We start from the raw sequence: 126,881 nt of genomic DNA, 5'->3' as shown, positions 1-126,881 counted from the left end.
TTATTTATTTATTTTCATTTACTTACTCGTATTTACCTCCATTTTTCTTTAATTTTTGGCGCATAAACAATATTTAATAAATTGACAACAATTTTTCAGGGCTATAATAACAGAAATAGGAGGAATTCCAAGGGTGCAATTGGATCTTAGCCCTCAGAGTTTTGCAAACCTATTTGACAAAGCAGTTGGTTTTAAATTGAACCCTCCATTCGACCCTTACTTGGACTCAGTCCACTATCTCTTAGCATCTTATGCTATCCCTTAAGTAGGACTCGTGGGTTATGTTGGCACCATTCCAAGCCTTACCAAAGAAACTTCTCGAAGCGTAAGAACCTATACCAATCCTATTAAATTAGGAAAAGCTTAAGCTAATAAAAAAATAATTGATTTAATTATTTGATTATATTCTAAGTGATGAAGAATGGTAGTGATTGATGAGGCAAACAATTATGAGACAGCCCTTGTGTGGCTTACCTATCTAGACCCAAATTACTATTTACCCTTAAAGCTTAAATCATTTTTTTTCAACCATGCAAGTATCACCCTGTAACTAATCAATACTCCTTATTTGTAGTTGGTGGCGTTGTTTTTGGGCGGGGAATCTGGACAGGATGCGGTTATAAGAACATTGCTATACAAGAGAGCCGACGAGAAGGTGTTGCCATATAACATGACAGTAGCTACGTTTACGAACAAAATCTCTTGGCTCAGAGACAAGCTAGGCATGTGTGGCAACAAAGATGAAGGTGTAAAAGTACCTATCTCTCTTGCAGTGAAAAATCGTACGCACAGCAATGTCCTCTCCGCCGATTCTAACTCCCGTTCATATGCTCGGACACTGCCGGAGATCTTGAGAATAATATATGGAAGTGGCAACGAGTATAAACTTGGCGGGTTTTATCCTAATGGTGGAGGCGGGAACATTGCAAGAAGCTTTCTTCCAAAAGCTTAAGAGCCTCTCTACTCGAAGCTTGCAATGTTAATTATGGTATTGTGGTGTACCAATAAATTGATAGGTGGATGGATGTATATTACAATAAAATCTATGGTACTAGCTTTTGTAAAATGCCATGAGCCATCGAAAAACGAAAATATCTTACACAACATTGACATGTGTAGGGGTGGGCAAAACTCCTTAACTTGCGCCGCCCGCCCGATCCAGCCCAGCCCGCCCGGTTTAAGTTTTTTTGGCATACACGGATTGGGAAACATCAGACCCGTGCGGGTCGGGTCGGCTCGCGGGTATAGGATTTTTTAAGAGGCGGGTACCCGACCCGACCCGCCCCTATATGTTTAAAACCCTAAATTCCTAATATGATATCCTCTATTCCTCTTCCCCCTTCCAGACTTCCTCTAATCCTCCATTCTTGATGGGTTTTAGTCCAAATGTAGTTTTTAAAAAAGTTACAAAAAACCAGTTTTTAAAAAAAAAAATTACAAAAAACCAGTTTTTTTTAAAAAAATTACAAAAAAACCAGGACTTAAATTGAAATTGATAGCCATTAAAATACCCGACCCGCCCCGAGCAACCCGAGCAACCCGCCCCGAGCAACCCGCCCCGTTCTACCCGAAACCCGGCGGTTTTAGTGCATATAACCCGGGTAACGGGTAAGGGTTTATCAAACCCGATGGGCACGGGTCGGGTGGTAAAAAACTCCAAACCCGCCCCGAACCGACCCGTGCCCAGCCCTAGCTAGCATAACCTTAAAAGGAAATACTTCAGCGCATAAATGGTCAACTAGGTAGCGACCGCAATACTCCATTGGCCAAATGAAGTGCTGCAGCCATTACAAAATTGGCCAATAGTAGTGGCTAAAACGCTAAAACACTGCACAACCATCGGGAGATCACTAAGATGAATGGCACAAATGTGAACAGTTATATATAACAAATTAATCAACTACAATATGAATGGGTTTTAAAATATTGTCCATTTTCTTTAGGAATAGTTATTCTTCTAATATTTTTAGAGGAATAGGAAGGAAGTAGTCATTCCCTAAAAATAGATATTTATCAAATAAAAGAATAATTATTTTACAAAAATAATCTTTTCATTTTACGGACCTACTCCAACCAAACGAACCCTAAATTGAATTTATGGTTGTAATGGCGACAGTGTTCGCATTAAAGATTCAAACAGTCAATCTTTCGGCCTAAATGCATTTTCAGTAGTTTTCTTATTATTTTTCTTACATTTAAAGATCAAAACTACTTTTTACTTCCCTATCTACATACACTTCACAATAGCTTCTATTTGTCATTGAGGAGTACTAAGTTTATAAACAAATTTTATAGAAAAATTTTTACAAACTGATGTGGAACAATATGATTAGATTTTCAAAATTTGAACTTATCTTATATCCAATCATGTTGTGCCACATCAATTTGTAAAAAAAAATTTATAAAATTTATTTGTAAGCCTAGCATTCCTCTTTATCATTCCTATACTAATTAAACATCATTTTTTTTAGCTTTTTGTGACTTTTTTAACATTTTTTTTCTAAATTTAAGGAAAAAAATCATCTATAGAAAGTCTGCTATGAATGCACTAAAACTAGAAACGCCTTTGCTGTTGGTGAAAAATTAAAAATAAAAAAACGCCTTTATGAGGCGTTCCTTGAGGCTTTTACAAAAATAATCTACTGTTTTAAATTAACGTTAAAAATAAAGAATTTAAAAATTTAAATAAATAAATAAAGTCGTGTGTGGGATGCCATTTCTGTGTCCTCGGTTCTTTACTCGAATCATTCAGCTTCAACCCGTCGCTTTTGTTCGAAGTCAGTCGATGTGCTTTTTCTTGCCTTGAAATTTTTACTTAGACCACGAAAAAGTAGTAATAATAAACGTAGCTACTGTAACGGCAAAAGAAAGATGGATATAGACCGTATTTGATAATTTGGTGGATCTGATTTGGGAATTGGGAGGAACAGAAGTAGGCAGGAGAAAGGTGGGCTGTGCTTGCCCGTGGGGATTACTTGGTAAAGCATCAAGAATCGAATCGAATCGAATCGAATGGGTTCTTGCTATTCATCAATTACAGGAAAGAGAAAGGACACGGTGGAAGTAGTTATGATAGAGGCTGCTGCTTCAAACTCTTGTACGTGTGCGGCCATATCATCAATTTCTATTTCGTCTTCCGCTGATAACAAGAAGAAGACTAAGAGGCAGAGTTCGGGGAGGTGGAAAAAGAAATCTGCTGCAGCTTCAGATGAAGGTGAGCTGCTCCGTCAGATGATGATTCCCGAGAATGAGAGGATGGTTATGAACGGCGCCAGCAAAGTCGCCTGCTTATATACCCAACAGGGTAAGAAAGGAACTAACCAGGATGCCATGCTTGTTTGGGAGGTTAGTGCTGGACTGCTATTCCATCAATCATCATTAGCATCGTACGTTTGATTACAACTTCTGTTTTCACAGTCATTCTTTTCTCTTTTAGAACTCTATTATCGGTTATATGCACTGATTACGGTACAAGTTTGAGAACATCTTGTCAATAATCGGCTCCAAACACATAGCGGAGGAAAGAAAAAGGCCATACCCAAATCCTTATTACTGTCTCGCATTACAATTTTACAACTATTTGAACAGTTTTTAAATTTCTTAAACTAAAAAGGAGCCGTATTTTTCTTGTCTTCTAATGGTGACATGTGTTTAAATGTCACATTAACCCCATCTATTCTTATCTTACCGGCTTGATTTCCAAAAAAATATCAACAATTTTATATAGTTCTAAACTAATATTCATTTTTTTTCCTCTGAGCACATTTTTTGCTATTCCAGTGGATGCAGTTGCCCCCACTAGACACTATCTAGCTCCGCCCCTTCAGAAACATGTCTTTTAAAAAGTAAGAACATAGTTCAAAAACCAGTTAGGCTAATGTTTGAAAACTTTTTGGTTAGATGCTCTAGCGCATTGTTATAATAAATGTTCTAACCAATTATGTTGTAGTCTTTTAGGTGTTTTCAGTTAAGGTTTTGGTCAAACATGATATGAACTTACCCATCTGGTGTCCAATGAAAAACCCTAGATTATGTGCATTTCACATTATACAAATGTCCCAGTTAAAGCACATAGAATTGCAGCTTACTATGCTTCAAAAAAGTACCCTCAAACAAGCAGGCCTTGATGTTGTTGCATATCTTTGTTCTTTCCTCTGATTTTAATTTATTTATTTGGAGAGTGGCCTTGTTCAAAAGGTACCTTATGTTCTAGGCAAGGAGACGCTATTTAGTTGACACTCAACCATCATGTTTATGTACCATGCACTGGGTTCTTGTGATTTTTTTTTTTTTCCTGTGCAGGGTGTTTTGTCAAAAACTATTGACAAGACACCCTGCAAAATGGCCTTTATTTTACTGCACAAAACAGCCTACAAAACATGGACACGCCATGATGTTCATGCAAAACTATTTTTATTCTACTCTTGTTCAGTCTCTTGGATTGCCTGCAAAATGGCATTAATCCTTCTTCATTACTTCACTAACAACAACTTACTGCTTGAATGTTGTGACATCATTTGCATTTTTTGTTTTGCTGTTCCTTTAGCTGCAGATGTTTTGCTTTTTCTAATTTCTCTCAATGGTCTAAATATATGACGTCTTGGTTGGCATGTTTCTACCATAGAATTACAGTTCAAGAAGCGATACTATATTTTGTGGGGTATTTGATGGTCATGGTCCTTTTGGTCATATGGTTGCGAAGAAAGTCCGGGATTCTCTTCCACTGATACTATGTACTCAATGGAAAACCAAATCCAGTGGTGACCAGAGCAGCCTTTGTAAGACTGAAAATGATCATGAAAGCATGAACACAGAGGAAACTGCATCTCAAAACATGGATGATGAATGGTATGAGACGTTGGAGGTCGAAGCTATCGAAGAACTCCCTGAAATGTATATGCCACTTAAGCAGTCTATGTTAAAGGCTTTCAAGCTAATGGATAAGGAACTAAAGTTACATCCTACGATTGACTGTTTCTGCAGTGGAAGTACAGCGGTTACTTTATTAAAGCAGGTGATTCTTCAAGAAACTCGAAACAATTTTCTGGCACATGAATAAATATCGTTATATCAGATATGCCATACAGCTTTTGGAATGATGTGGGTTAGATATTCCTTCCACAACTAGGTCTTTTTATCACTAAGTATATTAATTTGAACTTTGCATTGTTAATATCTTATGTTCTTTTTATCACCAATCATACTTAAAAAAATTTGAGTATGATTGTTATTTTATTAGATATATTGTGGTAAGACTAGAAAATTTATCTGTTACATGAGTCAGATTAACTTTGTAACTTACTTGCAAACCAATTGATAAATTGCAATTTTTGGAGCATCTTTATTAGTTGAGCAGAACTGCGTGTTTAATGTATAATGTAATTGTTGATGTTAGTGATTGATTGTTGATATACATTGTTGGCCCACTTCCGGACACCTTAAGCTTTTGGGACTTGACGCTGGCTAACAGTGATATGTGGCTATGCTAGTATGTACTTTGAAAAAACAATCTTTTGCCCTCACACATAAATTTCCAAATGATCCAGTTTCCCTAAAATTGGTGTGGATACATGGTTTTTCAGGATCAGGATGTTGTGATTGGAAATGTTGGAGACTCGAGGGCAGTGCTGGCGACAAGAGATGAAGGCAATTCTTTGATTGCTTTACAATTGACTGTGGACTTGAAGCCTGATCTTCCAGGTCTCTCTCTCTCTCTCACGTGCACACGCGCACCTATGCAGAGACGCTCTCTACCTCCTCTTTGCCTGTAAACCAAATATCAATTAAAGGCTCTGGAATCTTTTCTGTGAGACATATCTATTAACTACTGATAAAAAATATCTATAGGACTTGAAACTCTTGTCCTTTCGGTATTCAGGGGAAGCTGCTAGGATCCAGCGATGCAGAGGAAGGGTCTTTGCTTTACAGGATGAGCCGGAGGTGGCACGTGTATGGTTGCCTAATAATGACTCTCCTGGTTTGGCGATGGCTAGAGCTTTTGGAGACTTCTGTCTGAAAGATTTTGGTTTAATTTCCGTCCCAGATGTTTACTATCACCATCTTACAGAAAGAGATGAATTTATTATTCTTGCCACTGATGGGGTATCTTTCCCTTCTTTCATTCAACTAGCCACATTGTTGGAAAACTTCTTATTCTTACTTGGTAGCTTTCTTGTAATTTGGTTCATTTTCTTACTAGCCAAGTGCTATATTAACATGCCTTGGTTTTTTTTACTGCATTTTAGCCATATTTTCCATACTTATGTTGCTACTTTGCGTTCTACAATCTTTAAACCTGGTTGGAACGGTATGTGTGAATTTTTATTTAGATTAAAGTATTAGATGGGAAAAAGCCTGCCAGGAAGTGTGTGCGAGTCTCTTTTCTTTTACTTGTTTATTTTCAAAACCTATATCAGTGTTATATTATCCATTCAACGCCGATGCAGGTATGGGATGTCCTCTCAAATAAAGAAGCTGTAGACATCGTGGCTTCAGCCCCTGGTCGGTCAACAGCAGCCAGAGCTCTTGTGGACTGCGCTATTCGGGCATGGAGGCTTAAATATCCCACTTCCAAGAATGATGATTGTGCTGTTGTATGCCTCTTTTTAGAAGATGTACCTGCATCCAGTGAGGCCGTGGCAAACAATGATATGAAAAAGACTGCTCAAGAGACAATGGAGAGGGTGACAGTAACAGATGAGAAGATGGGGGGTTTCGAAGTCAATGATTCGAAAAATTATTTTCTCGAGCATTCAGGTACACTACGAGGCTCTGAAGAGATTATGCCCGCCTCTGAGTTTACAGAAGAAAAGGTTTCTGCAAAGTTCGAGTCCCAATCTAAGAGGAGCCTAGCCGAGTGCATCTCTACTGCAGAGGACGAGGAGTGGTCAGCCTTAGAAGGTGTTACCCGGGTTAACAGTCTGCTAAGCCTTCCCAGGTTCTTGTCTGGTGATAGAAAAGCAGCGAGTTGGAGAAAGTGGCTATGATACTCTAAGTGCTTATCAAGCCTTCATTTTACCTCAGCAAAATGGAACTTCAATTATTTTTTCATCACCATCAAAACCCTGTTTTCAAGGAATATTATTCATGGCAGAGAGAGAATCTGTAGGTTTCGAACTGCTGATGCAGATTGGCAGGTACCAGAGAATTCCTAAGAAGTCAGTGAGCCATCATATGTTAGGACTTCCATTAGGTTGGGTGTAATTTTCACTGGAAAAAAAAAATGGCCTTGCAGGTTTTGTTGGTAATAATGCTCTAAGGTACACTGTAGTTTGGTGAAATCAAAGATTTGGCTATTAAAATACATTCCTTGAAGCAGTTTACTAATTGGCAGGGGGGAGAGGTCTTAAAGCTTTACGCTCCCGCTTGGCTTTTGTTGTGATCAAGAGCTGATGATCTATTAGACATAGACCATTCTGGTGTATGCCGGTAGTTTACAATTTCTAGTGTCCAACATTGTTAAGTTTATGTAATAGATTTTACAAGTGAAAATTACTGCAGTAGTGAAAATTACTGCATAGATGCTGTTAGCCAAAACAGCATCGTTTTAGCTTTAGTAGGTCTAAACAAAACAACATCGTTTTTAACTTTAGCTGACGCCGTTATAAAACTACCGTCACAGACTCACAGCAAAGTTGCAGGCAGCACGTGAATTTGAATTTGATATAGAGTGATATATATTTCCGAGTTTCCAACCCACCGTTCCACTTGCTCTTCCCTTGTTTTCTTCTCAGATACCCTTCATTTCCTTCATTTCTTTCACCCTGTAATCCTTGAATTGTTGCTTTCTGTGATCTTAATCATCGTATTTCGATAATGGGTTTTTCGTTTATGTGCTTAGATTATTGGACGGTGCTGAAGGAGATCCAAGATTTGTGTAAGAATTCCTCGTTGGCTTCACCGGTTTTCAGATGCAGGGCCGGGCTGATAGTTTTAGTGGAAACTTCGTACCCAGAAAAATATTTTCTTATTTTGACCATGTCAACACTAGCGTAGAACTTCCTTGTGGATTCTTGAAGAATTTTCCAATTAGTAATTGCAGTTAGTTTTGTGCCAGAATTATATGGAATTAAGGTTTCTTCTTTTTTTCTTTTTTTTTGGTGTCATCTCTTTTGAATTGTGCTTTGTTGTTGTGCTTGTGTGAAATTCAGATCGAATTGCAATGGAAAACTGTAAAGGAGTGGTGGTAGTCTCGGCAATCTGCAACTTTGCTGTGACGGTAGTTTTGATAACGGCGTGAGCTACAGCTAAAACGATGATGTTTTGTTTAGACCTACTAAAGCTAAAACGATGCTGTTTTGGCTAACAGCATCTATGCGGTTTCACTACCGCATAGACGCAAGATCCTTGCCTATCTAGAGCAGGCGGTTACCATCTGCTAATCGATGATTATGGCAGACTAGCAGTTATTGAAGGCCAACGAGAATCCGGCTTCCATGTGCAATGAAAAGTTTGTAAGGCACCGATGCAACCAATAGTTTTTTAAATAAAGGGCTATGGGATGGTTCGGCCATATAAAAACACATAATATGATAAATATAAAAGCAAAATAATATGAAATAAAGGAAAGAGAGAAACACAAATAGATTAAGGTCTACATCCATACATTAAAGCCTTAATAGGTTACATATTTTCTTGATTTATACTTTGAGTACAGCTCTGTTTATATAGTTTTACATGTGATTTGAAATATTTCAAATACAAATATATTCCTTATCTAAATCCCTTGATTTAGGAATTGCAATTCCTTCTTCTATTTTTTTTTTCTTTTTTTTTTTTTTTACGCGGTAGGCAAGCAATGGACCTCATAGATGGTTTTCATCTCTAATACATGTTAAAAATCAGAGAGAAAACTATTAGAAATTGGTCTTGGGCCTAACTCAACCCAAAAGCTAGCTCAGGAGTTGAGGTTTCCCCTCACTCTTATAAATGGCCCATCTCCTTAATACCCAGGCAATGTGGGACTTTCAACACGCCCCCTCACGTGTGGCGGGAGAACATCCAAGCCAACAAGTGCGACAATGGGTGATAGTAGGCCAACACCAATTGGGTTAGGCTCTGATACCATATTATAAATGGGTCTTGTGCCTAATTGAACCCAAAAGCTAGCTCAAGAGTTGAGGTTTTCCATCACCTTATAAATAGCTCATCTCCTTAATACCCATGCAATATGGGACTTCCAACACACCCCCTTACTTGTGGCGGGAAGACATCCAAGCCAACACGTAGGACAATGAGTGAAGGTGTGCCACAGCCAATTGGACTAGGCACGTGTGGCGTCTTAACATAAACAGTAGACAGGACGGACTCAGAGAGTGTAGCATTGATCCAACTAAGGATAGATTGATCCTTCTTAACCCAAAGGGTATAGAAGGATTAATTTCTGGCTCTTTTTTGTTGGAGGAGGCGGGAAGATGTGTTGGTGGGCACGGTTCTTTACCATCAATGATACCCACCAAGTCATTGGCCTTAAGAACAGGCTCAATTTGCGTTAACCACTGAATGTAGTTACTGTGATCTAGTTAACATAAACTAGATGAGACACGTTTGGGAACGTGTATGAAGTAGCCGTCATTTAAGCGTGAGCTTTTAGAGGAGCTCTGATACCATATTAGAAGGGACTAACTCAACCCAAAAGTTAGCTCAGGAGTTGAGGTTTCCCTTCACTCTTATAAATGGCCCATCTCCTTAATACCCAGGTAATGTGGGACTTCCAACAAAAACGATTTGAGGAGAAAAATGAAGTAAAGAAAAAAAAAATTGCAATCTAAGATCTAACAATTGGCCTTAGCCTGTTAGCTCTTAGACCATATAGAAACACATAATATAATAAATATAAAAGCGAAATAATATGAAATAAAGGAAAGAGAGAAAGACACACAGATTAAGGTGATTCGGCATATAACCTACATCCACACATCAAAGTCTTAATATGCTACATATTTTCTTGATTTGTGATTACACAGCTCTATTTATAGAGCTTTACATGTGATTTAAAATATTTTAAATACAAACATATCACTTAAATTAGGGTATCTAAATCCCTTGATTTAAGGAATACAAAATCAACATTTATTCCAAATGATTTATATCATTACCACCCCAAAGGCCAAACAAAGAAAAAAAATTTTTAAAAAAAATTGTTTGGCCCTTGGGGTGGCCTGGCCACCCCAAGAGCCATGGGGTGGTCCGACCACCCCTGGCTGGCCATTGGGGATGGCTCAGCTAAAAGGGTTGGTTCGGCCACCCCCTATTTTTTTTCTTTTTTTCTTTTTTAATCTTAAATAATATTTTATTATTATTTTTTGTTAGTGAAACGCGTGTCATATTTGGACTCTAAAATTTTTGAAAATAAATCCTAGCCATAAACTAGATATTCTCCAATCCAAAATAGGATCTTATTCCGGGATGTAGAGGGTTTTGGTTTTACTGGGAAGAAGGAGATTATAAATGGGAAGACAGCTGTAAATGGCTTCCTGGTATTGTTAGATTTGGAACTCTTGAAGGGCTTGCAAAACAAGTACTTGGCAGGTACCCGTTTATCCTATCCATTTTTTTTTTTGTATAATAAAGTTTTAGATAATTCATGCATCTAATCTAAAATCTTATTATAAAAAAGCGTTCATAGAATAAACAAGTACGTGCCAGGTACCTGTTTTGCCAACCCGAGAGTCTTGACTCGTAAAGCCATAAAGGTCTTCTCTAGGGAATAGGCTTCTCGGTGATGAGAGAGACGGACCAAACTTCAACAGAGCGACCAAACTTCTAACAAACGAGTTTTTGGGTGAAGAGAGAGAGAGAGGTTTGGTAAATGGCTTTGACTTAAAAAACCCTTAGTTGCGTCTGGGCATCCAAACTTTTCACCTCAACTATGTGGTAGTTTTCCTACCCCATAAAGCTGAATTCGCCAAACCACATCTAAATGTGTAACCTGTTTGGGTTCAGCTGGTTTAAATTTTACTCGAGCTCGAGTTCGAGCCGAGCTTAAGAACGAACTAAATAATTGACTTTGAGCTCGAGCTCATAATAAGTCGAGCCGAGCCGAGCCAACTCGCGAGCTGTCTCTTATATTTAATTTTTTTTTTATATATATAAATTTAAACTTCAAACACTCTTAAACTGATTAAGAAGCCAACTTAAAATACATTAATACTCCAATTGTGATTATAAGTAACACATTGTTGAATTCAATATCAATTACTTAATTTGATATTATATAATCATATGACCTCATCAAATTATATCATATGATTAATGATTTAAATTACTATCATATTAACTTATTATCTTTTTTTTTTTTTTTAATTGAATTTCTTCTCGAATGGTAATGCTCAAACTCCTAAGTCCTAAATTCCTAATGATCTAATGGTCATACACTCATACTTAAATTATATGATTATATTATCTCACAAATCACAATTCATATTAATATAATAATAGAGAAGTGCTAGGGAGCTAAACAAATGAACCCAGAAAAATTTTCAAACTGACATAGCAGACCGTGAGTAGCAAACAAGGGAGGGAGAGTTGCATTTTTTTAATTTAAAAACCCTTGCCACGTCAATTTGAAAAATTTTCTGAGTTCATTTGTTTGGCTCTCTAACACTTCTCATAATAATATTATCTTAGATCTAAGATCATGCGATATACGTTTTCTAAGTATAAAGTATCTAATAATGCTTTGATTAAATACCATATGATTATATCATATGATATAATGATTAATAATTATATCAAATATTTATTATTATTTACTATATATATTTTATATTTCTTATATGTGTTTATATAATATACATATATATACACAAATGACACATATATAAATAACAAAATAAAAATAAGTTATATAGTATATTAGTATATTTGTTATTATTGAGTAATATTGACTATACATTGTTATTTGTTACTTAATAAAAATATACAAGTTTTCACCTAATAAGCAAGTCGAGTCTTATCCGAGCTTGCTCACGAGCGCGCTCGCAATCCTAACCGAGCTGAGTCGAGCTTGCTTCGTTTAATATTCGAACTACGATTTGTGTCAACGAAACGCCTCATTTAATAATCGAGTTGAGCCGAACTTATACGTACGAGCCGATCCCAAGCTCGCTTGCGAACACCCCTACTGGCTACTGCTAACCGCCTGCCCACAATCCTAGCATTCAAACTCCAAAACACAACATATACATCCACAATCACAACAGAAAATTGCAATAAATCAAGCCCTAATTCAAAACAAAGGCAACCTCAGAACACCCAAGAATTTAATTCAATCTCCCGGTCAAAACAAATCCCACAAGTCAAAACATTCAGATCTAAGATGCAGTAAAATAAAATTGAGAGCCTTTTTATCATAATATGGTGAAAACTAGTTTTTACAACTTTCAATAAAAAGTTGGCGAATTAGATAAAAACATAAAATACAATAAAGATGAAAACATTATTATTTTAATTCAAATTAATCTCATGAATTTGTTCATTAATTTAAACCCAACGTCCACCACTCACCACTTAACCCTCACCCATCTCCGAGCTCTCAGCATCTTAGTCTCCAAAACCAACTAAGATGGTGGATCCAATGGTCTTATCAATGGGTATTTTTGTCAAGAGAAGAAAAATTATTTGGTGTAAAATGCAAATGGTTATATTATTTTTTTGGTATTTCAAGCTAAGATATATGCTTCTTATTGAAGGGTGCAAAACAAACAATTTACACCACGACTTGATTGAAGTTATTCTCAATAAAATTAAAAACTCATTTGGGTGTGACTTTTTTGGTATTATTTTGTACTATTTTTTACTAAATTCAAAATTGCGAATATCGAAAAAAAAATGTTTTTAAAATAATGTTTAGATAGTTTAGAGAATATGAAACAAAAATAAAAAAAGATGTTTGAGAAGATGAATTAAATTGAATATATTTGATAAAAAAAAACAAATAAATAAATAAATAACTAAAATTAATTTAAATTTTTTTAAAAAAATTATCAAAAAAAATATGTTCTAGTTTCGCCCTGTGGCTCGGCCACCCCCAAAAATCACTCGGGCATGGCTCAACCACCCCCCATTAATTTTCGGGGTGGTAGAGCCACTCCTGTCACATCTAAGATTAGGTATTTAAGATCGTTAGGCTTAAGGTTTTGTGTAAAGAAAACGACTAAAAGAAATCAAAACCAAAAAAAAATTACCTTCTATTTCGCTGAAAGCAAATTTAGAGAAAAGACAAACAAAAACTGCTACAGAACGTAAATCTTATTGCTCGCTCGCATCGAGTCTAATTTTCAGTATGCACTCATCTAAGTAGCGTAAATGCATAATTCTACTGAGCCCACATTGAGGCATCCAAAGAACTATGGACGCGCAATATACTCGCTAAATCTGTCCCTTAAAATTCATTAGTGTTTTTGAGACTCTGACATGCTTGAATAGTAAACACGCCGATGATGTGGCAAATACTCTTTTGCATAACGTACACACCTTATGCTTAGAATATTTAAACCGATCCTACTAATTAAGCAAAATGGTGATTTTTGTTAGTATTCACCAAAAGTGGGTGAATTCTAGTCATTTTTCGCTTATCAAACGAATAAAAAATAGTAAAATTGCTCTCTTTTTTCTTTTCTGTTTTTTTTTTTCTTTCTTTTTTTTTTTTAAAAAAAAATTCTTTTGCACACTTAAAGGCAAACGTTCATTTCTCTGCAGTCTGAACCATTTGACGAGAACTGAGAGCACATATGACATTTTAAAAAAATTATGACCATGAAGAAATTTTTTTTTTAATATTATTATTAAAAAAAAATATGACCATTAGAATAAAACAAATATTTAAAAATATGACGGCAACGAAAACATAAAATTTAAAAATATGACCGCTAGAATAAGACAAATATATATATAAATAGAGAAATTAATAACTAAAATAGTGAGACTGCTGAAGTGCTTTAAAAAAATAAATATACATTATATTTTTCTATTTTAGTTATTTTAGCCAGTAAGACTAATGAGAATGCTATGAGGGTCTTATGAAAATCGTTTGTAATATGTTTCTTATATAAACAGACCCTGGAAAGCAAACTTTGTGTAAATTATAGTCTTTTGGTGTGCTTTTGCTGCTGTCATCTCACGCGTATTATCCTTCTTTATAATTGTTTGGTACCGTGTGGGAATGAGTTAAAAGTGGAGATTCCTTTGCTGTATTTTTTTTTTCCTTTTAAATTGTAATAACATTATTTTTATAAAGTTTCTTTTGCAATCTATGTATAATTTACTATTTAAAAATAAAAAATAAAAAATCTATGTCACTCAACCCTCTTCAATTGCCATCACTTTTGTAATATTTTCTTAAAGTTCAACTTCTCTCAATTTAGTATAGGGGTGAAAAAGTGGTTACAGTTAGCGGTTATTGGCTAAAACCGCTAATTGTAACCACCTCCGCTAACCGCCTAGGCCGTTAACCGATGGTTAGTAGTTAACCCTTTTTTAAAGAAAAAAAAAATTAAAAAATTTGTGCTCGGCTCGACTCGCCATTCTCCTTGGCTAGCTAAGATCGCCTGGCAGGCAAGTCGAGTACTCAAAGCTAAGCTCTTGCCTCACCCAACTTAAATGCTTAACTAAGGCAATATTTAGAAGATTAGGGAATGACATGTGCTTTATATAGATGAGTGAAGGTGGAAGTGGTGGTTTTTTTTGGATGTGGGACAAACAAGAGGCAATTGAAAACACTTGTAGTTATCCATGTGGTTCTGTGGGAGTCTGGGACAATGCCAATAGGCAAATTGAAAACCTCACTCCTCATGCGTCAGTGTTCTTAGCTTCATGCCCAACTCATATTTTTAAAAACTTAATATTACATTATATAACATACAAACAATATATTTTTATTGTATATTAAATAAATTATATACAATTAATATATATTCACTAATGTTACTTAATAAGTAATATATATATATATATATATATATATATATATATATATATATATATAGCGCTTAGTGGTTTTGAAAACACCACTAACAACTTCCAAAAACGGTTAGCGGTTAGCGGGCGGTTATTAACCGCCGGTCTTTTCACCCCTTTAGTATATCCATCTTTTAATTGTTTGTTGTTTCACCCATGTGAACTTTTTCCAAAATACCTTCATTTGTTTTAGAGAAAAAGAAAAATTGCAATAATTAAGGCGTTGGTCCGAATTTAATGATATTTGCAAAAATACTCATGTCTCAATCTTTGCAAAAGAATTTAAATATTTTTTTAAAAAATGGGGTATTTTGGAAATTTTGTTGACATTTAATGGAAAATCCTAAAAGAAAGGGATATTGAAAAAAATTAAAAGTTTGATACAATAAATTGAGAAATTTTAAATTTTATGAGGTACATTGCAAAAGGGATGATAATTCAAGAGGGTAAGTAAAGTGTTCCCTATAATTTATCATGTATATTATATCATATTAATTTTAAAAATTGGGGTATTGAGAGTTATGAGTGGATTCTGAAAATTTTATGATAATAGCGTTTACTGAATTCCAAATGGAAATATATATATATATGGTGATACACAGTTTTTCGAGATGATGACATGGCACGCCTGGAAGAGGTGTCGACAACTTCGAGGATGCTTCAAGCTAGATACAAAGAACAAACAGGATTAGAGCCCCCGATGGTGTCCCGGCGGGGGAGCTCCGATGCCTAAGTCAGAATGTGAGGAAAGAATGTTTAAGGAACCAAAGTTTCAAGACTAGGATTGCGCTTACCTTTGATTGAAATTGAGACTTATATTTATAGGTATAGAGTAGAGTTTGCTTCCCGCACGTCTCGGGATTCCTATCCCTTGATATATGTTTCGCAGTTATTTGATAAGGGTAGGAATCCTAGGACAAGTGATAAGGTTTCAGTTTGAATGAGATAACCTTTTGAATTTGAATAGCTACTTATCCCATTTATGTAGGGGCGGTTATCTATGCTGTAGAGATCTTTTTCGAAGGTGAGATAATGATCACTTGTGTTAGTTTGAATGTTGGCATATTCTTAGTTGTAAAATGACTGATCTACCATTGGCTCTTGACTTTACCTCTAAGGAGTTGAGTCTCGGGTTCGACATCCGACTCCTACCGAGGAGTAGTCTCGGACTCTTGTTCGAGGTCTCCTCGGTTTATTAAACCTCCTCGGGGAAAGTTTGTCCGAGGCCTTGTCGGGTATGATGTCTTGCTTAAGTCGGGTTTGGGACCCGTTGGGCATTATGAGCTGATCCATGGCCCAACAGTTAGGCTGACATTTGCTCACCTTTGTGCCCAGCCACTTTTGGCACAAAGATGAGCAAATGTCATAAAAAAATTCAGAAAAATTCCGAGACAAACTCAGAAAAATTTTCCAAAGAAGAAAAATTCCGAGTCCGAGAATGAACTTCTGAGACAAACTTAGAAATTTTTCAAAGAAAAATTTCGAGTCCGAGGAGAAATTTATGAGTCAAAAATCCGAGGAGCAAATTCGAGAAGCAAAAAATCCAAGGAGTTCCATCCTAAGATGCGAAGAAACTGAGCTTCCTTATTGCTCTAAATATTGAGCTCATAAAAAGCCATTTCACAATTTATAGGGTATCATGGTGGACAAAGGGAGCTCATTTCCAAGAAGCGGAACTTGCTTTTGGTGGCTTACAAGAACGTGATCAAAGAGCGTATAGCCTCATACAACCGAGCATCACTTCGCCTCTCCATGGCCGAACATCGCGTCGCCACTCCAAGGCCAAGCTTCGCTGAGCTTCGCTGCTCCCTACTGAGTCCATAATCGCCTTACCCTCGCTCACTATCGCCGGATCTTGCCAAAAGTTCACGTGATCCCAAGATTTCCTAGGAATCCGAACAAAAGGATCCCGAGAGTCACATATCCAAGAATGGGGGGTATCTAGTTTGAAGATCATCTATGGAATTTGAAGAAACGGCTTGGTGAGCGCAAATAAGGCAGTCATCCCAACCAGGGTTGGATCGAGAAGCGTTTCGGCTCAAGTGCAATAATGAAAGCCTCAAGCTACACCTTGACATGCTATAGAAGAAGCAGGACTAGCCCCAAGAAATCATGGCAGCATAATAGGAGTGAGCGGCTCGACACTTCAATCAAAAGAGGCTCCTTGGTGGAACATAGCCGAGAGACATTCCCTGAGAACAACTTGGTGAGATACTCGAGGCGCTTTCCCGAGGACATTTGCGAGGAACACAGTCGAAGAGACTATAACTCATTCTCTTTTGAGAAAAACAACCGAAGTTTTCCCAAGTCAAAAGGGAAGTACAATCGAAGTTTTCCCGAGTCCAAAAGGAAATACATTCGAAGTTTTCCCAAGTTTAAAGGAGACACTGCCAAAGAGCTTTCCCGAGATCAAACTCGAGAAACATAACTAAGGCACCTTTCCAAGTCTAACTTGTCAAGAACATAAATCCTTTAAAGAAGGTGTGTTCGAAAAAGGTTAAACAGCCTCAGAAAAAATAACCTATCAAGAACGTAAATCTTTCAAAAAAAGGTGTGTTCAAAAAAGGTTAAACATTTCCTGAGGCCTAACACTTGGCCAAAAGTACTCTACCGAGCAATCACAGGTAATTCATAAATTACTATCAAGATTGCTAGGAGTGATGCATAAATAATATCATTGCAAGCAAATGAAATGACTAGCGATTTGATCAACCCAAAAAGTCGTATTATTCCAAGTATATAATTACAAAACATAAAGGCCAGCTTCGGGAGCTCTAGGGCTTCGGTCGCAAATATGCATAAGATTCTTGATGCTCGACCAGCTGGACAAGTCAGCCATGGGAATCGGGGGTAACTGTTATGGATAAAATCCACTATGGGTCCCACTATCTCTCAACAACCCTTAATTATCTCATAAGGTCTTACATTATCCCATAAAGTCCTACGTTATCTCAACTACTTCACATTATCTCCCCACTATTTCAAATGATTCTTCAATCATCTGAAGGAAGAAGTTACAGAGATAAAACCTTAGAAAAGAGAACTCAAGACATAGGTAAAAGGGATTGATCATTTATTTTCTCAATGCATAGCTAGCTCTGGCTACATTTAGACCCCATGTACGACTGCTAACTTAAGCATCGGAGGGTCTACGGAGCCTTCCCTGAAGACCCCTTTGACGCTCTTATTATTTTGTAGGAGCCCGAAGATTGATGATCACAGACGCTTCGAAGAACGCGAAGATCACACCAAACGAAAATTGTTGAGAAAAAAGCATGCATCAACTATATATATATATATATATATATATATATATATATATATATATCATTTTGTATATATATATCATTTTGTTGTGCTTTTGTTCTCTCTGTTTTTGGCATGATATAATGTAAATGAAAAAAAAAAAAAAAAAAAGAATTTCTTTAAATTCACTCAAATAAATGTCAAGTATCGTCTAATATGTAAAAGACACATATTTTCTTTAACACTCTTGATAGTTATTAACTCTACTTCTACTAATTTAGAAATTCAAACATGTTAAAAAAATTAGTAGAAATCCAAACATGTTAAAAAAGCTGACATTTATTAGAATGACTTAAAAACATTTCTTCCAAATTGAACATTTTTGTAAAAAAAAAAAAAATATATATATATATATATATATAATAGAAGTTAAAAATCCCCATCCCGACACAAAAGGGAATTGGTTGACTAAAAACACTCGCTGATTCCAAAATTCAAGATAATATATAAATTCAATACTTTTGCGATGATTGAAATTCATGGGGAATTATATGAGTGCAATAAGTGCCTTTCTGCGTTACTGTGCTTTACATAAATATCCGTATGTAAGAGTGAAAGTTTGGAGAGAAAAAGCTGCGGATATGAAATATCTATTGTCTTGTGCAAGCAGACAAGGGATCTTCCTGACCTCTCATTGATCTGTTTACAGATTTGGACATAGAGAGGGTAGGGGGAAGAGAGAGAGACCTGAAATATTCCTATCATCGTTATCATCATTATTAGCCAGCTCGATTGGCAAGCAAATTGATTGTAGTGGTTTGCTAGTTATTTATAGGTAACTACGACGTACGCGCGCCTTTATCGGATAATCCTAAATTCTAAGAAACACAAAAAAGTACTGGAGGAAACAATTAACATAAGAGAGATGATAAAGACATAATTTTTGTTCAATTTTTTATTTTTTTTTATTTTTTATTTTTTATGTGGTCTTTTTTTACAAAAAAGAAAAAAAAAAATTTAATTTTTTTTTGAAGCAATAACATCTTATACGGTTCTTTTTTATTTGGTATTTTTTTCTTTTCTTTTTTTAATGGTCCTTTTCTTTATAACAATGACCATTTTTTTTTAAAAAAAAAATTATATAAAAAAAAAGACAATTTTTATGAAGAAAAATATAATTTTTTTTTAAAAAAAATACCGAATTAAAAAAGGATTACATAGGATGTTATTGTTTCAAAAACAATTTATATTTTATATTTTACTTTTTTAAAATAAAAAATAAGAGAAAAATTAGGTCAAAGTTATGCATTTATCATTTATCTTAAGAAATTAATGTGAAATATCAACATTTTATTTTATTTTATTTTATTTATGGTAGTCATATATGGATGGTTGGTTGATGCCTAGCCTGGCGAAGTTCTGCAATATTGTAAGTTCACTCCAGCAACTCTGTGTGATTCATAATAATTCATTGTTGCCCTAAATTCTCATGGCGCAGGACAAGCTTGCCCTACCTGTGCTTGTAAATTGTAATTGGTCCTTAAGAGAGAAAAAAAGAAAAGAGCAGCCATTTACGCGCACGTGCGTGGACAAAAGGAGTTGTAAGAGGACTTGATTGCTTGTGTTAATCATCCATCATTTCTGATTCTGTGTAGGTACCGCTGGCAGCAAAAGAGGGAGAGGTGGGGTTTTCTGCAAGTAAGTTGAGCTCTGATTACATATCAGTACCCGGCCAGGAAAGAACCCTAAACAATATAAAGCATTAATTATTGATACCCGCTCGGCCATGTCCAGCAGCCAGGCACTGAGCACAGGCCTAGGGTTTATGGGTTTCTCAATTTTCAAAGCTACCTTCTAATCCAAACTTTTTGTCTTTTTAATTTTCCTTCTGCATAATATATAGAAAGAGTATATATGCCTAGCTAGGCCAACCAGCAGTCGCACTGCCGTTGTTCCCTTCTCCACGTGGTCAGTAAGTCAGTTTTTCCCTTGTCCATCTCATTCCTATTTCCTTTCCTATCTTCTGAAAATTGAAATGAAAAGCCACCCATGCCCAATGTCCCAGAGAATCCAACAAAGAGAGACAAACAAGGGAAAACGAGTGTCAGCGTTAAGCGAATATAATGTAAAAGTGAAATTCCACATTTAAGGCTTTGCGTGTAATTTTTGCTGTAGCAGGGAAGAAAGTAAGAAACTGCTCCAGGGCCCAGCATTCCCTTTTTTTACTCTTCCCTCTCTCTCTAAACCTCCTACACTCTAGGGTTGATAGAGTTGATGAGATATTAGCATTTATTTTTTTATATACATTATTATCTCAATTATCTTTTTTAACTTTTAAATGTAATAAATTTATCACAATTAAATTTGTAAACTCATGTAAATTCTATAAAAATTAAATGATAAATTCATTCATTCATTATTTGAGATGTGTGAAAGATGGTTGAGAAAATGACTTTTATCATTTCTCTTTTCTTTTTTCCCATCCTTTTTCTAACATATTTTACTATATAACACACCATATTTCGTACTTGTTAAATTATCAGAAAATCCCAGGTCAAAATTCGGACAGTTGATACTTGATCCTAATTACGCGTAGGCAAGCATGCATGGTGATGTACATTATATTTGGAGCTAGCTCACCGCCTTTACTCGACCAGCTTTACAGAAAATCATCCTAATGAAAATTAATTATCGCTGAAGCTATTAATTTAAATATTATGGAAGGAACACATGAGAAGATACATGGAGATGGAGGGAGGTGTTTCCATTGAAAGCTCCAGAAAAGTTATTAAGACTTGCTCCTACCTGCAGACATAATATTACACCCTCTCCTATTCCTATATATATATATATATATATAAAGATTCTCTGCACGGGAGTGGATCGTTCTTGAACGGTTGGTGCTGTTTTCGGTATTTCCATTTCGGCAATCAATTTTTTTTTTTTTTATTTATTTATTTTTAAGCGGGAGAACTTAGCATCTCAGCTCCAAATCCAAAGTAAGGTTTCCCAGAAAAAGGTAATGGTTTTTGACGCGCGTACCAGGTTCAATATACCTTTGTTTTACAAGCAGATCCTCATAATGACTTGTATCTAGGCAGTGGCGGAGCCACATAGGTGTTTCGGGGTGCCCTGAGATCTAATTTTTTTCTTTTCCCCCCAAAAATTAAAAAAAAATATATATATTCCAAGGATGCTACTATGTATGGTAAACTTTAATAATGCCTAAACTTAATACATATGTATGGTAACCCAAAAAAAAAAAAAAATCCTTATCTAATACATATGTATGGTAAACTATAATATTCATATGATTGTTTATTTTGTTGTTTAATGTTTATAAACTTTGATTGTCTCTTACGAGGTCGTGATTTAACTTGAAAATTTTAGGTTCATGAATAAACTTTAGGTTTATGAATTGATTGATTTAACTTGCTGAGAGTTTCAATTTAAATTTGATACTTGATGATTTTGTACTTCTAAGAGACTGTAAAGTGTAGTTCTAGACACTTTTTTTTTTTTTTTGGTATTTGTCTTTTTGATATATATAGTGCCGATATGTTACATTTCTAATATATTAATTTGAGCATATATTTATGAATTTTTATAGATATTTTTTTGTGATGTATATATTATGTGAATTACCAAATTTTTAGGGTAGAAAAAATTTTAGCGACACCCCAATATAGATTGTCTGGCTCCGCCACTGTATCTAAGATTTGGTTATAAAAGATACATGATTCCATCTTCATGCGAGGGATGATTTAGCCACCCGGCACCTTTGGATTATTTTTATTTTTATTTTTAAATGTTAGTTTTTTAAATTAATTTTTTAGTTTCTTAAGAAAAAAGGGCATTTTAAAAAGAATGACAAAAAAAAAAAAAAAATGGTCACATGCAAGGCACAGAACCACTTTTCCATCCAAATTGATAAGGTAACTAACGGAGTGACTTTTTTGACACAGGTTAGTAGTTTGATGGACCATATTAACACACTTTAAACATCATGTCTCTTTTGAAAACGGTTGTTAGTTGATGAGACTTTTTTATATTTGTTCCCATATATGTATAAAAAGATTTTGAGTTGAAGATTTATTTATTTATTTTTTTTATTAAGTGATCATACTAAGTTGAAGTTTATGTTGGAAAAAGTCTAATTTACCCTTTACTTATTTAATTTTCAATGATCGAACTATCAAGTGTCATTGGTGCATGATTGTCAAATTGCACCGACACCAATTAATGACTACTAGCTGAGGAGTTCGATTCGCTGTTGCTCCCCCAAATTTCAATTGGAAATGCAAATTCTACGGCATTTGAAATCCTAATTGCCATCATGGATTTGTTTCGTAGGTTTGAGTTTCACAAAACTCAAATTCAATTATTGGACGTATGAACATTTAATTTAACATAATAGCTCCATTTTTTTTTTTCATTTGTTTACCATGAATCGTTAATTTCAACATAAACTGGAGAGAGAGAGAGAGAGAGAGAGAGAGAGAGAGAGAGCGTAGACCTTATGGTTCTTCATTTCGTAGCCTTTGGCTGAGACAATGACTCAAAGCCTCTGAGGATAGTGATTGTGCAGATCAGTTTTGAGGAAGGACTGAACGGAATCGAAAAACCCTACGCAAGGAATTTTACGTCACAAAGTTGTAATGTGCAAGGAATTGAGTTTCAAAGAGGCGAGGATTTCGAAGGGAGACAGGAGGCCGGCAGTTTCTCAAATACCGACCAACAATGGTCAGTTTTTTATCTCTGGATATTTTGCCCAACCCTAATATCCAGAGATAAAAAAGTCTCCATGTCACATTTGCTAGCTAGGAATAGGAATTGGGAATCAGCTTTGTTGTGCTTATTCCTACTGAATATTACTAGATCTTGTGATTTTATTTTATTTTTTTATTTTTTTTATTTTTTACATATCCACGCAAGGGAAGGGGAAGATGGATTCGAACTAGTGACCTCCACTTCATGAGGCATGGTCCACTGCTGATTGAACTACCCCTTAAAACTAGATTTTGTGATTTAAAAATCAGAAATAATCAAAATTATGAATGTCTAAGGGTTATATATATTAGTTAATAGGGGAAAATTCACTTTACACCCTTGAAGTTTGAGGTGTTTTTCAATTTGAACCCCAATGTTTAAAAATTTGCAATGTACTCCCCTAATGTTTCAAAAAATTTCAATTAACACCCTCATTTACTAATTGCCGTCTAAATACATAGAAATTGCTGGCATAGGAGCAAGTGAGAGGCATTGGCTCATTTTCTTTTTCACTCCAACACCCACACAACACCCACAAGGGGTTCAAAAGGGGTTGACGAGAAAAAAATCAAAACAAGTGCTGAGTTTTAATGAGGGCAATTACGTCATTTTACTAGTTAGGTTGGGTGCAAAATTGGAAGATGCATCATAAAAATCCCACGTGAGATACACGTGATGTCATTTCCGTCTACTTAGATGGCAATTAGTAACAAAGGGTGTTAATTGCAAATTTTTGAAACATTATGAGGTACATTATAAATTTTTAAATATTAGGGTTCAAATTGATAAACACATCAAACTTCAAGGAGGTAAAGTAAATTTTTCCCTAGTTAATATAAAAATTTAAGTCACAAATTTAATTAATATATATATGGGTAGAATGAGAAAAAAATATAAATATAAATTTACTGATAAGTCTATGATTTATAATATTATCTTATATTATGTTCTATATTTGTTGTATTTAATTACAGAAATATTTTTTAATGTTATAACTAAATTACATATTATTTTCAACTAAACAAAAATATAGAATTTAACTTTAAAAAGTATATAAAAGTTGTATATATCAATATTTTAAGATACATCATTAATACGTCCCCAATGAGTAGCTCAATCGGCTGGGGATCACGCCTCATGATATTGTGGTCACTAATTCGAATCTCTCTTCTTCTCTCCTTGTATGACTCGTAATCTTGTATGCATCATTCTCTTCGAATTCCCGTACTTCTCAATAACAAAACAACTTGATACCAAAGTAGAAATGACTTGCAACCCATTACAACATGACTATGAATAGTATATCTGAAGTTCATAGCACCAACTTGAGATAAATTAATCTTCACAAACTCTTGATTTATTTGCATAAATTTACTCTCCATGAATTTTTTTTCTTCCAAAAATGATTAATTACTTCTTGCCCACTAAAAATTAGATTTGCCTACGGACAAATTTGTTTAGAAAAACTTGATAGAAAATTTTCATTACCAAAAAAATCAACAAAATTAATTTTCTCAAGACTCATTTGAGATGCCTCACTCTTTTGACTTTCTTCTAACATAATTAAAGTGAATATCATTATCTTCCATAATTTTTATAGTATCAACTGAAAAATTTACCTCCAATAGATCATCTTTGTTAGGATAGATGTCGTAAATCGGTAGGAAGTCTCCATCTACTAAAAAAATCACTCAACAAATTCATTTTCTTCCTCCACATGAAATAGATTTTGGCAGATAGGTTTAAGACTTGCTAGCTTTAGTCAAGGCAGCAAGCAGCTAGTCTAGTGCTCCTTCCGTTGAAATCTCACCTCTAGCTGTTTATCACTTGCTACCTCTCATTGCATTCAGACACATCGTCAATGATTGCATGTCTTCCTTCATGTTTTCCTCTGCTTACCATAGCAGGAAAGTAGCTGGTTTTTGATACTAATTGATGCTAAGTGAGTATAGTAGGTGGCAAAATTAACAATTACAAGAATCACAACTCTTCGATATAAATCAAGATCGAAAACTCAATGATTTGACTGGAAAATAGAAGGAAACTCAATCTTAGGGTGTTTCTTACTGAAAGCTGATGAAAATACAACATAACTTGCGGTTTAAGTATCCTTATTTGGTTTATATAGTAAACAAGTTGTGAACTTACTAAAAAAATAAAAGTAAAATGAAAAGCTGCGTTCTCGTTCAAACGCCAACGTCTCCTCCTGACTTTTTCATGAAATCAAACACAACTTGGTCCACATCAAATATTAATTAATGATTAAATCAACAATTTTTTATTGGCTTAAGGTTTTAAGATAGCTTGTGATTTAAAATGATATTAAAGAAAATGTCTTTAATTTGAATCCACACACGAAAGAGTGTTAAAATATTAATTAAATGAGTAAATCAACTATTTTCTATTAACTTAAGTTTTAGAAATAAGTTGTAATTCATTTTATTTTTCAGCCAAAAAATTGCAAATCTTGATGAAAAGGTCTAAAATGACACTTAATAAAAGTTGCAATTATATAAATTATTCAAGCCAAAAGGTCAATTACAGAGCAGTACCCAAGATTATATATATATATATATATATATTAATTGTACAACTTTCTTGGCTGCTCGAACTCAAAATTCAAAGAATCCGAATAGCAAAGCGAAGCTGCCCGAGTGAACAAGTGATAATCATGATTTCTCCCAGCAATGGACATGGATATAACAGTAGCAAAACCAAATTCTAGAGAGTAGGGAGCTGGACCGGGTTCAGTTGACTTTGCCGGCTTCTTTACACCAGCATCGGTTTGCTATTAATTGCTTATTTATTTATTTATTTATATAATAAATATACTATATGTTTGTCGTAGTGGGAGGAGGAACAGTCCTGCTACTATTACTAACCACTACAAGTATTTCAGTTCTTCTCTGTTCCTGGCAGACATTAATGTTCTGTCACAGAAAACCGCTTCATCATCATCTTCGATCATTTATATCACGTTAAAGCAAAGAAATGCGAACTTCCCCCCAGATGTCCTGGCCTTCTTCTTTTATCTTGTCGTATTCGTATTGATATTGATATTGATATTTCCATTTCCATTTTCATTTTCACCGGAGGAACTGAGAGGGAGAGGGGGAGAGAGAGAAAGAGAATACACGTGAATGTCCCTTTCTCTCCAACCCTAGCTATTCTCAGTTCCTTGCTGTTTCTTACTGATATATATGGGACTCCCCCAAGATATAAATAGGTGTACCTGGTACTAGCTAGTATTGCCACTGCTAGGACTGCGCCTGCCCATAATATATACACTTGTGGAGAGCTAATTAATTAGTCGGCGATCGATCAGATAATATGTTCATGGCATCATTCAATTCTTCCAATCATGATCTACAAGAAGAAGAGGACCCCAGCTCAGATCTGCAATACCACGGCCACCAGCTTATTCCCGAACCATCTCGAGGGGGTTTTACCTCAGCACTGCCAAATGCAATCCACATGCGCCAATTACTCATTCGTTGCGCTGAGCTCATATCTAGGTCCGATTTATCCGCTGCTCACCGCCTCGTATCCATTTTGTCCAGTAGCTCGTCCCCTTATGGGGACTCCACCGAGAGGTTGGTCCACCAGTTTGGAAAAGCCCTCTCCCTCCGCCTCAATAATTGCTGCGTAGGTGCTACTGGTGCCAGTAGTAGTAGTACTGCGACCATGGCCACCATCACCACCGGTGCAGCATCAGCACCCACGATGAGGATGATGATGATGATTCCTCCTGCGCCGGTTACTGCTGCTACTACAGCTAACAATAATATTATTATGAATGCCGACACAGAGCCTGCAGCAGAGAAGGCTCTTCAGTCATGCTATCTATCGTTAAACCAAATAACCCCATTCGTGAGGTTCAGCCATCTGACAGCCAACCAAGCCATCTTGGAAGCCATAGACGAAGGGCAGCAGGCCATCCACATCCTTGACTTTGACATCATGCACGGCCTGCAATGGCCTCCGCTGATGCAGGCGCTTGCCGAGCGCTCCTACCCTCCTCCCATGCTTCGCATTACTGCCACAGGCCACGATCTAGACATCCTCCATCGAACTGGCGATCGCCTTCTGACCTTCGCTCAGTCCCTCGGCCTCAGATTCCAGTTCCATCCGCTTCTCCTCCTCGGCAACGACTACGACCACGACCCATGGCCTGTTATTCCTCCCGCGCTTGCCCTCCTCCCTGATGAAGCCCTTGCCGTCAACTGCGTGCTTTATCTACACAAGCTCCTTAAGGACGACACCCGTTCCCTACGCCTCTTCCTCCATAAAATCAAGGCCTTGAATCCCAAGGTGGTTACCATCGCCGAGAGAGAGGCCAACCACAACCACCCTCTCTTCTTGCAGAGATTCGTGGAGGCCTTGGACCACTATACGGCCGTCTTCGACTCCCTGGAGGCCACGTTGCCCCCCAACAGCAGGGAGAGGCTCAGTGTGGAGCAAGTTTGGTTCGGAAGAGAGATCATGGACATCGTGGCAGCAGAGGGAAACAGAAGAAGAGAACGCCACGAAAGGTACGAGTCGTGGGAGGTGATGCTTCGGAGCTCAGGCTTTTCCAATGTTCCCTTGAGCCCCTTTGCCCTCTCACAGGCCAAACTCCTCCTCAGGCTCCACTATCCTTCTGAGGGTTACCAGCTCCAGATTCGCAACGATTCTTTATTCCTCGGTTGGCGGAATCGAGCTCTTTTCTCAGTATCTTCCTGGCACTGAAGTCTATAGCTAGCTAGCTCTTGATCAATCCCGTAATTCCCAACCCAATAAACATCCAGGAATGAAGGCCTTCTTCTACATATCTCTCGCTTTGATCTTTTGCTTCCATCATTAAATTAATCTTCACCCACATATATATATAATCAACAAACAAGCAATGTCAGTTAAAAGTGCGGTGCCTAATATAGCTGCTATATATAACCCATCCCAAATCTAAGTTTCCTCTCTCTCTCTCTCTCTCTCTCTCTCCCCTTACTAGCTAGCCTTGGTCGGTAAACTTGCATGGGCATTTGGGCGCCTTGTTAATCTCTACTTTGCATGAAAATAAACAGATCATAACGAAATTAACAGCTAGCCTTCCATCACCTTAGTTCGATCGCTTCACCATATATGCTTCAATTCTGAGGTTGGTTCTTTCTTGGGTACTGAAACTGATGAATCTTGTATGTTATAGTTGTCTTTGAAATATCGTTTGCTTTTGTCGCCTTTAAATCTCTTTAATTGTATCTTTCTATATGATCTTTTTGGGCTTTAATTAATTATTTCTGTAACCAATTCCTCTTAGGCTTTTTGGAAGACAATTATTGCTAAGTGGCGTATATTTAATTCTCTATATATACTATATTCAATTTCAAGCACTATCTTCCTCTAGAGGGTTGTTTGTCTCTTTGTATCGGTGTGCTGGCTTAATTTTCTTCTTGGACTTGATATTCTAATAAAGCTTCGCTTGGTTGGGGCTATTTATTATTTATCATATATATATATATATATATATATATATGCACTATCTTCTTCTCCTCTCTTAATAAAATAAGCGCAACAAGAAAAAGTGTCTTTGCCGATAATCCCACTCTTGTTCCCCAAAATTCCATTGTCTACTTCAATATATATTTGTGTGCTTTCAAGAATTAGGGATATGCATGAGGGTTCTTGTTTTTAGCACCATGTATCATTAATTTAGTACCCGCATATACCTGTTTCTGTCTATTAATGTTGCACCAGTTATTTCCTAATTTCTGCCTTCTGTCCCCTCAACAAAACCATCAAAGTTCTCAAAATGTAGGTTTTCATGCTCAGCTTGCCTCCTCTAGGACCATCTTGAAAACCCCTCCTGCTGCTAGCTAGGGATCTCTCGTGTCCTGTGTTTTTCCAAGGACCACTTATGTCTTACTCTTGTCTCTTTTACTATTAAATGCCTTCTTAAACCTACCCCCTCCTCCGCCTTCTCATTTCTTATTATGTAGAGATCGATTATCTAGGTTTTTGATAGGAGTTGATGGAAGCCTAGCTCGTAGTAAAGATGCTTGTTGGTCGTCATTTTTTTTAACAACTTGTTTAACGTTGTTGTGTCTCTATATATGTATGCGTACACTTAACAAAGGCAACGAGGGCAGAAAAAGAAAAAAGAAAAAAAAAAAAGAAAAAAAAAAAAAGAAAAAAGAAAAATGCTAGCTAGCTAGCGTCATGACCTATATATTGGCACAACGCTAGTATACTGAAGAGGGGAGTAGAGATGTGCATATGCCACAATAAGCTTTTAGGTTCTACTTTGGTAGCTGACACTGATAAGATGGTTACAAGGCAGAGCGTCACTCACAAAGCTTAGCTTAGCTTAGCTTGCGTGTTGGGAGTAATATGACTGATCAGGCTAGGGTTGGTGCACGCATGTCATTGACAGACATCCATCCATCTCCCCATCTGATACAGACGTAACCTTTTGGCCAACGTGTTTGTTTGTAAGAAACCCAGTTGCTTTTGGTCACTTACATGGAATTGATGCTCTCTCTCTCTCTCCTGCACATGAAATAATTGCAATGATAGATTGATATGTGGAAGTGGTCTATTAAATTTGGATCATAATTAGTCTTGCCACTTTTTTAATTGAATGACGGTAAAGCATCTAAAGCAGGCTAATGTTTATTTGCTGCGATAAGAAAGTGATCTATTTAATGATCCGCATATATGCGTGGGTTGCGTGTGGTTCATATATAGAAATATCTCAAAAACTTATTTAATCAAGTGTTGTTCAAACTCTCCTAGCCTCCGATAAGTGAGACAGCGGCAGCATTTAAAACTCAAACCCAACTCCAACTACCTATTTCTCACCATCACTTCGTACAAAATCCCAAGCATACTATACTGTTGCTTGCTTGATGGCTAACATCTGCGAAATTTGTGTGAATTACGACTTTTATCCGACAGAAGACAGCTGGATGAGTAAAGAAGGAATTTTTCATCATGACAAGCTTAAAAGAAATCGAAATTGTTAGATCCTCCTCTGAGTGTGGGGGTGGCAGGCTCCTACTCGACTCATATTTTTGTAACGTGTTGTTCATTCATGGAGTACAATGCTAGCTACTTTTAAGGGGCCGGGTGAGAAGGTGGTGTGGAGTGGCATGGGTACAAAATATTATTTGGAGGACGGAAGAGGCAGGCAATGGAGGAATATTTTATATTTTCCTAATGTTGGTGTTTAATTATTCGAGTTTGTCTGGCGTGACTCTTCAATTAAGTTGTGAAAAATTGATATATATATATATATAATGGACAAATGGTGCTTCCTGCTTGGGATTCGCAATTGCAGAGATATAATTGTCACCTGCATCAGCGAGAGCTCAAGAGAGATGCATATATCGATGGTGGTGGCTGTGGGTTGTGAATAAAATGAGCGATCGAAAATGAGGTATATGATTGAAGAGGGACAGCACAAACGTAATTATAAGAAATGAACAGGGCACTCCAGCGATTGGATTCTCGTAGTATCACAAGATTTTTAAATATTATTTTAAGAAAAATATTACACTTAATTTTGTTAGTTCCATTTCATCGTATCTATTATTTTGAGAAATGTATCATTTCTCTTATTTTAACGTTTCTGCGTGGATAAGGCATAGGGATAGGAGTGGGGGTATATACTATATAGGTGTAGGTGGAGTTGTAACTTGTAGGGGTTGGATGGGGCCGTGCCCAACAAGTAAAATGAAAAGCAGTCAGGATGTGGATGGATGGGGAGAGACGAGAGACGAGTGTTTATTTTTGGCCGATCGTACATTCGTACTATTTCGCCCATCCATCAGAGCCAGTGCATTGTCCAACCCCCAAATAATTTAGGCTAGTGCGTGTGTGGCGCCTGTGCATGAATTTGGAATAATGACGGTCTCATAGTAATTTCCTTTGCAAGTCGCAGCATTTTGGGATGTTCAATATTGCTACAGAAACATCTCATTTGCTGTGTTTGATATATCAAGAGATTTCAACATATTCGGGTCTCATATCAAACTGCAATTTGCGGACTAATCCTTACAGTTTGCCCCCCCTCTTTCTGGCATGACACAGTCTTGCTCTACACCGCAGCTGCTGACCTTATGTCAAACCCAATCACTGCCAATAAGAAATGCAAAGGCATCCAAATCCTGTCATAGTAATTATTTCAATATTATATGTCGGAAAGACTGTAAACAGGCTCCACTAAAAAGGGCCAAATTTCGGAACCAACTAATTTAAAATTGTTAACTCATTAAACCGCCATTTCAAACAATTTCGCACTCAAACCCCAAGTTGAACTTCAATTTGCAGATTTAAAAGAACGTTCCAGAAATAATTGGATTATATTTGATTTTCCGACGCACATTCAAATATTGTACAAATATAAGCCTTTGCTTATTATTCGCTCTTTTGAGTTTTTTGAGGTTGTGACCGAGGCCATTTATTGAAGTACCTGTAATGTAATCTTCTTCAATTTTTTTTTTTTTTTTTTTGGGTAATCTATTATCACAAAGAAACAATTCATCATTTTACATCCAATCAGAGGATATCAGAAGGCCAAACATACAGGAAGAAATATGTGCAACACTGCAAAGTGCTAATTAAATGTTTATACACCATTTCATTATTAACTTCCTTATTCATCAACAATAACATGGCTCACCTGCGTTTATATTTGTGTTCCTTTCTCAAATTCTTTTACCAAGTACGTTCCTTCTTACTGGAATCATTCCCATGTAAGGAATTATTATACAATCTACGCTCAACAAAAAAACGTTCTTTTCCCAGGTATATCCGTATATAGTCCAAACAGCCCAACTCTTGCTTTCATATGTCACCCCTCATCTCAATACTAGTCCCCGTTATTCATCCACAGCTCCAATCATATAAATATTACAAGGGGAACTCCTTCTGAAGAACATCAAGATTTCGGGAATCACAGGCTTCGAGCATGTCATTCCTAGAAGCACAGCTGCAAAGCAGAAAAAAGATAAAAGGATGGGAAAGACATGGTTGAAACACATAAAGGCCACAAAAAGTGTTCTTTAGAAGCACAGCTGCAAAGCAGAAAAAAAGATAAAAAGATGGGAAAGCCGTTGTTGAAACACATAAGGGCCACAAAAAAGTGTTCTTTGTCAACTATCATACCTTAAAGAAATTCTCAAATATTGCCATGCATTGTCTGCCTTTGGATTCATAGCAAGTGCCCGGACATAGTAACGAACGGACTCCTCGTACATGCCCTAGATGACAAAGTGTAAAAATCACTGCTTCCATGGGAATGATGCCCTTAAACCAACTCAACTGAATTCAACAAAAGCTTTAATCTCCACATATTAAAGTTGGTTATATGAATCCATTTCCAAAGCACAATGCCTTGGGTAAACAACCATACCACAGTAAGCATCTAGCTTTTAAATTTTGAAATAGCTATTGCTTTTAGACAAGGGTTATAAATCCCAAGAAGATATTTAAAAAAATAAAGGACCATCCAGGGAAAGAGAATAGAAATATACAAAACTAAAATTAAATAATAAGTTAAAACTATTGAAAGTTCATAAATAAAATACCTAATTTAAGACCTGCTTTTCAGAATATAGATAATCTAACAACATATGACATAGCTTAGTTAGTAGATAAACTCTATATTTCACATAAACCTTTTGAGTTCACTGCATGAATGTGGTAGCGGAGAAATTCCACAGGTCGATTATCAACTATTATTCATAGAATAAGTTTTAAACGAAGTTGCTTCCCTAAAATTGGGGGGCTGCAAAAACGTGTCAATAAGTTTTACAAGTTCCCCTAATGAATCGCTTTCATACTAAAAGGATCCGTGTAGGCATGTCAAAATACTGCTCTATAGAATTCAGCATTCAATTATGACGTTAATTCTAGCAAAAGAGATTAGGGCAGATTCAGACAGGATGGCATCTTTCACTCTCTGCCCATTAAATGCAGTATCAAAAACAGTGTTTCCCTCATGTGCATGCTTTGTTATGTCTCAATTTTGTATGGCAACAACTAAATTATGAAAAGATTTTGCTACATACATACAGGGCTTTTATCCTAGGGGTAAACAACCCAAAAAATAGTTCTTGAATTATCCTACTACACTTGAATTCGTTGTACAGATTATTCTTTCTATCTTCTTTACATATCCACAAAAGCAATAACAAGTACCAAAAGCTTTTTAAGAATCTAAATAGCCATAATTCCACTGAGCTGCAGTCCTACAGCGTGCAGGACTTGATAATTTAGTTTATGTAAATTAACGTGATAAGTATGTGTTTATGGCTAGCTTAATGTTTTACAAGAAACTAGTTTGTGGAAAATATCAAAGTGTAATCCATTAATTTACATATAAAAGGAAAATATCAATTTAAACAATGCGGTGATGAAATATTAATTGTTATCCATACCTAGCAGCTGGTTGCTATTATTTATTAGTTTGATTCAATTCAAAAGAAACAAAAAAAAAAAAAAAAAATCATTTTATTAATGCCTATTGATACAAAACGATCATTGCTAGTTTTTGGACATGCACTGGTTCATTATGCTCCCAGAGGTTCTCAGGCTTAGCATGCTTTTACAAACAAATCATTAAAACTCTACTTTCTGAGCATTTTAATACCAGAAATACATTTTAAAAGACCAAAAAAAAAAAAAAAGCCAAAGATGACAATGTGATGGAACAACCAAGCATAGAAACAAACCTGGTTAGCATAACTGATGCCCATATTTGCCCATGCACGAACATAATTAGGTTTCAAATCTAATGCCTGGAAACCAGAGACAACAAAAAGATAGTAATTTTATGTTTAGTAACTATAGTTTTCCAGAAAAGATACAAAGAAAATAAAATCATACAATGAACTAAACTAAGATAGACATGAGATGAATAAAAAAACAATGACATAAGGAAATACATTAAACATTATGGTTTCCAAAGAACATAAAAGTTTTTGAACCATCAACTGCCCCTGATGGCCAGCAATGTCATAACATCGAATACATGAAAATGGAAAAGAAGTCCAAATTAAAGCACAAAAATCATTCGCACTCCAATAGGTGTTATAAAAATAATACAAGGCAAGATAGATGACCATGCAGAATAATATCTAAAACCAGCAGCTCAACATTCCAAGTGATGAACTTCCTTTTGACCTTTAGACATAACTCCAGATTAAAGAACAAAAATATCCATAAAAAATCTGCACAAACCCTGCAACACAACTTCTAGACCAACACTACCACATGATAATCATAAGTTACCAAACAAAGCATAACACTCCAACAATTCTCCAAGGCCTCGAGCCTATAAGTTATGTTCAAATGATGATTTCTCCCCCTATAAAAAGGGGATAGAGGAACAACTGATGGGTCATACTCAAGAATGAATGGGAGAGCATTAGAACAAGGCAGCAGGTCAAGAACTAGGCAGAGGCTGATCGGGTTCAATAAAGCAATCGTTAGGGACTCTATATTCTATGGTTAGCGATTGGGGCAGATTAAGCTCTCAAAATAAGCTTCAAGCTAGAAAAAGGTAGAAGTTCCATTTTCTGAATGAATATGGAAGCAGCTACGTGAGAGGTTTGATCTGCCCTGGGTAAGGAGAAATTGGGGTAGCACTACAGAGGAAAACCATCCTTTACAGGGAAAACTCTTTCCTGTCCTTAATCTGTAAAATCACACTATCTGCAGCAGTGTATTGAATTTGGAGGGAGAGAAACACTTGAACATTTCAACACAGGCAAAGGGATCCATCTAATGTTTTTGAAGATATAGTGTTTTATGTAAGGAGTACCATTAATATGCTCCAAAGCCATTAAGAAGACTCAATGAAACGTCTGGCTTCAAAGAGCTTGGAAGTTTTCTGCAAACATTTAATTAACTTTTGTTCTCTCTTGTATTAGTTGGCTTAGAGTTTTCCACTTGGGCCCAGATTCTCTGCCAACTGGTTCACTAGGTGCCAAGACCATATCCCCACTTCCCCAGTGGCCAAAAAGATTGGAACAGAATAGAGGGTGAGATCGTGGGTTGAACCCATGTAAACTACGAATAGAACAAAAAGGTGTCTCAAGCCACAACTACCAAACTATTGTCCACCTTTAATTTTATATCATATTCACATCACATCTTCTGTCTAAGATCATAATTACCAGCCCCAAATGTTCATAACAATGTAGAAATAGCCTAGTTGAACCTAAGACACTTTCGGAACGATTAAAAAGGTCACCAACAAGGGATTAACTTGATGGGATAATTACATAAAAATTACCTTTTGATAAGCCAATATTGCATCACCACTCTGAACACTGTTTGCTTGTGTAGCACCAAGCTTGTTCCAAAGAGAGTAATCATGTGGCTTGAGTTTCAAAGCTGTCTGAAAAGATTCAATGGCTTTGTCATACTCTCTTGATAAATTGTACAAGACACCTAGTACTATATGCACATCAGCATCGTCTGGTGACATTTGAGCAGCTTCATTGAATAATCTAGCAACCTGCACACCACAAAAAGATCTTTGATGTGCACCCCAGAAGAGAAGCCCTAAATAAAAACCTCAGAGGATATAATTAAAACATATAACATGTGACCCCAGCCAAAAAGTGTCCACATAAATGGATCTTCCAGAGTCACAAACAGTTAAGCTTGTACGTATAAAGGCCTAACAAGTATAAAAACCCACAACCAAGCTCAAAACTTAAGATCGTTCTCTAAAAGCTGCAACATCGACATCATTGATGCTGCCCTTCATTTTTTTAAGATAAGTTTTCAATTGAACCATGGAGCCACCAAATGGTCAGCATTGAACATTAGGAGCTTACCGACATGAGTCATGCTCCATCCCTGCCTTGCTCCCTCCCAACATATGTGTATTAAGTTATGTGATTATTAAATATAATACTGAGTTAAAGTTCAAACAAGAATATTTTGTTTACTAAATGGGTACCTTAAATGTCTCAACATGCCAAACAATTCTAATTGACTAGATAATGATTTTGCTGGTCCTGATTGGTTGGCTGCAACCCACATTACAATCAATAGACACTCAACAAGTACAACTAGGGACACACTTAGTACCAGTCAAGGACAATGTGGACAAATACATCTGAGAGCACTCAAAGGAAAAAATATTGAAATCCTACCCTCGGGGAGGACTCAATGAAATCACAAGGCATCTTTTCAATACAATTTCCATCAAACTTAAACACTCCATTTGGAATTGCCTTGCTTTCCATTACGCAGCTTCGCTTAAGGCATCTCATAGGCCCCAGCTGGACAGAGACGGAAACATGGGGGGTCTAAATGGTGCATGCTCTCTTTTTAGGGGAGAAAAACAGGGCAATAAGTGGGGTACTTAGCCATGTCTGACATGTGAAGAGTGGTGTTTCTGTCTTACAGACAGAGCTTAATGTGGGCTGCGTGTATGCGAAGTGTTGTGTTTTGCATGTAATGGGTAAAGCAAGTTTAATAGTGTCTGTGTGTGTGCACGGGCGCTATGCTAGTGAGAAGTGTTCATAGTCGGGTGTCTTTCTCGTGGGGCATAGCTGGTTAGGTCTATGTAGATAAAAATTAGAATCAGCCAGGAATATGCGCTTAAGAGAAAAATTACTATCTTTCTATCAAGATTGCTCCCGCACTAAGTGGAGTGGAATTCAATGTTAATTCAGGGTTTCTGTCTTCCATTTCTTTGTAGACTCATCAATTGATATCAAAGTCAATAGCGACCAAGAAGGAAAAGACTGGGAAGCTACAAGCTGACTGGCATGAGGTGCACCAAAGAATTCACTGCCTAGAAGTAGCAGCAAGGGCAAAAACCCGGGCTACCACTGAGAGGTTGTAGAGGGTAGATGACGCCCTGAAAGAGACTCAAGAAATCCCCATGGATTCCGGCAGTCATCTTGAGAGACCACCCATCATTTCAGCAGAAAAAAGGACTTCTTCATGCACTATTACCAAAGGTGAGGGAGAACCAAACCGTTTTGCACCCCTCTGATATGTTAAGATGGACTTCTAGCATTACTTCAGTTCTAAGCCGAAGAAGTGGCTCGACCAGGCAGCCCAACTCTTCAAATGCCAAAATACTCCATCCTAACCAAGAGTTGCCTCAGCATCCTTTCGCAATCGGTGCACTGGGAAGAGGGGTTGGTCTTGACCAGGAAAAATTTTAATAAATAATTGTTAGCCAGATTTGGCCCAACTATTACGAAAATTTTGATGAGACATTATCCGAAATCAAACAGTAAGGAACCATCAGAGAATTCGAGCAGCATTTTGAAAGGGTCAACTAATTGAGTGGTTGACTGGCCTCAGAAGGCGATTGTCGGTACCTAATTGGAAGATCTTGAAGAGGAAATAGCCATTGAGGTTCATATACTTGGTCCAAAAACCTTGCGGGAAACAATGCGATGGCCCGAATAATGGATGAACACCTCTTTTCTCCAAGGGAACCTCCATGGCCTACCATCCTGAATATGGCATCAACCATCACACTTTGTCAACCATTAGGCAAGTGCTTCTCAATAAAGAAAATCTCATGGGAAGAGATGCAATGAAGACGGGAAAAAAAATTTTGTTTCAATTCCAATAAAATATTCAATTCCAGGCCATTCAGCAATTATTCCTTATTGAATGTCCATTTGTGGTCTCTGAAGACTCTGATTCAGTGGAAATACTTGCATTTTGAAAGATGCAACATGGGAAGACGTGGATCAGCTCTCCAACGATAGCACAAATTTGAAACTTGATGACAAGGTTCATCTAGATGGGTGGCAACTGATAGTTTGCTTGATAGTTATTGTAGGCATGTGTGACGCGTGAAGAGTGGTGTTTGCATCTTGCTTGTAGTACTAAACATGGGATGCGTATGTGAGAAGTGTAGTGTCTTGCACGTAATGGGCAAAGTGAGTTTAACGTCTGTGTGTTCACTGTGCTAGTGGGAAGTGTTCACAGTTAGGTGTCTTTGTCATGAGTGTACTGGTGTGGGTCTATATACATAAAAAAGAGTCTTACAAGTGTATGGGCATAGGAGAAATAGTGCTATCTTTGCACTGAGGTTCTCCTGCCATAGGTGGAGTTGAATTCAGTATTAATCCAGTGCTTATGCCTACCATTTTTCTGTGGGTTCATCAGCATCCATACTTATTAAGATAAGATGCACCTCCCTTTAACCCATTTACCCCCGCAACAGGTAATACCATGAGAAAACAACTAAAGAAAATATAATATCTATAGTGTGGAGTTGTATATATTTCTGTCAACATATCTGTAGTGAGTACTACTGTGACCTTCTATTTCACAATACATCATTAAAGCTGCCATATAAACTTACTCGTCTCTTCTTGCATCACCCCACATCTTTTCTTTCACTACAAACTTCCTGAATTTCTTCCACAAAAAGGCATTTCAATGCAAAAATAGTAAATTATATTGTATCATCCTGTGAATTTTGCCATGTAAGGGGTTTGAAATTCCCCCACAAAAACAGTTTTTAATGCATATGCTGCTACAGATGATAAAAACAGCTGAAACAGGTAAACACACACACACACACACAACCACACAGATTAGAAATTAAGATTTCCCCACAAAATAGTTTCTAAGTCTATCTTACCACAAAGGATAACATCTGTGAGGAAAAAACACACACTAAAACACTTACATCGGCATAATATAAAGAATCAGATAGCTCTGGAGGAGCAAGTGTCCCATACTTCGGGTGATGACGTAACCATCCATATAAATATTTCAATGCAGCTGCTTGCTCAAGTTCTGCATAGTTGAAAAAATTATCAATTCTTTTGGTATTCCATCGTAATTTGATAGTTTCAAGTACTTTTCCCCACAACACCAAAAATTATAAAGTTCCTAACACTAAATTCCAAGAGACTTATCAATAATAAAGTGCAGCAAGCAACCACCGACCATTTGTGTGACTCACGCCAAGGGAAAGAAGCACTTCCAGATTTGTTGGATCTGCCTCCTGCGCACGCATCATGGCTGCTATAGCCTGCATAAATCTAAGTTAAGCTTTATACACATTATTCTACAGAGTAAAACTCAAGTGGTCAGACTTCATAAATAGACAAGATTGAACAACACACTAAATGCACAAAACTACTCAAACGGAAACCAAATTAAGACACAACTCCTCAATTTATATCATTTCCAGCAAACAAATGTATTCAAAAGATAGTCATGAGTCCCAGTTGATCAGGAAATCAAGTGCCAAAATAGAGAAAAACACAAATTTTAAGTTCATACAGGCCTTTCTAACAGCCACTCTTTCTTTGTCTCTTTTTCTTCTATTTTCTTCAATTGAATGAGACCCCATTTTATGCTCTATAGGAAAGATATATTAATAGTACTGTTATCTTTATTTTTTTTTTCTGTTTTTATTTGTTTCTCTTTTTACGGGAGGGACAGATGAAAGGGAAAGTTGGAAATTAGGAGATGCACAATCTATATTTAAAAAGTTTATATCTGTATTGATCAAATATTTCGTAGTTTAGAGATGTTAATATTGCTTCTCAAAGTTGACGTTTGATATTCTTGTGTTCCACAAAAAGGTACAAACATCTTTGTGCTGGTAAAGAAACTATAAAAGATATGCTCTGAATGGGCCATGCAGTAATATGTACTCTGAGAAGCTTGTACAGCAGTCTAATAGAGCAACAAAGTCCAACTATATCATATTGTTAGATAAATATGCAAACATATAGTAACTGAACAATTCAAGATTGAGAAATCAAATAACCTGTTGATCATCGTCATTCTCTGCATGTGCTATTCCAAGTAACCTCCAACCTTCAGCATTGTCAGGGTTTTTCAAAACTTCAGCCTCTAATGCAAGCACTGCTTCACTCAGAAGACCTTTGCGGAACAGCTCTTGGCCTTCTTTTAAGGGATTGGGGTGACCGACATAAGGATTCATATCGGAGAAGACATATAATCCCCTTGAAGTGTCTGACCGCTGCTTGGCAGCTACTTGCTCATTTAGGTACCTATATTTTTAATGGCAAAATGGATTTTTCATTATGACGAACTTATGTGCTAAAAGAGACCCATCCTTTGGGCCTACATAAAAAAAGGGATAAGATCACTTGCACCATTTTCGACAATGACAAGATTAATTACAAGTGAATGCAAATTATGTAGAAACAAACAACAAGAAAGCAAAATATGGAGCCAGTTAAGCAGATATATGGTTATGATAACCTTGAAAAAAATAAGGGCAAAGGGAAAAAGTAACAAGTCTATTACTTGAATATAAAATCAATACATTTGTAGTTATTAATAAAAAAAGAAAGAAAAAAAACAAAAAACAAAAACAAAACATAGAGTAATTCAACTCAACATGATTCATAAAATAGTAAAATCCACTCCTTATTAGTCAAACATAATCAGTATCTTCCCTTTCTTTAGCAACAACAATATAAAATACAACACCCAAGTACAGAGAAGAATGTGTTATCATTGTTCAACATTATATTTCTTCCAGGAGGTCAACTAGACTTACTCATCATAAGCATTCGCCCAATTATCAGCAGAATTCTCCCCCAAAACCCCTTCACCAACCTGATGCTCAAATTCTTCTGCCCAATCATGGACATGCAACTTAGAGAATTCATTGACCCACTGATCATCAACCGGCCCATGTCGCTCAGCTTGCATAGCAAACTCATTCGCCCATTGATCCGGACCATGAGAAAGCTGAAAGCACTAGAATCAGGTAACAGAGACTGGAGGCAAACTGAATCCTTAATAAGATAATTTAATATATGAACATAGACATAATCACACACATATTTTAGAAGTCCATGTAACAAGACCTATGTCGCGTTTGTGTACATCCCCTAAGATAGGCAGTGCCCTTTGTAGCACTCACAAATAAATTGTGCTGCCTAGATTAAATTGTGCTGCCTAGAATGTCCCAAATTTACTTCCAATTTTATTTATAACATGTTAGGACAATTGTCTTTTATCCAAACGAAAAGAACAATTTAAGATACAACTCAAATGGTCATTTATAGCAGATATGAATGAATAAATCTTATGCATTTCTCAAAATTTACCCTTTTAAAGTGCACTATAATTTTAGGATTTCTTCTTACCATTTCAAAAGTGGGAAAAGAGGTTGATGTACAGTTTCACTAAGTATGAAATCATTTTCCTGTCTCCATGCATCAGAATATGATTGTTAAATATATCATTGAATTTGTTATTTACGAACATGACTGTCATATATATTTTGGTTTCACAATTGTTGATTCTGAAATTTTGCAAGAGTAAATTTTATATGCATGCCATATATCAATTGTATATGTATATCCTTCTATCCTTCTAATTTTTAATGTCATATGTTGCCTTCTTTCTCAAAGCTAAATTATAAATACCATACAAGATAACTGCAACTATAAGTTGAACTATAACCAAGAAGTTTTATCATTTAAAAATCTATGATTGCTATATATAATTTTAAAATTCAGAACTTGTAGATGTATAGATTTGTGTGTGCGTGCGCACAGATATACAAGTACAGTACATGTTTACATGCATGTACAGGTATGCATATAGATACAATACAGAGAAACATGTGTGAATGTGTACTCTGAATGTATACAAGTACATGCACATCACTGATGTTACATGTAAGTTGACTGCATCGACCAAATTTATGCTTGACTCATCACATACAAATTCATCAGCCCAAGCAGGACTCCTGTTGTATTGTTGTTGGTATTCTGCGGCCCAATCCCCAGTTGCAGGTAATGCACTCTCCTTGACTTGATTATCATCAATAATAAGTTCACCACGACTCATCTTTGACACAAACTGAAGAAACTTTGAGTTCTGTATGCCACAAATTGACGTAGATAATTGAATACTTGCAAGAAAACAAAGCCAAAAGTATGAACAACAAAAAAGCAAACGAGCATGTGAGATATATCAATGATAACTAGGCTTAGGACCTTTTGACGCATTACATGGATTTGGACCAACCATTTGAGTGCTATCATTGCTCTATGTCTTAACCATAAATCAAATTTATTATCATCCTCCTAACAAAGAGGATGTCTACATGTTTTTGTACCCAGTACATTATAGCAACCTTAATCATCTGCAGTGTTGGTAGAGAGAAAAATACCATGCACACATTAGTCTGCCTGGATATTTTTTGACTGGCCAAAACTTAAAAAAGGGGCCACCCACATGTAGAAGGGACAGTCCCAAAGCCGGCAGCTGTGCCCTAACTCAGAGGGAAGGAGTAATTTTTTTATTATTATTAAGAAAGAGAAATATTTCCACAAAAAAAAAAAACACGAGGCTTATAAGTTTTAAACTTACGAGTTTGCAGAACATGTCAGATTTTGACACATGATTAGGAATTAAGTTCTACTTTAATATATAGCAAATCAAAACTTTCCCCTTCTAAAGTTGCATCTTCTTTTCCGTCAGTCACATTTCAATTCATGACATCATATATATCATATATATATATATATATATATATATATATAATAGCTGAATCACTCTTTAGAGGTAATCTAGAATTGCGACATGTGGCGTGAACCCATTTTTTTAAAGGCTAAACCGGTTTTCTAAGGCATAATTTTTTAACCGGTTTTTTTAAGAGTGAACTGGTCATTAAATTAGCTTATTAAGAGCATTTAATTATATTTCAATAATTTTCCTTATATGTGATTTTATTAAGTTCAAAATTTTAATGTACAATATTATTTTCTCATAATTTATTACTCTCCAAAACTATATAAAGACAACATTTAAAATTTAAAAACATACTCCATTAACTACCCATAATCGGCTAAATTTTCATTAATAAAAACAAAAAACAAAAAATTGGTGCTATTTTTTAAAAAAATCGTAGTATATATATATATTTTGATATATATAGTATATATAGTATATACATATCGTAGAATATAGTATATATAAAAAACCATATGTAGGATTTTTTTTTTTTTTTTTTTTTTTTAACAATATATAGGATTTGGTGCTAGGAAATTGGAAACGGATTACCAAATGCATGAAGAGGATCACAATCCATATCTGATTTTTTTCGAATGTTCAAAATTATATGCGTTTGATTTGTATTGAAATATTATAGATATCACACTAAAAATATTAAATATTCCTGCTAATTTTCTATATTATAATCCATGTATTCTTCTTACTATTTTTTTTTTTTTTTTTACTTTTCATTTTAAATCATATATGCTTATGCGAACAAAAGATTTAAACATGTTTTAATGTATATGAATTAAAGTAAAATAAAGGCTCTTATGTTTTACGGGATTTTTTGTTTTGTTTATGTGATTTAGATTTAGTCAATTTTCGACCATTTTTTAAAGTGTTTTTATGCTTTTTTTTTTTTTTTTTTGGAGGGGGGAATCTTTCATATTTATTCTTTGAAAAACGATCAAGAGCATAAAACTCTTACATCAGAGAGCTTAAAGCTCTAATAAATCATTGCCAAAGTTATGAGATTACAACATCATAGAGACAAACATAAAAATCTTACAATCAAGTCTTATCTATGACTTCAACATTCACTAACTCATGTCCAAACTTCAGTTATAGCATAGATCTGTTCCAGGCAGACTCAATCTAATACATACGTAGCCCATATTCCCAACTTTTATTTTCTCGACCATGGGAGTAAAACCCTCACACCAAAACTAATCCTACTCAACACAAAGGCCAAGATAAAAGAAAGTGTTTTTATGCTTTTGAAAGCAAAACAAGGCGAACATTTATTTGATTAATAAGCATAAATCAAACATAAATACTTCCAAAACACCAAAGAAATATTAAGCATTGCACCTTATGTGAGGATTGATTTAATTGTGTTAAAGGTTTAGTGAAAGATTTTGTTTTATTTTGTATTCATAAAAAAATATTTTGTTTAGCTTGCTTTGTATTTTTTCAGAATGTTTAGAATTATATGAATTTTAATTTGCATTGAAATATAATAGGTATCACACCAATAATATTAGAAACTAATGCTTTGATAATCAAAATCTACATGTTTTCTTCTTGATATTATTTTCATTTTAAACTACACGCATGAGAACAAATATTTTGACATTTTTTTTAATTTATATGGAATAAATTAAAATTTAGAGTCTTATTTTTTTAATTCATTTGAATGGTTTTATGGAATTTATTTTTTCATTTTTATGATTTACTTGAATATTTTTTGGAATTTTTTGCTTTTGAAAGCAAAATAAGACACCAATGTATTTGATTCGTGCCTAGAAAAGGAATATAAACGCTTTCAAAACATGAAAGAGATAATTAAGCATTAAACATGACGTGAAATGATTTATTTGATTGCATTAAATATTGAGTGAAAGATTTTGTTTTATTTTGTATTTATAAAAAATTGTTATTTTGCTATGTATTATTTTTTAAATGTTCAGAATTATATGAGTTTTATTTGCATTGAAATATAATAGGTATCACAAAAATATTATCACAAATTTCTTCTAATTTTCTATTAATGTTTTAATAATCATAATTCAAATTTCCTTCTTGCTATTTTTTTTTTTATTTATACTTCTTTTTGTTATAAATTACACATATGGGAACAAATATTTTAACATGTTTTAATTCGTATGGATTAAATTAAATAAAATTAAGTGTCTTATGATAGTAATATTTTTTTGTGATTTATACATTCATGCAATGTTTTGTGTAACTTTGTGTCACTATGTTCAGTAATATACTTACCGGTGTATAAATTTAAATGTTTTTTTAATTAAATATGTGAGATATATTTTCATACGTTTTTTTTTTAACCTATAATGAAAGAACAATAAAGATGCATTTAAATTTTAAAATTAAATTATAATGAAGAATCTAGTAAGGCATAGAGCATAGAACATATGCTGTAGTACATGAACGATAAAAAAATACAACAGTATTATTTACAGATACAAAATAGCATATCCTTTATAATCCAGAAATCCTCCAAGCTAAGATAGCTTCCTGAAATGGTAAGCACCCATTTGGCAGCAGTAACAAAAACTGTTTACCACTATTGAAATAGGGGGAAAAGGAAAGAAGAAGCATTTCATGGAGCATTTCTGAAAATACTGAAAGTGAGTCATTTAAAAGAAAAATGAAAAGCAGATTAATGTACTTTCAAAATTGTGGACAAATAAACAGTCAAAATAGTCCAAAAGCAATGAGTAATTAAGAGTATTTAATCCTTTTCATTCCCAGAGCAGTTTTCCAGAGATCAATTCCATCCTGATTGCAACAGCCAAATGGCTCTAACAGTTTCTCTTCCTTGAAGTTGTTACTAGTATGATGGTTACAAAATGTGCATGTGAGTCATCCACTTGAACAACCTTTAATCCAAAGGTCATTTATGTGACACTCCATAATCATCCAAACCCCAAAAACACACATGCACATAATGTCAAAAATTTATGTGAAATATTAATATCATGATACAGCATATAAACCTGAAATTTAGGGTCATCATTTTGAGCTAACGTATTTGCAAGCATGCGAGTCTGCTCCATAGCTAAGTTTGAGATATTTGCACCTCTCATTTGATCAACCAACGTCAACTGAGACTGCACCAGTAATTCAAAAAGAGATATCAATAAAATGTCTTACAATATATACATCGAAGTAGAAAGAAACAATCCTTTGTCATTAGCTCAAAAAATATTTCCCAATGCGATATCTTGGGATACATACAATGAATTTTCAATTTGAAGATATTGCACACTCGGTCATCTTAGTTTGCTAGAAATTCTTTGGCAAAAAGAATACTTTTTATTTTTTTATTTATTTATTTTATTTTATATATATATATATATATATATATATATATATATATATATATATTTTTTTTTATGGATAGTTTAGTATTAAGGCATTGTGTCAGCACAAGTGCTGTTATATTGAGAAATTTAAATTACGGTATGGTGCTCAACTGGTCCTCATAAACCTTTAACTAGGGTCTTACTGAACTTTTGACTAGTTGCATGGGTGCTTAAACAGCAGTTGTACTTTGTTCAGGGTATGAAAATACCTGGGTACTAAATGTTTTTCTTTTTTTTTTTAGGATAACAAGGAACCCCTCTAAGGCAGGGTCACTTCGTGTACCCACTCCTGTCAAATAAACCTCGGATCTGTGTAAGGCACCCCCTCCACACAGATCTGGTAGGCGGACTGGCCCCAAGGAATTATTTGCACTCAAGGAAATTAGAACCTTAGATATGATGGAATGCCACCAAGATCAAGGTCCTTACCACTTGTGCCAACCCCTTGGGGTTATAGGTACTAAATGTAAATGTAAATACTTTCTTACCTTCTCAAATTCCGAGGCCCAACCATTAGCACCATGTTGTTGTTCATATGAGTGAGCCCAAGCATCACCATCACCATGTTCCATTCTCTGTTGGTTAAATTCAGCTACCCATCCATCTGCTGCAGGAGGACCAGGTTTCAGGATACCTTGAGACTCATTCCAATAATCCTCTAGCTCTCTATATCTCCCTGGCAGAGGCCCCTTAGCCTGAGCATTTCCATCAATATCTAAAGAACATAAAAGCGCATTTACCTGGAAAAATAAAAATCAGCCAGATAAGTTTATATCTACAGAAGGAATTGAGCAACAAAGAAAGTCATGATAGGGAGCAAACAATTCTAGCATATGTTCCTGATGCAGATCCCACAATATCATTTGAAAAATTAAATTAATGACTGAGACCAAGACGTATTTGCCTTTAAATCCTTTAAAAATTATTAACAACAATTCTATATTCCAGTCCACCATGAAGAGGCTCTCAAACTTTCAAGAGAAAATTTTTGAAAATAAAACAAATGGCTAAAAAATTAATGGTAATATGATAAAATCAGGCTCTCAATCCCAGATAGTTAGACATGCACCAGAAAATTAAGCTCATTGGTACTTGGCTCGTTCCACAAAAGGTCATTTCAGAGGAAGGATGAAGAAAATCACCAACAAAATTATGAAATGCCTGGTAGAGTGAGGTAAAACCATTAAAGTTCCAAACCTGTGCATTTATAAAATCTTCACTTTTATCTGCAAAAAAGTGTCGGGCCATTATGCTGCTACGGTCGCGTATGCATTGTTTGTCACCTTCAGACAACCCTAATATTGGAAGTGGAGTAGGGCGAAATGGAACCCCTCCACGGCTACTATCAACAAAGGAGTGCAAAAAGCTTGACAATACTCTTTGAGGCGGCCCTGCAGTACAGAGAGGAGGAAAGCAATTTGATAAAACTCACAAGAACATTTTCCTCTATTTTCTGTGCTGCAGATCACTGCTATAGGGGAACAGCATTATGAATCCGTTTTCAAAACTAATTGGGCATCTTTTAAGCTTTCTTCTAACAGGAGGTATGTCTATAGTTGTAACCAACTTAACACATCAGTTATTTATCCTGCAAGGAGCACCCCCGTATTGCCAAAAAAAAAAACACAATCCTTATTCATCTATGTTCTGAGAAATACCATTGTTACATCTCAAATGTACTACTCCGCATTGGTCCATAAGAACCAAAATAAACAACAACAAAAATTCTTCTTGCATCCACAACAACCAAATCCAAGTAACTAGCACCTCAAGAACAGTTTATGGCAGAACCACCAGAACTTTTAAAGACAAAACTCTTCTTGTAGTCATTCAATCTTTCGAAGGTCCATTCCTCCTAGGTTCTCCTAGGACATCATTTGTAGCTTCTCTAATACAACTATTCATAGCCCTCCAAACCAGTGGTTTCTGCATCTATATTTTATATTCCTTCTCCAGTAATATAACATATTATGCGCTATAGACCACTAACTTCTCTTCATCCATCAATTCATTCAATATCTTTAGGAAAAAAAAAAAAAAATAACTGTTACAAGACCACCACAGACAAAGAAATCAAAACCTAATTTAATAAAGGACAAGTGCAACATTCATGTCCAAGATTAGCTCAGAAATAAGTAAGCACCGAAATTACCATCCAAAATTGGCTGTTGAGGCTGAGTAATAGCTGCCCTATCATATACATGGTCCAATTGAGGGATGTGGCTTTGACTTTCCCTACCTAGAGGACCCTGTATCTCATCCCATGCGGCTGCAAGTTCACCCTGGGCTGCAGAGCGGAAACCGCGAAGAAATTCTGAGCCCTGACCACATATAAAACAATTACGACAAGAGCAACTCCCAAGTTATCCACCAAGGAAAGTTCGAAAACTAGAGAAGAACAACAACCTGGGAGTTGGGATCCACAAACGGCTGATCAAGAGCTCCCAAATGGTCATTGGCCTCTGGGTAAAAATGCCTCTCGGAACTAGAGGGTATAGATGTGGGAATCTCCTTTATCTTTTCCTGCATCAATATGGTCCAAATATCGAATGAATTAAAACTACGTAAACAACGTTTTCGTGCAATCATTTGGTTATTTGACCAAAACGAGGAATATTGGCCATAGTTCTACTTCTACGTAAGCATAACAACAACAAAAAGAAGATAAATAAGTAAAAAGGGAGGAGAAAAGCTCGTTCAAATTTTACAAATCAACTCTTCCTTGACACAAAAAAAAATTGCAATGAAAGAACACGCACCTCTATCTTAGAAGAAGAGCCAACAAGAGCGTTGGCTAGAGCACCAAGAGGATTGGACGAAGAAGAAGAGCCGGGAACGGCACAAGCAGCTCCACCCGTGACAAGCTCACGCATCGCCATAATAATCTCTTTGCTTCAATTATCAACTCTTTTATCTCGATAAAGTTGGGGGCTTCTTCCTCTGATCCCCGCTCTCCGTGGCGGTGGTCCTCTCTGTGCTTTGTTTTCTATTTCATATATTTGGAGTATTTACAAATTACAAGGTTATTTGTAATTCAATGAATCAATGGGTAGCGGAAGGCGATAAAATACTGTTGTCTTGGCCCTTGGCAAATGGCAATTGGGATAAGCCCGTCTTCTGTCTTTTGTGCGTGTGCGGGTGTGTGTGTGTGTGTGTTTTTTTTTAATAATTCGGCTGCTGCACTTTCTCCGTAAATAAACAAATAGTTATGGGCCCTTTCCAAAAAAAAAAAAAAAAAAGGAAATTCTTAGCTGGAGCCCAGTACCTATCCAGGATTGGGCTCCATCCTCCATCTCCCCCTACTCGGCCTCAATTGCGAAAGGGGCCATAATGAACAACTTTATAAACACAACGCGAGCGAAGAAGGGAAAGACAGGTGCAGAAGCCGAAGCCGAACTCTTTCCTACGTAGTTCTGCTGCTACTGGTAGTTTCCGAAGCAAAATCCCAAACTCTGCTCCGCTGCGATCGGAGAGTTTAATGGCGTCATCGTCGAGCAGCGGACTGACATTCAAACTGCATCCACTGGTGATAGTGAATATATCAGATCACTACACTAGGGTTAAGTCTCAGATGCACCCGCCCACAGCGGCCCACGCCAACAACAACAACGGCAACGGCGCTGATGCAGCCACCTCGCCTCCGCCTCCTGCATCAAGGGTATACGGCTGCGTGATAGGGGTGCAGAGGGGACGCACCGTCGAGATCTTCAACAGCTTCGAGCTCCTCTACGATCCCTCCACGCATTCCCTTGACCGCTCCTTCCTCGAGAAGAAGCAAGAGCTCTGTTGAGTCCTCTTTGTGATTTATCTCATACAATTCCTTTCAATTTCGTATTTCATTAGCTCTCTTTAGGGTTTCTGAACCTTTTACTGATGCTGCGCCGTATTCATTCTCTTATCTTATATTACAATGGACCAGATAAGAAGGTTTTCCCCCACTTCTATATACTTGGGTGGTATTCTACTGGCAGCGATGCGCAGGAATCTGATATGCATATTCATAAAGCTGTGAGTTCCGATATTTTCTTAAAGGCTTTATGGTTTCTACTCGTACTCGCTAATAAGCATGTTTCAGAAGTCTTTTATATGAATATCTAATTATGATCAAATACCTGGCGTCCCTTAAATGTTTGGCAATAACAGTTATTTTTAGTCTCGTCTTTTCTATTGTCCTTCGGCAATGTTCTTGGGAGTTAGGAAGGTCTTGCCTTCCGTGAAACCATATCTCTGTTCTCTGTTTACCCTTTTTTTTATTATATTGATTGAAATGCATAAGTGGCTGCATAACCATGGTGACTGCTCATCTGGACTAAGTGATACAGAATTGTCCTGGGAATTCGCGTTAGATCTTTTTTTATCCAAACGCTCAGCATTTGACTTGTGGCGATGCTCAAAAACTACCTGAGGAAGCCCAGGGCTTGGTGCCTGTGACAGTGTATTTTATGTTGATTGTCAATGTCTGATTGCTATTTTTTTCGGTTACTCTCACAGTGGTGCTAGTTTGCCGTGCATTAATGGTGAATCTGTGCAATGTGAGTTTTTTTTTTTTTATTGATTTAATTGTCTTCTTTAATGATTTGACTACTCAGTGCTGCCATCTGGCTTTAATTTGTAGTTTCATTATGGGACAGTCATACTTCAGTCCATGTTGTGGACTGAAGATTTTGCGAATGTAGCTTGCGTTGCACGCCCATTTTTTTTTTTTTTGTAGATCAAGCTTTTAGAAGTTTTCTACAATTTTATGACTCCAATATGCCAGTTTTTTATTCTGCTCTATATCTTTCTTTATATTGTTTCTAGTTGTTTTCTTATATTAGGTTTACATATTTTCATTGTTCATTGAAAACGTTGTTGTGGCATGCGTACTTCTACTTTATGCATTCAGGATACTTTTCGTTGAGTGTAAACTCCAACATATGCACTTATATATTTTAGTGAATCGTAATGAACATTCTTTTGTGACAGTTGATGGATATTAATGAAAGTCCTGTTTATGTTCTTCTCAATCCTTCAATAAATCATGCTCAAAAGGATCTCCCAGTCACAATTTTTGAAAGTGGTATGTAACTTGCATGACCTCTTATTGAATGTGAAATTCTTCTGAGAAATGCTGTGAATATCCAAACATTAAAAAGATAAATCATACTTCACTTCTCACTACTTGTCTTCTCATCTTCTCTTCCCGTTACTTTATTTTTTTCATCCTTCCTTATCTATCTAATTTGCCAAACTTAGTGTTCAATTAATTCTTAATGGTCGAATGATCTGCTGGTGGCCTCGATCAGAGATCAATTCTTTTGCTGAATAACGTGTGTTCTCTACAATCTTTTTTATTACAAAAATTATATGGTATACACATGCTTTTTTTATTTCTTGGCGGGATCACCTTTTTTTATTAGCTTTTCACTTGCTAAGTGCACTGAGGTGATAACTTCTCTGTTCTTTGGGTATTGATCTTTGCAACTTAGAGCTGCATGTCATAGATGGGATTCCACAGCTTATTTTTGTTCGTTCAAGCTACACTATTGAGGTTAGGCATGTTCATTCTTTTGTACCAATTTTGATCTAAACAATACCAACTAGGTTATACATTCACTTTTATTGTGGGTGCTTTAAAGACAGTTGAAGCAGAACGGATTTCAGTTGATCATGTTGCACATCTTAAACCGTCTGATGGAGGTTCAGCAGCTACTCAATGTTAGTGCTCCACTCCCCCTTCTCTTTGTTATTTTTCCATAAACTTGCTATCAATAAACCTCTTTTAGGATAAGGAAGGAAGTTGTATCAACTACATACTTGCTCCATCCCAAAATAAATGGGGTAGTTTCCTTTCTTAATGTCCAAAAATATATTGGGAGTTTCCAAAAAATAAAAGGATTTATCCATTTAACATTTCATATTTCTCTTAAATTTGAATCTACTTTTCTTGGCCCGCCTGATGGCAATTTAGGAAGATTATTATTTCTTTTTACTAAAAATTAGAATGTGTGTCATTTGCAAATTTCATCTATTTTGGGATGGAGGGAATAGAAGTTTTCTTCTTTGTGATTTGTATCGGGTTTGATTGCAGTGGCTGCTCACCTTACGGGCATACATAGTGCCATCAAGATGCTGAATAGTCGAATCAGGGTACTTCATCACTATCTTCTTGCAATGCAGAAAGGTACATACGTCTCTCTCTTATATATAAAATTGGAATTAGTCAAATATACATATGAGAGAAGAAAACAAGTTTCTTAAAACAAAAGAAGATGAGGAAAGCAATTAAATGTCACAATAAAAGCTACCAAAAATTATTAGATCAGATCTCTGAAGAGGGAAAAACATTTCTCTTTAACTCTCACTTTAGCTAGAAAGACCACCTTTGATGTTTACTTCTTTTGAGGACCTCCTTTACTCTTTTCCATCCTATTGATGGCCTTAAATCTGTCACCACTGAATTCAGATAACCTCTTATTGGCAATGATAAGGATCAATCCCTTTCTTGTGTTGTGTTCATTTAAAAGTGTTGATATTAATTGCACTTGTATTTCTGATCACAGGTGATATCCCTTGTGAGAATTCATTGCTAAGACAAGTATCAAGTCTCCTAAGAAGATTGCCAGCTATTGAATCAGAAAAATTTCAAGATGATTTTTTGATGGTGAGTGCTACTGATTTATGGTTGGGATGAACGGGATGTTCATCAAGATAGGCATTGGTGATGCATGTGTAGTAATACTAGCCATAAATCACACGTACCTATAAAAGCAGAAATATGCAAGAATTTCGACCCAAGATACATTATAGACCAAAAGTCTCTCCATATGCAGAAGTGAGTGTTGACTTAATTTTCTCTGATTGTGGTGCTTGAAGAAGAGCGATAAGTGATGCATGGCAGTTGTGTCAAAATAACATGTATATGTGTAATTATGCAAGTACCTATAACGCTTGCCTAATATTAGAATATAGCCATAATTAGTGCCTCCTTTTTCATGTTTCCTATTCTAACATTTTTGTTTAGAGGAGTCACGTGATAATATACAATCAGGAGATACAGTATTTTGGACACACATCTACTACTATGTTCTGCTTGCAAGTGTTTTTTTTTAATTTTTTATAAGTAATAAACTGTTTTATTGAAAAGCGTAAAGGCGCCCCGAAGTATACTAGGAGTATACAACAGGATCACCTAACTAGAAGGAGAAAAGCGAGCAAGAAAATCATCATAACTAATCGATACTAGAAAAACATGTGCAACGGTCCAGAGATACAAAGTATGAAAGCAAGAGGCTAAGATGTCTTCCAATGTCCCCTCCAAATCCTCAAAGCACCTATTATTTCTTTTCTCTCCATAAACACCAAAAAAAGCAAATAGGCACCATCTTCCAAACCGCGGCACTCCCCCTCCTCCCTGAAGACCACCAACAGGTGAGTAAATCCGATACTCGTCTCGGCATCACCCAAGACAACCCAAACCGACCAAAAAAGGCACTCCACAAAGCATAAGCAACCTCACAATGAAGGAGAAGATGATCCACTGTCTCCTCATTCCTCTTGCACATACAACATTTGTTCGTCACAATCACCTGTCGCTTCCTGAGGTTATCTCGGGTCAGAATTTTGCCCAAAGCCGCCGACCACACAAAGAAACTCGCCCTCGGAGGAGCTTGTGTTCGCCACACACTCTTCCAAAGGAATCCCCTCCCTTCAGAACATGTCAAGGAAGCGTAAAAGAGCTTGACCATGAAACGGCCTCTTTTGGAAGAGTTCCACCACAACCTATCTTCACACCCTCGATTCACTCGAGCAAAATGTAACACTTGAAAAAAAGAGGCCAATACATCCACCTCCCAGTCATGAGCCTCTCTAAAAAAACTAACATTCCACTAGTTAGAGCCACCCAGCAACTCCAAATGCACCGCAACTGAGGCATCTTTTGCACAAGCAATACTGAATAAGCCTGGAAAAGCTATCTTGAGAGCCATATCACCACACCACAAATCATGCCAGAAGCGAACCCTAGTCCCATCCCCCTACCTCAATCCGTGTAAACCCTTTGAAAGTGTCCCACCCTTTCCTAATGTTCTTCCATAACCCCACCCCAAAAGATCCACCCGGCTCCAAATAACACCACCCTCCCCAAAAACTTCCAAATTTCACATCCACCACAGCCCTCCACCAAGTATCTCTCTCTAATCCATAGCGCCACAACCATTTCCCTAACCAAGCGCAGTTAAACATCATTAGATTTCTGATACCTAAACTGCCCTCCTTGATCGGAGTGCAAACCTTCGACCACTTCACTATGTAGTACTTGAACTCTTCGCCTAGACCACCCCATAGAAAATCGTGCTGCAACTTCTCAATTCGCTTAGCAACACTAACCGGAATAGGGAAGAGAGACAAATAGTAAGTAAGCAAGTTGGCGAGAGTGCTCTTGATAAGTGTGACTTTTGTTTTATGCGGTTGTGTGGAAGATGATCCCTCTGTGTCTTATGTGGTGTATATGGAATGAAAAAAATGCTAGATGTTTTGAAAATTCCACTAGGACTATAGAGGATTTGACCCATTTTTTCTTCTTTACTCTTTACTCTTGGACGGCCGCTTGGCTAGCTCCATTAGAGATTAGTTTTCTGATTTTCTCTTTCATTTTTCTCCCTCTTAGGCGCTCTCTATTTATACCTCCCGTGTATGTGGGTTGCGCTCCTTTGCGCTTTTTATACATATTTCATTTACTTATCAAAAAAAAAGTGTGACTCTTCCACCCTTCGACAAATACAACCTTTTCCAACCAGCCAACAGACATTCTATCTTCTCGGTAACTCCATCCCAAATATGCTTAGCCTTGCAAGAGGCCCCCAGCGGCAGACCAAGATACTTTACTGGCAAAGAAGCAACCCCACACCTTAGAATATCGGCTAACCTGTCCACTTGCTCTACAAACCCCACTGGAATTAACACTGACTTGGCCAAGTTAACCTTCAAACCGGAAGCAGCTTCAAACAGCAAAAATAAACTCCGCAAATACCGAAGCTGGGTGGGCATAGCATTGCAAAAAATCAAGGTATCGTCCGCAAACAGAAGATGAGAGAGAGTAATATTACCGACCTGGAACCCTTCTATTAGCCCCCCATTAACTGCCGCTGAAATCATCCTACTTAGAGCTTCCATCACAAAAACAAACAGCAGAGGAGACAAAGGATCCCCTTATCTCAAACTCCTGGAACTGCTAAAGAAGCTATTAGGAGAACCATTGATCAAAATCGAGAACCGCACTGACGAAATGCAATGCTCTATCCAAGAGCACCAAATCCTGCCAAAACCACACCTTTTGAGCATATATAACAAGAAATCCCAATTTACATGATCATAAGCTTTTTCCAAATCCATTTTGCAAATAACCCTTGGCTCCTCAGATCTCAACCAACTATCAAGGCATTCATTAGAAATCAAGATAGGATCTAGAATCTACCTCCCCTTGATGAAAGCACTTTGGGACTGAGAAATAACCTTATCCAGAACTACCTTCAATCTATTTGCTAAAACCTTAGCTATGATTTTGTAGATACCTCCCACAAGGCTTATAGGCCAAAAATCTTTGAGATTGATAGCGCTGGGAACCTTCGAAATAAGCAAAATGAAAGAAGCATTGAGGCTCTTCTCAAACATCCCTCCAGCATGAAATGCTCTGAACACCTTCATAATGTCCTCCCTCACAACCTCTCAGTAAACTTGGAAGAAGGCCATAGAAAACCCATCGGGGCCCGACGCCTTATTACCGTTCATTTTAAACACTACCTTTCTAACCTCTTCCTCTTCGAAGTCTCTCTCCAACCAACTAGCCTCCACCTCCGAAATGGAATCAAAGGAAATGCCATCAACCATAGGCCTCCAACGGCATTGCTCCGAGAAAAGTTTTTGATAGTACTCAACAACATACTCGCTAATCTCGGTCGGATTTGAAGAGATATTATCCCCAATCATGAGAGTATCCATAGAGTTATGCCTTCTATTAGAATTGGCTATGGAGTGAAAAAATTTAGTACACTTATCGCCTTCCTTCAACCACATCACCCTGGATTTTTACCTCCAACTCACCTCCTCCATAAGCATGCACTTCTCTAACTCTCGAACCACTTCCGCCTTCCTCATAACCTCCCCCGCATCCAATGCCCTACTTTCTTTGTTCACATCCAACAACCGAAGCCCTTCAAGAAACATCATCTTATTCCTATCAATGTTGCCGAACACCTCCTCATTCCAGATCTTCAAATTCAACTTCAAGGCCTTGAGCTTGCAAGCAAGAACGAAACTCGGCTTGCCATTAAACATATAGCAGTCCCACCATTGTTTCACTAGGGCCACAAAACCTTCCACTTTAAGCCACATATTTTCAAATTTAAAAGGCCTCTTCCCCCTTGCCACCTCCCCCAGCTCAAGAATGATTGGGAAATGATCCGAGCACAGGTGGGAAAGCCTTTTCTGCCTAACCCCTGGAAACCAGGCCTCCAACTCCGGGGAAATGAAAAACCGATCAATCCTTGACCACAGAGGGGGGTCATTAGAAATTGACCATGTAAACAAACCCCCAATCAGTGGAAGATCCATTAGCCTTTGTTCAGAAATAAAGTCTGAAAATTCCATCATGGCCGAATCCAAATGGGCTTCACCCGATCTTTTGCTAGGGAACCGAGTGACATTAAAATCACCCCCAATACACCAGAGCATGTCCCACCAGTTAATAACACCAGCTAACTCCTCCCAAAGGAGCCTTCTATCCCTATTGAGGTTCAGACCATAAATCCTAGCAAAAGCCCAAATAGAGCGATTCCCAATGTTTCCGAAAGACACCGCCAGGGTGTAAGTCCCCACACAAACATCGACCTTCTCCACCACCCCGTTATCCCACATAATCAAAATACCACCCGAAGCCCCGCTAGAATCCAAACAACACCAATCCACATGACTTTGCCCCATAAGCTACGAACAATATTGCGAGACATCTGGATCTTGGTTTCTTGAAGACAAACAATATCTACCTTCCAATCTTTGAGCAAATTACTCACCCTCAAACGTTTATCCCTCTTGTTCAACCCTCTCACATTGCAAGACAAAATGCTTAGCTTCATAAGGCTACTACATGCCCCCTCCCCTTCCTCTTGCCACGGCTAGAGCTCGTACATCTAGCATCATAATTCACCAAGCACTCCAAATTCCTTACCTCCCTATTGCCCTTAGCAACGCTGCTCGTATTCATCACCATCGCATTATTCCTTCGTTCCTCTTCTAAAAAAAGTTAAAAGAGCTAACAATTGCAGCTTGTGACCCGTGTACGAAATTCTCACAATCGGATAAATCTCGTTAGCACATTGAATATCCCAATCTGAGTATCCCGACGCACCCCCTGCAGTAGGACCATACGTATTCAAAGGAGGAGGCACATCGATCTCACTAGGAACCTGGGCTTCATCTCGTGTCTCAGCCGCCCTGTCATTCTCACCACCAGACTGGCCTGCTTCACACAACTCCACCACTCCTGAACACCCGAGTCTAGTCGCCCTGTCATACTCTCCACCAAACTGGCCAACTTCACACAACTTCACCACTTCTGAACACCCGAGTCCTAAACTCATATGGCCCCCATCGAATGGGTGGGAGTAACCAGGATACCCCCCAAAAAACCTTTGTTCCTAAGGAATGCCCAGCCCCTCACTACCCTGAACTTCTTCCTGATACCCAACATCATGAGACCAAGGCACCAAATCTCTTACCTCAATCACTGGAGATAAAATTTTTGAATTCGTCTGATGCGCGACCTCCTCCCCACGGCACGATGACACAGCCTCCGGCAAAAATAGGGACTTGCCGGCCTTAAATCGAGACCCCATCCCACGAAAGTCCTTCCTAGACATGGCTACAACTGGATCAACTGTGGGAGCTACTGGCGATGGCTTCTCCGTCAAAGTTTGAGTTCCCTTGGCCAACAGCGTTAACCCTGGTGAGCTCTGAGGATCTCTGGCACCACCTAATGAGACCCCACCGCCGGGAATAGCTCCAGGTGAGTCAACAAGAGCTACAGGAACGATGGCGGGGGCTTCCGTGACTGTCGGCGACACCCCTCGGTCGCCGGCACCACCTTTCGAAGACGACGCCCCTGGGTCTCCGGTCCAACCCTCCCACCATTCCATCGAAGACCCGCTTGTATGTTTCGGGTGAGAAAGATGCATTCTCAACCCAGTAGGACCAGAAGAGCCACGGTAGCCCTGGCTCATACCGAAGCCCACCACAGTTTTCAACTTATGAACAAACACCTTCCTCTTTGCCTTGAATCCTCTCGTGGACTGTGGGCCTATCCTTCCAGCCCACTCCTTTCCCTTTTGAACACTTCTCTCCTTAGCACCTTGAACTAACTCAGGGCCTTCCGTGGGCCGTGGACCTTGCTCAGCCGCCCCATTCTTCCCCACCATCTCACATTCTAGCCTGACAGAATGGGCTAGGCTAGAACTCTTGCTCGTGAGGGCACTTTCCGACATCTTTCGCTGTGGATTTCGTGGTTTTATTACTTTGTTGATTTAGTGATGGGTTATTTCTATGTCGCAGCAAAAGCTGTTGAAGTTTTATCTGAAATTGGGAACAAAGGCATTAGCTTTCTGAGAGGAGCAAAGATGTCTACTGAGCAATGTGTTTGGGCAAGCTGACTGTTGGGGGGCTGTCAAAGACAATGGAAGAGCTTCTTAGAGGAGATCAGAACTGGGATTTCTGTAGGACTTTTTTTTTTTTGATAAGCTCTATAGGACTTTTAAAGTGGGCAATACATTGCACTTGGCACAGGGGCGAGTGAATAGCTATGAGAGATATTTGGAGATCGTGAAGTATGGTGCAGGAGAGCGGTGGAGCTTTGTCATTATTCCAGAAGGCCGAAAGAATAGTGGGTGGGTTACTTGTAGTGTTCAGATGAGGAAGTTGGCTAATTATTTGGAGGAGGGTGTTGCCGGTAGCAAGTATAGCAAGAAACATGAGGATCCTCTGTTGATGCCGAGACCGAAGGACTACAGTCGTTTATGGAGTTTTTTTTTTTCTATTCAATAAATGGGGAAAAGGGTTACAAGGGATCGTACAATCATAACGGGGTGGGCACCCCAACAACAAAACTCAAACGGAAAAGCAATACCTAAAAAATAACAAACAATAGGCAATGGATTCATTGATGATCTTAAAAGGACCATAAACGATCCAGGCTTTTCTAAGGACCGCACAAGGCAGTAACAAGTGTCAAAGGGGCTCGATGAAGAGCTCCAAGTGGTGATGGCAACAACCACCGTGAAGTTGTTGTTGAGGAGGCAGTACTGCCAACAACCGAATGGGATCTGTCAATGAGGAATGAACGCCAGTTGTAGTCTCTGCGACTAGATCAATACAAAAAAGAACCCAAAGATGGTAACCCACAAAAAGCAACAGCGCAGCAGCGCACAAAAGAAATAACAAGGATACACTAGAAAAACAACAACAACAACAACAACAAAAAAAAAAACCAACCTAAAAAAGTTGTAGTGACAGAGAAGTGCGGAGGAGCAATGAGCCAGAGACGCCACGCACAAGAGAGGAGAGACCACGTGCCAGCGCGTGGATGACACTCGCTAGCGAGTGAGATCTACACGCAGGTGCATGAGAGCAACGGGCTAGCGCATGGTGGCTGGAAGGGGGAGCGGGTGAGGGCGACTAGAAGCAGGAAGGCTCAGGAGCAAGGTAGTGTGGCGCATCTGGCAATAGGCCTAGCGGAGGTTTATAGATCAACTTTGAAGAAATCAAATCTATGAACCTCTACAAGTCTGTGAGGTAGCCAGCAAGAGGGAGCGGGACTGAGGTGGAGAGCATCATGACGGCAAGGAACGATGGGCTAGAGGTGGAGAAAGGGCTACAATGGCGTCGTTTGGAGGAAAAGAAACAACAACAAAGAAAAAAAAAACAAGGAGAGATAACGGAAAAGAGAGTAAAAACGAAGGAGATGGGGAAAGGGAGGACAGAGGGGAACAGATCCATCCCTCCTCCCTTGGAGAACCACCGGAGGTGGAGGGAAGGCCACATTAGGAGGTGGCTAAACCTTACTCTTTCTTAGAGAGAAGGTAGGCGTTGTCTCTCTAGAGAGAAACATCCCAAGGTAGCTTCTCTGGTTAGTAAATGATATGATTCATTTATGGAGGTTTTGGCTGGGAAGGGATAACCTCACAAAATGGCTCCAGTGAGCAGGGGTATGGTTGGTACTTTGGGAGCTCATAAGGAAAGTGTGAAGAAGGGATCAGCTGTCACCCAGAATTTATGGAGAACAAAATGGCAGCGACAACTTGAATTCTTTTCATCTTTGCACGAGGATCAAATAACATTTCAAACTGTAAAGGAGTTACTACTTTCCTTTAAGAAGGAAGTAGAAAGATAAATAGAGAGATTAGAAGTGGGTCAATTTTATGGTGTCGGGATTGTTGATTTGGTGGGTAAGCCCACAAGAGGTGATAAGGCGCTGGTTTTGGAGAATAAAGAAATGGCCCGAATTGATGTTTAGGTTTATGAGGTAGATATGTGTAATAAGCCCAAAGGGCCGAGAGGGTCATGGATGTGAGGTTTATGTGGCAGACATGAGTAAAAATCCCAAAGGGGCGAGAGGGTCCCAGTTCATGGGAGAAGGGGATTATCAAAGGTTTTCTAGTAAGGCAAAGGTGATGGTAAGTTTTGAAGCCAAGTCATGGTTGACGATAAGAGAAGAGGCTAGCTTGTTATGTGGGGTTGTGTATCAGAAGCAGTCAACCAATAGTCAAGGCAAATGGAAAGTGAAAGCAAGAGAAGGTGTGGGTTCAAGTAAGGCCAGTAAGGAAGACATTTCTCTGGTAGTGTCTAGGAAGAAAGTTACGATTGGTGAAGCAATAGAGGAACAAGTTATTGGGGGATCAGCGATAGCTTAGACGTCAATGGAATTAGATGTCAGAGCTTTTGGGTCTTGTACAGATAAGACTAAAGGGCTTTTTGGTATTGGCCGGAAAGGAATTGTTGATGAAATTTTGGTAAGCTTGAAATTTGCTCATAAGAGATTGAAACAAATACTTGCAATGTTTGGCTGCTGCACAGACAAGAATGAAGGATTTTTTATGTTCTCGGCGGGGAGGTATGTGATGCTGAAATTCTGGTAAGATTGATAATTGATCAAAAGAGACCGAAAGTAATAGCTAAATTATATGGGTGTTTCATTGAAAGGAAAGAAGAATTATTTGAGGTTGTGGGGAAGGAGTTCAACAGCAGGAGGGTGGTTTAGTGATACAAGGGAGCTGTTCGGGCAGGCCTATGGAAGTTGGGATGTTCTTGGTGAGTGTTTTGGAGCCAAGGTTCGAATCTAATGCAAAACCAAATTCTATATGAGGTGGTTGGTGGAGAAAAAAGTACAAGACCCATGTTGAACTTAAATTCTAGGAACTATCTAGAGCTGTTGGAGAATAGGGTGGGGGAAGGACATTTATAGGGCTGGAATTTAGAAGGGTTGAAGGTAAACTGTGTGAATGGAGATGGGTTTGCTCCATCTTTGGCAGTGGTGTCTTGTTCATTTGTGGAGAGCAAGGGAAGTGAGATGATGGATATTCAACCACTTGATGTACTTGGGGAACAAGGAGAGTCTTATTCAGTTACTTCTGATTGGGTGGTTGAGAGGGACTTTGTCAGGTACTTAGAATGTCGTGAAGGTTTTGAGGATCAACTGATGGCATTGTTCACTGCGATTGAAGCTAGTCGGCTTCAAAATTGTTGTGGGTAGTGGGAAGATAGGTAATCGATGAAATTGTGAATTAAAGAGATTATGTGTTCAATGAATTATGATGTCAAGGGAGGTCATTCTCATTGAGTGATAAGGAAGGGGAGGGGTGGTAAGTGTTCACTATGAAACATAAGATTGTATCATCGAATGTGAGAGGCTTGAATGATGAGAAGAAAAGGCCGAGGATTAGAGGGCTACTAAGGGATTGGAAGCAGATATTGTTTGTTTCCAAGAGACAAAGATGGAGGTTATTCCTAGGGAGGTGATACGTAGTTTGTGGGGTTGTCATCATTTGGGTTGGTCTTACTTGGGTTCGAGAGGGGCGTCAAGAGGTATTTTGTTAAAGTGGGATAGGCGGGTGGTGGAGAAGATTGAGGATTGTGTGGGCAATTTTGTGGTAGCATGTTCTTTCTGATGCATAACTGAGAATTTTGAATGTGCATTTGCAAGTGTGCATGGTCCAAATGATAATGTGGAAAGAAGATGTCTTTGGGATGAATTGGTTGGAATTATGAGTTGGTCGAAGATCTTGTGCTTTATTGTGTGTGTGTGTGTGTGTGGAAGTAATGCAATTTGGTATCCTTGTGAAAGATGAAAGATTAGGCAGACAGTCACAAGTGATGGTGGAATTTTCAAAATTCATTTTTGTTCAGGGCCTCATGGACATTCTGTTGGTAGGGGGAATTTTACTTTGTCAAACAATTGAGATTATGATGCATGGTCTAGAATTGATTGGTTCCACCTATCTTTGAACTGGGAAGAATATTTTTCGGATGTATCTCAAAGACGCCTTCCTAGAATCTTGTTAGATCATTTTCAGTTGATGTTGGATTGTAGTGTGGGGAGCAGGGGCAATAGGTATTATAATGCATTTATCTTAGGTAGGCAAATTATGGATTCTGTATTGGTAGCGAGTGAGTGTTCAGATCGTCAGACTAGGTCTATGGACCCAAGAGTATTGTGTAAATTGGACTTAGAAAAGGCCTATGATCTAATTGGGAGTTTTTGTTATACTTGTTGAAGAGATGTGTCTTTGGCGAGAGATGGCAAGATTGGATAGAGTGTTGCATAACTATGGTGGGGTTTCCATTCTCATTAAAGGATCTCCATCTAGTTTCTTTAGTAGCAAGTGTGGATTAAGATAAGGAGATTTGTTGCCTCCTTTATTGTTTATGATTGTTATTACTTAGGCATGATGTCTATTACTGTGGACAGTGGACTCTTATCAAGATTTTCGGTGGGATCAAAAAATCATGAGGAGATAATATTGTCCCATTTATTGTTTGCAAATGATACGTTGATTTTTTGTGATGCCTATTGTGAACAACTTTGTAACTTGAGGTGCCTCTTCTCATGTTTCTAAGCGGTGCTAGGGTTGAAGATAAATTTGTCCAAGTCAACGATAGCTCTTGTAGGTGATGTGAGTGATGTAGAGGATTTGGCGAGCATTCTTGGATGTGGAGTGGTGTCGTTGCCAATGAAGTATTTGGGTGTTGCTTTGGGATCTTCCTCAAGGATTTACCGTTTAGAATGACATTATTGAGAAAATGGAATATTGTTGGTTGGTTGGAAGAGGCTTTATTTAGGTCTACTTTGATAAAAAGTACTCTTTCTAATTTACCAATATATTATTTGTCTCTTCCCTATTCCAGTAGGAGTGACTTATAGACTGGAGAAACTTCAAAGGGATTTTTTTTAGGGCTTCTTGGCGATGAGTTCAAGTTTCATTTAGTGAAGTGGTCAAAAATGTGTACTCCGCTTCAAGGGGTTTGGGGGTGAAAAATCTTATTCAGTTTATCCGAGGCCTTCTCGGCAAGTGATTGTGGCGATATGCTACGAAGAGGGAGCCTATTTGGAGATTAGTAGTGGCCATTAAGTATGATAGCTTGAGGGGAGGTTGGTGTTCTAAGGAGGTTGTGGGGTCATATGGTGTGGGAGTGTGGAAATGTATGAGGAGGGCATGGGATGGTTTTTCTAAATTTGTTAGGTATAAGGTGGGAGATGAATCTATTGTGCGATGTTGGCACGATTTATGGTGCGAGGAGCAAACTTTGAAGCTTTCCTTCACGGAATTATTCAATATTGCTAATTGCAAGGATGCTTGGATGGCGGATCATATGCGGTTCCGAAATGAAAATATTCATCGGAATATTTTCTTTACAAGATCTATGCATGATTGGGAGGTGGAAGTGGTCTCTGCTTTTTTTGAATTGTTTTCTCAAAAAGTAAGACAAGGAGTTGAGGATAAAATTTGTTGGATTCCTTCTAAAAGGAAATTGTTTGAAGTGAAGACTTACTATCATGTGTTATCTACTCCAGTAAGTTCATGTTTTCCTTTGAAGAGTATTTGGAAAGCTAAGGCTCCCTCGAAAGTGGCGTTCGTTGTGTGGATGGCGGCTTTAGAGAAAATCTTGACTTTGGACAATTTATGCTAAATGAATGCTTTGTGGTAAATTTGTGTTGTATGTGCAAGAAAAGTGAGAAATCTATTGATCACCTCCTTCATTGTGAGATCGCAATAGAGTTATAGAGTTCACTTTTCCAATTGTTTGGTGTTGCATGGGGTTATGCCTCAAAGGATGAGAAAGTTGTTGATGAGTTGGAGAGGACAAAAGGGACACCATACTGCTTGGGAATTGTGGAGGTTCAGGGGCGGATCTATGTGTTGGGTTGGAGGGACAAATGTCCCCCCAAAATCTTTAAAATTATTCATAAATATCCATATTTTAAGAATTTGTCCCCCCAAAATGATATATTTGTCCCCCCAAATTCAACATATTATGAGTTTTTCTGTTTGTAATTTTTTTTTTCATAGCCATCTTCCCCACATCTCATTTTTCTTTTGCATTTTTTTTTTTTATAGCAAAAGTGTAGAATATGATGAAAATATTTGTTTTTTTTTTTTAATTTATTTTTCTGAGTGATTATTCTGCAGTCATTTGGATTCACAATATTTATTTTTGGTACTATTTTTCTTGAACCATAAAGATCGTATTTAGTTTGTTTTGCTAGTTTATATCATTGTGTGTTTGTAATGCCATGAGATTAAATTTAAAACTTTTATGCTTTTATTTTATTTTATATAAACACACATATAGAGAAATTTTATATATATATTGTGTGTGCGCGCGCGCTTATGTATTTATTTAAGTCTGTGTCCCCAACTAAAAAAAAAAAAAAAAAAATCCAACCCCCCACATATAAAATCCCAGTTCCACCCCTGTGGAGGTTGGTTCATTTGTGTTTAATGTAGTGTATTTGGAGAGCATGGAGCTTTGAAGATAGTGAGACTACGATGCTAGAGTTGAAAAAGATGTTCCAATCCGTTTACACATGGTGTAATAGTTTGCCAATTTCTAATTTCTCCAAGTATTTTGAGTTTTGTTCTTTTTATATACATGATGGGTTTTCTTGTATATTTCATGTATACTAGGGTTGTGTGTCCCTCTATGCTTTTAATGAATTTAGATTACTTATCAAAATTATTGGTTTATTCTCTCACCTTTACTTTGGTGTGTTTTCCCCTTTTTATAGGAATACAATGACACGTTGTTGATCACTTACCTAGCCATGTTCACCAACTGCTCAAGGTACGTTGGCATTCTGACACTGCCTTCGCTTCTTTTTCATGTTCTTTTGATGAAAAGAACCGAGTTGTGTGTATTAATTTATTTGGTGTGATCAAAGAAGAAAAACTTAGCACTGGCAGTCCAGTGGGGTTGAATTGGATTGGGCTCAAGACAAATCAAGCACGTGCAGTAGTGAAAAACATTTGGCTGAATGGGACAATGGCAATTATCTTGTTTCAAGATAAAGAGAAGTAGGAAGTGACTTCAGTCTATAAGAACTTATGATAAGCTTTTCCACTTGAAAAGCAGCGCCCATATCTTATAAAGTTTCTACTAAACAGGAACTGTGATATTATTCTCCATAGCTGGGCTAGAGCAGGAAAGTTTATAATATTTTTATCCTCCAATGATGTGTAGCAGATTTTTGTTCTTAAAACCCGAAGGGCTGCTTACCTAATCCTAGAACAAAATGGATTTGCTAGAGTTGAGTGAACTAGTTTTCATGCCTAGGATGGATACTATCCCTCCTGCATGATACTTGTATGCTTTAATGGTGTGCAAACCTAGGGCTTGGTGTGTGGAGTTTGCGAGAAGTTAATGGATTTGGAAGGGGCATTGAATTACATTTATTTTTTATTGCTTTCATGATATTATTTCCCATGCATCTTTTAACATGTAACCCTTCCTTTTTCTCCCACAGCACAATGAATGAACTAGTCGACAAGTTCAACACTGCATACGACAGGCATAGTCGAAGGGGTGGACGCACTGCTTTTATGTGAAAGCCACTTGCTCCTCTCTGGCAGTCTTGTGGGACTTCTGTTTCTATTTTGTGTGCATAGCACATAGTAAGCTTAAGATTCATATTGGTAGGAGCTTAGGATCTAGACAAATCAGAAGAAGTAGAAATATATGAGGATTCTCTTCATTTTTTCCATGCCTTCTTTGGCTTTGCCTACCATACCAAGTATGGTCTTTGTGAATCGGTGCTTTGGTGTTTGTATTGGGTGCGAGCTTATTCACAAGTCACATCCCATTTTTGGTAATGAATTTTATTTATTATACACTATCCTAAACTTGTGTCTGTTTATGGTACAGACTCCTAGTAGTTCGCAGAAAATCAAAATGGGGGGTTTGACGCCTGCTTTTCATTGGGTAATGTTGATTGAATGAAATGCTTGTAGAGATTGAATTAGCTGTGTAATTTGTTAATATAAATAATTTAAACCGTTGATGCCAATAAAGCTGCTAATTTTATGCATTGGAACTTTTAGTAATTATGCATAGTATTGGTAAAAAAGATTTGCAGTCTTTGTTGCTTGTTTGTGCTTATGCCCATGATGTGTTGGTGCTTTTGTTCACACCTTTTACTTTGGAAGTGTAGCTTTCTTGATTTCCTAGATAAATTCTATAAAAATGCTATATACAGGAGTAGGAACCCTCCCCCTTCTGTACCCACGGACCACCCCTTTTTAATCTCCTCTTACCTTTTTGCTTTTATGGGAGTAGGAAAAAATTGGAATGTAGTTGCTGACCCTCTTTTCTGTCCCTCAAACTCCCCACTATCCCCAACGCGCCCCCCACCCCCCACACAAAAAAAAAAATAAAAGGTTAATTTCACTTAAAACTCTTGAATCTCTACCCGATTTGATTAAGTTTTCCGAATTTTAAATTTTCTCAATTTAATCTTCTGAACTTTCAATTGCTCTCAATTTAAACTCTTCCATCAAATTTAGGGTTTAGAAATACCCAAAAATGGCAAAATATCCTTAATTTTCTTTTCTTTTCTTTTTTTAATAAAAAAAAAGTTTTGAAATTAAAGGTAAGGTTGAAATTTTATAAAAAAATTAGGAGCATAAACGTCGTGATTTTTAAAATCTGATGGAGTGGTCCAAATTAATTGCAATTAAAATTTTAAGGGACTAAATTGAGAAATTTTAGAGTTTGGAGAGAGTTTGTCAAATCGAATAAAAGTCAGGAGTAAAAAAAAAATAATAATAAAATAAAAAAAATAAGGCCCCCCACCATCCTACCCTATCTTCGCTTTTATTGCTTTTATTGTGATTAGATTTAGATGTGATGGGTTTGTGTTGGTTCAATGGCTGTGATAAGATGTCTAATGGGCTTATGTGGCTTAAATGGTTGTGAACAATGTGAGGTTTAAGATTCTGTATTTTTTTTTTTTTTTGGTAAGGTTTATGATTCGCGTCAGAGCTATGCTTTAGAAAATTTGACCAGGAAGCCATTTTATCTTCTCAAAAAATTCGAGTTTAGCCTGCATGAGTCATGACCATGATAATTGTGAAACAAAATCCAGAGTCGCTTCCTAATGCTAAATCTTTGGTGTGTGCTAGGCGATGGTGGTTCCAGCAAAGGCTGTCATGTTTTTTGTTGGAATTTCTCGAAGTAAAGAAAACGGTCATGCGCTCAACACCACACTGTTTAGTAAAAACCTGGATGAGGGTAGTTGCATCAAGTCTTGTACACAAGCTGGATGATGTTGTTTCATTTTTATACCAAGAAATAAGTCTTGCTATTATGACTTTCGTTCTGCTAGAAATCCTGCACTTTTCCGGACCATGGGGTTTCGAGAGGTTATGTTGAGCTTACAATTGATATTTACAAGAATTACAGTTTTTGAACAATGCTATGATTCTTTCTTTCTTTTTTTTCTGAGCAAATAAAGAAAGGATTACAGGAATTAAAACACCAAAAAAGAGGTAAGCTCCCCAACAAGGCAACAACAGACCCAATCACAATGCTCTGATTCAATATCGTTCCCATGTAGCCCATAAACAAATCAAATTCTGCAGTGAAGTGGTCTGTAGTACGTAACTTTACAGTATGTTGAGGGGATTTATCCCGCTGACACCAACAATGCCAACCCGTAGGATTTCCTGAGGGAAAGTGTGTGCAGTTGCTGAAAAACATATCTATTATGGAAACGGAAAAAATAATAATAAGAATAAGAATAATTAATTAATTAATTAACACCAAAATCAAGATCAACGATAGTCCGGTCTATGAAATTGCCATCCATCATGGCATCCCATTTCACAGCCATCCAAACACAGAGTCAGCCATCGTCGCAACTTGCAAATTTCAGTTAAAACAGCATTTCCTTTACTAGTCAAACGCGTGTGCCCAATACCAAGCCAATGTAATCCAGGGAATGAAGGCTTCCTCAGTGACCTCATTGATTCAACAGACAAGCCAGTGCAATTGAAAAGATCAAGCCTCCGAAGTAGTTTACCTCCATCTCGGAACCTTCTCTTCATAGCTAAAGCTTCCACGGACGAATCAGTCACATTAAAGCAATACCTAATACATAACTCGGTAATGCCTATACCAGCCTTAGAAATTGTAAGTATTGCTTTATCTGATATTCCTGGCATGTGTCCTAAATCCAGGGCTGACAATGATTTGCTCATTGTCCCTCCACCATGGAGCAAAAGAGAGAGTCCTTCATCAGTTACCCTCTTGCAGCCTCTTAGACACAAATGTGTGATCGGTGGACTGCCCTGACCAAGAACAGATAAACCATAGTTGGTAACGTCAGCTCCCGATAGATTCACTGAAGTCAATCTATGAAGACAGGAAATGGAGCTCAGGCAGGAATCTGCTATACTCTTGCAGCCACATAGGTCAAGCACCTCCAAGCTCCTACAACAAGCTAGTTTTTTCACAGTTTCGCTGGTTATAAGACTGCATGAAAACAATCTCACCTCAACAAGGGAACAAGGGACCCCAGCAAGATTGTGAAAGGCCAAGTCTGACAAAAATAAGGCATTACGGACTTCAAATTTCTTCAACCGCTGGCAGGAGTGTAGAATTGATGCAAAGCCAGCATCACTAACTCTAGAGAACCCACAAAGTCTCACTGACTCTAGACCTTTGCAGCCCTCAGAAAGGAGAAACATGCCCATATCATTTATTCTTTTGAATGACACTTGGTGATTTCGTCTACTACGTATAAGTGAGAGACTTGTTAAACGATGACAAGAGCCCAAGGACTGAAGCCCATTGTTGGTCAAGTCGCGGTGCAGTAATGGCTCCTTATGTGGTCTGTCTTCAAGATCCAGCTCTATCAAAAGAGGAAGAGATCTGGTGATCAAAATGAATAGCTCATCGGAAATAATATCTAAGACCAGTGACAAGCACTGCAATGGAAAACCCGCTGTTATTGGAGAGAAGGTGATGCAAAAATCAGCCGTCTCAGAAAAAGTCCTATCAACTTGAAGTTTGCTTATTAGCTGGATCCCATCCTGCTCAAGCACTGGGTGTAACGTCAGGATTCTGAGAGTTTTGGGCAGGAAGAATTGAACAGACTGGAAAGCACTTGCATCAACATCTGTTCCTCGAATCTTTAGACAGAGTGACTGAACCAGTATAAAAGAGACTTCAATTCTTTTAGTCAAACATGGTTGAGCTGACAAACATACTTCGCCAAGCGCAAGTCAATATTTTGAAAGAGCATCGATGGAGAAGTAAAGTAGCTATCTAAAGAAAAGGGTTGGGTCACTTTATCTTACCTCCAAATACAAGCACCCACTAAGCATCCGGGCAAGGTTACTCTTGAATACTTCAGCTGATTCCTGCTCTACCAATTCCAGCATAAGCACCCTGACATGAAACATGGGACACACAAAATATAATTTAGAGAATTACAATGCTTCAGGTGTTAGCACTTAGATGGTTTGATACTGCAGTTAAAAACTGTGTCAAATGAGATGTGCTAATAGAATAAAGAATAACAAGCAAATAGCCATAGTCTTTGCCTGGGAGCCTGTTCTCCATAACGTCAATATGTTTCTAATCTATGTCCTCAAAGCACATACATAATTCCAAAAATTGTCTTCAATAACTGGTTTCAGACATAATTGACTACTCATACGCCACAGAAACTATCCAAAGTCTAAAGGAGCAGTGACTTGCATGGGGAATTGAGTGTAGAAAAATCTCATTTCAGCATCAAATTCTGAACAGAAATAATCGTTTTTGTACTTACTAAACAAATTCACATTTAGTAAAGCATCTCTCGTGGCAACTTTTAAACCTGATTCCTTTTATAAGTGTTAAAACTCCTTCAGTAAGTAAATTTTGTCAATATGGGGATAAGTAGGGGTTGTTTAGATAAAATAAACTCCTATTCTTTTTTAGGATTTGTTAAGATGTTCATAGCTTCACTACAGGTTCCAAGGCAAAGGCATTGGTCAGATCTGTACCAAAATTTGTCAGAATTGGCGACTTGTTTTCATCAACCTTACCGTGGGCCCCACAGCAGTATGGCATCCCATATTGTTGACTTGTTACCATCTCTAATGATCGTTCTAACGACAAGTGGGTCCTTGATACTGCTTGTACATTTCATATGTCCCCTAAAAGGGATTGGTTTACTACCTATGATTCAGTCAATGGTGGTTCAGTCTTGATGGAAAATAATGTCGCCTGCAAGATTGTTGGTATTGGTACAATCAGAATTAGGATGCATGATGGGATTGTGAGGACTTTGACGAATGTTCGACATATACCAGATTTGAAGAAAATCTTATTTCATTGGGCACTTTAGACTCCCTTGAATACAAGTATTCCGGTGTAGGTGGAGTCATTCGGGTTAGCAAAGGCTCATTGGTTATAATGAAAGGTAACAAGGTTGATGGCCTCTACTTTCTTCAAGGTAGTACGATAACAGGTTCAGCTACTGTGTCTTCCTCAAATGATCCAGATTCAGACACTACCCGGTTATGGCATATAAGGTTGGGTCATATGAGTGAGAGGGGTATGACAATCCTGAGCAAACGAGGTTTGCTTTGTGACCAGAAAACAGGATCTCTTGACTTTTGTGAGCATTGTGTGTTCGGGAAACAGTGCAGAGTCAAGTTCAGTACAGGCATCCACAGAACAAATGGTACATTGGATTATATCCATTCAGATCTATGGGGTCCCTCTCAGGTTCCATCAAAGGGTGGTGCTCGATACTTTGTTACATTTATTGATGATTATTCGAGAAAAGTCTGGGTGTATTTTTTGAAGAAGAAAAGTGATGTGTTTGTCACTTTCAAGCAATGGAAGACATTAATTGAGAATCAGACTGGGAAGAAAATCAAGCGACTCAGAACAGACAACGGCATGGAATTTTGTGGTGGTGAATTTAATAAATTCTGCAAGAATGAAGGCATCGCTAGATATCGCACAGTTAGTCATACTCCACAGCAAAATGGGGTAGCTGAGCGGATGAATAGGACTCTCTTGGAGAGAGCGCGTTGCTTACTTCCAAATGCCGGGTTGTCTAGAGATTTTTGGGCTGAGGCAGTCAATACTGCTTGCTATTTGGTCAACCGTTCTCCATCAACAGCCATTGATTGTAAAACTCCTTATGAGGTATGGTCTGGTACTCCTGCTGATTATTCATTTTTAAAAACTTTTGGTTGTCCTACTTATTGTCATGTGAATGATGGTAAGCTTAAGCCTAGGTCAAAGAAAAGTATATTTCTAGGCTATGCGGATGGGGTGAAGGGATATAGATTGTGGTGCTCTGATCCTAAATCACCTAAGTTTATAGTCAGTAGAGATGTTGTATTTGATGAATCTGCCATGCTTCATCCGAGAAAGGAGTCTATTGTTTCTGCAGGAAAGGAGCAGGGTTCTAGCAAGGAGGTGGAGGCTTCACAGAGGGTGCGAGATAACACTCAAGATCAGCCTGTTACAAATGTTCATGATTCCAGTTCTGATGATGATGATCCACAAGAAGAGCAAGAGACCAGTATTGCGGCTGGTAGACAAAGGAGGCAGATTAGGCCACCTCAGAGATATGGCTATGCAGATTTGGTAGCATATGCACTTACTGTGATAGAGGACACTGCAGTCCAGGAGCCTTCCACTTACTCAGAAGCTGTTATAAGTAGTGAGTCTGCTCAATGGGTTGTTGCCATGAATGAGGAGATTAAGTCTCTCCATAAGAACCAAACATGGGAATTGGTGAAATTGCCTAAAGGCGCTAAAACTGTTGGTTGCAAATGGATCTTCAAGAAAAAGGAAAGAATCCCAGGTGTTGAAGATGCAAGGTTCAAGGCAAGTTTGGTAGCAAAGGGCTATAGTCAACGAGAAGGTATGGACTTCAATGAAGTTTTCTCTCCTGTTGTGAGACATAGTTTTATTCGTGTTTTGCTCATGGTTGCTTTAAATGATTTGGAACTTGAGCAACTTGATGTGAAAACTGCATTTCTGCATGGTGAGCTTGAGGAAACCATTTACATGCATCAGCCAGAAGGGTTCATTGCTGAAGGTAAAGAAGATCATGTTTGTCAGTTGAGGAGGTCGTTGTATGGTTTAAAACAATCTCCAAGACAGTGGTACAAGCGCTTTGACAGCTTTATGATCGGACATGGTTACACAAGAAGTAGCTATGACAGCTGTGTGTATTACAGGCAATTGTCTGATGGTTCTTTTGTTTATTTGTTACTCTATGTGGATGACATGCTTATTGCTGCTAAAAGCATGTTGGAGATTAAGAGATTGAAATCTATGTTGAGTGATGAATTTGAAATGAAGGATTTGGGTGCTGCGAAGAAAATCCTTGGTATGGAGATTCACAGGGATAGAAAAGCAGGAAAGTTGTACTTGTCACAGAAAAAGTACATTGAGAAAGTACTTGAACGCTTTGGTATGCATAATTCTAAACCAGTGAATACTCCACTTGCAGCTCATTTCAGACTTTCAGCAGCGTCAGCGCCACAGAGTGAGGAGGAGGAGCAGTTCATGTCGCGTGTTCCTTACTCCAGTGCAGTTGGAAGCATCATGTATGCTATGGTGTGCACTCGTCCAGATATTTCACAGGCAGTCAGTGTTGTTAGTCGCTACATGGCGAATCCGTGCAAGGCTCACTGGCAGGCAGTGAAATGGATACTCCATTATTTACAGGGTACTACAGATGTTGGCTTAGTCTATGATAGAGGCAGTGATATCAGTTCCAGTGTCATTGGTTATGTTGATTCAGATTATGCTGGTGATTTGGATAAAAGAAGATCTCTGACAGGTTTTGTTTTCACTCTCTCGGGGTGTGCCATTAGTTGGAAAGCGACTTTACAGTCGACGATTGCTTTGTCCACTACAGAGGCAGAGTATATGGCAGCACCAGAGGCAGGGAAAGAAGCAATTTGGCTCAGAGGTTTGGTCAGTGATCTGGGTTTGCAGCAGGATGAGACTGTTGTATTTTGTGATAGCTAGAGCGCAATACATTTGACCAAAAATCAAATGTATCATGAGAGGACCAAACACATTGATGTCAGATATCACTTTCTTCGGGAGATCGTGACACAAGGTGATATCATAGTGAAGAAAATTGTTACGGCGGAAAATCCAGCAGACATGTTGACTAAGCCACTTCCGATCCTCAAGTTTAAGCATTGCTTGGGCTTGATTGGTGTTTGTAGTTTGTAATTACCCTTAGGGGTGTTGGAGGAGACGTCTTGAGGAGATTTGAGTTGAAGACTTGATGAAATTCAAGTCAAGGTGGAGATTTGTCAGAATTGGTGACTTGTTTTCATCAACCTTACCGTGGGCCCCACAGCAATATGGCATCCCATATTGTTGACTTGTGCTTTCTCTCTCACACGTGCATTTGGCCTCTCCATCTATTGAGCTTCTTCTAGAAGCTTTGAGAAAATGCCTTCATTCTTTTATTTATTGAGCCATTTGGTCATCAAAGAAGAGGAGAGGCAGCAGCTTTAGAGGAATAGAGAAAAGAAGAAAAGCTTGCCGAGAGAGAGAGACTTTTGTTGTAGAGAGAAGAAGAAATACACCATTTGTCTTCAATTTGATCTCACATTTGTAATGCTGAAAAGCTAAGAGAATTTTAGAGAATATTTTCTCTTTTGTATTTAATTCTCTTTTGAGTGAAATTGGGGTGTATTGGGGCTTTTGGGTTTGAGTGGTTTTGTTTGTACTACTCTTTGTACTCCACTTTTTGTTAGTAAATTTCTCCTGGATCGTCTCCGCCAGTAGATGTAGGCTTGTTAAGCCGAACCACTTAAATCTTGGTGTCTTGTGTGGTTGTGTTATTTTTCTATTCTGCACTTTTCTACTTCTTTGGTGATCTTGGAATTTGCATTTGTCACAACAGCTATCAAGGCATAGGAATGGAGGGATGGGCCTAAAACTATACTAGAAGTAGGAGCAACTTCCAACAGGAATAGAAGCAATGGTAACCAGTAGAATACCAGTCAATTGAACCGCTCATTTCCTGAGAACTATTAAGTTGGATTTTATCTAATTCAACGATGAAGATCCAAGAAGTTGGTTATGTTGAGCCGAGCAATTCTTTCAATATCATGGCACACCAACCAAAGAAAGAGTAGCACTCGAATCATTCCATGTGGTATCAATTGCTACGGCAAGAGGCAAGAGGAATGTCTTTTTAATATATATAAGTAAATCAATTTTATCAAAAGCACAAAGGGACACAACCCAAGAACACATGGATTATACAAGAAACACCCACTTAGAGAGAGGAAGAAGAACACAAATCCAAAAATTCTAGGAAATTAGAAAAGTGAGCACTGTTGGTAGCAACCATCCGCCCATGAAGCGTTTTGAACATTATATTTTTCAACTCTACCACTCTTCTCTCACAATCTTCAAAGTTTCGGGAATTACATTCTCTCTATAAACACCACATCATGCAATGGGGAGTCATCCTCCATGCTTCTAAATTACAATGACTACGAATTTGGCCTCTCAAACTAGCTAATAGCTCCGCCACCCATAAGGGCATTACCCAAAAAAGTAGCAACTTCGCAATGGAGCAAAAAATGAACAATGGATTTCCCTGCTCTTCCTACACATGCAACACCAATCAATTACTATGACTTTCTTTTTCTTAGATGATCTAAGGTCAAGATTCTCCCTAAGAACTGCTATCCAAACAAAAAGCTTGTCTCATAGCCACCTTATTTCTCCAAATGTTCTTCCATGGGAAAGCAAGGGGGGAGGGGGAGGTTAAGCACATTATAATAAAATCCAACCTCGAATGTGCCAACAGATCCTATCCTTGCCTCTCTGATTCAGCCTGATAGAGTACAAGAGACTGAAGAATAAGGTGACTATCTCCATCTCCCAATCATGCACGGATCTGATGAATGTAATATTCCGCTGATCATTCGAAAATAGCATATGGTTTGCCACTAAGGCCTCCTTAAAACGGACAAATACTAAACAAAATTGGGAACGTTTCCTTCAAGATCTGATCTCCGCACCATACGTCATGCTAAAACCGACCTATCTCTCACCTCAAATCTCACGAATCTAGAGAAATCCCCCCATCCCCTCCTAATGTTTTTCCACACCCCACACATAGGACATGTACACCTCATTGGAGCACCACCAAGGGCAGTAGGTCTCAATGTGATAGGAACTCCATTACTCTAAAGGGGAGATTTGTCCCCTCGAGTAGGCTCTTGAAAGTTGAGGGTCCAGCTGCCATTGACTATCTTTACCATGACGTCGAATTGAGCCCAGAGGTCCTTGAGGCGAGCATCAACCCAACTGCCTACCTCATGGGGTCCCATCCCCCGGAGTTGGGACAGGTGGGACTCTCCCTTAACCCTCGTACTGCTCTAACAATCACCACCCTCTGCTTCTTCTTCATGACATCGAGAGAGCAGTGGTTCCTAGTTGTGGACTGATGCATGGTTGTGTCAGTTGAGTCATTACCTCAGCTCGTGGTTTTGCTTAAGGATAGGAGAAAATACACTTTACCCCCTAAACTATCCATCCATTTGCACTTTTAACCTCAATGTTTAAAAAGTAACACTTTAACCCCTCCAAAGTATCTAACATTGACACTTGAACCCCATGAAGTACACTTTACCCCCTGAAAAGTGCATTTCAGGGGGGAGGGGGTAAAGTGTCAACTCAAAATACTTCAAGAGAGTAAAGTGTACTTCATGGGAATCAAATGTCAATGTTGGATACTTTTAGGGGTAAAGTGTCACTTTTTAAACATTGGGGTTGAAAATAAAAATGGGTGGATAGTTCGGAGGGGTAAAGTGTATTTTCCCCTAAAGGATAAGATCCATGTTTCAGGCAAGGTTCTGCAGCTGTGTTTCAAGTGCAGTGAATCTCTAGTTCTGGGTGGTGTGAGGGTTGTTTGGTTGCAGTTTTACTGGCGTGTGGAGGTGCCGACATTATCGACTCGGTTACACGACATGGGCCTTTTGTCTAGGGATATAGCAAGTACTTGTCATTTCCTACAAACACCGTCAACTGTTTATAAAGTTGATTGTGCGCCAATAGGCAATCAAGGAGACTTGCAAAGACAGGAAATAGGCAATGGTGACTTGTCGGAGGTACCGGCAAGAAACACTTTGATACCTAAGTCAACAGGGATTCTTGAGAGGAATGGAAAGCTATAAAATTGGGAAGGGCTTAAGAATTTACCATCTACGGTAGACTCCTATTTATAGGGAATGGGGTGTAGCAACTTGGGCCACGTGGCATCATTTGATTGGAAAACACACTATCGGTACAATTGCTCTCCCCTAGGCATTCAATATCCTGTCAGTACGGACTGCCCTGTTTGGATGTATGATATCTCCGGTGCGAACTGTCACATCTGGGTGTGTGGCAGACTAGATTGTCCTAACACAGGTAGTGGCCGACAAACATTTCTCTCAACACAGTCGTCAGAAAGGTCCTATTGTTTGTCGTAATGGGCAGTTGTCGACAGTCCCCTTGTAAAACATCTGGCGGGCTAGAGACCGTAGGTCAGTGACTTCCCTGGAGGAAGGGGCTAACCCACCGGTACTGGTCCTCGCCAGCCGACAGGTGTAGCCTAACTGAAGGGTAAATGGGCCTTGCTTGGCCTGGGAGCCGATGGGGCCTGATGTAGACCTTGGTAAATGGTATCACAAATGATAAAAGAAGGCATTGCCTGATTTAATCATCCATTTATTTGAGAACCGAAATTCTTTTATTATTTTTTGGGCAAGTGAACTAAAATCTTAAGAAGCACATGCGCATAATTACATTGCACTTTTTCTTTTTTCTTTTTTTGTAAGTTAATTACATTGCACTTGAGAGGCCTAGTGATGTGCAAAAGCAAAAGTATGAGAGCAAAGAACATGAGAATTGATACAAAAGTGAAGTTGGGGTGAAACCTCAGATTGGGGCAGCTTTTCCCGATGGAAGCAAGAAGTTGATATGAGAGCAAAGTGCAGCTGAGAAAATTCAGCTCCTGGAGCTGCGGACCGAGGAATCCCCCCAGAGACGAATCATCAAGGCGGAGGCAATTGAGGGTGAGGCTCTTAAGGCCGCTGCACCTGCAAAGAATGTGAGCCAGAGTCTGGGCATCCGGAGAAAATGCCTGCCATTACAAACAAATTATAGTCATTCACAAATTGGGAGGTTTAAACTCTTGAGAGAGAGAGAGAGAGAGAGAGAGAGAGATACGGATAGATGGAGAGAGGAGAGTAAGGGAAGGGCTTGTGAGACGGAGAAGCGGAGAGCTCTGCTGACACATGCCACCGAGCAAAGCGTCTCCGTGTCCAACTTCAGGAGCACCTCCTTTACCATTACACCGCTTGGAATTGCCTCCAAATCCATCTTCCTCCGCTTCTTCCGTAGCTCTTCTTCTGCTATGCCTACGAAGTTTTTCCTTTTCTGCGAGTCTTCTTTAGGGGCCTTTCTGGTTTATTACCAGCCCACTTTACGGATACAATGGGCCATTGCTATGGGCTCCGCCCAAGACCAAGAGCAAGCTCTCTCTCGTTAGTACCCCTCAGTTAGGGGTACTAACTATTTTTGATTAAAACAGATTCTTATGAAAGTCTTTAGAAATAGTTAAAAGAGCAAAGTAGTATTCATTATTATTAGCAGTGATTGACACTTGGTAGAGAATTTTCTAGTGACATCACTTAACATAAAAAGTAAAGAGTAAAGCTTAAAGCTTATGTGAGCTTACTAATTAATCACTCACAATCTCTCTTTGAGTTCATAACTACATCGTTATACTCACCTAAAATAGAAGTTTTATCAATCTTACAAATCATCTCCAAGATCACTTAGAATAAGTTATATGAAGCTATTTGGACGATGCACCTTGCTCCTATTCTGAAAGGAATCCATCATCCATCTAATGCACATAGTCAAGGACAGACCTACCTTAATATGTGAGGGGTCCTTGGCAACCCCAACAAATTTTAAAGTCCTTGTAAAAATATGGTTCTTTATGCTATGCCCCTAGCAATAATTTTTTCATGCCCTTTTAAATAAATTGCTAAAGATTTCACAACATGACATATATGATAATAAATGAATTTTATTCCATGAAATATTATAACCATTAACCAGTAACAGAGCCACCTTGAGACCAAAGGTTCCATTGCCTAAAATTAATAATAATAATAATAATAATAATAATAATAAAAAAAAAAACTTCCTACGAGAATAAGTGAAGCGGAACTCAAGAGCTGTGGACCACGCCTCATGAAGTGGAAGTTACTAGTTCGAATCTCCATCAAGTAAGCCGTTTGAGCTAATCGCCTCCTCCTACCTTTTTGTGTAAAAGTAATAATAATAATGTCAAAATAGCGAGGTAAACTTTTAGCATTGCCCCAAAAAAATAAATAAAATGTCAAAATAGCTAGGTAAACTTTTAGCATTGCCCCAAAAAAATAAATAAATAAAGGCAAAAGCTTTAATCTATAGAGAGAGAGAGAGAGAGAGTAAATTGTGAATGATTATTAATCTGTGGAACATGCACAAATCTGTTGCACGTTCTGATGCCAACAAATAGTGGAGGAAAAAATGTGTTATGAATTCCCCCGAAACATCTGACAAAATTGAAATACAAATGACTTAAGAACTCAGTCCTCTTATTCATGCCATAACTCTTGAAGGATGGTTGATGGTTCAGATCGACAGCTCGGATTTGGAGACAAGAATGCCATCACGATCAGCATACAACCATTCCCCATCACGTATGAAGGTTCCTGCAATGTACACAGGGACATGCTTTTCACCAATTCCCTTTTTATTTGATTTCAAGGGATTGGATGCCAAGGCTCTCACCCCTATATCACATCCATTGATCTCGTCAACATCTCTAATGCAGCCGTTTACTACAATTCCAGCCCACCCCATATTTTGAGCCAACTGTCCCAAATTCCCTCCCACCAAAGCACATCTCATGCTTCCTCCACCGTCTATAACCAAAACTCTTCCTTCACCTCTGGTTTCAAGAAGCTCCCTCACCAATACATTGTCCTCAAACACCTTAAGAGTGGCGATGGGGCCAGAGAATGTTTGACGCTGACCATAAATCTGGAATATTGATTGCAGAACACGCAAGTCACCACTTGCCAGAAGTGCTGCATTTGTATCACAAGCTTCTGCAGTAGCTAAGGCAGCCATATTCTTCCTGCATATACACCTGTCTAAATGTCAATAAAATTTCAATTGGACAAACAACAACTACAGAAGAACAAGCTCATCAGGTGTTTTTGATCATGTTATCTAGACCAAAATTATATACCCACACCTTTTCCTAGACTGCTTGTAGGCTAAAACAAATATTAGGGGGAAATTATAAGAGAACGCGCAAACACACACACCCACCAAAAAGTGGATGTAATCTCATATGCATGCATCACATGGGCCTGAAGACCAACATATAGAGGATCCCAATGCTTATTCACAATCTGAATGTGTGTTCTTTCAACATAAACAAGTGACTCGACTAGCTTAAAACTCGGAGGAAAAGAAACAAAATGGATTGTTTAGTCCCATTTTCAAATTTATTTAAATTGAAATTGAAACAATTGCAATGTTAAGGTTATCTTTTAAACACACGAAAAGGCACAAACACACAACATGCTTGCTCCCAAAATTTAGTACGAAAGGCATTCTAACATGAATATGATTGGATCAACTATGATCAGTTTTTGAGTACTATCATGAAGAGGCAATGGAATCCTATTGCTGAAGTAAATGAGATCAGATTCAAGACTTATCTAGGGACTCAAGTAAAGGACATAGGATTTGCAAAGGGCAAAGTAAGTAGCCCTTAGATCAACATATTACCAAATCCTAGGTTAAATTAGCCAGTGAAATCCCTGGACATAATAAAGTTTTCAGAAGAAAAAAAAAAATTGATTGGAAAGAAGAATTTCCAAACCTTCATCAAAATATGAAGATCTACACCAATTCAAAGGCAGAAACTTTATCAAAGAGATCTCAATGGACTGACTTCCTCGATTCTAACTTCAGAACAGCAATTTATATTGACTTCCTTACTTGCTTGGATCACATTGCCAAATCATAAATCTAGAGGATCCCACATGGACCTCTTGCTTCAAATGCTTAACTATATTGGCACTTTTGTAACATTCGTAGAGCTTCAGCAAAAAAGAAAACTGGACCATCAACACTTATCAGGGTTACATTTTATGCATATACATGAAGAAGATATAAACCCGCAAGGTGGAATGTCTATCTGAAAGCAAAGTGGGACTACAGCATCTAACATGAATAACTCTTATAAGCAAAATCCATATTTTCCTTTGACTTAGCAGGTGGTAACAAGAGTTACCTCTTAATTTCAGCACCAGTTACCAGATATTGAATAAAACTCAATTACAAGAAGACATTTCCCTAGATATTACTAAACTTGCCATCTAAATACACATATATTGGTATGGACCTAGAAGTGGATTGCAGTTTCATCCCCATATTGGGAAGTGAACGTGAAAGGGTTAAGAGCAAGAAATTATTTTTGGTCACTTTGAGGGAGCTGGTCCTTCTATTTCCAAGCAATTTGCAATATGGATTACAAAACCCTAATACGACTCAACTACAACACCTAAGACCTCATATAACTTAACTAAATTAAGACTACAAAGGTTTACATAAATTCAACTAACCTACTTATCTTGAACGAATTTGGAGGGCCCAACTACCGACGACCCCTTCAAAAGGGGTAGGCCACCAAAATCGCCTGGAAAGCTGGCAGCCCATGAGCTAAGGGCCTATGAAGCCAGTGGCCTACGACTAGAATTCAGAAGGCCCACAAAACAAATTCAGATTCTCATGGTTTGATCAGCACACTAATCAACAAAGGGAATCAAGAGACCACTAGAGTGCCCAACTATTGACAACCCCTTTAAGGGAGGCTACCCATCAGAAATTACTATGAAAACCAGTGGCCCAAGAGCCAAGGGCCTATCAGGCCGACAGATACGGTCAGAACCCGAAGGGCCCACCAGATTACGGCTCAAACGACCTCACGAGGACTCTAATAAATTGTTTCCTAATGCAACCACTAACAGCCAGTTAGGGACCAGCCAACTCAGCTAACGGCCCGGATACTATTTCCTAATGGAGCCCCCAACAGCCGATCAAGGACCCTGCCAGCTCAGCTAAAAGACTGCTCACGCCATACACCCCCCCTCTCCACATGTGCCCTTCTAACAAACCTAGGGAAAAATCTCCACGTCAGTAACAAATTACTGGCAAGAGACCCTAATACCCTAGGAGGGAGGATGAGAGACGAGGGCCTATAAAAGGGACCAAGGGGGTATTCACCCACGTATGCCTTTTTACCCTGTCCTTATTCTGCCTAAGTTTTCCTTACCAGCCACCCTATAACCTCTCTTTCCTTCTTGCAGCTCCTCCCCTAGCTGGTGGTGTGCGGCCACTGTGTGAACAGACTTTATTCCAACGATACTACTAATACGTATCTCCTACTAAACTACTAACTACCCATGTAAGATAGGATATAACATCCCTCCTTCAAAAATTACCCTCCTCAAGGGCAAAATCTTGATTTTTTCATGTGTTATTCAAGGTCTTCTTCCATCCACATGTACCCTCATCATCTTTCCACTATAAACCTCGATCAAAAACAGTTTCTCGCAGTGATAACCAGGACCAAACTTCTCATTACATTTGAAGCAAGATCCTTTCTCTTGCCTCTCTCGGAGCTTAGTAGGGTCAATCTCTTCATCGATAAGGCTAGTCTTTGTATTGGATATTTGTTAGTTAATCATTCTTCTCGTTGCACAAGCACTATCGTTTTCCTTAGCACCACATTCTTAGCATCATTTACCCTAACCACCCAAAAGGGGGGTCCTCGCCACTACTAATTCTGATGGAGTGGGAATGTTTCCAAACACACGATGGGAAGCAATCCATTTAGAAACTTGGTGTGTGCATGAAATTGGCACATTTGGAAGTATTCAGTGCAGTCCACACATCTCAAAGCGGAGCAGCTGCTAATGGAGGTCATCGATAATGGGGGCACATGGCCAGACAATGAATAAGTGGCCTTTGTTGATGGCCAAAATTGTCAATAGGGAATCCCCTTTTCCCATCAATTAATAAAGGGGGGGGAAAAAAACTCTAGCCAACCCGATTGATGAAGATAAATTGTCTGGTCTTGCAGCCCTTACATCCATTATTATGGAATCCTTCAATCCACTCACAAAGCAAGTACTTGCTTGCCATTAGGTGCATTTCCCACTTTTGCTAGGAGTGTTCCGGACTTCGTTTGGTACTCATGCACGCTTACTTCCTGATGCAACTTAATAAGCTCTCCAAACAAATCGAAAAATTGAGTCGGCCCATAACGTGCATACAAGCATTTAGTGAATTCTTCCAACAATACCTCTCTAGCCTCTTGTCAAAGCAATTGGTACCACAACTGCGTCTTATCTTATAAGTGAAAGGAAAATAGAGCTATTCAGTCTTCAGTTGGTATGCCATGGTCCTAAAAAAACTATTCAGCTCAGCATACCCAACTAGTCGAGTCTTCCTCTCCATTGAAGCAAGGAAATCCAACTTAACCATTTTAGTAGCCAAAGATGGATTTTGGTCAAAATTGGGCCTAAAGCCGTGTGGGTTGTTGGACAAATCTTCATGCTCTATTCTTGAGTTGCTTCTTTCCTGGTTAGACAACAATTGGAACAACTTGGTGAGTCGCTTCATCAATTGTTGGTGCCCATTAGAAGGAGACTGAACACTATTCAAGTTGTTCAATCCGATCTTCCACACCTACGCTATGATACAACCTTGATATGGACCTAGAAGTGGATAGGGGTTTCGTCCCTATGTTGGGAAGCTAACATGAAAGAGTTAGGGCAAGAAAAATATTTTTGGCTACTTCGAGGGAGGCAGTCCTCCTATTTTCATGCAATTTGTAATATGAATAAATAATTACGATACTTTTCATTAAACAATAGTAGGATTTCATAGACAAACACTTACAAATCCCTAATACGCTCAACTACAACTCTTAATAACTTTGTACAACCTTAACTCAATCGGATTACAAAGCTTTACACAAATTAAAATAACCTACTGATTCCAAAGGACTTTATTTCAACCATGCTCCTAATACTTAATTCTACTAAACTACTAACTCCCTATGCAAGATAGGACCATAACACACACACACACACACATGTATACAATGTGTCGTTGCTAGCAGCATCTACAATTGCTTAGGTCATTGGAAGTTAAGTTACAGTTGGTTGGCATTTCATATGAAATTCTATGGCCTTTGGCTAATACTGGTGTTATGAAGTCCTTGTGAGTGAGAGAGAAAGAAAGGAAGACAGCTGCTTTCCCATGTTTGTAGAAAGTATGCCCACATCAGGGATTAACATAAGATATAATATTAATTCAAAGTCCAAGCCCATCAAAGCACGCATTTTAGACATGTCTTTCCAAAATGTGAATGCACAGCAGAAGATTAGAGATCTCTTTTTTGACAAAAAAATAAATAAATAAAACAAAGTTATTGGGATCACCACACACGTAGTAAGCAGTTATGGTTATAGAAAAAACTGTTACTTAAAAATTGAACCATGTACTGAAAATGCCATCCCAGCGAGCGGTTGGGGAAAGGACATGAACAAGTACAGCATAACGTAGATATATTTGGAGACACAAGTTCTGGCATAGAAAATTGGAGAAGTTGGTAAGGGAAATATATTATTTAGAAGGTCAATAGGAGGAATAAGAAAAGAAATTCACTTAAAATTATAGCAGAGAAGCCAACAAACATATCTAATCCATTCATGATCATTAATCAAATAATGAGTAAATCAGTACGAGCAGACAAGATTCTAACCCCCACGCTCCCCTCAATATGATATTCGCACATGTTTAAGCGGACCCCCACCATCCCAAAAAGAGAAAGGAAAACAAAAATAAACCTTTGACGATAATGCAAACAGAGCCCATATTGGAAATGGGATTATGGAGAATTACAAGAAAGAAGATAAAAAGCAAAGCTTACCCGGATGAGGAAGAGAAAGAAGCGATCTCTATTTGGACGGTTAGAGCGCCTCTGATTAATTTTCCGAAGAGCGTGGGTCTCTGTGATGTACTTCTTCCTCTTTATCCATCTTCCGATAGCTGCGTCTAGACCAGAGAGACCTGTAAATAGAAAAGATGATATCACGCTTCCAATAGCTACAAAAATAAATTACGCCCAGACGCTATCTTGTTGGTTTCTGAGCCCTCTGATTGTCTTCTTCGACCAGTTTATCCGTTCATCCCTCACCTTACGTCTGTTTTTTTTATTTATTTATTTTGGTTGGGGGGGGGGTTGGAATTTCGTGGTAAACCCGATTGCAACTTTAATTTGCAGTCATGTCCCTTGTTTTGGTCAATGTTTGGATTGTTTGAGGTTGACCGTCAAATTCGACGAATTCTTTGATAAGATGCCCGGACCCATTCAAAATTATCAAATTTCTTTTGATAGTGTGGATGTAGACTAACTTTTCATAACCATTGCTGTCACTTAAAATTTGGTCCGCTCGAAATGTCAAAGCAAAGATCGAAGGGGCAATCAAGCTGGGGATCGATAAGGAAAATCTCAAGTTACACATGGGTTGGTAGGTTTGGAGAAGAAAACGTGTCCCCTACGATTCGTTTTCTTCCCATTATTATCAAGTTGAGGTAAGATATGAGTCATGTGACCGTAGAGAGGGAAAAAGAATTTATTTGTTTTTTAAGTTTTTCACGCATATGGACATCGAAACTTCATTATCAACGTTAAATGCGTGCGATTCCACTCCACTCTTTACCCCCATCCCATGGAATACATAAGTTGACAACTATTGTTTAAGTTGTTTTACTTCCCCGCCCGAAAACACTTTCTTACGTACTCTTGTGCATATAATATACCATTTGTCCGTAAAGCAAACATAAAAATGCTGAGGAGGGAGAGTGTATATATATATATATATATATAAAACAAACAATTTAAATATAAAACACTCCTAAAAATAAAAACAATTTCACCTACCTATATGGCCATTGTCTCTGACGACGACCCTCCATCAAGAGGAGAGGGTAGCTAGATTTGTTTCACAAAAAGTTTTTGGGTTTAGATGCGCGCAGTTACTTTTTTGATAACTTGTTTATTTGCTTAAATGATTTTCGTCTTACCTATCATTTGTATTATTGAATTTAATTAAAATGTAATTAGTAATTAAATCCAAGAAAAACTAATGGAAGTGTCTTGCAATTTGCATGTAGACCGACGTGTGGAATAAACAAAGCTAAGACGTCTATTTTAAGCTAACTAATTCCAACCAACTAGCTATGAGAGTCTTATACACGCGTTTTGAAAAGAAAAAAGATGACCTCTTTAGCAGACTAATTAATCTGCTACAGTCAAATATTTCGGAAAGGGTCCCCCTCTCACCTAACAAATTTATTAGATAGGATACGAGAAAAATTTTATTATTATTACTGTTTTTTTTTTTTTTTTTTTCAAAAAGAAAAGTTTCTTATCGAAATACACATAACAAACACTACCCATCCGTACATGTAGCGTTAACAATTAACACATACAAAATTTGCTGCAATAATATTAGAGTGTTTTTGTTTGTTTGTATACCATTACCCTAAAAGAAAAGAGAAAAATGAGAAAGCAATGCCTTTATAGCTAGAGTAAAACAAGTGGATTTCTTTCTGGTTATACATCAATATTAATACGTGTATTGCATGTTTTCTTAATTGGACTAATTATGATGATATCTTTGGAATGAACTTTATGAAAAAATCATTTAAAACAAAAATTGGGAAAATTTTATTTACTCTCTCAAAATACTACTCAATTAATAATGTCCTACTAAAAAAGTCATATTAATTTGTTTGGAATCCTAATATGGGAGTACCAAATTACCAAAGGGCCCTTCGATCTCAGTCGTCAATGGCCTTTTGAGTATCCGGTTAATGACAAGTGACAACCCATTTGGCCGCAGGAAAGCCCAAGACTTATTCCCACGACATCCCTTTATCCCCATGCATGTGGCCGAAGGACTATATATGATCATATAAAAAGGTAGCGTATTCACCCATTTTATTATTTTGCCTATCTAAAATCAGCTTAATAAGAAAATGTGCCGTTGGAACATCCTATCGAAGGAAGACAATTTATTGGGTCTCGTTGTCTTTCATATTGATTACTTACCTTCAACGACTACCATATCGGCTCCACTAGTAAATCCCCATCCATTACCAATTGGAGGTGAGAACAACAATCATATAAATAAAGATAATAACCCACAGGTACAAGGGTTTTGATTTTTTACGCACATTATGTCAATTTGCCTCCTTATTCTTATCGGAGATAGTTTTAATTTGCCACTACCCTTAGCAAATTATTATAACCTTTTATGTATACTTTGTTAGTGTTGATTATTAGGCGTTTAATATAGAATAAATTGTACATATATTTTTAATTGTTTATTCTCTAATGCGATAATAAAAGTTACCATTGATATAAAATATATAAGTTAATTGGTCTAGAATTTAATTATGATTTATAGTTAGAAAAAAAAAATACACTTTAGTTTACTTGTAGCATTAAAGTCGCTGCATGTGTGGTATTAATCCAATTTATTGAAGTGGATTTTGTAATTACGGATAGAGGAAGGGTGAAAAAAGAAGAAGAGAAGAGAACAAGATAGAACCCGTGACACAGAATTGAGTGGGGCCCGGAGAAAGAAAAAAAGACAGAGAGTAGATTGGGGACGCTCGTGCGCCAAAAAGAGCTGGGTCCCATTGCGGAGGAAGACTTTCACTAATACAAATCTTGGCTTTTGTGTAAGGTGGGGCAGAGTGGTGGCACTTTCAACAAAATAAAGGAACGGTTGAGAAATCAGCCCGGTTTCTTCGCGAGGATTCCGCTGTTTTATAGTGAAACATGTCATTGTCTTTTTTTCTTTTTTTTTAATTAATACTAATAATTAACACACATATACAAGTGATAAAGTTGGAAATGCCAAAAGGAATAGCATAGCACTGTGCGCGTTTGTATCGGAATTAGGAAATGGCTCATTTTCCATACGCTAGGGAAGGGGGACAGTGCGAATCTAGCGGCTCTTTGGCTCTTGGCTCGTAGGAGCACGATGCGCTCGAGTGTAGAGCATACTGACGAAATGCACCCCCAGTCCGCTACACTTGCATGATTTCCGGCATACAATGAGACAATTAATTTCACACCCCCAACTCCCGCGCCCTGCGCCTGATAACATCTTTCCTTAAATAACTTAATCCAAAATATAATAATCACAGTAGCCGGATCCACCACTTTTGCTACAGACCATAATTAACAAATCACATCAACTTCACAGTCCTACTCATATCTATTGTTGAAAGTTTTGGTTAACATGTATATAGGGTTACATAACTTGTACGGTGGGCATTGTTTGGATTCAAATTGAGGCGTATACGTGTGAGAAAGGGTTGGTCACTGGGTCTTTTTTCATTTTTGTTTTTTTGGGTCCTACACTTGCTCATATTGAATTCAGGTGTCACGATCATCCCATGCTATCACTAAGTGTCGAGAGAGATAAATGAGGTAAATTACGCAAAGTTAGTTTCCTTCAATTTTGATTTGGTAAGTAGTAAAGGGCAACTCATTTCTTGGCTCTACTTGTTACACTTGTTTTATATTGGTTCACTTATGTTAAAGTCATTATTATTATTATTTTTTTAAAAAAAAGTAATTGACATAAAAAATCACTTCAAATATATAATATAAATAAATATAAAGAGTAATAATATATTATTTTTTTTGTTTTCGACATTATCACTACTCAGAGGTAATACAATGTAGTTTGAGCTGAAAGAAAAAATATTACTCTGTACTCTGTAGTCACTATTACTTGACTAGAAATGAAACGTTTGAAAAAAAGTAACTACTCTGGTTAAATCCGAGACATTAGATAAAAAGTTGACATAGTGAAGATAGATGAAAGTAAATTATTATTATTATTTTTTTTTTGAAAAAAAGGATGAAAGATGAAAGTAAAGTTAGACAAACTAATTATTCATCCTAGAAATCCATCCCTCCCAAGAAGGCAGAGTTTGGGCCTTGCGGAGGGGGAGGGAATCAAATCCAAAGTTTGACTGGACCCGGAAAATGAGAACCTAATTTATTTATTTTTATTTTTTTGAGTAAGTAATGTGACCGAAAAATTGGGGGCGTCACTCCCACAATTTACTTCCCTCTCCCTCTCTCTCTATCTCTCTCTGTGCTGCCGCCTTAAGGTCACCAACTTGTCCTGGTATTCTATTCTTGTTTGGGTGTGTCACTTTACAGGATCCACTTCCATCATCATCATCTTCTTCTTCTTGTTTATACAATTTTCAACTCTTTTTTTTTTTAAATTATTTCCGCCCGTGGTCCTTCGTATCGGTGCAGACCCGTGAAGCAGCAGATCCCACTACAGGCATAGTCGTGGGTCCGAACCGGAATTTCTGGCAAAGGGCTCTGGGTAGTGGTAGTGGGGTTCTGCTTGTGAAGTAGTAGGCTTACTAAATTTTTACTGGAACTGTAAGACAAAAGAGCTTTCTTTTCTTTTCATGGGTAATATCTCTCTCCTGGAGTCTTATGGGGGAATCCAGATATGACAGACTTGAGTTTGTGTCACGGCCGACATTTCTGAACATCGTACTCTCCATTCTGTCACTCTTAAGGTATCTTCGCCACCTTCCTTAACCAACTCTACCTGCTTGTAGCTATCTTCTTTTCATGTTTGCCTCATTCTCTTTCTCTCTAAATCATTTTCTCTACTTTTGTTGTTTCTTGTTATAGCTATTGGTATATCCATGATCACAATTAAGCACTTGCGTGTTTTGAGTGTAATCCATCATGTCTATCTTTGGTTGTGATTTTGTCTGACTATTTTATTTTGTTTTAAAAAAAAGTATTTCAGCTTTAATTCATCGGGAAGGATCAAAAGGCAGCAAAGGAGAAGATTTAGCACAGATCTGAAAATGGAAGTAAAGAAGGCTGTTACTTGGAAGGTATAGATTAAAAAAGAGAGGGAGGGGGGGAGAGTTATCAAGGATCTATTCTATGATTCCACCTTGAAGTTTGGTAAATTTCTGCACCGGGTCCCAAAACCTTGAGGAGAACACAAAGATAGGAAATTCCTTTTCTTTTTTTTGTTCGTTTATGTCAGCAGAGCTTTTGGCAATCCTCGTAAAATGAAGAGAGAATGGGAGATACCAATGTCATCGGGACAAGGCATCGTGGGCTTGTTGTTGCTCTTTCACCTTGTAATTATGGCGTCAGGCGCCAGAGAGTTGTCTCTTCAACAGCAACAACAACAACAAAGCGATGATGGTGATAATGATGCCGTGGGACTTTTGATGGCCTTCAAGCAAACCTCCATTGAGTCCGATCCCAAGGGTTTCTTAGCGGATTGGAGCCATGATGGTGATCCGTGCTCATGGCGGGTCGTCTCTTGCTCTCCTGATAGCCAAGTTACCGCCTTGAATCTCAGTAACGCCGGCCTCATTGGTAGCCTTCACCTTCCCCTTGTCACAGCCTTGCCCACTCTCCAGCATCTATATTTGCAAGGCAATTCATTCTCCGCCGGCAATCTCACTGTCAGTAGCTCCTCCTCCTGCACCAGCCTCCATACTATGGACTTGTCCTCCAACAACTTGTCCGGCTCTTTCCTGCTGCTCTCTTCTTGTAATCGACTTGCTTACCTCAATCTCTCTCGGAACTCCATCTCTGGGGCCATTCTCCGCTTTGGTCCTTCTCTGCTGAAGCTTGATCTTTCTCGCAATCGCATTTCTGATTCGTCCCTCCTTAACTATTCTCTCTCCAACTGCCAGAATTTGAATTCACTCAATTTCTCCGACAACAAGCTCACTGGATCACTCGGCTCTCTTAATCTCTTGCCTTGCAAAGATCTCTCTGTTTTTGACCTCTCCTACAATCTCTTGTCTGGGGAGATACCCCCTCGCTTCGTGAGCGACTCACCTGCTTCTCTTCTCTATCTGGATCTCTCTCACAACAATTTCTCTGGCAGCTTCTCCACTCTTGATTTCGGCCGCTGCCCCAACCTCACTACACTCTTTCTATCTAACAACGCCCTCTCTGGCGACAACTTCCCGTTGAGCCTACAAGACTGCCAACTTCTGGAGACACTTAACCTCTCCCACAATCTGCTGCGCTCCAAGATACCGGGTGCCTTGCTGGGAAATTTCAAGAGACTAAAGCAACTATCTCTGGCCCATAATCAGTTTTCTGGTGAGATCCCGCCGGAACTGGGACTGTCATGTGGGACTCTCCAGGAGCTTGATCTCTCTGCAAACGAACTCTCTGGTGGGTTGCCTTGGACTTTTGCGTCCTGCTCCTCTTTGCGTAGTCTCAACCTCGGGAACAATCAACTTTCTGGAGATTTCCTCACTACAGTTGTGAGTAAACTCCAAAGTCTGAGATATCTCTATGTACCATTTAACAACATAACTGGTCCTGTGCCACTGTCGCTGACCAACTGTACTCAGCTTCAAGTGCTCGACCTCAGTTCCAATAGCTTTTCAGGGAAGGTTCCGGCTGGGTTCTGCTCCTTGCCACTCCACTCACCTCTGGAAAAGATACTTCTGGCCAACAATTTCCTCTCTGGGACAGTGCCCTCGGAGCTTGGAAACTGCAAGAACCTGAGGACAATTGATCTTAGTTTCAACAGGCTGAGCGGCCCAATTCCCTCGGAAATTTGGACCTTGCCAAATCTTTCTGACTTGGTTATGTGGGCAAACAACCTTACCGGTGAAATCCCACAAGGCATTTGTACAGACGGAGGAAACTTGGAGACCCTGATTCTCAACAACAATCTCATCAGTGGAACTATTCCGCAGTCTATTGGCAAGTGCACCAACATGATATGGGTGTCGCTTGCCAGCAACCGGCTCAATGGAAATATCCCTGCTGGTATTGGGAACCTCCTTAACCTTGCTATCCTCCAATTGGGGAACAATTCACTAACGGGACAGATCCCACCAGAGCTCGGCAAGTGTCAGAGCCTCATTTGGCTTGATTTAAACAGCAATGCCCTGTTTGGTGCTATCCCGTCCGAGCTTGCCAACCAAGCTGGACTTGTCATTCCTGGAAGGGTTTCTGGGAAGCAGTTTGCATTTGTGAGAAATGAGGGTGGGACAGCTTGCAGGGGTGCTGGAGGACTGGTTGAATTTGAAGGGATACGAGCAGAGAGCCTGGAAAGTTTTCCTATGGTTCACTCCTGCCCATCAACCAGAATCTACTCCGGCTCGACAGTTTATACATTCCTCTACAATGGCAGCATAATCTATCTTGATCTCGCCTACAATTCCTTGTCAGGAACTATTCCTGAAAACCTTGGTTCAATGAACTTTTTGCAAGTATTGAATTTGGGACACAACAGGCTAACTGGAAGTATTCCTAACAGCTTTGGAGGTCTGAAAGCGATTGGAGTTCTGGATCTCTCTCACAATAGTCTTCAAGGATTCGTCCCAGGGTCATTAGGGACTCTCTCTTTTCTTAGTGACCTTGATGTGTCTAATAACAACCTCACTGGCCCAATCCCTTCCGGCGGGCAGCTGACCACTTTCCCAGCATCCAGATATGAGAACAACTCTGGCCTTTGTGGGGTACCCTTGCCCCGTTGTGGCTCTGGAAACCAATCAGTTGGTTTTTCGACTCGGAGGAAGAAGCAGTCACTCACAGCAGGGATGGTCATTGGCATCGCATTCTTCTTCTTGTCTATCATTGGGCTTACATTTGCTCTTTTTCGAGTGAAAAAGTACCAGCAGAAGGAGGAACAGAGAGAGAAATACATTGAAAGTCTTCCAACTTCAGGTAGCAGCAGCTGGAAACTTTCCAGTGTTCCTGAGCCCCTGAGTATCAATGTAGCTACATTTGAAAAACCTCTGCGGAAGTTGACCTTTGCCCATCTACTAGAAGCTACAAATGGTTTCAGTGCTGAAAGCTTGATAGGTTCTGGTGGGTTTGGTGAGGTCTACAAGGCTCAATTGAAAGATGGCTGTGTTGTTGCAATTAAGAAGCTTATTCATGTCACTGGTCAGGGAGACAGGGAGTTTATGGCAGAGATGGAAACTATCGGGAAGATCAAGCACCGAAACCTGGTTCCTTTGCTGGGTTACTGCAAGATTGGAGAAGAGAGGCTTCTTGTGTATGAGTTCATGAAATGGGGTAGTCTGGAGGCTGTTCTTCATGACAGGGCCAAAGGCGGGGGCTCAAAGCTTGATTGGGCAGCTAGAAAGAAGATTGCGGTAGGGGCTGCTAGAGGTCTTGCATTCCTTCACCATAGCTGCCTACCTCACATTATCCACCGGGACATGAAGTCTAGCAATGTTCTTCTAGATGAGAATTTTGAAGCCCGAGTTTCTGATTTTGGCATGGCAAGGTTGGTGAATGCCCTTGACACTCATCTCAGTGTGAGCACCCTTGCGGGAACTCCAGGTTATGTACCCCCTGAGTACTACCAAAGTTTCAGGTGCACAACAAAAGGAGATGTCTACAGTTATGGTGTCATACTGCTAGAGCTTATATCAGGCAAGAAGCCGATAGACCCATCCCAGTTTGGTGATGACAACAACCTTGTTGGGTGGGCAAAGCAGCTTCTGAGGGAGAAAAGAAGTAATGAGATACTTGACCTTGAGTTGATGACACAGCAATCTGGTGAAGCTGAACTGTTTCAGTATCTGAGGATTGCTTTTGAATGCCTAGATGACAAGCCATTCCGGCGGCCAACCATGATTCAGGTGATGGCAATGTTTAAAGAGCTTCAGGTTGATACAGAAAGTGATAGTCTCGATGACTTCTCATTGAAAGACTCTGTTATCGAGGAATCACGAGAAAAGGAACCTTAGTTCATGTTGGTTCGACCCTGATTGGACTAAAAGAAGTTTCTTGCAGGCGTGAATGTGACTGGGCCATGGCTACACATATGTGGTAACAGTGATGTAAACCTCTGAAATTGGAAATGGATTTAATTCCTGCACACTGTATATAATAGAACACTGAATGAGACAGAGAAGTGGAAGGAAAACTTTTGGGAGAACAAAGTAAAGGAGCCTTGCAGTCATTCAAAAATTAGTAGCTTATTTTTTGTTCCCTTTGATCTTCACATCTACTGCTGAAGACTTAAAAACTTTGTTCCTTTGCCTTTGCTTTCTGTTTTCTGTCACAGTTTTGGTACGGATGTACTTCAGTTTGTCATAATTTTCGGTTATTGTTGTTTATAGAAAGCTGGAATTTTAGAAGAGAGATTTGTAAAGTTGTAGCACTGGCATTGTTGGGAAATTGAAAAATCATAGTTGTGCAATTCAGATCTTATTTCTCTTATGATTGTGGTGATTCTGATAATTATTTAATTTCACAGAAATGTTTTCTGCAATTGTCTCAAAATATAATTCACAAAATTGTATCTTTTTTAATTGAGACTTGTAACCTCCACTCTAACTATTTGCTGTTTAATCTTTTGTCTTCCTGAATCAACATGAAACTTTCAAACCACCCCAAGCATTACATTGAATTTCCAATATTGCTTGTGAGGCCTCTAGGATGGCCTTCATACATCAAGCTACGGCTCAGCTGGGAGATGAAGTAAACTGAAACTACAGCTTTGGCGTGGCTGTGTCCTTGAGAGTATACTGAAGCAGTGGAACGGTTATGAATTTCAAAAGTTGTGATTGTTATAGGTCTGAGTCGGGAGCTTGGAGGAAGAGGAGTTTCATGGCAGAAGGAAAGCGGTGGGTTTAAGTGAGTTGAGGCCTGCAATGAGTGTCACCTCCCACTCTATGCAGTTCATGGTTTCTTTTTTTTGTAGGATCTGCACAAATTTGCCACTTCTAGTAAGTACCTAAGTCAATTTTTCTAGATATTTTTGCATTGGAAATAGGTTGCTGCATTTGCTTGTTGTTTACATGGTTTATTTAATGTGCTCTTACTGCTGGAAACATGGCAACACTGAACAGCTAATATCCTTATTACAGCAGACCACCGGCTTCTCAATTATTGTTACCATTTACATGATGCCAGTGTACAGGTACAATTTGGCTGGGTATTACTAGCAGATAGCATGACACTTGGATAATTATTGGTAATAGGAGGTCACTTTAAAAGCCTTCAAAATTTCTAGAAGTAACATTAGTTCTCATTTAACAATTTTCACTACCAATGTGTTACTATTTTGAGTAGTAAAATATCTAGAAGGATTTAGCTATAACAACTTAGTTGACCCAACCAAACAAAAAAGGGGTTTTGTTAAGCCTATCAACTGGCATTTTGTGGTAGAGGAAGATTAAACATGTAAAGATTGACTACAGATTAGAATGAGATTTTAAAATTGCTCTCCATGTGCGTGTGTGTCTGTCCAAAAACCTTTCTTCTTCTTCTTCTTCTTCTAAGCAAATCACATGAGAGAGCATGATTATCTCGTTTCGTATGTTTTGTGATTTGTTCAACCCAACTGACAAAGCATTAATCCAACTCCCAGGGTCGGTGTAGCGTTGAACTTGTTCGTGTTTAATAAACATTTCATATTGTGAGTTCTTTTATTTCCCTGATCTTCCGTATGGGTTCGCACCGTGTTAACAACACAAACAATGGAGCTTGAGATTTGGAAGTACAACCACCATTCCCTTCTGTTTCTCTTAAGATTTTAACCATTCTCATTGCCAATTTGCTCAACATTAGCTTATGACGACTTATCGTCTTGGTTTAATGATTAATTATCTATTGAATCTTTTAATGATTACTCTGGCCATAAAGTACAGGATCTGTGCTACTAAATATTATTTGGTTATGAGAATCTAAGAGTGAAAAGAGTTTTGTAAAATTATAGTCAGCTAGGGAATATGTTTGAATCTGCATAAATGGGTTTGATTATTCATTGAAGTTTTTAAGCTTTCTGACCCAGCTTAGTTAGAAGTTCTATCTCAACATTTTCAATGCTATAATTAACAGTTGCCATTGATTTTAACTTTCATAGGAACTTGATCTTAAGAGCTATGGAAGCCCTTTTAAAACAAAATCATGCCATTGATTCTATTGTTTTTTTTTTTTTTTTGTACTTTTGATTCTTGTGCTTCTCTCATAGATAAGGTAACCCACTTGTGGTGCTATTGGTGAGAATCTGACCGTAGAAGAATATACATTTCCGTTAGATATTGCAATAATTGCATGTTAACAATGCACTATGGTCTGATCTGCTTTTTGCAAGTCAAATGTTGCTTGGTTTTTCATTATGTCCTAGAATTGTAGGCTCTTGTCATTTAGTCAAATCTTCATTATCAAATATGTCATCATTTGCACGTTCATGAATTATGTTGTTCATTTTGGATTTGAAGTTTTGTCTGTTTGTTTCTTCCCTCCTAAGTCTGGGATATTGTGCAATTTTTAGAGGCATTATCAAAGCAATTGTAATCTAGGTTCTTTTTGGTTATTGGATTTCTTGGGCTAATTCATATTTGAGTAGCTGTGATTGTGATGGCAAATAATGAAAAGAGAAAGGTGTTTGGGCTGGGGAGGTTTGAGGTTAACCTGTTAATCATCATTGTTATGGGACTTTTAATGTATGATTTTGAACTTAATAGCAATTTTGTGGCCCTTGGTAATGATGATAAAGCATGTGACTTTTGTTATTCGAATCCTTCTTTTTCTGTTGCATTTTTATATCTTGTCTATATCATTGGGTGCTTAAAGTAGGATAAAGATTTTGTAGTGAGCTAGGTAGAGATTTTATATATGTAGGTGTATGCAGTGCGTTTCTATTTTTTCATGTGTGATAGATCTTCCTGGGATATGAACAGACTTTCTTGTCGGTATAGCCCCATATTACAAATTTGTCACTCCATGCTCCCTTTGGATCTTCTAATACATGAAATAATGATTGCGTTTGACTTTCGGGGGGAAAATGGAATCCAAGGTGAAACGTCGCATAGTGAGTTGACACTTGTTAGCAAATTATAAAAAAAGTTGTAAATCCGCCATAAATCTGTTATATTTTTGTGTGAACCATCCATATAAATCATTATCATTTGTACCAAATTTGTGTACAAAGCTCAACCAATCAAAGGGATTCCACATCCATACTACTTTGAAGGGGTTTTAGAATGTGCTCTCAAAATCCCAAAATGAAGGGTCTATCTGGCTTTTGAATCTAGATTACTGAATACTGTTTGAGTCTGTTGAGCAAAAATCTGTCTCGGAGAGGCTTTGGCACTCACTATTAAGGAAAGAAGCACCATATCCTTCATTTCCTTCCTGCGATAATGCTGTTTTCATCTGTAGGAATTTATCCTAGGATTAGGATCCCTTTGTTGAACTTGATCTCCCAACAACAAATATGTCAAAATGGTAACAGGTAAAGAGGCTCCGTCTCCGTGGGCCTATAAGTCCAAAGAAACTAAAGTGGAGGTTTGTAGACTTTCGTGAGCCTGAGCATGGGCGCGTGACATTCTCGGCCTAGAAAGGCCCAATCAGTCGTACTCCCACTAAGACCAGGGCCTTGACATGTAAAGAGAGAGAGTGGGACCATTATGGCCCAGTTCCTGGGTTGGGATGACCGCCAAGTCCAAAAGAGAGTTCCCCAACCCCGGATCAAAGTCGTCGGCTTGGAAGACTCAAGGCTGAAAGATAAGATTTAGATTTAACACTCCATCTCCGTCTTTTCAGGGTTAAAACTTTTTAAATCCATTCTTTCTTTTGTATGTATTATCAATTATGTATGTACGTACAGGAGGCAGCTATGCCCCTTTTTTCGGTTTATGTTAAGTTTTACGTGACCAAAAAATCCACGTGGTTTTAATACAACATTGGTAACAGCGCAGTGAGGAGGGAGTGGGAATGAGACAAAGACTTGGTCAAAGGATCTTTTTGACTGGGTGTTCGGGGTTGGGGGTGAACTGTTGTTACTGGGCCATGTCTCAATATTAATTTAATTTATATATTAAAGTCTGTGTGACATAAATGGAAGACCCCGGTCCCCGGTGGTGTTTTGTTAGCTGTCTGTGAAAATGATATCATATTGAAATTTAGACTACTTTTTTTGTGGTGTGGTGCCGTGTGGTCAAGATATTGCGTCATCCTTCTATCCAGACAAAATTTCCATCTGTCCGTCTCCCTTGTGCCAGTTTTTGGCTCAATCCTCCTCCCCCATGATTATTTATTTATTTATTTATTTTTTATTTTTTTCGGGGGAGAGGAGATCTAGAGTGGGGGTGGGGAATTAAGAATCCTATTATATATATATATATATATATATATATATATATATATTCCTCCTATATATGTTTTTCCATTTCCATATATAGTTTTGTTGTTCATCATTTCCCTCTCTTATTTATTTGACTAAATCCAACCAGCATTCAAGCCTTGTGATCAATTCAACGTGATTAATGATTACATGAAGGGTTATTGTTAATAGCCCCAAAATCACTACTACTTTACGAGTCTTGTGATGTAATGAATGGGGTTAGGCGTACTAAGTTTCACCATAAACTTTAATAAATACAAGTATGGGGTCTTAATCAGGGAGAATTTAACAGTTGAACATCAACAAAACTATTGCTCTCTGTATGTGCATGTTGGTGGAGACCTTTGACCAATTAATTAATTTTACACTTGTCTGCTAACTGCATGTATATATCTTTTAAAGATATGTTAAGTTGGTATCTATCTAGTTTGCAAATTATGTTAAAAATTGATAGTCTCAACTATGACTACTAATTAAGATAGACAGCACAAGGCTATTATTAATTAATTAGGTTCATTTCTTTGCATTTTATTCTAAATTCCAAAAACGTTTTTTCTTTGAAGTTGTATTGATGAGATGGAATACTAGGAATAACTTTATTGTAGAAAATGACAAGCAGACCTAAAACAAAAGGTTGGCATGATTTGATTAGAGTAGAATTGGATGCTAGCTGTTTACACAAACGAAGTTAAAGATATAATAATAAACATTACAAGTTCATTATCAACCAGCTGTATTCATTAATATTACGCAATATATATATATATATATATACATACTAGTCGATCAATAAATGATCCCAAAAAAAGAAAAGGAAAAATAGTTCATATCTTGTCCTTTTCTCTCTATTTAACATTTTACTGAGGAGCAGGAGTGTCAATTGTCTATGGTACTGAGTCTATGAAACCTTGCATTTTTGGGAGGTCCGATGATCCACTAACTATATATGTAATGTAAGTAAAACTGTCTTATAATTAATTTAAGTGGCCCCAAATGGTGAAGCTATATATATAAAATGTGTGTTTGTGTTGCTTCCCTTGAGACAACATTAAAAATAGATGTCCATGTCCATGGAGTTACCCAAAAAAGAGAAGCTGCCAATTGCTAATTGCTATATATAACTGGAGCCGTGGAGGCCAACTGGTTATTGTTACGTAGATTAAAGACAGCTGGGTCAATTATGTTAAATTGGGAGGAGAATTATATAAGAATAGGAGCATAAGCGTAACGAAATATGGTAAAAAACACCAAAAAAGAGTTGTGGGCGGGCGGCTAATAGAAGCAAAAAGGTGGTTGTAACTTGTAACCATCCTCACATTTGAAGGGTACACGTGTTGGGCACCCATGCGTCTCTCTTTTTGTTTTTGAGTTTCCACACCCCCCCCCACCCCTGCGTTAAACATATTCTCTAAATTTGAAAAGAAAAAATCGAAAATGGTGGAGTTTTTAGAATGAGTGGTAGCGGCCAGCGGGGAGGCTAAGGAGTAAGGATAGCGAGAGAGCTAGAGAGCTAGAGAGAGAGAGAGATAGAGAGAGAGAGAGCATGGGCGTAAGGCGCAGGATGCAGTTGGCGAGACGTGATTAGGCCGAGCGCAGAAGAGCAGCTTAAGAAGAGTGAGGCCTGAGAAGGGCCGAAGCCCAGTCCAAAAAGAAGGAATAATAATTGGGAATGTAACAATCAATCAAAGCGGCAAGCAGAGGTGGAGAAATCCTTGAGCTTTTTTCTCTCTCTTTCTCTCTTTTTGTTCTTTCAAAGATTCCATCCATTTTCCGGTCCACCACCACTGGATTACTTGCACCCTTTTCCCTCCCAACTCTCTCTCCTTTATTTTTTTTTCTCCGTCTTTTAATAATATAAAATTAATAATAATAGTATTATTATTATTATTTTCTTTTTGTAGTTATTCTGAAAGAACATCATGATTATGAATTTGGGCTAAAATCAGACAGAACGAGAGAGAAAGCGATGAAAATGATGGGAGGGTGGAAAATGTTTTCTCCCATTTGAATTGAAAGAGAGAAAAATAGGAGGAGAGAGAGAGAGAGAGAGATTATTGAGAAAGGAGTGAGATAGGAGGGGGGTGAGGGTGAGGGTCATCTGGTCAGGTCAAGGTGGTTGGGTGGCCGAGTCTGTAGTGGTGGACGTGGTGGTGCTGGGTCTCCTTCACAGAGACATACTACCATCGTCTTACCTTTTGACTCGATAATCAATAATACTCTGGTAATCATTTACTCATTCACTCTCTTTCTTTGGGGTTTGCTTTTGTGCTCTCGTCTCTGAATTTTGGGATTTTTTTTTTTTCTTAATTTTATTTTATTTCATCTTCCGACATCAATATCTCTAATATCTGTCCCCCTTCAATTCTAAGGTCCCTTCCTCTTCATTCTCTTGTTCTGTGTTGTTGAATTTTGTAACTTTCTTATTAGATCTTTGATGCGCTTTAGGATCTACTACACTGGGCTTTTAATTCATCAAATTTTGGGATAATTTTTATGTTTTGTCCCCTTACCTTTTGCCAACTGAAAGCTGGAAGACAGAGATGCAAAATTCCCCCCTCACCTTTTTTTTTTTTTTTTTTTTTTTTTTTGATAATTATGCTTATGATTTGTGGTTGATGGGTTTTTTTACGGATTATACTGTTGTCTGAGAATGTTGTTTTATAATCCCCAGTCTTCCAAGTCTTTTTTTTTAAAAAAAAAAAAACTTTCATGTGATTTTAATTTCCTGGATAGTGGTCGTTTCTGCTCTCTTAGATTCCATATAATGATTTCATTCCTTCTTTTTTCCTTTTCATTTTCTATGCAATTAACCCGAACTTCTTTAAAGCCCACTTCTTCATTTGACCTCATTTTTGTTCATGTTATTCTTACAACAAATGAGCTAAATTGGTTTGAACTGTGTTTCAGGGAATTCCAGCCCTCGAATTTTGTTATGGCTGGGATTGATGATAATGCTGCAATAATTGGAGATTGGGTGCCTCCTACTCCAAACACAAGAAGCTTTTTCTCTGCAATGTTAGGTGACGATATTGGGTCCCGACCACTCTCAGAACCTCCCTCCAGTAATACGACCGAGGACCTCTTTCTGGGACCTCCACAGCCAATCATGTCAGGAAACAACAATGGGACACAAAGCAGTCTTTCTCTTGACAAATTCGCCGACTTAGATTCATTTTCTGAGCATAAATCGAGCTCACGTGCTGGTCTTGTGGAAAGAATGGCAGCCAGAGCTGGATTCAATGCTCCCAGGTTGAATACACAAGGCATTAGATCAGCCGACATGTCATCCAATTCTGACATTCGGTCTCCTTACTTAACAATACCTCCTGGTCTCAGTCCCACTACGCTGCTAGATTCTCCTGTTTTCCTATCCAATTCACTGGTAAGCTTCAAAATCTTAAAAATCCTTTTTCACTGTTTGGTTCCATTTCCTGCTGTTAGTGTATGGAGTATGAGGAGATAGTATCAGGCTCTAGAGGTATATCCTCAGTTGCTTAGAATGAGTTTGGAAACATAACTGCTTATATTTACACTTTTTAACAAGCTATGCTACTATGCAATTGTTTTCTTTTCCTTTCTTATTGGGTAACACGAATTTTGATTTACCTTAAGATTAAGAGATAGCTGATTTGATGATGTTCGTCTACTTTTTGAAACAAGATTAGTATTAGCATAAATATTCCTAACAGATTAAACGAGAAAGAAAGGAAATTTGAAAAACTAAGGGTTTGTTATTATGAATGCCTGTTTAATGTCTTTGTTTTGGTTAATATGAGTTTTGCCGCAGATTGAGAGTTGGTAATTGCCAAATCCTTACATTGATATTTTCCCATGAACTGAATTGCATTCTGAATCTGTTGCACTGCAGGCGCAGCCATCTCCAACAACTGGAAAGTTCCCATTCATCTCAAATGGTGACAGTAGGAGCATGACATTGATCTCAGGGGCCCCTGATAGAAGTAAAGATGATCTCTTTGAAGATATCAATAACACATCGTTTGCTTTCAGACCTGTTGCAGAACCGGGCTCCTCTTTCTTTTTTGGCGCTTCAAGCAAAGTAATTAAACTCTAGGAATTCTGTTTATTGGACTTCTCATTTTCAAAATATACTTTTTCAATTTAGAGCACAAACACCAACTCTTAATGCATGTATGCATGCAAATATGTTGATTATTATTCATGTTATTACTCAAGTACTTACAAGTCTTCCGCACTGGATGATGGCTGGGGAGTGAGTAGCAATTAATTCTCGTCTTTCTAATAACTAATACTTGCCTTTTACAGATGACTCCAGCCACTCTTTCTCAACAATCCTTTCCAAGCATCGAGGTTTCTGTTCAGTCAGAGAATTCTCTTCAAAGTGTAGAACCCACCAAAGTTCAAACACAGAATAGAAGCAGCCTCCCTCCTCAGGCAGACTTTTCCCGATCATCTACTGAAAAGGATAATGGGGCTAACACTGTCTTGACAGATCAAAGAGCCTTTGATGCTGTTGGTGGCAGCACTGAACATTCTCCACCGTTGGATGAGCCACCAGATGAAGAGGGAGATCAAAGAGGCAGTGGAGATTCCATGGCTGCAGGTGGTGGTGGTGCACAATCCGAGGATGGGTATAATTGGAGAAAATATGGACAAAAACAAGTAAAAGGAAGCGAGTATCCACGAAGTTATTACAAGTGCACACATCCGAATTGTCTGGTTAAAAAGAAAGTAGAACGATCTCATGAGGGCCACATAACAGAGATCATCTACAAGGGGGCCCATAACCATAATAAACCTCCTCCAAATCGGCGATCAGCCATTGGGTCTGCTAATCCACTTGTGGACATGCAACTAGACATCCCTGAACAAGCTGGGCTGCAGAGTGGTACTGATGGTGATCCAGTTTGGGCAAGTACTCAAAAGGGAAATGTTGCCGGGGCTTCTGATTGGAGGCATGACAACCTTGAGGTGACATCATCAGCGTCTGTGGGTCCTGAGTACTGCAACCAGTCAGCCTCTATGCAGGGCCAGAATGGCACCAACTTCGAATCAGGTGATGCGGTGGATGCATCATTTACTTTCTCCAATGACGAAGATGAAGACGACCGGGGGACACATGGCAGTGTATCATTGGGTTATGATGGTGAAGGAGATGAATCCGAATCTAAGAGAAGGTTACAACATACTTGTGTCATTTTGTGTGCAATATCTTGTTTTAGATATTGAGGTCACCATGAGAATGTCTGTTTGTTGTTTCGTATTCCAGGAAAATTGAAGCTTATGCAACGGAAATGAGTGGAGCCACTAGAGCTATTCGTGAACCTAGAGTTGTGGTCCAGACAACCAGTGAGGTGGATATCCTTGATGATGGATATCGTTGGCGCAAGTATGGGCAGAAAGTTGTAAAAGGAAATCCAAATCCAAGGTTTCTATAATAATCACCGTGAACTCATTTATCTTCTCGTTTGTCCTCATAAATGGGGACAACTTGTTGCCAAACTGAAAATGGGGACAACTTGTTTATGCAGGAGTTACTACAAGTGCACCAGTGCAGGTTGCACAGTAAGGAAGCATGTGGAGAGGGCATCGCATGATCTTAAGTCGGTAATCACCACATATGAGGGAAAGCACAACCATGATGTTCCTGCGGCTCGCAACAGCAGTCATGTCAATTCTGGAACCTCCAGCACAGTAACTGCCCAGGCATCTGCCTCTGCCGTTCAAACCCATGTTCATAGGCCTGAGCCATCACAAGTTCACGCCAGCATGGGAAGGTTTGAAAGGCCTGCTTCACTAGGTTCATTCAGCTTTCCTGGAAGGCAGCAGATGGCGCCTTCCCATGGCTTCTCCTTTGGAATGAATCAGCAAGGCCTGGCCAATCTAGCAATGGCTGGGTTGGGTCATGGCCAAGCCAAGCTTCCTGTTATGCCCGTTCATCCATACTTGGCACAGCAACGGCAGGTGAATGAAACGGGTTTCATGTTGCCAAAAGGAGAACCCAAGGTGGAGCCTATGTCTGAACCTGGTCTGAACCTATCCAATGGTACATCAGTATACCAGCAATATATGAGTAGGCTGCCGCTTGGACCTCAGATGTAAATTTCCCCCCTTTTTTTTTTTCTATTTTTCTTTGGGAAAAGTAGAAATATTTACCTCTCTCTCTCTCTCTCTCTATATATATATATATATATATATATACATGTATGGGGATTTTACTTGGTGATCCATATACCGTTCCATTCTTTGATTTTTATAAGTGACATTGTCATCCAAACCTTGCTAAGAGATATATTTCTTTTCTTACTGTATTGTCCTTTTCTGGAACCGTAAGCAAGGTAAGTGCAACCAACATGTAAACTGATATGCTTCCAGGAATTTAGTGCATGATAGGGAAGCAAGCATTAGCATGTTCATATGAAAATGAACATGAACAGGGATGAAGATCAAATCTAATGCGGCCTTCTTTTACTTGTCCCAACGGGCTACCTTATTTGCATATGCTGCTTATATTAGATAGACACGTGCAGGCACACATGTAGATAGGGGGCGACAGTTTTTGTCGCACAAAATTAATAGGTTAAGGTTAAAGTTGAGATATATGATATGTTAGATTAAATGTGTCGAAATATGATAGGCTTATAATCTTGTATCGATGTCTTGACATAACTTGAATCTAACAGAATATTTAGGGCTAATAATTTTTAACACGACTTGGGAACTTGACACAAATTTAATACAAAATTAATGGATTAAAAATTTAAAATTAAGAAGTTTGACCTGTATAATTAAACAAATTAAATTATAGTTGACCTATATAGTATTATATCTATACCTTGACACAATCAAATCTTACACAAACACAAATTGTCACTCCTAATTAGAGTTGAGGAAGTGCTAACAAACTTGTACAAACTGTCCACAGTGGGCTTATTACAAATGTTTTTACTAGTACTAAAGCAGGCGCTGAGAATGGCCGTCTCTCACTAGCTATTAAAAATTTTAGAATGGTGTAGAGGAAACGCCTTGTGATTATAGACACTTTAGAATTTAAAGTCGTCTGAAATCTTAAGTTTCATAGAACAACAACTATGACATACATTTTTAATATGGGAAGAACGTCATACATCCTGAATTCCAAATTAATTAAATGGGCCTTGTAATGAATTTCGGCACTGGACGATCCTCTAGTCCAATCATATATAGGCGACACTGCAGCTGGACAGATGCCTCCTTTATCATTTGGTTCAATACTCAGTTTTGTATCAAGTAAAACTGTGCTTCCTATTCTTTCCAATCAAATTTTACTTCTGATATGAATTGCAACCGAAAGTTGCATGTACAAAGAGCAAATTGCTATATTACACCAAGGAATCTTGGGCACATCAAAAAACTCATAATGATATTGATTTCCACCGTCAAAAGGAGGGGCTGTAGACCATGTATTTGGTTATCAACTGACTTGGGAGTTGGGAGGCCCAATACCTGAAAAACAAATACGATGCATATGGTCTCAATTTCAACTTCTCGTTCACAATTGAGGGTTGAAGCAACTCTTGCCAATCAGTTTCATAACCACATCAATGCCCATTTGTAACTATCACCTCCAGATTGTCTTCTTTTTCATGCTGATACAAATTCCTGCGATTTATCTCCTCTCTGCACAGACAGAAATATTATCCTTAAGTGAAAGAACATAATTTAATTAACTCAGATGCAAAAAATCATAAATACGCAAGGAGCAAAATGATTAGAAACTTTTAGCCCACAATAAGAACAAAAAACATTAGAATCTTGAGTCAGCCCTAACAGAGACCTAAATAGCATCATAATGTAGTACCAACAAAAGACCATTCATACTTCATTGCTCTCCCTAATTTTACATCAAAACCTCTGCCTTCAACAAAATTTCTTCTTACTTATAAAAGAGATATTCACACTTTATCTTCCCTAGCAAAAAAGAGAGAGGCAGTTTTTCTTCTTTTCTTTTTTTGGGGGGGGGTGGGGTTTCGCTACCTTAGTTTATATTCATATTCCTTCCGACATAAGCAAAGGACAGCAGTAACTATGACAAGCAACTTATTTCATTTTTTTCCCAGCGCAAGAACCCACAAAAGTTTATATTTGGAATACTTCATAGACAATTTGGTTGCTTTCAGTCTCAAGCATCAATGGTCTATCAGGTCAGCAGTACCAAATCTATGAAGTCTATGTGGCCAAAAGACAAAATCACAAGACCTGTCTGGGACTTGCCAAAATGTTACAGGTGGCACAACAGAATTTATCAATCATAGTTATTAGTTAGCATCATAGAAGGAATATCACTTGTAGCAACTTACGAAATGAAATTAATAGTCTATTAAATATGCTGTTATCCGTCGAGATTAAATGATTGAACTGATCCAATACTACGGACTAAGCCAAGAAATATCAGTTTGAAAAGTGGGCTATGCCAACGGTCAATTGAGCTTGCGGATACTGTTGTTTGGCCAAAACAGGGGAAAAAGGAGGGATTTTTTTATAGATAAATATGGTTAATTGTACGAGTTTAATACACTCAATCACCTACTTTCACTGTTCCTGATAAACGATGGTTACCATAAGAAATAGAAAAGCACCAGACGCTTCATACAATTTATTTTTCAGAGAAACAAAAACCAAAATCCCCTAAGAATGAGACAAACTAAAGGCTGTTAGTTTATCATAATTTAAAACTAGGGGGGTGAGTCTCAATTCAAAATTGAGAGGGATCTCTTCAGATTCTTAGGAAAGTACAGATTCAGAGTCTGAATCTGAATTGCGGAAATGGAAATGTTAGAGGCAGCTCATCTGATTTAGATAGAAATCATATTAACTTATTTTATTTATTTCACTACAAAGTTGATTATAGAATCAAAAAGAGTGAAGTGAAGGAAACATCATAGAACCATAAACTAAGAAACCAAGAGAACCTGAGACAGTTCCGGATTGCATCATAATGAAGAAGAGCAACAATCCTTCGCTTCCTTCCTTTCTTGGATCCTCCACCACGCTTAACCACGGGCAGCTGCTTGATACCCTTGGCTTCCATTAGCTCCTTGGCAATTGACAAATTGGCATCTGGATAACAGGTTAAAATTCCACGCTCCTGCCCACGGTAGCTTATACTTCGCGTACAGACAGAGGAAACAAGAATTGCATTCACCTGTAGAAATTTTAGCCATGGGAATTATTTAAGACATTGTAAAACAATTAATAATTTAAAAAATTGTTAAAAGTTCAAAAAAAAAAATTAAAAAAAGAAACACATCACAGATTACAACAGAGATGAGAATTTTAGAAGTAGAAAAGAATAAAACAATAGCAACCGCTTGAATGGAGTGGATAGAAAAGGAGTCCGAATATGTCTGCGAGTACACATGCATGCATGTACCCAAGAGAGAGAATTATGAATGAATATGAGCTATTAAATAAATTAATACAACAATCTGGCACAATCAAAGGTTATGAAAAACAAAGAGTTTCATTAATACATACATCCGGAAGCCTTGAATCGCTTTTGGTGGTATCACTATTCTTGGAAAGACATCGTCTGATGTCACCATATGATAATATTCCCTCTAAAAAGTCTTCCTCATCAACCACCAGCACACATTTCTGCTGGTTATCATGCATACAATCTATTGCCTCCTTCAAGGTCATCGCTAGTGGAACCTTCATGCAGTTCATTGACATGGCCTGAGAAACCTGACAATTGGTGAAATTGACGGTGTTAGGTGAAAAAATAAATAGCAAACTGATAACAGATAATTAGCTCAAGGCAGAAAATTGCAATGAGAAACAGCATTTATCAAATATAAAAGTAAAATGGCGAATACCAACATCACTTAAGAAAGGAGAAATAATTCAACCTTCAGTTCTTCCAAAAGCATATCTTCATTAATTGGTTCAATACCAGCACCATTTCCTATAACAGAAAGTTCTAAACCATCTCCACTATCAGTTCCTCTCCAAATAACTTCCTCTTTATCATCAGCAGGTGAAATAGAAGTATACCCTCTAGCTGAACTCTGTGTATCAGATGCTTCACTCTCCTTCCCCTGGTTTGTCACAGAGGGGACCCATATTGCTAATCCAACGGCGCCCTACTCACAAATTCACAGCAACAGGGGGTAAACATCAAGCATTTAAAAATTGTAGACATCCATACTGTGTCCAATGATAACCTAAGTTATGAATATCTACTCAACAGCAAAATATAACAACAGAGCTTAATCCCAATTTGTGAAAGATATGCAAATATAACATTTCTAAATGGGGGGAGGAGAAAAACCAAAAGATACAAGGGTAGAATAAGATCGAGAACTGCCGACTTAATGCTTGCCAGAGATAGTTCTATAGCCCTTAGGATAAAGACTGGATTTGCCAATCAAAATTCTATTTAGTGTTCGAGTCAAGGGCAGTACTACCATATAGAGCTTCCACCAAGGACAAAAGTACTTTTATAGAAGCCAAGGGACTTGCTGGTCTATAGCAGTGATATCCTTACCCAAGGTTTGCAATACATTCAAGGTTAATGACAATGCTAAGGAAACCTTGGGAATCATAAAAATCAGTTTCCATTTCAAGCCACCACAGATGTGCATAATATTATCTTCATATGGCTGTTATGACATCCGTCTACTCTTTCAGAAACTAGAGCAGCTGCAATAATCAAAGGGGTACTTTTGGAGAATTTACTGTCCTATGCTTTGAAGGCTTTGAAGAAGCAATGTATTTCGCAGGCCAAAAATAGAGGGAATAGCAAGGAGATATGTTGTCTGAGAACATTGGAGAAAAAGCTGTATCACTTTTTCACAATGCAGCGAAGTATGACGGATGAAACAGAAAAACATATATGGCTGCTGTAATTAACTAAAGCCAAGGTATATGACCACATTCCAAGAAAGATGGTCTATTTGAGAGAGCAAAAGCAGCTATACATTTCCTTGACCTGATATGGTTAATTCCATGCTTCCTTTTTAGATCTATTATACATACGGTAAGCGTCAAGCAAGGTGATGCAAGAATTACCATGAGAGGAAGCAATATCCTATAATCTTTTGTCAGCTCAAACAGGAGTAGAACCGATGTCAAGGGTACTGAACAAACGGAAGCTAATGTCGCAGCCATACCAACCTGCAACAGATGTTAGGAAGCATTCAATCAACTAGCACAGACCCAAAAAAAAGGGCAGAGTGAGAAATATGAACAGTTATTAATTGCCAATTAAGATGAGCCTGTTACAAAGGACAGCTTTACCAGAGCATATGCCTGTGGTTCGGCAACAGCAGCATTTCCTGGAATTGCTGAATTGATAAGTTCTGCTGCTAAGCCTCCAAATACAGCACCAACAGCAGCACCAATCATCAAACTTGGTGCATAAAGCCCACCTACAAGGCCAGATCCCTTGCACAGAGCAGTTGCCACAACTTTGGCTGCTGATAATTGAGTTAACAGCCAGATTCCAGGAGCTGAAGCAGTCTTCCCAGTATGTAGAATCTCTTCAACATTTGTGAAGCCCCAGTACAGAATTCCAGGATACTTGAGAGCTATTATCCCAGCTCCTAAACCACCCAAAGCAGGGCACACAATAGCAGGAAGGTCAAATTTTTCTTTGATCAAGTCAAATAACTTTGTGAACCACGCAACCAAGCGAGTGAAGACTACACTGACAACACCGCATAGCATGCCCAATATCAGGTATAAAGGTAGTTCTGCAAGGCAATATGAAAAATTAGACACATGCAGTATATCATATAATTGTGCGCACGGATTTTGGAAGAAGAATCTATTACAGGACATCCTAAAAGGGAAAGATGGAAAAACAAAATGGAATGGAGGGAGTAATTGAGACCAGCTACATGTAACTTATCTAGGTCAATCTACTCAATTCAAGGTCATATGCTTCTTTACTGCTTCTGCCCTTTTTTTTCCTTTTTTTTTTTTTTTTTTGCCTCTTTACCCTTTCTTTCAAATTGAATCAAATCACTCTTTCTTTTTCATGCATTTATCGATCTTCATTGCAGATGAAAAAGAAAGTATCTATCCCGTTATGTCATAGAAATTTTTCAAGAAGAGTTATGCTTTAAAGTATCTATCCTGTTAAATAACACACTAACAAGAAATTTCAGAATATTTTTGTTCTCATTCCAATAACATCCATGTGTGCCTACACTTACATTTAAAACATACTCATGTAAATATGCAAAGATAGCATGTGGCTCCAATGTAAACCAATGTAAAGCTAGAAGCCCTGCTGTAGAGGAATATGCACATTCTGCAGATTGAAAATAAGCAAACAAAGTTGACCAAAATGATTTTTAACATAAAACAAGATTTCAAGGACACTATATAAGGTATCAACTATGCCTAAATGACTTCTTTAGGCAACTTTATGCGAACCACACCCAAGTTTATGTGAAGATATCCATATCAACCACAACTAACAAAGTTACAATGCAAGAAGCAATGTGGCGTAAAGGTACTCAAAGAGGACTAGCCCAAGGACCATAAACATGGAATATACAAGAAAAGCTGGATCGCCCTACATTTTCTTCAAAGAAGGTAACTGCACATTCATCCTAATGAAAGACGAAAAATCAAACTGCTCACCTTTTCTAACTGCATACTCATCAACAACAGCTGATGCATGAAACTTAATAGGTAGCTAACAGCAATTCAACAACGAGCCGCACATTAATGCAGCAGGTTCCAAAAGGTTTGGAAAATTTTGGGCTGTGATCACATTATAAGGAATGCAATCTATTTCTGACACCTCTCCTAGAAAAACTAATTTTCCCTTTAAACAGTTCAAGGAATACAAAAAGGAACAGAAAAAATCTGCAACCCAATTATAATAAAATTTAAAAAATTTCAATTATGTGTTCAAGTAAAAACTCGAGTTTAGGTCTATTGAAAGTACCAAGGGATATTGCATATCATGAGGAAGGCAACTTTATTGGGCCCTACATACAGTAAACAGAGCCAAAACTTGCCAACAATTACTTTAACTTACCACGTTTATAAACATATACGAATTGCTTCACAAAACAAATACTTTTTCTTTTCTTTTTCACAAAAATATCTGTAGCTGTAATTACTCTAAGAAAAGTATTGGGGAGATATAAATATATATACATGCGCATATACCGTATAAGACAATTAGATACCTCACACTCAAGTAATCATGTATTAGACACATATCCCTAATCTAAAGAGCAGAATGAAAAGAAAAATGAGTGTAAGATAATCTACCAGCAGCAGATTTCAAATCGTATTGAGGCACTGTAAAAGCTGACTTTGTCTCAAGCAAAACATTTGATACAGTTGATGAGATAACAGAGGCCAATATTATCATTGCAGTTGTAAAAGGAGGAGAGTTCTCTGCACGAAGAGGCCTTAACACAGTTTCAATTGCAAAGAAACAACCAGCAACTGCTGCATTGAAACCTGGGAGAAAGAAAAATTTGAAAGAGTATTAACCAGTTGTAAAATGAAAACATGGAGTCATAAGCAGAAAGCTTTGTTGGTATCAACTCAAAAAAAATAAAATAACAATAATTGCACAAAACATGCCCGTACCCCCAATTACGCTGATTGTAACCCAAGGGATAGAATTTATGACCTCATCCTCGATACTGTGTTTAAGGGGGAGGAGATGTCATTTGTCTTCTTTAGAGCAAACTATTGAAAAACTTTATATCTAATAGAATTTATCTAGTAAATTTTTTTTTAAGTCCCTGCTAATAACAAAAAATATGCAAAGCAATAGGATAACATCCAGAATTGCATAATAATCCACTCATGAATGTCTTACTGATCAAAATAAACTGATAAATGGCTTTAAACAAAGTTTTTATTGACAAGAAAATAACTGAAAACCAACAAAGATTAACTTCTCAAATGAACACAATCCACAAGAAGAAACTCTAAATACCTGAAGCAATTCCAGCGGCTGCCCCAGCTGCAACAAGAGCTATCTTCCTTTCTCTGTTGTTTTCCATCATTAATGAGAATCCATTGGCACATGATTTTCCAATATCGACACTAGGGCCTTCAGGACCCAAAGAACAACCAGTACCTAAACTTATAGCAGCTTGGATAGCCTTTATAGTGGGAAAGACACCGGCAACCAAATCAAAACCCTGTCTTTGAGAAGAGCTGGATTGCCTAATTTGGTGCAATATTTCAAGTAAACCATGCATCATGCCAACAATAACTCCTCCCGTGACTGGTATCAAAAGAATTCGATGCCAAGTGTCAGCCAGTCTCTGCAAACGAAGCCAAGCAGCACCCTCATTTGGAGTACCTGCCCAGGCCCATTCATGTATTACATGCACCTGAATCAGCACTAAGCTATCAGTGAATGCTAAACAAAGCTTACTGAGAACGGTAAATGCACCAGAATGTAATAATGGGATGGTGATCAAGCACTTACATTTTAAATAAATGAGCAAAACAATTCAAACACACAAACATGATAGATGTGCGAACAAATCAACTTCAAAATCTGTAAAGTATCAATACCAACTGAAAATGATTTTGTATCCAAGGAAAACAGAGTGATAGAAGGTTCAACATTGGATACAAGCGGAATCAACATGGATTGGGTTGCGCCCTTTCGCTTCTCAACAAAATTCGATTACTTATCAAAAAAAAAAAAAAAAGAGTTAAAATTCGATCCTCTTGATCCTAATTGTGCTTCCACAACTCAGTGCAATATAAACGCGTTAATAGCAAACAATGTAAAATCCGTGGCATTCAAACTCAAACAAGTGGATAGGCTTTGGACATGAGATAGATGATAACATAAAAGAAAGGAGATGAACAGGGAGGACCAGATCCAAAAGAAGAAAAGAACAAACCCCTTTGTTAAAAGCGGCAACAAAGAGACCGGTGGCGAGGCCAAGGAGGCAGCCAAGGAGAAGCAAAGCCCATTCGGGAGGGGCACTGTCGCCGAGGACGTCGTTGGCATCGGAAGCATTTAGATGATTAAGCTGATGATGATTATCCACAATTGTGTTCCTACTGTTATCTCTAATTTCGGGGCGCTTGAAACTGTGGCGGCGTCCGGAGAAGCCTCGATCCAAATGCTTGAGTAGATCCCGGAAGCCACCGCCTCCGCCTCCGCCTCCGCCTCCTCTGGAAGAGCTAGCGCTCCTGTTGAGGCTGGAATTACGTCCGTCCTGAGCTTCCAACTCGTTTTCTTCGTCATAGTTGTTTGAATTGGCAGAATTCAGCAGACGATTCTGGTCGCTGTATTCTCCTCCTCCTCCTCCTGACATCTTCTTTAACTCACATTACCTTCCAGTAATTTCACCGTCCTTTTTTCAGTTAATTCTTCTTCGCTGAGATGCGTTTGTCTAAATTTCAAATTGAACGCAAAGAGTAGGCATTAGTCCATCGTTTCCTTGACCTTTTTCGCACCGCGTGGCACATGCTCTGTTTTTGCCTTCCATTGGAATGGGTTCCTAGGTCGTTTTCTTTCCCCCGCCCCCCTCTGTTTTTTTCATTTTTCCTTTTCTGCCCAAACATTTAAGTTCTTTTTGTCAATTTGGTTTCTATTCTCAACAATCAACATAATTAAATACTGTGACAAACAATTTAAAATACAAGTATTTTTTTAAATTTTATTTTTATATCATGTTCTAATTTTTCTTTTTCTTTTCAAAATGTGTAATTAAGAACTTAATTCTTTAGAATTAAGAACTTAATTTTTTGATAAGAACTTTTTTTTTTTACTTATCAAAAAAATAAGAACTTAATTCTAAAGGGGTTAGACTGCATTCAATCTTTTTTAACTGGACAATATATATTTTAATTTTTGTTTTTTTAATTTTTTTATATTTCAATTTTGAAAATGGCACAACTCTTATGTGATTTTATGTCAAGTAAATAAAAATTAGGTCTTAAATCAAATTCAGTTGATCCCCTATCATATTTCTATACACAATCTGCATTTAGATTGTAGTGTGCAAATCTTCATTGATTTGGTAAAATAGTAGTTTTATATTAATGCTCTCAACCTTTCATACAAAAGGAGGGAGCAATATAATAGTAAATAGAAAAAAATTGCAAAATCAAGTCCCGTGGATTTGCATAAGTTTTATGTTGTATAAAAATATTTTGGGCGTTAATTATAATATGCAAAAATAAACAAATAAATTATTATCGTCAATTTTTAATCAAAATTTTAGTCTTAGATCATCAAATTATATGACAATATGTATCACTCATAATAAAACAATATATATATATATATATAAACAAAAATTAAAAAAAGGTAGACTCAATTACCTCCTTTAACCAAATTTTATTAGTGGCAATAAACGCAGCCTCATGCTCAGAAATTAGCCAAAATACATATAAATAATGTTACATCTATAATTATTTTATAACCTTTTGTAAACATATGATTAGAGCAAGTCAATTACTAAATTTGTTTTAGCACATGTCAATAAGTTATATAAAAGTTATAGAAAAAAAAAAAAATTGTTGGTCTAATTTTGTTGAATACACATAATAGCGCTCAATTTGAATGTGGGGTGCAAGTAAGAATGAAATAAACCTAATATTGAGTTTAGGTTGTGTTAGGACATAATTATAAAATCATATAAGTCAATTATAACTAGACATATTTAATTAAACGGACAAAACCTTTAAATCATAACATACTAATTTTGTATTAAGTTCGCATCGAATCCACACAAGTGGTTTAGGTTCGAGTTCAAGTGAGTAGAAACATGAATACAAACGGATTATACTCATGGAGCACAAATTTTATTTATATTAAATTCAGATAAAATAAAGGAATATTGTCAAAAATGATAACCTAGAATGATATATATCCTTTATACAAGTAATAAAAGGGGGAGGGATGCGATCAAAATGACTCGACTCGTTGATCTTTTTTGGGCGCGTGCGTTTCCCAGTACTCGTTAAATATAATTTGATGTCATTCCCGGTTTAACTGGGTTTTTTCCATCCGGCGACAAACCTTGTAAAAACACACAACAGAAAAAGATTCTAATTGCGATGAATTGGCCAAAACATGGGGAGGAATGGTAATTGAATTTCGGTACAAGGTTTTTCTTGCGTGGTGTGTGGACGAAGGAATTTCTTGTGTGCTGCTAATCTAATCAGCCGGCCTAGTATTGGATCTGAAACCCTGAATTGAAACATTCATGTTCCTCCGGAGATAGACACCAAAATGGAAAACTAAAGGTCAGAATGATCTCAACTTCTGAATAGAGTTTGATTTTATGTTCTTGGTAATATATGGTTTCAATTTTGGTTTTTAAGGTTCCTTAATTAGGTAACTGTTGGTTGGGTTCAGGTTTTTTTTAGTAAGGTGGCAGGTAGCTGGTGGCAGCACTTGAGCTCAACATTCTTGTTTTGAGAGGTGGGGTTTGTCCTTCTCTGGTTAGGAGGTTTTTTCTCCAATTATGGTTTAATTTCCCCAAAGTTGCGGGATCTGATTTGTCAGAGAAAGAGAAAGACAAAGGCTTGTTTCTGAGCACCAATTTAGGATTTTTCCAGCTTCTATTTTATGTGGGGGGAAGATGAAAATCATCTGCTCACTGCACAATTTCTTTTGTATCTGATCGCAGTTAGAGGCGTACTGAAATTGATCATCAGAGGACGGTTAGAGTCCTTGTTTTCTGGTCTTCCAATTGCTTGTTAAATAACTTGATATAGTTTCTTGCAAAAAAACAAGACAAAAAAAATGCATGCCCGGCATCGTAGTCCTGGAAATGGGTATAGGTCTAATTCCGTGGGAATGGGTGTAGCTGCCTCTCGGATCTCCCCTGAGGGTTCGGCGATCAGAGGCCATGGGTTTTACGGCAGCTCTGAATTTAGGAACTTGAGTCGTGGTTTTGGGCGTGGCCAGGGCCACCCCAAATCATTTCAACCACCACAGCCCCCACCACCACCGCGCAAAGGGGACATTTTTATAGAAGCTGGTCGACTTGCAGCCGAATATTTGGTTTCTCAGGGGTTGCTGCCTCCAAGTGCACTTTCTGTTAAGTGGCAGAATGGTAGTTTGAAGAAGCAATTGGGTGAGTTCCAGGAGTTTAGGCCACAAGAAGGAGATCATTTGCACCTTCCACCAGAGGGTCGACCATCTGCCCTTGCCCGTTTGGGGAATGCTGCTTCTGATGCTGGCTCAGGGTCGGGTAGGAGAAGGTTTTCTGATGATTTTAATTCCAAAGGAAGGAGAAGAGGAGCACCATTTCGAAGTTATAGCTCGGATTATGGCCGAGACTACAGGAGGAGTGGCTCGTGGTCTGATAGACCGAGGTCTTCCGCTGACGTTGAGGTTGATGGTGCTGCTTTTGGACACTACCACGAGGAGGAGCAGCAATTTGGTAAAGATGTCACTGATGGGATGCAGATGTCCAGTCCAAGTGAAATGGCATCAAAAAGTGAGGACGCAGGTGACTCAGAATCTGAATTAGACAAGTATCAGTTCCAAGATGATGATATGGTTTCGAAAGCAAGTTCTTCTAGTGCTGGGAAAGATCTCCACAATGAGACTAATGGGGAATTGACCAGGATTTCTGATGATTTAAAGAACACAAATGCAGGAATTGGAGAGGTGAAGGATGGCAATACTAGTGAGGAAACTGACAAACAGAGTGCCAAACAAGACTTAACCATTCAGGATAGTGTTTTGGAGGGCAATCCCTCTGGCAAGAATAGCACCGATTTACTAACATTCTGCAAATTTGCCAAGGTGCCCACCAGAACTCGCTCTTCATTGGCACATAGGGGCTCAAAGGCTGACCCAGTTCCAAAGACCGAGGAGGTAAAAGCTTCTGATATGCAGCCTCAAAGAGGATCTGAAATATTAGTGGAAGATGCCTCTCTTAATGCCTCCCTGGGTGATGAACTGTCCAATAATATTCATGCTTCAAAGTGTCTTGAATCTGAAGTTTCTAAAGCTCGGTTTGTGCCATCTGCTGAAAATGTGGTCGAATTAGATTCTGCAGATGATATTGAGCAGGGTGACTTTGTAACTCAATCTTTCCCAGAGAGAGTTCCTTTGCATGACAATGAGCAAGAATCAAGTCAGGGACTGCCTGGTTTTGCAAGCTGCAGCTCCATTGTTAATGACAGAGGTGAAAAACGAGCTCTAGAAGATACTGATACGAGGGAGGGAACCAAAAAATCAAGAGAATGGATTCCCTCTCAAGTAACGAAGGCTGATGAGTTTCTCCACCTTTCTAACTCAAGTGAAAGGAAAGAGAGCTCACAGGTAGACATTGCTTCATCTGGTGACATCATGGTTGTGGCTGTTGATCATAAAAGCTTGGGGAATGATTCTCAGTTCCCTAAAGCTGGGGGTGAACAACGTGTTGAGTGTGCACAACAGAAACTGCTTTTTCCAAGTTCATTTAAAATCTGTGACCTGAATCTCATGGGAGCTTCTGATACAAATGAGAATCATGATAATGATCCGATCCATATTTATCAATCTATTTCCAGAAACAGAAAAGAAGCAGCACCGGTTGATGTTGACTTGTCAATGGGTAACTCCAAGATGTCCGGTGAATATGGTAGACATGTCACTGATGCCAAAGAGATTGAAGTTATTGATTTAGAAAATGATTCTATCCAAGAAGATAAGGCCTTCCATAATGCAGAGAGAAAGTAAGTTTCTTTATCTGTATGCTCTTTCATGAGGATGTTAATTACATTGATCAATTTAAATAAAAAGTATTGCAGACTTGCCCCTAGCATAGTTTTTAGTTTGCCTTTCCGTATTGTTCTTAAGCAGGGTGCTTACCGGAGCTGATAGTTCTCATAAATTCTTTATTTTTCTCTACTACTTTTCTCTTATTGATTTGGTGGTCTTTGAAAATGTGCAGGACGGAGACCGTGTATACAGGCCTTGAGGGCTTTTCTAACAATGTGCAGAATACCAATGATATTTCTGACGTTCAGGATGGTTATGGCCTTATGTTCTCAGAGTTGCTCGGAAGTGATTTTCCGAATTGTTCTTCAGTACCAGGGGGCATTAGTTCAATGCATAACGAGATGAGCCTTCCTAATGGAGAGGTACACTCCACCACTAACTGCTGATGATAGGTTACAGATGTAAAACATCTTTGTCTGGCAGCTTGATCGTTTGCCCGCATATTTCTGCACTTATGATCTTATTATAACTGTCCCCGCTTGGTGGGTTTGTGGTTATATGGTTTATATTCTAATGCATAGTCATACGGTCTGACTTAAACCACATTGATTGACAACTTATGTTCTTTCATTGGTTGTTTCAGGGGTCTCTTGCCGATGATGATTCCATATATATGTCCCTGGGAGAAATACCATTAAGTATGCCAGATATTTAATTTCATGGTTTGTTTTCTTATAAATCTAGAGTTTCTATTGTTGATCTACCTGAGGTGATGTTAGGATGTCATATTAATAATTGTACTAAAGCATTTTATGCATTAAATGAATATTGAGGTGTAGTGGAACATAGTTGCGTGCTCTTTTGGCAGAAATTTTTTCTGTTAAAAAGTGATACCTATCTGCAGGGGCTACAGTTGGATCTTGGAGACAAAAGGGAAAGATGTTTGAAAGTCTGCCATAGGCATTTTAATTGTTTTTCATTCCCGTCCCTTGTTCTTTCTGAGATCCAAATGGATGCTAAAGGTTTCAAGGAAATATGTTGTCTTTCATTAATGCAGATGCATGGGTGGTGAGAAATGGCAACCAAGTTCTTTGAATAAATTGAAGATTCTGATCTCTAGTAATTGATATTAAGAGAACTCACATCCGACTCAACAAATGTTTAGCTAAATGATAGCATTTTTCTATTTTAACTATCCACTTTTTCAAAGCACTTAGTTCCCACTTTCACTTTTCCACTTAAAATATTATTTATCTACTTTCCCTATTCCTAATGAAGAGAGTAAACTAGATTGCATTTTTTTATTAATACAGTTAAGGATTTGTTGGGTTACACTACTTAGCAAATTTGTTGAGCACTATAGCAGCTCAAAAAATCTTGAGTCATTTTGTTGAGCCAGATTTTGTCTCTTTTTGAGAAATTTTTGATACAAGGCCAGCCAAAATAGCTTTTTGGGTATTTTGTTGATCCAGATGTGAGTGATCTCATTAAATCTTCTGGTATTAGTGATAATTAGTCATTAATCAAATGATTTTTTATTATTTTGTGACTTAAGGAGTGTATAGGAATTTGTCTAGTATTGATGTTGCTTAGTAAGGTGTGTCTTGGGAATGTATTTAGACTACATAGAAAGTTGAATTTTGTTTTGGAAGTTGACATTTATTATAGGACATGCTTTGCAAACCCCTATAAATATCAATAAGAAGTATGAAGATAAAGAGAGTTTTTGAATCTGAAAAAAATTTGCAAGCTCTCTGGCTCTTGGAGTTAAAACAATTTCTCCTAAAAATTAATTGTGTGGCTTGCTCGTTGAGTTGCACCCACTATTAGTAACACTGAGTGGCATCCGCTACTCCTGGTTGGTGGCAACCCAGGACTATTCTGTTTCTTTTGGCTGAATCCTTTGAGTTTAACCACCTTTGGCATGTCTCGGCCTGCATCAAATTGGCATCGAAGCAAGGTTCAATTCTTGCAATTTTCTTCATGGCAAGACCTCAATCGGTCTTCATGACTTCTACTGAGAAAGCATGGTCAGAGACTCAGAGGTGTTATTAATAAGATTTGACGATTGCAAGCCAATGTAGAAGGATCCATAGAGGAAGTAGTCAAACAATTCCAACCATCGCAATGTGATAAATGAAATTGAAATGCACCCTCTTTATGAAGACAATTTTACTAAAGTGAAGCTTTGTTTGTTCAACATTTTGACAGACATGTCCTAAGAACAAAAAGAAAAGACAAGATAAGCCTTTTAAAACTTCAAATGAAGTATTTGAAGGTTCTTCTTGTGGGTTTAATAGTCATGAAGCACTTTCGGATTTTGATTTTCCACTGATTTATGACGTAAGCTGAAGGTTATTAACATTTGTCATAACAAATTGATTGCCTGTAAGAACTTCTAAGTGACTTCCTTGAGGATTGACTTTGAAAGAGTTAAAGTGGAAAGGATCTTAAATTACAACATGTGCTATGTAAGTGGTAGACCTGGAAGTTATTTTATGTAAAATTTAGCTGGTTAGCATGGCTGGGGGTGTTAGGACAGACAGGTTGGGGACACCCGTTTCAGCTTTGTGCATTTCAATTTTTCAGATGAAGCAGGTCCATAGAATAATTTGCAAATTTGTACAACTTGGATAGACTCCTGTACCTTTATATTATTTTCTGCAAGTTTATATTTCATTTATGATAGACCATCAGGTTATGGAGTCTTACTATAGGGAATGCCAGCCATTTAAACTTTGTTATATATTGCTTTTACTAAATTTATGTTACTTGCCATTGTTATATGAGTAGTAAATATGATTTTTATTTTGCCAAAGAAGTTTTCTGCTTTGCTTCTGATCCCTTAATGTTCATACTGTAGGCTTTTTGCCAGCCTGGGAGCAGCCACCACCACAGGAGTACGAGAAGCCCTTCTGATCCAACTATTCCTCTGGTCTCCTCAGAAAATATGACTTGGTATGCTTAGTATTGCTCGTTGGGATTGTTAACTCTATCCAAATGCTACATTTCTTCTTATTCCTCTTTTAAGAGATGCCATTAGATGTCTTCTTCTAGTAGGGATGTTATAGATATTGAATGCTTTTGTTTTCAGTTGGGTGTTTCTCCTCATTGTTGTCTGGAAAAAAAAAAAAAAATTAATCATGTTGATTAGCAGTACATCTTTTACTTGTCTGCCTCATTTACCTGATATTAAGAAACAACACTTGAGAGATTAGATTATCATAGATGTAATGTAAAACAATGCGAATGTTGAAATAGGAGCTTTGCATTCTAGGTGCCAAGTTGCAAAGCAATTTCTTTATGTCATCATATTGTTCTCTTGCGTCATTGATTATTGAACTTCTTCCGATTCTGAATTGTGGGACCTCAAGCTCTTCAAAAGTCCAGCAATTGGTCAGTTCATACAAACTACGATGATTTTTGCACAATTTATGAATAGGAGTCCGTGTTCACTTCATTTTAAGTAATCATTCGTAGCCATGTATACTTGGTGATATTCTATGAAGGTTTTGATGCATCTGACTCCTTTTGTGTCATATTTCAATGACTCTTTGATAATTTTATCACGAGCTGCGCTTATGAAATTGGTCTTAAAAGGACAAATTATAATACAGTATTATGACATTTAGAGAGAATTCTCTCAACAGTTTGCTTATCAGTTTCAAGGTGCATAATTGCAATTTAATTCCCCATTAGAGTCTCAAATTGCCGACATCTTTCATGATTTCATTTCCATTTTAACTCCTGGTTGTAGAATTGTTTGGTGATGTGCTCTTTGTTTAGCACATGTCTAGATAGGTTTCTAAAACATCTTTGGAGAGATACGACTCCTTCAAGGATATAAGATGGCAGTGAGGAACTTAGTGTGAACCTGGAGCCTCTTGTGTGCCCGTACACTAGAGAACTCTATTTGTGAGCTCTTTAAATCATTAGGAATTCTGACTAGCTGCATGCTTCGCCTGTCCATTATATTTCCAGAATTCAATTGAGAGTTCTTGTTGAACCAGGTTTTGTCGCCATAGACGAGAGCTAGATGCAAAATAATGGTGTTGGGGTTAGAAATTACAAACCAGTCGCTGTTGAACCAAGTTTCCCATTGCGAGCTTGGATGCCATTCCTGATGAGTCATGTCTCCATTAGTAAACAATTGACATGAGCCTCCCTCCTGAATATGCTTGAAAAAAAAAAAAAAAAACCAAGTTCAATAATTGTTGTTGGGCTCATGTGAAACGAGAGAGAGCAGGCAGAATTATGCTGTAGGATTGCCAAATAACTTGTGCAATGGCTCAAAAACTAAATAATAAATTTTTACTTATCAAAAAAAAACTTGTGCAATGGCTCATAGTCGCAGATTTTATTCCATTGTGGATTGTATCGAGGCCATCACCAGCCCAAGGACAAGGCTTAATCTCAGTGCAGAAGATGCTGAGAAATTCACCCTTTTGGCAATAATGAAGAGATGTATGGCGTTGAATGACAACACACAATCTCGTCCTATTCAATTTAGCCAGATTAGTTAATAGGGTGTACGAGAGCATTCTCAAGCTTGGGAAAATAGGCCAGGCTGCTACTCATTTTCCCTATTCGATCGTGGAGGGTCACTGCTTTTGGATTCCTAAAGGTGTTATCATGTTATGAGACAATGACATGATCCTTCTCCAGGTGCTAAAATAGTGAAAGCAAAGGCAGCATTTCTGAGGCAAAGAATATATGGGCTTAGCAAATATAATATTCCAAGGAGATGCTTCCTTGGGTCAAAATCAAAACTGGGATAATTTTCCTGATTGAGGGATTTAACTCAATTTATGAAGACATGGCATCATCAAAGGAGGTGCCACTCTCCCTCGGACCGCGATACACAACACGCGGTGTGCCATGCACGGCAGTACAAATTTTTATTTATTTATTTATTTTTAATTAAAAAAAAAAAAAATTTTGCACTGGCATGTCATGCACGCTGCGTGCTGTTTTATTTCACCCCTCTCCCTAACTCTTGTTATTTTAGAGTAAGTATATTCGTTAGGGCAAAGAAAAATTGAAAATGGTTTTGTGGAGTTGACATGTTATTGTCAGCTGCCCAAATGCTATTGCTAGGTGCAGTTTTGATGTTTCGTATGGGAAAGGGCAGCACCATCACGTTAAGCACAAACCCTTGATAATGACTTACATCCATATCTGCACTGCCTTTGTCCACGATGTCTTTAAATTGCCAAAGAAAAAAAAAAGAACAAGCGGTGATGCATGCACAGTGGTCAAATCTTATTTCGATCCACATCACCATCGATTGGATTTCTTTTTTCGTCATTATTTGCCCCATATTATATAGATACACACATAAACAGATAATTACAGGTCTTGTCAAAGACTAGAAATATGAACAGATTTCCGTATGGAAAGGCATGAATAGCAATCATTTGCTCAGAAAAGAAAAAAGAAAAAAGAAAAAAAGAAAAAAAAGAAAAAAAAAGGGGGAGTGAATTAAATAGTTGTTATGCCGGGGTAACTAACTTTGAGTCCTAGTGTATAATGATTAAGAGTGGGATTATGGATTGATTAAGGAGGGTGGGTGGGTTTTGGGACTCTGGGCTTGAGAAGTAAGAAGTGAGATCCAGAGTACAAAAGATAAAAGATCTTTGCCAAACTGCAAACTGCTGCAACGTAAACGTGGCGTCATTGACGAGGAAAAAAGGGTCGGACAACATATTTAAGTCCGTACACGTGGCCCCTCCTCTCTCCTCCTTTACGTAAGTGAATTGGAATAAGTATATAACCCTCCATCTTAGCCCTACGAGTGTGGCGGGACCCACCCGATCCCGACATCTAACCGTCACATCGCTTTCGCGGTTACTACTTAATTACTGCACCAACCCGTTGGTTATTATCTCCCTTAATTGTCAAATATATGCTGCTGCTGCTCCTCCTCATTATCCACGTTTGAGTAATTGGGTTTGACAAATTAATGCTCCTTTTTACTCCCCCTCTTTGTTTTATACAGCTTGTCTTTATTTGTGTGTGTGTGTTTTTTTTTTCTAATTTATTTAATTGTGTTTTAGCTGTAATGATCAAATGCCCTTTAATTTTAAGGCCTGTCTAGTGTCTACTAACCAGGAAAAAGAATCCTAATAACAATGTAGGTGCCTCCGTGTCAATGGTAAGAGTCACAATTTTTAACACTGACACTTCCGAATATATGAATTTAATATAAAATTAGTTTGTCTTAACTAAAAAGTTTAATTTGTTTAACTAAATTGATAAAATTATAATTGACAGGTTTGGCTTAAGTGCCAAAAAAAAAAAAAACAGACAGCACATGTAATATAGTTTTTAAATAGTCCAAATTTGTTCTCATAAAAACTCAAAATTAAAGCTGAACTGTTAAAAAAAGTACAATACATGTAGCTCATAAGTTAAATTCAAGGTTAACTTATATAGTCTTAGACCTATACTTTTACATGACTTACAAACCTGATATAAATCCAAAACAAAATTAATGAATTATAATTGATAAATTTAACTCGATCATTTAATTAAATAAATCCTTATACTTGTGCTTAACACGAAAACAAATTGGAAACACGAACATGAATTGAATGAAGACTAATGGTCTGATTGTTGATGTCGGAGCCGTTGGGAAGCACAAGCATGAACAATCAAAACATTTTCAACGGAATCTGCATCTGCATTATCTGGGAGTGGTTGAACTTGATGGAGTAGGCTTCATTCGTGCACCTGGATTGGACGGATGGCTCTTTTTATTTCAAAGTGTTTTTTTGGACTTCGAAATGGCCCCCCATTACCACTAAATCTTGAGCTCAACCTTCACTCACTCTCAACAAGTATGTTTTGAGAGAACATGCACTTGGTGGGATCTGCTTTCATTTTACAATTCGTTGGAAACTCTTAGAACTTGAGCAAGTTGATGATGGACGACTTTAAGCAGAGGGGATCGAGAGAGACAGGTGTTTAATTTGTTTTGGGCCATGAGAGAGATGCGTGAAAGAATAGGTAAAATCTTTGCGTAGGAGAGTGGGAGTGGGAGTGGGAGTGGGCCCGGCCAAGGATTGTTAAAAAAACAAAAAAAAAACACGTAGACGGGTTGTTGATTAATTTTTTTTGGAATCAACTCATACTCATATATATATATATATAATATATAAACAAAGTAATTAATACTTTCTCTTTCCATCTACATTTTTCTTCCAACTTGATCATTCTTCGACTCGCGCTTTAATGCCGAGTGGTAGTGGGGTCTCGATCTCTACGTTTCTTCTTTGGATCCGTTTGATAGGAAGGGAAGGGTTAAAAAGTAGACAAGGAAGAGATTTCACGATTTCGTCCGAGGAATGAAAATTATATATCTATATATATTTGGTTTCGTTTTTTATATTTTTCTCTCTTCTTGGAAATTTAATAAAATGAAGGTAAATATGTAAAAAAAACACACCTCCCTGCCACGACTATCCTTGTTTAATTAGTTCTCAAAGCTACTGGATCTATTCTAAAAACTAAAAAGAGTAGACTAGAGTAGAGTAGAGTAGATGACAAAAAGGTACCCGATGTACTGTACACCAAACATTTTTACTTTTTCTTGGTCCAAATCCACTCATGTGGAATTTGTTAAGCAACAAAAATGGTTAAGCCAAGTGAGTACTCCATGCCACAAAGGTATTTGTTGGAACTTACGCTTATTAACATCTTTTCTACTATCTTTTTTCCTTCGATTACTTAACAAACAAACAAAACAAAACAAACATATTTTAGTCCTTTAAAAAATCTGGACTAACTATGTCATGCAATTCTTCACTCAGTCTCAAACTCTCAATCAATAATAAACTTTTCAGTGTTTTATATATGCATTCATTATTGGGATGCCTTTGTTTTTTTTTTTTCTGAGTATTATTGGCATGAAATAGCAATAATGAAGTGAGATTTGAAACATGGTTTTGACGTTGAAGATGAAAACTAGAAAATTCATGACCTATATAACTTAATTAATAGTACAGCATTTCAATGGAGTTAAAGCTAACTGCAAATTGTAATCATATATATAGTGTTTGACAATTTTTGATATTGATTTGTGAATTCAATATTAACTAAAAACAAAATTAATAGGTTGGAATTTAGTACAATACAATTCAAGTCAACTTGATTAGACCCGATTAATAAATGATTCAATTTCACTTCAACATGCTTAACACACGAGTCACCCGCATAACCCGTATGAATTAATTAATTTTTTTTTAAAAAAAAATTACCATTAAAAAATTAAAACCCTAAAGTTTGAGACAAATTTTTTTTAAAATGATTCATTTGATAATACTCTTAGGTGGGTGGTGATTTTGGCTTTTTAACAAAAATATATATATATATATATATATTAACAAATAAATTTAAATACAAAATACTTAAAATTATTTTCACATTCATTAAAACAAAAAAAAAACATTAAGAAACAATTTTAAACACAAAATACTTAAAACTACTTATATATTTATGTCAAATCAAAACACTTTTTTCAAATAAACTCACTCTTGGTCCCGTCCTAGTTAATCCTTTTACATGTTCAATAATTGTAAATTATTACGTCATTATTTTTGTTTAAAATTGCATTTTCATGATCAATAATTAAGATATATGTTCATTAAAAGGATTATGTGAGTCATGTTATATACTTATTTAGATGAGTCTTATCAAGGTTGATGGTTCTAACCAACTTAATTAAAAGGGTTAGGTTTAAGTTAACTCATATAATTTTATACTCATCCTTCGACACAATTTAAAACCCAACATGCGAACATGAATGATCACTTTAATTTGTACAAGTCAAGTATTTTTTTTTTAAAAAAAATTTCTTAGAAGGATTAGAAGTAGCTGGAAATATGAACAATCACAAAATTAAATATGGGCGGGTGCTTGTACAAATAAGTCAAAAGGGAGGGCACCTTGGCAAAATTGCCAATGTCTTTATGCGTTTGAACATTGAATATTTCGCACAGTGGACTTTGAACGTATAAGAAATAATGTTGAGCAAAGAAAGGTCATTAAGTGATAGGCAATAGCCATAGGCTCCCCTCGTACCACGTAGCTGTACCTTGAAAAAATACAATTTTTGCTACAAATAGTAATTACGGCATGGAATTGTGTTTTAAAATTTTACTAATTATGATTTGCGTCGAAAGCAGAGAGTATGTGCGGGAGCCAAAGACATGGGAGCGTGATTATTATTAGGGTTAAATACTAAATTAGTCCCTAGGGTTTCACAATTTTATTTTTTTCTCCTTGGGGTTTCATTTTTATCACAGGAGGTCCCTGTGGTTTTGATAAGTGACTAAATTAGTCCATCCGTTAGTTGACCGTTAGTTGACCGTTAAACTGACACGTGGACCAATCAGACGTCGACACGTGGCACATATATTAATTTTTTTTAATTAAAAAAAATGTTTTTTTTTAATTAAAAAAAATATATTAAAAAAAAAGAAAAATCGGAAG

The 126,881-nt window shown here is 37.9% G+C and overlaps 10 protein-coding genes and 1 pseudogene across 14 annotated transcripts; 7 read left to right on the top strand and 4 right to left on the bottom strand.

Annotated features, from left to right (window-relative positions):
* Positions 1 to 94: 94 nt before the first annotated feature.
* Positions 95 to 952, top strand: LOC132174633 (ferritin-like catalase Nec2; annotated as a pseudogene).
* Positions 953 to 2,736: 1,784 nt separating this feature from the next.
* On the top strand, positions 2,737 to 8,092 carry LOC132174867 (probable protein phosphatase 2C 6). The gene is made up of 5 exons (XM_059586593.1): positions 2,737 to 3,345; positions 4,625 to 5,014; positions 5,583 to 5,700; positions 5,879 to 6,102; positions 6,447 to 8,092. Exons 1-5 carry the CDS (start codon positions 3,013 to 3,015, stop codon positions 6,984 to 6,986), a joined length of 1,605 nt encoding a protein of 534 aa, XP_059442576.1. The 5' UTR covers positions 2,737 to 3,012; the 3' UTR covers positions 6,987 to 8,092.
* Positions 8,093 to 25,970: 17,878 nt separating this feature from the next.
* LOC132176246 (scarecrow-like protein 18) lies at positions 25,971 to 28,362 on the top strand. Its single transcript, XM_059588397.1, has one exon. It carries the CDS (start codon positions 26,305 to 26,307, stop codon positions 27,700 to 27,702), a length of 1,398 nt encoding a protein of 465 aa, XP_059444380.1. The 5' UTR covers positions 25,971 to 26,304; the 3' UTR covers positions 27,703 to 28,362.
* Positions 28,363 to 31,562: 3,200 nt separating this feature from the next.
* Positions 31,563 to 48,877, bottom strand: LOC132173519 (peroxisome biogenesis protein 5). Its single transcript, XM_059585034.1, has 15 exons — positions 48,596 to 48,877; positions 48,243 to 48,359; positions 47,989 to 48,157; positions 47,034 to 47,227; positions 46,325 to 46,576; positions 45,468 to 45,581; positions 41,671 to 41,826; positions 40,493 to 40,686; positions 39,731 to 39,977; positions 38,899 to 38,983; positions 38,636 to 38,745; positions 35,249 to 35,473; positions 33,684 to 33,749; positions 32,116 to 32,210; positions 31,563 to 31,939 (listed from the first exon to the last, which is right to left on the bottom strand). Exons 1-15 carry the CDS (start codon positions 48,713 to 48,715, stop codon positions 31,861 to 31,863), a joined length of 2,223 nt encoding a protein of 740 aa, XP_059441017.1. The 5' UTR covers positions 48,716 to 48,877; the 3' UTR covers positions 31,563 to 31,860.
* A 305-nt stretch (positions 48,878 to 49,182) lies between these two features.
* On the top strand, positions 49,183 to 66,249 carry LOC132175897 (COP9 signalosome complex subunit 6a). Its single transcript, XM_059587989.1, has 9 exons — positions 49,183 to 49,621; positions 49,756 to 49,844; positions 50,802 to 50,895; positions 51,305 to 51,366; positions 51,455 to 51,533; positions 51,907 to 51,999; positions 52,379 to 52,479; positions 65,146 to 65,201; positions 65,881 to 66,249. The coding sequence occupies exons 1-9, from the start codon at positions 49,315 to 49,317 to the stop codon at positions 65,960 to 65,962; spliced, it is 963 nt and encodes a 320-aa protein (XP_059443972.1). The 5' UTR covers positions 49,183 to 49,314; the 3' UTR covers positions 65,963 to 66,249.
* Positions 66,250 to 68,114: 1,865 nt separating this feature from the next.
* LOC132174803 (F-box protein At-B) lies at positions 68,115 to 77,823 on the bottom strand. Its single transcript, XM_059586484.1, has 4 exons — positions 77,628 to 77,823; positions 77,336 to 77,541; positions 69,713 to 69,803; positions 68,115 to 69,559 (listed from the first exon to the last, which is right to left on the bottom strand). The coding sequence occupies exons 1-4, from the start codon at positions 77,778 to 77,780 to the stop codon at positions 68,186 to 68,188; spliced, it is 1,824 nt and encodes a 607-aa protein (XP_059442467.1). The 5' UTR covers positions 77,781 to 77,823; the 3' UTR covers positions 68,115 to 68,185.
* Positions 77,824 to 78,897: 1,074 nt separating this feature from the next.
* Positions 78,898 to 84,751, bottom strand: LOC132176114 (putative 4-hydroxy-4-methyl-2-oxoglutarate aldolase 3). Of its 2 annotated transcripts, none has more exons than XM_059588242.1 (2): positions 84,475 to 84,751; positions 78,898 to 79,608 (listed from the first exon to the last, which is right to left on the bottom strand). In XM_059588242.1, the coding sequence occupies exon 2, from the start codon at positions 79,587 to 79,589 to the stop codon at positions 79,089 to 79,091; it is 501 nt and encodes a 166-aa protein (XP_059444225.1). In that variant the 5' UTR covers positions 79,590 to 79,608; positions 84,475 to 84,751; the 3' UTR covers positions 78,898 to 79,088. The 2 variants fall into 2 exon arrangements, with proteins under 2 accessions (XP_059444225.1, XP_059444224.1); XM_059588241.1 differs by having other exon boundaries at positions 78,898 to 79,596; positions 84,475 to 84,748.
* Positions 84,752 to 88,714: 3,963 nt separating this feature from the next.
* Positions 88,715 to 93,837, top strand: LOC132173964 (receptor-like protein kinase BRI1-like 3). Its single transcript, XM_059585671.1, has 2 exons — positions 88,715 to 89,174; positions 89,406 to 93,837. Exon 2 carries the CDS (start codon positions 89,688 to 89,690, stop codon positions 93,360 to 93,362), a length of 3,675 nt encoding a protein of 1,224 aa, XP_059441654.1. The 5' UTR covers positions 88,715 to 89,174; positions 89,406 to 89,687; the 3' UTR covers positions 93,363 to 93,837.
* A 5,322-nt stretch (positions 93,838 to 99,159) lies between these two features.
* Positions 99,160 to 104,030, top strand: LOC132174897 (probable WRKY transcription factor 2). 2 transcript variants are annotated; one of them, XM_059586636.1, is made up of 6 exons: positions 99,160 to 99,450; positions 100,658 to 101,132; positions 101,619 to 101,807; positions 102,035 to 102,906; positions 102,999 to 103,157; positions 103,261 to 104,030. In XM_059586636.1, the coding sequence occupies exons 2-6, from the start codon at positions 100,683 to 100,685 to the stop codon at positions 103,829 to 103,831; spliced, it is 2,241 nt and encodes a 746-aa protein (XP_059442619.1). In that variant the 5' UTR covers positions 99,160 to 99,450; positions 100,658 to 100,682; the 3' UTR covers positions 103,832 to 104,030. The 2 variants fall into 2 exon arrangements, with proteins under 2 accessions (XP_059442619.1, XP_059442618.1); XM_059586635.1 differs by lacking the exon at positions 99,160 to 99,450 and adding an exon at positions 99,458 to 99,971.
* Positions 104,031 to 104,778: 748 nt separating this feature from the next.
* On the bottom strand, positions 104,779 to 113,278 carry LOC132174776 (chloride channel protein CLC-f). The gene is made up of 10 exons (XM_059586452.1): positions 112,615 to 113,278; positions 111,687 to 112,089; positions 111,005 to 111,199; positions 109,010 to 109,464; positions 108,782 to 108,886; positions 107,620 to 107,853; positions 107,246 to 107,455; positions 106,681 to 106,913; positions 105,334 to 105,388; positions 104,779 to 105,214 (listed from the first exon to the last, which is right to left on the bottom strand). Exons 1-10 carry the CDS (start codon positions 113,032 to 113,034, stop codon positions 105,086 to 105,088), a joined length of 2,439 nt encoding a protein of 812 aa, XP_059442435.1. The 5' UTR covers positions 113,035 to 113,278; the 3' UTR covers positions 104,779 to 105,085.
* Positions 113,279 to 114,616: 1,338 nt separating this feature from the next.
* Positions 114,617 to 120,701, top strand: LOC132173695 (uncharacterized protein At4g26450). 3 transcript variants are annotated; one of them, XM_059585266.1, is made up of 5 exons: positions 114,617 to 114,973; positions 115,086 to 117,403; positions 117,622 to 117,811; positions 118,033 to 118,087; positions 120,253 to 120,701. In XM_059585266.1, exons 2-5 carry the CDS (start codon positions 115,476 to 115,478, stop codon positions 120,306 to 120,308), a joined length of 2,229 nt encoding a protein of 742 aa, XP_059441249.1. In that variant the 5' UTR covers positions 114,617 to 114,973; positions 115,086 to 115,475; the 3' UTR covers positions 120,309 to 120,701. The 3 variants fall into 3 exon arrangements, with proteins under 3 accessions (XP_059441249.1, XP_059441251.1, XP_059441250.1); XM_059585268.1 differs by having other exon boundaries at positions 118,033 to 118,111; XM_059585267.1 differs by having other exon boundaries at positions 114,617 to 117,403.
* The last annotated feature ends 6,180 nt before the right edge of the window (positions 120,702 to 126,881 follow it).

The sequence above is a fragment of the Corylus avellana genome, chromosome ca3 (assembly GCF_901000735.1).
Source record: "Corylus avellana chromosome ca3, CavTom2PMs-1.0".
Lineage (NCBI taxonomy): Eukaryota > Viridiplantae > Streptophyta > Magnoliopsida > Fagales > Betulaceae > Corylus > Corylus avellana.
The sequence above is the reverse complement of the archived record's forward strand: the minus strand, read 5'-3'. Positions and strand labels throughout refer to the sequence as shown.

Excerpts from the sequence above, each read along its gene's own strand:
- LOC132174867 (XM_059586593.1), top strand. The coding sequence starts at position 3,013 with ATGGGTTCTTGCTATTCATCAATTACAGGAAAGAGAAAGGACACGGTG. Across the intron at positions 5,015-5,582 it reads CGGTTACTTTATTAAAGCAG|GATCAGGATGTTGTGATTGG; the intron begins GTGATTCTTCAA and ends ATGGTTTTTCAG. Across the intron at positions 5,701-5,878 it reads CTTGAAGCCTGATCTTCCAG|GGGAAGCTGCTAGGATCCAG; the intron begins GTCTCTCTCTCT and ends TTCGGTATTCAG.
- LOC132176246 (XM_059588397.1), top strand. The coding sequence starts at position 26,305 with ATGTTCATGGCATCATTCAATTCTTCCAATCATGATCTACAAGAAGAA.
- LOC132173519 (XM_059585034.1), bottom strand. The coding sequence starts at position 48,715 with ATGGCGATGCGTGAGCTTGTCACGGGTGGAGCTGCTTGTGCCGTTCCC. Across the intron at positions 48,158-48,242 it reads TTGTGGATCCCAACTCCCAG|GGCTCAGAATTTCTTCGCGG; the intron begins GTTGTTGTTCTT and ends ATATGTGGTCAG. Across the intron at positions 31,940-32,115 it reads TATTTGAGAATTTCTTTAAG|CTGTGCTTCTAGGAATGACA; the intron begins GTATGATAGTTG and ends TCTGCTTTGCAG.
- LOC132175897 (XM_059587989.1), top strand. The coding sequence starts at position 49,315 with ATGGCGTCATCGTCGAGCAGCGGACTGACATTCAAACTGCATCCACTG. Across the intron at positions 49,845-50,801 it reads ATATGCATATTCATAAAGCT|TTGATGGATATTAATGAAAG; the intron begins GTGAGTTCCGAT and ends CTTTTGTGACAG. Across the intron at positions 65,202-65,880 it reads ATGTTCACCAACTGCTCAAG|CACAATGAATGAACTAGTCG; the intron begins GTACGTTGGCAT and ends TTTCTCCCACAG.
- LOC132174803 (XM_059586484.1), bottom strand. The coding sequence starts at position 77,780 with ATGGATTTGGAGGCAATTCCAAGCGGTGTAATGGTAAAGGAGGTGCTC. Across the intron at positions 69,804-77,335 it reads AAAAGCTGCCCCAATCTGAG|GGTGCTTATGCTGGAATTGG; the intron begins GTTTCACCCCAA and ends GTTTCATGTCAG. Across the intron at positions 69,560-69,712 it reads GTGGGTGCTTGTATTTGGAG|TCACTCTGTCTAAAGATTCG; the intron begins GTAAGATAAAGT and ends ATACTGGTTCAG.
- LOC132176114 (XM_059588242.1), bottom strand. The coding sequence starts at position 79,589 with ATGGCTGCCTTAGCTACTGCAGAAGCTTGTGATACAAATGCAGCACTT.
- LOC132173964 (XM_059585671.1), top strand. The coding sequence starts at position 89,688 with ATGAAGAGAGAATGGGAGATACCAATGTCATCGGGACAAGGCATCGTG.
- LOC132174897 (XM_059586636.1), top strand. The coding sequence starts at position 100,683 with ATGGCTGGGATTGATGATAATGCTGCAATAATTGGAGATTGGGTGCCT. Across the intron at positions 101,133-101,618 it reads TTTTCCTATCCAATTCACTG|GCGCAGCCATCTCCAACAAC; the intron begins GTAAGCTTCAAA and ends GTTGCACTGCAG. Across the intron at positions 101,808-102,034 it reads TTTTTGGCGCTTCAAGCAAA|ATGACTCCAGCCACTCTTTC; the intron begins GTAATTAAACTC and ends TGCCTTTTACAG.
- LOC132174776 (XM_059586452.1), bottom strand. The coding sequence starts at position 113,034 with ATGTCAGGAGGAGGAGGAGGAGAATACAGCGACCAGAATCGTCTGCTG. Across the intron at positions 112,090-112,614 it reads TTGCCGCTTTTAACAAAGGG|GTGCATGTAATACATGAATG; the intron begins GTTTGTTCTTTT and ends GTGCTGATTCAG. Across the intron at positions 107,456-107,619 it reads TGCTTTTGGAAGAACTGAAG|GTTTCTCAGGCCATGTCAAT; the intron begins GTTGAATTATTT and ends ACCAATTGTCAG.
- LOC132173695 (XM_059585266.1), top strand. The coding sequence starts at position 115,476 with ATGCATGCCCGGCATCGTAGTCCTGGAAATGGGTATAGGTCTAATTCC. Across the intron at positions 117,404-117,621 it reads TTCCATAATGCAGAGAGAAA|GACGGAGACCGTGTATACAG; the intron begins GTAAGTTTCTTT and ends GAAAATGTGCAG. Across the intron at positions 118,088-120,252 it reads CCTGGGAGAAATACCATTAA|GCTTTTTGCCAGCCTGGGAG; the intron begins GTATGCCAGATA and ends TTCATACTGTAG.